The sequence below is a fragment of the Cynocephalus volans genome, chromosome 1 (genome assembly GCF_027409185.1).
Source record: "Cynocephalus volans isolate mCynVol1 chromosome 1, mCynVol1.pri, whole genome shotgun sequence".
Classification (NCBI taxonomy): domain Eukaryota; kingdom Metazoa; phylum Chordata; class Mammalia; order Dermoptera; family Cynocephalidae; genus Cynocephalus; species Cynocephalus volans.
In genome coordinates this window covers 51,044,163-51,187,508 of record NC_084460.1, presented here as the reverse complement: position 1 = coordinate 51,187,508, position 143,346 = coordinate 51,044,163, and the positions used below count along the sequence as shown (strand labels likewise).

Sequence of the window (143,346 nt, the reverse complement as noted above, 5' to 3'; positions counted from 1 at the left end):
TTGGTACCCAGCATCTCGGCTCACTTTCTTTCAGTGACAAAGTAGCAGCAGGAACAGTTTCTCTGATCTAAGCCACTGTAACTTGCCTCAGATTAAAAAAAAATGTCAAGGTAATTTAGAATTGATGATTTAATTTCCCTATATTTGGTAGCCAAAGATCATATAACAGGATGTGTGATATAAAGCAGATCAATTAAAAAAAGGTTAACTCTAATTTTAATAATATCACCAAAATATTGGTTAGCCTGTGACATTTTAATGACATTCATTCATTTTTAGAGCGAGAGTACTAAATGCATGACCATAAACCCAATACCAGCTTCCAGGACTGTCAACTCATGGCCAAAGTTTTTTCATTCACATCCACCCCCTTCCCTACCCTTGCACCAGATTATTTTGAAGCAAATTACAGGCATTGTATTATTTTATCCATAAAAATTTCAACATGTATCTCTAAAAAATAAGAACTCAAAAAAACCCCCAAACAACCCATAATCCTCTTATCGTACTAAAATGTATGGCAACAATCATTCTTTAATTTCACCAATTATGTCTGTTGAAATTTCCTAAATTGTTTTATGAATTGATTTTTTTTTCTCATTTTTAAGAAAAAAAATTTTTTTAGTTGACAGAAAAATTGTATATAATTATCATGTACAAAACATTGTTTTGAAATATGTATATATTGTGGGATGGCTAAACTGAGCTAATTAGCATATGCATTACCTCACATAGTCCTTTTTTTGTGTTGAGAACACTTAAAATCTACACTCTTAGTGATTTTCAAGAATACAATACATTGCTATTAACTATAGTCACCATATCTGTGCAGTAGATCTCTTGAATTTATTCCACCTATGTAATTGAAACTTTATATCTTCTGTCTTCCATTTCTCCAATTCCCCACCCCAACCCCCGGTAGCCACTGTCTATTCCTGTTTCTATGAGTTCAACTTTTTTAGATTCCACATATAAGTGAGATCGTTCTGTATTTGTCTTTCTGTATTTGCTTATTTCACTCCACATAATGTCCTCCAGTTTCATCCATGTCCTTGCAAATAACGGGATTTCCTTCTATTTTAGGGCTGAATAATATTCTGTTGTGTATATATACACCACATTTTCTTTCTCCATTCATCTGTTTATGGACACTTAGGTTGTTTTCATATCTCTCCTTACCACCATGAGATATCACCTCATAACTATTAGAATGGCTAGTATCAGAAAGGCAAAAAGATAAGTGTTGATGAGGATGTGGAGAAAAGGTAACCCTTGTACACTGTTGGTGGGAATGTAAATTGGTACAGCCATTATGGAAAACAGCATGGGGGTTCCTCAAAAATTTAAAAATAGACCTACAATATGATCCAGCAATCCCACTACCGGGTATATATCCAAAGGAAATTAAATCAGTGTATTGAAGAGATGCTTGCACTCCCATGTTCATTGCAGCCTTACTCACAACAGCCAAGACATGGACTCAAAAATTGTTTTTATAGCTTTTTCTCATCAAGGTACAAATTAGGTCCATCCATATATGGCATTGGTTAATATGTCTTGTAAGTCTCCTTAATTCTATAGGTTCCCCTCCACTTTTCTTTCTTTGCAATTTATTTGTTGAAGAAACTGAGGCATTTGTTCCAGAGAGCTTTGTGCAATTAAGAGATTGTAGATTGCATCCCTGTTGTGTCATTTAACATAATTTTCTGTTTCTGGTATTTCTTGTAAATTGGTGGTTGGATTTAGAGGCTTGACTGTTTCTGATTTGACTTTTCTTTTTTTTAGTAAAAATATTTTATAAGTGTTTTGAAATATTTAGGACCACCATTATAACCTTCCAGAACTTCTGTGGCTAAGACCTCCAGGTTGAGAACTTCAGAGCTAGCCTGAGCCCCTCATTAACCAAAGGAGAAGCCAAGCTTGGTTGATAAGTTGTGCTCAGCAAAATCTCTGCATACTGCAAAGTCCCTTCGCAGAAGACTGACCCAGATACCAGACAAAGAAATGTAAAGAGAGCTTTAGAAGAAGCAATACTCCTCCATGGCATTGAGTTGTCCTGTGGATTTGCAGGGAAGGTCCCTCCACCTGCTCCCCTTTGCTTGCCAGCACGCAGGGTGGCTGTCTGCCACAGCACAGTCTGACTCATCCTCTCTGCTTTTTTCTTTCTTCCTCACACCCTCACTGGGCTGCTAATTGCTCTCCACCACCCTCCCCCTTGTTGGAATTGCTGAAGCGTGACCTAAAGACACCCCACCACAACTGTTTTGCAGCCCTGCTCTGAAGTCTAGTCTCTGCTGTATTTGAAAATCAGTCGACGCTAAACAGGCTTGCTTTGATTTAAGGAGACTTTTAAAATTCTAAAGTAATTTTCCTCCTTCTCCTCTGCTTCTTCTTTTTGTTCTTTTATTTTTTTCTGTTTTTTTTAAGACTTCTTGGCAACTGGTTTTGATAGAGAGAGGCCCTTTTGCAAAGCACCAGAGGGCATGTTCAAAGCCAAGGTGATGAAACCCCAAAGGTGTTTTCCCTTCCGGTTCCCCGTCTTTACGGTGCACAGGCACATATCAGAAGAACTGCCTGATTTTCATATGGGCAGATTCATGATTCATCCAACAAACAGTGTAAGTACCTTTATGGTTCCCAGGGCTGTTCTTGGTATTAGAGATTCGATGAAGCACAAGATAACCAAGTGCCTGTATGCACATTTCTGAAATTTTGGTGAGGAAGGCAGAGTATAAAGAAAAAAATCCAGTACACCATGCAAATTCAATAATGATTTGTTACTGGGAAAATGAATCAGATGACAGGAGAACAAGTGACTGGGCAGGAAACAATAGAGAAGGTGGGCAGGAAAAGCCTCTCCCAGGAGGGGACCTTTGAACTAAAACCTGAATAATAAGGCAGATCTGAGGGGAGGAGCTTCCAGCAGAGCCAACAGCACATGCAAAGGCCCTGAGGAGAGATTCGTGGGAAGGATTTAAAGATCCAGAGCAGGCCAACACTGCGGGAAGGTGAGGGTGGCAGGAGTGTGGGAGGAGATGAGGTAGGAGTTGGGACTTTTTTTCTAAGGCACTGATCCCAACTGGGACAATTGCTCTTCAAGGGACATTTGGCAATGTCGGGAGACATTTTTTGCCTGTCACAACTTGGAGGGCAGTTGCTACTGGCATCTAGTGGGAAGCAGCCAGAAATGCTGCTACAGCCTCAGATGCACAGGACAGCCCCCCACCACAGAGAATGAGCCAGTCCAAAATGCTGATGTGCTGTGGTTGAGAAACCCTGTTCTAAGGGCAGTGGGAAGCCCTGAAGTTCTGAAGCAAGGAAATAATGTCACGCATATTAAAAAAAGAGAATGGATTGCAGGGAGTGAGAGTGGAGGTGAGAGACTAAGGAAAGGCTTTGACCTCAGGTGAGAGATGCTCCTGGACCAGAGAGCTGACCTCAAGGATGGAGAAAGGGCAAATATTTTGGGATTCTTTTTATTGAAGTAAGCCATGGTCAAACATACTTTGGAAATACTGTAATCTACATCAAGATAATCAGTCTAGCATGAGTGCCAGAGCAAGATGAACTGGGTTTAAGTCTTGACTTTGCCACTTGTTAGCTAGCTGTGTGATCCTTGGCAGGTTTTGCAAACTCTCTGTGCCTCAGCCTTTTCATTTATGAAATGGGGATAGTAATAGTATCTACCTCGTAAGGCTGCTGTGAGGAGTAATTTAGTTAATATGTGTAAATAAGTTAACATATGCCTGGCACATCGTGAATACTCAATAAGTATTATTAGTACCTTTTCCTCTCAGGGGTGTCACTGTGTATGTCCACAAATTGAAGTCTCTGAGAAGAACTGCAGGGGAATCTTGCTGAACTGTTTAGCCTGCATTTACCAAACTTATTTTTTCATGACCCAGTCCCCTCTGAACAATCAGAAAACCCAAGATTCTTAGGAAACATTTAAAAAACAGCTTTATTGAGATTTAATTCACACACTATAAAATTCACCCTTTTAAAATATACAATTCATTGGTTTTTAGTATTCACAGAGCTGTGCAACCATCATCACAATCTAATTTTAGAACATTTTTGTTCCCCTGAAAAGAAACTCTGCACCTATTAACAGTCACTTCTCATTGTCCCCTTCCCCCCAGTCCCTGGGTAACCACTAATCTACTTTCTGTTTTTATGGATTTACCAGTTCTGGGCATTTCACTTAAATGGAGTCATATAATATGTGGCCTTTTGTGACTGGCTTCTCTCACTTAGCATGTTTTCAGGGGTTCACCCATGTTGTAGTATATATCTGTGCTTCATTCCTTTTTATGACCAAATAACATCCCACTATATGGAAATACCACATTTTGTTGATCCATTCATCAGTTGATGAACACTAGATTGTTTCCATTTTGGGGCTATTATAAATAATGCCACTATGAATGTTCACGTACAAGTTTTTGTGTGGACATATGTTTTCATTTCTCTTGGGTATATACCTAGGAGTAGAATTGCTGGGGCACATGGCAGCTCAATGTTTAGCATTTTGCCAAGTCGAGCACTCTTTGAGACGTGTGGATGCTGCCCTGCCATTTTCCTTCTTCGGCCTTCCTCTCTTCCTACTTTCCCTCCCCTCTCCATAGTCTTGGGGGCTGGTCAGAGCTTTGTCACTTCTCAGCTGTGTGATCATGAGAAAGTAATTTACACTTCTCTGAGCCTCTGTTTTCTCACCTGTAAAATAGAAGTAAAGATGGAATGAGGTTACTTAAGTAAAGTGCTTGCTTTAGTGTCTAGCAGTCAATCAATCGAAGCTATACTATTGCTAGTAGTATCTGTGAGAATGTATTGTAAGATATTCTTGACAGAAGCATTACGTGTATTGGTAGATGCAGTTGCCAACAATGCTGTGATGAAGATTCCTGTGCTTGTCTCCCAGACAGGACATGGGACACACACATCCTCACCTCCACTATATTTTGCCAAATGAATCTCTAAAGTGATTGAATGAAGACACGCTCCCAGTGGAAGAGCCCTTATCACTTCCATCTTCGCCAACCCCAATAATGTCAGCATTTTTTCCTTTTGCCCATCTGATGAGTGTGAAATGTTGTCACCTTATGGTTTTTATTTGGTTGGATGCCAGACATCTTACCTGGATTATTTATTTAGCACTTACAGACACCTTTTGAGGTAGGTACTAACATTATCCTTATTTTGCAGATGAAGAAACAGGCTTTGAGAGATAAAGGGCGGGTCCATAAGACAAGAGACCGGGCAGCCTGGCTCCAGTGCCTGGGCTCCTGGTCTGAGCTTCACTCTGTCCCCCCGGAGTCTAGGCTGACAAGTACACATTAGAAAGACCTTGGGGTGACTATTTAAGACTATTAGGAAATTTAAGAACTCTGCTCATTCTTTCATTCAACACGTAGTTACTGGGCATCTATTCCGTGCCAGGCTCTGTGAACAAAATAAAGCCCCTACTCCCAGGGCCCAGGGCCCAGTTCAGGGAGACACAGCAGATAAATATGTACCATCATGCAAGCTCTAGGGAATCCAATACAGCAGATTAGGGGACTAGAGTGTGATGTTTTGTTTGTAGGTCGAGGGAAGCTTCTGGAGGACTGGCCACTTGCGCAGAGACCTGAAGAAAGTGAGGGAGGAAGCCCCGTGGCCACTGCGGGAAGAGCTTTCTTGGTGGAGGGAACAGCACGTACAAGGCCTTGCACGGGAGCATCATAGGGACGTTCAAGGCACAAGGAAGCTGAGGAAGACAGATTCAAATGCTGGCTCCCAGGATTCTCATCCTCTGGTCATTCAATCAAACATGAACTTAGGGGCTGCTGTGGAGGGTTTGCAGGTATAATTAAAGCCCCAAGTCAGGTGACCTTAAAATATGGATGTGATCCTGGTAGGCCTAATCTAATCAGGGGAGCCCTTTAAGAGCAGATAGACAGATAGATAGATAGATAGAAAAATGGATGGATGGATAGATCATAGATGAATAGATGGATAGATGGATGGATGGATGGATAGATAATAGATGGATAGACGAATAGATGGGTAGAGCATTCTCCCTGGCTGGTGGCAGAAGAGTCAGAGGGTTTGGAAGCATAAGAAGGATTGATGAAGGTGGAAGAGCTGTGAGACAAGGAGCGCAGGTGGCCTCTCCAGGCACTGAGAGCTGTCGGTCTGACGGCCATCAAGGACTACGGTCCTGCAACCACAAGCAACTGAATTCTGCCAGTTACAGAAATGAGCTGAGCTCCAGTAAAAAATGCAGCTGGCTAACACCTTGATTTCAGCCTGAGCTGAGAACCCAGCCATGCCGTGCTGGATGTCTGACCTACAGAACCATGAGCTCAGAAACAGGTGTTGTTTTAAGCTGCTGAACATGGGGCAATTTGTTACACAGAATAAAAAATGGACATAGAAGCCATGTGGCTAGGACAGAGGGCACAATGGGGAGGGAGAAAGAGAAGATGAGGCCCAGGAGGTAACAGGGACAGATCATGTGGGGCCACGAGGGCTATAGTAAGGACTCTGGCTTTTATGCTGAGGGAGACAGAAAGATGCCAAAAATGTGTAACTCTTACACCTCGCCCTCTGCCCACACACTCACCTTCTCTCATTTTCCATCTTGCCCAGTTTTCATTTCACTCTATGGCCCACTTTCTTACATCTATCTATCTATCATCTATCTATCTATCTATCTATCTATCTATCTATCTATCTATCTATCTATCTATCTATCTATCTATCTATCTATCTTTCTTTCTTTCTTTCTATCTATCTATCTATCTATCTATCTATCTATCTATCTATCTATCTATCTATCTATCTATCTATCTATCTATCTTTCTTTCTTTCTTTCTATCTATCTATCTATCTATCTATCTATCTATCTATCTATCTATCTATCTATCTATCTATCTATCTATCTATCTATCTATCTATCTATCTATCTATCTATCTATGCATCCATCTGTCCATTTATCTATCCATCCATCCATCTGTCCATTTATCTATCTATCCATCCATCCATTTATCTATCTACCTATCTTTCCATCCATCTGTCTATCTATCCATCCAACTGTCCATTTATCTACCTTCCTACCTATCTACCTATCTATTGATGTGTATACATGAATCAGTCAAGGCTCTGTTGACTGGGAGTGACAGGAAACTGGCACAAACTACTTAACCTCCAAATCCAGGGATTTCAGGCTGAGCTAGATCCAGGAGTTTAAATATAACTTTCAGAAATCTTTTGTTTCCTTCACTTGGCTTCCTTGTGTGTGTTTGTTCTCAGGCAGGCTCCCCACACAGTGGCTGAGATGGTCACCTGCAGCTCTGAGCCTGAATCCTGCCTTCTTCTCAGTCCAAGCTCAGAGACCCCACCTTTCCCTCAATTGGTCCAGCTGGGTCACATGACCACTGCAGACCCAATCACAAAGGCCCTGGTCCTGGTCACGTACCTATTCCTGGAGGGAAGGAAGGCAGGGGCTTTAGGCCTACCTTGAAACCCCCTGGGCTAAGGAAGTGGAAGGTGGTCTTTTGGGGGTTCACTGGGGTGCTGTGAGCAGCAAAAGAGGGAACAGGCCAGCTCAGTCACACCTCTGGGTGCCCGCAGCAAAGACGCAGCTTCTGTGTGGAAATTCCAGAGCCTCACGCTCTGTTCCACTCAGATCACCCCTCGTTATCTCTGCATCTCATTAGATTTTGGCATAGGCAGTGGGAGTTGTGGAAATACAACAGAACCCTGCCTTTGCCCTGGTTGTTTACTGGAGTAATAAATAGAGAAAATCAGCTGAACAGATGCTTGGACAAATGGAGCAGCCCTGGGCAGCACATGCAACAAAGCCATCTTCATAAACAGACGCCGAGAGGAGCTGCTCAGAAAGTCTGTCCAAGCCCCAAACAAATGAGGACCTGCAGCCAAATGCAGAGCCAGGGAAGAGGGGGCCCCTGGAGCCTTGGGTCCATGGGGCTTGGGGGAGGGTCACCCAGCACATACCAACCTCTGTATTTCCTTGTTATTTTTAAAGACAGTATTGGAAGCAGGTCTGGGAGGAGAGGTACTGGGTGGCTGGGAACCCCCTCCCCAGATATCAATAATAATTGTGATTGGCCTTACAATGGTCTACAAGGAGATCAGTCCCCTTCCTCCCCGATGCACACCTCTGACTCCGTCTCTTGAAACCTCCTTCTTCTCGAGCTTCTCCAGCCAGACGGGCCTCCTCACTGGTCCACAAATCCACCAGGTCCACTCCTGTCTCAGGGCCTTTGCACTTGCTGTTCCCGCTGCCTGCAATGTGCTGCAACACCCACGTGCAGTCCCACGTCTTGCTCCCTCACTTCCTTTAGGTTTCTGCTAAGTGCCAGCCTCTTGATCTCTGAGAGGCCCTCAAACCTCATGACTAGGAGGGCTGGGTCCCAATGTCCAAGCACAGCAGCCAAGTTTCCACCATGTGCAGGCAAAGGGCCTGGCAGGAACATTTAGAGGACAGAGTAACAATGGATACCAGACACTGTGCTAAGGGAGGCACATGAACTGTCTTCTTTCACGCTCATGAAAATTGCAGGAGCAAGTATTGTTCAAATCCCTGCTGGACAGAGGAAGAAGCTGGAGTCATGACACTACCTCCAGTGTCCTGCTCGTCATGGAGGGAAGCTGGGGCCTGGCCGTCCAGATGCGGAGGTTGGGGAACTAACTACAAGACCGTCCTGCCTCCCTGCTGACCTGTACATATAGGGCATTGGGAAGGATGGGCTCATTCCATTGTCTTTGAGTTGGAGGCTCCCCAGCAAGTCGGCAGCATCAGCTTTCCTCACCCTGACTTTGGGGATACAATGCAAGCTATTGCCTTATTGTCTAACAGCCTTATCACATTCTGTTTTTCCAGCCCAGAAAAGAAATGTAATTTAAATGTTTTCTTCTGCACATGCTCTACCCAAGTCTGTTCCTAACTTCTCCTTGGGTTCTATCTTTCACCACCTCCTGCCACCCACCTTGCCTTCCCTCCAAATTGTTGTAATAATCTCATGGATTAGTTGCAGGGGCTTCCTCTTCAGATACCTGGATTCAGGTCCCAGCCCCATCACTCACTAACTCTGTGACTCCGAGCATGTTTCTCAGCCTCTCTGAGCCTCACTTTCCTCATCTGTGAAGTGGGATAACGATCACTCCTACCTCATAGGGTCGATAGGACTAAATGCGTTGACAACATAAAGACACATGCAGTAAGTGCTCAATCAACCGAGCAGTAATTATTTCTAAGACCTCTAGTGACACCACATGTCTCTTCTAAAACATCTGGTGTCCATAAAAGTTGGCACAATGTTATTTATTGCCTCACTCTTTGGAAAAGCAAAAAATTGCTAACACTCAAACGTTCTCTGATACAAGATTGACTCAATTTTCTGTCATATATAAAATGCAAAACTCTAAAGCTGGTAACAGGAACAAAGTGTTGCCTGGGATGAAGAAGCCAGCTGTGTCACATACCATGTTAATAAATTATATTTTGGGGGACTTCATCTTCTATATTACACATTTCTGAAACATTCAAGTTGTTTTATAAGGTAGGTATTATTTTGTAATCAGGAAAAAGCAAAAAATATATGAACTTCATGTAATGGAAATCAACAAGAGACTTTGTATTTCTGTGACTTTGTTTCCCTACCTTCCCTGTCTCAGCTTCAGAGACTTTTGGGCTTCTTAAAGTAGAACTCTTCATTGCAGGTGTTTTTGGAACTCTTGATTTGCTGCTGACTAAGAATAGAGTTAAATGGGCCTGGTAGGGTTGATTATGGCCTCATTGTAAGGGCATTGCTGATTTCTCCTCACTTCCCCATGTGCACGTGCACAGCCCACCTGTCTTTAAACTACATTAGGTGCTGCCTTATGTAGTGGCATAGCAGAGCATAGTGTCCTTAGCCTCCGTTCCAGAGGAAACAGTGTCCTCTCCGCCTCTCATTCTGCTTTCTTCTGGTTGCCTTGAAAACCAACTCCCCACGCTTTGTATATGTTTCATTAGTCCTACACGTGGAGGTGGTGTTGGAGGCTGAACAACCCCTGGAACTCAATTATCCCAGTGCCACTTTGCATTCCTGTACGGTTCCTGTCCCTCAGGTTTATTTGTCAGCGACAGCTTTTCTATTGAGAAAATGGGTTTTGTTAAGAAATACTATCAGCAAATTTAGACCTTCTCAGTTAACTCATTAGCATTTTGTCCAGACAGGGTAACTTCTGGAAAGAAAATAGCAGGCAGGCAGGGGGAGCAGTCACCAAACCTCTATCTGGAGAACCTCTCGGGTGATGGTCCTGAAATCACTGGGCTTCCAGTGATCAATTGCTTCTATGGGGAGTGGGTTTGGCATCTCTTTCAAATGTTGGTTCAAATCTCAGCAGTCATGATGAGAATCCCTGAGATTAGCAGCACTTTCCAGCTACAGACAATTCACTTTGATTTTCATAGTGGTTAATGGCATAGGCTTAGCAGCCTGTATGCCTGGGTTCATAGCCAAGTTCTGCACTTAGTAGCTGTGTGACCTTGGGCGAGTTATCAATCTCTCTGGGCCTCGGTTTCTCTCTGTGTAATATGTGGAAGGTAAGGCACCTACCTCACAGATTGTTATGAGGATTAGGTGAGGTAATGGATGCAGAGAGCTTAGAACAGGGCCTGGCACAAAGTAAGTGCTCAGTGAACATCAGCCATCATTGTTACTACTACTACTTTTATTATTATTATTGTTATTATTTTTCTTACCTTTCAGTTATGATGAAAACACAAGATAGGCACATGCTCAAACTCTGTTCACATATCTTCTGCATCCACTTCCATCAAGTTGATCATAAGGTCTGTCTTCATTGGCCAAAGGATGCATTCTGGCTCCCTTCAAGATCTTGGATTTTGTCAACTATAAAATCAGTCTTGCCTCCCTAGAATTTGGATCCCACTCACTGATTTTGCCCCACCCACTGCCTTTGATCTCACACCCATGCTCTTTCACCTTTCACCCAGATGCTGCCTCCTGTCCTCCCCGTTGATGGGTGTTGTCCATTTCTGAAGACTCCTGTCCATGAGATCCTATTTACTCCTCTGCCCACCCTGGCTTTCCCTGCCTGTACACCCACAGCTCCCAATGACTCATCAGCATCCTGTGGGCATTAGATGGAATATTCTACTGAGACTCACCTGCTGTCTCAGTCTTTCACCTGTAAGTGGGGCCATCAGATCACATAATCTCTAAGATCCTTTTCACTCCAGTGCAGGTCTTTTGAATATAGCTAAGAAAATATTGTGACACCTTATTATGGATTGAATTGTGTCCCCCCGAAAGTTTAATGTGCTGGAGGTTTGGTCCCCACTATGACAATGTTAAGAGGGTGGGAAGTCCTATTATGGTAATTGAAAGGTGGGGCCTTGAAGAGGTGATTAGATTGTAGGACCATGCAGTAATGAATGTATTAATAATGGTGGTCAAGGGCGTGGTTCTGAGGGATTTAAAAGGAGAGTGCATGAGGAGCTATCTCTCTCTCTGCTCCACTATTTTCTGCCACATGAGTCCCCTGAATTGCTGTAAAGCCACCACCAAAGAAGACCCTCACCAGATGTGTTCCCTGGACTTTGAGCTTCCCAGCCTCTGAAACTGTAAGCAATAAATTTCGTTTTCTTACAAATTACTCAGTTCCAGGTATTTTGTTATAAGCAACAGAAACGGACTAATACATACCTTTGCAGAGAAGATCACAAAACATTATTTCAGGGCATGAAAGAAGACCAAAATAAATAGAGACATAGGCCAGACTCACAGATACAGGATGCAATAATATAAAGATAACAGTGTGTCCAAATTCACTGAAGTCCAGTGAAGTTCAAATAATCATTTTTGGATTTTGCATTCGTAGTGGAACTTAACAAATTGATTCTGAAACTCACAGGGAAAAATAAAGGACTAAGAATAGTTTAGACAGCCGAGCCCGTGGCGCACTCGGTAGAGTGCTGCGCTGGGAGCGCAGCAACGCTCCCGCCGCGGGTTCGGATCCTACATAGGGATGGCCGGTGCGCTCACTGGCTGAGCGCAGTGTGGGCGACACCAAGCCAAGGGTTACGATCTCCTTATCGGTCACAAAAAAAAAAAAGAAAGAAAAAATAGAATTCCTACCACATATCATACTCAAAACTTAATTCAAGATGGATTAAAGACCTACATATGAAAAACAAAACATCAAGAACAAACGTTGGAGAATATGACTTTAGGGTAGGGAAGGCTTTCTTGAACACTCTAGGTAGGAAAAGTGAGGAGGACTAATGGTTGGCTGTGGGGCCTGGGGCTGCCCCAGCCACCACCATCAGCAGTGTGATGCTGGGCATGCTGCTTCATCACTGTGCCTCCGTTGTCAAATGTGTGCATACATTCTGGAAAACATAATCAAAGGCCTCCCTCCCCACCCTTTTCTTTGCTGGCAAAGCCCAACTCCCACCATGGAAGGTGAATCCTCCAGCTAATTCCTATGTTGAAGCATATGCCCCAGTCCCAGCAGTTCGAACCCAAGAGCCTGAGTGCCATGGGCTCAGAAGAAGGGCTTTCCCTCCCTAATGAAGAGGCAAATGCTTCCCACCAGGATTTGCCATAACTGCCTATGATACTTTGAATGGCAGTCACCATGAGAGAAGGGGAGCAAAAGGATAGGAAGAGCCTGGGTCCTCGAAGAGTCAGTGGGGGCACTGGTCTCAGCTGGTACTACCAGTTGAGATGGACATTGCATTCTGGGAGAAGACACGTTGTCCTCATTGTCCGATGCACTGTTAATTGACTGACCTACAATCTGCTGTTAGATCAGCTGTAACTGACCGATGCAATCACAGTCCTATGTCATAGGTTTGCTGTGATAATTAAATGAGGTAGCAATGTTCATAAAGCACTTAGCACTGTCCCTAGTACCTATGAGTGCTTGATGAGATGTTGATGAGTGCTGGCCACATGGTTGCTGGAACATAGAAGCCCTTCGCCACCATGACTGACCTAAAGCTAACAGTACATTACAGGCACACAGGGAGCAGTAACTACAGGTAAGGCTCTGCCTAGTGTTCAACATGCATTATCTCATTGAGTCTTTGTAAAGGTCATTACTGTTATTATATTCATTTACGTACCAGGAAACCGAGGCTCAAAGAGGTTAAGGAACTTGCTCAAGGATCTCCAGCAAGGAACTGGTGGGGCTGGGACTAGAATCCAAGCTGTCTCCAACACTCCAGACCTTATCCAGCCCCTGCACAAGACCATTTCTCCTGGGATGGGAGCCCTGCTGTTTCCCTCCTCCAAATGGGAGCACTTTCTGTGATCAGCAGAGCCTGCAGAGCAGAATCACACTCTGGCTCTAGAGAGCCCAGCTCAGGGCCGTAGTCAGCCCTTTCCCTGCTGTGTTATGGCTGGTCCTGGTGTGCTCCCAGAGAGGCAGGGAAGAGCCCAAAATCCCCAGGCTGAAATGCCTCACTAATAGAATTAGAACATTCTTGTCGAGAAGGAGTTCTTTGGGAATAGCCAAGCAAGCCATGTCATCAGCTGCAAGAGACAAAGGACAAACGTGATGTGTCAGTAGAGACTCAGCCATGGCAGCTGACATTCTCCAGTCTTCAGGGCTGGGCATATGAAGAGGGGCCTGTTAGTGGCACACAAAATCCAAAGTCACTGGGGGAATTTTGACCATTTTTGATAACTTTGGACTTCCTTTCCATGTTTCTATCATTTCCCCCCTCTTCTGAGGCCACTATCAGTGTCAGTTCGCAAGACCTCAATTGCTGGGACAGTTATTGATGTGAGCAGCCCTTACCCTCTTTGGGAGCCCTTTCACCCGATCAGCCCATGAAGGGCAGAAAGAGGTACCTGGCTTGGGGGAGGCGGCCCTTGGTGGTCTTCTCCAACCATCACCTACTTAACGGAATCCCACAGACTGTGGGGAAAACCCTGGGTTAGAAACTGCTGTTTCTGTTTGCTTTTAAATTCCGTCCCTGGCTCTCTTTGCAGCTTTCCTTGGCCAACTTCAACCTGGACACTACACAGCCAATTCCCTCTGGAGCGCTAGAGCTGGATACTAATGAAGTCACCACCGAGCTCCCTGGAGTCTTCCAAGAAGGGAAGAAGCCAGGAGGCAGCAGCTGAGTCCATCGGCTGAGGCCATCAGCCTGCAGATCCCAGCCTCCCGCAGGACGCGGGTGTGGGTTTCTCGTGACTCAGCTTCGGGAGATAATTGCACACAGACCTGCTTTCTTATCCTTATCCATTTATCTGCAACTCTAAAAGACCCACCCTCTTTTGCCTACTATGCAACAAGGAAAGCTGTCCCCACCATCATGTGCTTGTAAATTCCCATCTCAGTTAGCTTCTCTCTCTGTATCCAGCTGCTGTCACTGGGGGTACAGCATCTGCATTTGGATCCCGTTCAACATTCTGTCCTGGTGGGTATATGTTCTTATGTGTTGGGCACAGATGAATGACTTCCTATGTTAAGTTGTGCTGACCTTTCTGCCACTTACCCCAAAGTAGGCAAAATATGGATTTGAGATGCCCCACCCCAAGTGGGCTAAGCTGCTGGTGAGGTGCATGTGGACAGTCCCTGCTGGGGGCTGGTCCTGTCCCCACACTGTGCCATAGGCCCTGAAAGCAAGGGTGAGTGGATAAAGATTCCATGCCCAGGACAACCTCATCAGCCATCTCTTTCTGTTACCAATTCCAGATCCCTATTAAGATTTTCACTTCTGTAGGGTGGCTTTTAAGTTGACCAAATAGTGACAAAGTTACAAATATATTCTCTTTGAGACTTTTCTCATTGCCCCTTTTGTTTTAAAAAAGGATATATTTCAAACAGACTGTATATCATTCCCCTTTCACTTTCAGCTCCTGTGCATATCTTTCCCTTTGGGCTGCTTTAGTTTTCTTCCTGTCACTGTCTGATATGTTATATCTGTTACTATACCTGACTCTGCTGCGCACAGCGGCAGCTTCAGGAGGACAGAGGCCCTGCAAGTGTTTCTGTTGCTTCCTTTCCAGTGTCTGGAATAGCGAGTGTCCTGAGCATTGCAGGCACTCGATGAGCATTTGGTGAACAATTGCACTAATCTATTCACTAGATATTAGTTATTGGACACCCCATGGTATGTGTTGAGTACCGCGGAAGACGCAGATAATGATCAGATGGCTACAATTTGTGGATGGTTGGGTGTGGATGCCATGTGACATCATTATCACATTGAACTATGGGAGTAGCAGGACATGTAGTCAGAAAGCTGAACTCAACCGTCCAACCGCCTGGGTTCAATTCTGGCCCCAGCACTTGGTAGATCTGTGACCTTGGGCAAGTTCCTCAGGTTCCTTCTGTGTCACTTTCCACATCTGTAAAATGGGGATATTAGAAGTACCCTAGGACACTTATATAAACAGATTAGGAAACTAAGGGAGCTTGCCAAAGCTCTCAGAGCTGGTAAGCATACAGAGCAGGACAAGACCCACCCTTCCCTCAAGAAGTTTGCAGTTTAGTACAGGAGAGGAGGCAGCTGCACGAGTAACCGTGCTCTGCATTGCACTGCAGAAAAGGTCGAATGCAGACAATGCGTTTCGTTTCCACCATTCAGACCTCTTTTCTTACCGAAGGACCGGCTCCAAATCTATATCCCAGTCACAAACCTGTATTCTATGACTTCCTGATGCCTTAGACCTACTCCCGTGTCATTCCAGGGTGATCCCCAGTTATGTTGGGATTGGACCTTTGTATCATGAGCTGTTAACCATTTTACATGACAATACATATCACAACCCAGTAGCATCCCCAGTGATGGTTTACGGTGGACATGCTGTTCCAATTCATTCACAGGCTAAATTCAGTTATGGGACTTTCTAGTGTCCTGTAGCAAAATGTCCATGTGTTGACTGTTTTGTTTCTGCTTTAAGAGAGCTAAGTCCAGGGACCCAGAAGACACACAGCACAGCTCCCATGAGCTTCTTCCTTAAGCCAAGATGAACTTCTCCTTGCAAGGCGAGGCTGTTTGCTGTAGCCTCACCTAAGATCTATTCCCTGAATAGCAAGTTGAAACCTGCCTTAGACTAAGGGCCCATTACAGGTAGTCATTACCTAGCCCTTGCCTTTGAACCTTGTGGATGGTGGTATTTATATTCTTAAAACCAGGCTGAGCAGGCAGGCATTTCACGTGGGTGGGCCTTGTTCAAGGAGTTAAGTCATCAGCTAACAGAGTCTGCAGATGACTTCACAGAGACTTCTAAGGAGATGGCCAAGGGCTGGTATTCTCTTTAGTCCTCAAGTTCACCAATGCTATGGGCATCAGTGGTAGACTTGGGCTATGGTAGAGCTGGTACTGGGGAGAGAAGGTAAAGGTTAGTAAGAGTAGTCATTAGCGGGTATTTCCTATAGGCCAGGCACTATGCGGGACTTACATCTCTTCATGAATAGGAATTATTATCCCCATTTTATAGAAGGAAACAGAGTCTCAGAGAGATTAAATAATCTGCCTGGATCACACAGCTGGGATGCCTGATGTCTAACATCTACTAGGATGTCTGACTCCAAATTTCACACTCTGAGCCCTAACTGGTCCACAAATTTCCCTCTTAGGGAAACAGGAAATAAGGCAACCTCTGAAGAGGAGAAGATGGAGAGGAATATGAGGGGAAAGGAGGATCAGAGGAACAAAGGGTTGCAGGTGGTAGGGAGTGAGTCTGTGTGGCCCTGGTGATTTGCCCTGGGAGGAGCCCGACCTGTTCGGCAGGAGGGTCAGCTTACAGCCATTTGCACAACTCCAAGGGCAAATCAAGCAAGTGTGGCCACTGAAGCAATTTCAGCAGCAACTATGTGTGCTCTGCCTTTGGGTATCAGTGGGACTCTAGGTTGCAAGTGACAGAAGATTTAATCAAACCAGGCTAACAGAAAAATAGAATATATTGGCTCATGTAACTGAAAAGTACATGGCGGCCGGCAAGGCTGCTTCCACGTGCTCAAACATTGCTTTCCTCTGCGTTGTCTCCATTCTCAGGCAGACACTCTTCCAGAAACATGGTGGTCAGTGACTCCAGGTTTATGTCCAATGCTCTCAGCAACTCCAGTGGAAAAAAGTGCCTCTCACAAGACTTCCAAAAGAAATTCTAGGACTGATTGGCATTGGCTGTGACTAACCTAGCCCAGGTCAGGTGTTTGTCCCTGAACCAATCACTGTGTCTGGGGTGGTGGGGAGGTGTGATACTCTGGCTCCTCCATATATAGAACCTAGGTTGGCCCTACCTGAACAGTACGGACTGAGAGTTAGGGAGGGTGGGTCTCTGTATTAGTTTTCTAGGGCTCCCATAACAAAATACCATTGGCTGGGTGGTTAAACAACAAAAATGTATTTTCTCACAGCTCTGGAGGCTGTAAGTTTGAGAGCAGTGTGCCAGCATGATTGGGCTCTGGTGAGGGCTCTCTTCCCAGCTTACAGATGGCCACCTTCTTCCTGTGTGCTCACATGGCTTTTCCTCAACTGTGCTGGGGATACATGGACAGCAAACAGGCATGGCCTTGCTCTTGTGAGTTTACAGTCTAGCCTGGTGGACAGACAATAATCAATCACACAAAATGACAACGTGACAAGAGCTCTGGACCTCAAGAGCATTCCTGGGGGGATTTCCTTTGAGGAATCAGGGACAGCTTCATGGAGGAAGAGACGCCTGAGCTGAGGAGAAGTTACCTGGCCCAAGAGGCAGAGAAGAGAGCTCCAGGCAAAAGGGACTGCATGTGCAAATGCCCCAGGGTAGTACGGTGACCTCAGGAGATGAGTGAGGCTGGAAAGCTGGAGGAGGTGGACAGAGTCGGGAGAGGAGGCTGGAAAGGACTATGGGTCCAGAGCATGTGCACCTTGTAGGCTTGGGGAGGGTTTTGGTCCTTGTTCTAAGAGTAATAGTGAGGTGGGGGTTGAAATGATCAGCATTGCATAGTATATCAATGGTGGGTCGTAGTGTATCAGAGCCTAGTCAGGAAACAGAATCTGCTCAATGTAGTCCAGATTCCACCCAGTTCCCAGTCCAACAAGGAAGCTCTGTTAGTATTTCATTGTTTGCTCTTCTAGATATTTTTATAGATAAAGGGCAATGCAAATATGTTTTTTCCCCATTTTAACAAAAAGGTGGAATATTTTGCACTTTTCTGCATCTTGCTTTTTCTGCTTCACAGTCGTCTAAAGATCTTTTCACTTTGATATATAAAGAAATGTGTGTATGGATGTGCCACAATGAGTTGGTGGAAATATTTAAGTTGTGGTTGATCTTTTGCTATTACAAACAGAACTGCAATAAATAACCTTGCACAAAAATGATCTTGCTCCTGCTCAAGAGCAGATCCACAGGATTAATTCCGGGAAGCGGCATGGCTGGGTCAAAGGGTATAAGGATTTTAAGAGATATTACCAAATCACCCTCCACAGGAATTGTACCACCAGCAATGTATGGGAACCTCATCAGCACAGTACTGTTCCATCCTCATTCTCCTCAGAAAGGAGAATGAGAAGAGCAAAAGGGTGTGGTCTCAGCTGAGATGTTCCTCTTAAAAGGGTTTTCCTGACACCCCACCCAATGACTTCCACAACATCTTACTGGACACCACTACCTGCAAAGGAGGCTGGGAAATGTACTGTTTAGATGGATGCATTTTTACCCCAACAAAGTCAGTGTGTGGATCCCAAGGAACAAGGTAGTGTGGATATTGGGCAGGGACAATGCTGCCCCAAGTTCAAGGCCTCCATTTAGCAGTGTTTGCAAACAAGCAGCCCATAGGGAAAATACATCAAAAATACTTTGGTGGCGGGGGGGAGGGGGGAGCAGGCAATGGTTCCTAAATTTCTGAAGTAGCTGTCAGCATTTAAACTTTGAGTGATTGGGCCCGGCCCGTGGCTCACTCGGGAGAGTGCGGTGCTGATAACACCGAGGCCCCGGGTTCGGATCCCATATAGGGATGGCCGGTTCGCTCACTGGCTGAGCGTGGTGCTGACAACACCAAGTCAAGGGTTAAGATCCCCTTACCGGTCATCTTTTTTAAAAAAATAAAAAATAAAAAAAAATAAACTTTGAGTGATTTCAAATAGAAATCAGGAATTCTAGCTTTCCTTAAAATTTTGGGAAGTTCTAGCAACTCCGGGCCCACATTTTCCCCGGCACCACCTGGGTTTGGAGGCTGCTGGCTGCCTGTGGACAGAGATTGTTTTCCTCCACAATCCCACCTGCCTTTCTTTGTCCCTTCACCTTACCTGCCTGGACCCTGTAGGCTTTTGAGATTTCAATCCCTGGCCTAAATGAGTTGGGATTTTATTGTAGAGATGAGAAGGCTGAAGAGTGATATCAAAGTTTAGGTACATGAGCAATCATTTTTCCTGCTATAGCCTGAATGCTGGTGTCCCCCTAGAATTCATATGTTGAAACTTAATCCCCAATGTGATGGTGTTAAGAGGTGGGGCCTTTGGGAAGTGATTAAGTCATGACAGCTCTGCCCTCATGAATGGAATTAGTGCCCTTGTAAAAGAGATTGAAGGGAGGGTGTTTGCCCCTTCTGCCATGTGAAGACACTAGAAGGCGCCATCTATGAAGAACAGGACATTCAACAGACACCAAATCTGCTGGTGCTTTGATCTTGGACTTCCCAGCCTCCAGAACTGTGAGCAATAACTTCCTGTTGTTTATGAATTACCCAGTCTAAGGTATTTGTTATAGCAGCCCAAAAGAACTATGACACTTCCCATTGACATCAGAACAAAAATGAACTAGCCCCCTGTATTAGGTATGTATTCCTGCAAAACAGATTACCACAAATTTAACCATTTAAAGCAACATACATTTATTATGTCACAGGTTTTTGGGTCAGGAATTGAGATGGGTTAGCTGGGTCCTTTGCTTCAAGGTCTCTGTCATGGGTGCCATCATTTGCTGGCTGGGACTGAGGTCTCATCTGAAAGCACAGCTGAGTGTGGATAAGCTTCCAAGTCACAGAGGTAGCTGGCAAGTCTCAGCACCCTGCACGTTGCCAGTTGGATTGAGAGCCTCAGTTCCTTGTCATGTGGCCTTTCCAATGTAGCTGCTCTCTTTATCCAAGCAGGTAAGCCCAGAAGGCAATAGAGGGAGTCAACAGAGAGCATCTGCTAGCATAAGAGAGTGTCCAGCCTCTTGTAGCCTAATTAGGAAGTGACATGCCAACATCTTTGCCACATTCTATGGGTTAAGAGCAAGCCAAGAGGCCAGCCCACACTTGGGGAAGGGATCACACAGCCATGAATATAGGGAGGCTCATTGGTGGCCGTTATCAGTCAGCTGTACAAATCCCAGCACTGAAGATTTAGGATAGGCAAAAGGATGAACTTCTCAGTTAAAGATTTCTAATCTTCAGAAATGAGTAGTGCAAGATCCTCCAAAGAGGAGTTTTAAAAACAAAAGGTTTTCATCTGTCCTGCTGCTCCTAGCAGTTGGCCCTGAGGCAGGGGACTGTCTACTGAAGGCCTCTCAAGGTATTTGCCAGCCCTGCCATCCCAAATGAAGACCTGTAGGCCGATACAACTCTGGGACAAACACAGTGACCTATGCCAACGTCTCCACTACTGAACCAACTCCTCCCTACCACCCCCAATAAAATTCAAAGAGTTTACCAAGCCTCTGTGTGCGGAACAATTGATTTTGTTCACATGAAAGTTTGCAGCTGGCTTGATGCAGCTGGATGGATTTTCTTTACGTTCATTTCATGTGCTCTTTTGAGTCACAAGATGAAAAATAGATTCTGTGATCAGTTAGAGATAAACATCAGCATGAGTAATTACATGAACACACCTTAAGACACTGCTCCATAAGGAAGCCCACATTTTTTCTTTTGATCATGAAAATTTTCAAGATAAAAAAGTGAAAAAACTGTACCCTGTACTGTAAAGAGTCCTAGCCCCACAGCCTGGGTTCTGTAATTACTCAACTTCTTTATCTCATCTCTGTTTATCTATGTATCTCTCTCTCCACCCATCATCCCATCTTACTTTCTGGAATTATTTCAAAATAAGTTATAGACATTAGTATAAAGAAGCCCAGTTTAAAAATTATTGTAAAAAGTTTTAGATAAATCCTGAAATTCAGTAGATTGAGGTTTTATAGGATGAGGGTGGAGAGTCACATTACTCACTCATTAACATTTTCGAAAAGTGTGTGGTCATTGTCACTAGGACAAGCCTGTCCTCTTTCTCAACTTGTCAAAAGGTACATCTACATTTTTGACCCAGGAATTTTAGGGTAACTTTTTAGTGCTCAAAAATCATTAATATTCACTCATTCATTCTTTCATTCATTCAGAAATACTAGTTGAGGTCCTGCTAGGTGTCAGACACTGAAACACTAGCAGGCATTTCAGGACTGGAACAGCTGAACAGTGTGCTGTGTGTAGAAGATGCTCAGTAAATATTCATTGGGCAAGAAAAGAAATCTGTAAAGAGCTTTCCAGCAACCACATTCTTGTTTGTTGGTTTGCTTATTTATTGTTTTATTTTGTGATGGTTTCCACATATAATGAATTGAAATTCCAGCTTTGATAATTTGTGGAAATTGTCATTTGTACAAAAACATGTACAAAGTTGTAAAATGCGTCCATTCCACAATTTACAATTGTGTGATTTGGGATACAGTATTTAAATCTCTGAGTTTTAGCTCTTGAGTGTGTGGAGGAGCTGGCTCTGGAGATGAGCCACCGTGAGGCTTGGAAAGTGTGTGGCACACAGTGCCTGCCTGCAGAGCACCACACAATGCTAGCTCTGATGTGCACGTGACCTGCCCAGCGCTGTGCCATCTCAGGAGCTCTAATGGCTGATGGGAAGGAAACGAGGATTTTGACTGCTTTGGCTTCCCGTCTGTTGTTTCCTCTCCCACTTAGAAGCAGCCAGACCCAAGGTGGCAGAACCGCATCTGTCACCTCTGAGCCCCAAGTCTTCCCAGACTGAGCATCCGGTAGGTCTCTCTAGGTGGCCTGAGGGGGCTGATGGCGCTCCACAGGTCCCACTCCTCTACCGTCTGTAGCTCTGATTAGCAAGCAAGCTCCGCCCACTGGTCACCCATGGAATCCACACTTGATGCCCCGAGATTCCTTTTGCAAAGTATGTGACGGCCCTTTCCAGGTCACTGCAGTGGAATTTGACCTCTGGAGCTGAGCTCCCGCCCTTTCCAGAGTCACAATATCCCACAGTTTGTTCCCACCCTCCTCCAAGTAGGGTGATTATGGCCATTTTCATTTCAATGTATCTTTATTATTATATTATTTTTTAGATTACAAAAGTCATCTGCTCTCATTATAAAAATATTGAAACATGAATGTAGAAAGTAAATCCCTTTCTTCAGAAATGAACAGTTTGTGAAAATTTCTTTAGATTTTTTTGCCTATCGCAACAACACTTTTCAAACAGAAACAAAATAATGCTATGTGTTTAGTCACCTCCCTGTTTTTTTGGTTTTTTAACTTTAGGCACATCTTGGACAAAATCCAAATCAAGTCATTCCCTCCCATTGGTGGTTGCCTCTTTGCTGTTACAAATACAGCTGTGACAAACCACTTTATTCATGTATTGTAAGACAATAGAAGAGTCATAAAATTGAAAATTGGAATTAGAATCAGGAAAGTAGAATCATTGGGTCAAATAATAATTATAATATTTGAAGTGCTTTTCTTTTGCTAATTAATTTGATCCTTTCAGTGATGTATAAAGCAAGCGCTATTCACCTGTTAGACCCCTCTGCCCCAGTTATCCCCTGCATGTGTCATTGGTGGGTTTGCTGTCATTTGCAGATGGCAGTGACGGTGCCTGTGGAGGTCCAGGGGAGGGCTGGGATGATGGAGGCACAGACGTCGGAGCTGAGCAGGACTCCATTCCCGGGAGGCCCAGACCCTTCCCAGGGTGAGGTTTTGCTATCCCTTAGCTGGAAGGGAGGGAGGCAAAGAATCCCTGCAAAGGTGAAGAAGCAAGATGGGAAGGGGATAATGACAAGGTGGGTCCCTTCTGGGGGTCTCTAACACTGCTGGGGCAGCCCCCTTCATGCCCCTCCTTCTCCCTTGTCCCCTCTGCTGTCCCCTGCTTCACACTGGTCTAGGTTTATCCGCTTCCCTTCATGGCTGGCCAACATCTACCTGCAGGCGCCAACATCTACCTGCAGGCATCACACCTTGGTGCCAATTGCCTTATCAGCTAATTAGATCAGTGTCTCCCCCTTCACTAGATGCCTCCTGGATGTCCAAATGTGGGCCCGAGGCTGGGAAGAAGGAGGCACCATCCCTTCCCTGAGGACTTATCAGGAAGGGGACAGGCCTATTTCTAAGGAAAGATAGCACAGGCTGAGTGGGGTGACCAATTGATCATGTTGAGACAAAGCTGCCCCCGGGAGGGATCTCCAGGAAGAATGGGGCAGGGAAAAGGGGGTAGGGAGCAGCAGCTGTTTCCTGGCCAGAAGAAGGAGATTGGGGTGGACTCGGCCCAGGAGGGGTAGACCAGAGGAAGGTGCCGGGCCTCCAGCGCAACCTTCACTGCGTCGGGAGGCTGCCCCAGCTAGGGTGTGACCCACACTTGTTCCTGAGCCTGGTCCTGGCAATCCAGTTTCTTGTGGATTCTTTGTGTCTTTGTGGATCCTCTGACTGCATCTTCACCCACGCCCTGCCCACTCCTTCTCCACTCTCTTGGAAAGAAGACAGAACATGCTGGGGTTAGAGGAGGACCCTGAGAACCTGCCAGGGGTCCCCTGCTTGCATGGTTGACCTGGGTCTCCCCTGGGGTCCCACACATTGCACCCTCCAGCTGCACCCCACGGACCGCGTGCTTTCTGCTCTGAATTTCTGTGCAAGCTGTTCCCTCTGCCCGGAACACGTTTGCCTGTTTCTGGGGCAGGGTAGTAGGGCTACCGCTTGCTGGGCAAGTTCACCCATCCTTCCGATCTTAGGTGACACTGCCCCTGACTCACCCCTGACTCACTCATTTCGGGTGGAGCGCAGCTGCTGGCCACAGGTACTTTAGTGCAGATTTTAAAAAGACGCCCTCGTACGTGATGACGAAAGACGTTAACACTGGGGAAGCTGGGTGCAGGCCGTATAGGAAGCGTGTGTCTTTTTGCAACTTTGCTGCAAGCTAAAATTATTTCCAAAACAAAGTTAACAAAGACACCCATTCTTTCTGACAGTCTCAGTGGACTTGATTTCAGTCCCCGCTTGTCCCACGGGCAGGGCAACCCACGTGGCCTGCCCTCGTGTCCTGTGGGGGGAGGTCTCTCCGCTGTGAGTCCTCCAGCCACAGCCCTGCTGTGTCCTCCACCAATTCAAAGCGTGGCCCATGGGGTAGCAACTCAAAACAGACATTGCTGGCTCCCTAGCATCCTGGTTTTGGGCACATGGTCTGTTTGACAACTCACGTGCCACCTGAAACCATTTTGCTAGATGTCACTGCATCAGGTCCACTTTCCCTGAAGCGAATCTGGAGGCGCTGACGATTTATTGAAGATGTGCGCTCCGCAGAAACCGCTATTGGAACCAGGGAAGTCGTCCAGGGAAGAGGCGAAGCAAAGGTGAGTGGTTTTAGGCACAATCCCAGCCATGCCCGTTCCCCCAGGAATTCTGGGGTGTGCACGATGCTCCGTGTGGTGTGGCTCATGGGGAGGCAGGAGCTGGATGTCCGGTCACAGCTCAGGGCTGTGGGAGTAAACAACCCAGTGCTTCCTGCCCGGCACCTGCAGCATGGCAGCTGGCCCGCGAGCGCTGGGAGGACAGCACAGGAGCAGGAAGGGGGGGGGGGTCCCAGGAGACGTGGGCCATGCGGTGCCTGCAGCCAGGACAGCAGAAGTCCGGGAGGGAAGGCAGAAGCAAAGTAGACGAGAGGCAGGGACAAGCCGGAGCCCACAAGCATAAACTGGAGCCTGTGAGGATGGGCTGACACCCGCGGCAGTTCTTGCTGCTTCTGATGTGGTGATAAGGCTGTCCTCAGTGGTTAGGCCCTTCTTCACAGAGCTGAACGCAGTCCTGGTGCAGGGGTCAGAGAAGCTGTGGAGGGGCTGGGGGAAGAGGGAATGACCAGTGGCCACCTCAGGCCCGGGCCAACAGCAGGGAGGCCAGCGCAGGACAACCACAGCCAGCTGCGCCTTTGCGCCCGTCTTCCAGGCCTCGTGCCACGATTTCTCTAGTTCTCCCTCTGTTATGTGTTGAATTGTGTCCCCCAGAAGACGTGCTGAAGTCCTCATTTCAGAATGTGATCTTATTTGGAAATAGGGTTGATGCAGATGTAATTAGGTGAGTGTTAGGTTCAGCGAGACGGAGAAAAGGGAGAGAGATCCGAGCCAGGCGCTATTTCAGCCAAGCAGCTTAGGCTTCTGAAGCTTCCTTCCAGCCCAGCCCAATTGCCTTAAGCTGGCCATGAGGCCCAATAGTGAGGTGAAGAGATGTACAGAGTAGGGTGGGCTCTGAACCCAACAGGACTGGTGTCCTCGTAAGAAGAGGGAAACTTGGACACAGACACACAAACAGGGAAGACAATGTGAAGACACACAGGAGGAGCCATGTGAAGACTAAGGCCAAGATTGGTGATGCAGCCACAAGGCAGGGAATGCCTGGGTTTCCAGAAGCTGGCAAAGGCAAAAGAGGATCCTCCCCTAGGGATTTTGGAGGGAGTGGCCCTGTGGACACCTTGATTTTGTACCACAAACCTTTAGAACTGTCGTTCAAAGCCACTTCATTACAGCAGTCCTAAGAAACTGAGATGCCTACAGAGAAGGGGACTCGGGGAAACATGGCTGGGCCTGGCCAGGTCACTACATCAGAGACACCCAGCCTCTTAGATGAGGCTCTTGGAGGTCCCCCTGAGCACCCACCCAGGCCAGACCCCCGCCAGCTCCTTCCTGGTGCTAACCACCCACACTGGTCAGTGACGACCACATATCAGAGAAAACCCTGCTTTACTTCCCCAGTCCTGTGGGACAGACAGCCCCCAGCCCCAGCCTACTGGTTTCCTCTGAGTGTTAATTCATCAAGACAGTGATAATCCTCCTATGATTTACAGTTTGGAGGGATTACCAGGCTGTGGTGGTGGAGCTGATAGGCGTTTATTACCTACTTAACCATTTAAGTAGAACAAAAAGGAAAATCCTGATTGCACAAAAGGTGATGAATGTTTCTGTTAAAACACCCTATTAAAATGATTCATTAACATGACAAATAATTGCCTGGTCTCTAGGCACCCTTGAGGATGCTGGAAGATTCACCAGACAAGTGCTCTTGGGGGGCTACAAGAACTCGGGGATTTGCTTCGACTCTGTTTGGGGTGGAAGATGGGGCGTGTATCTGTACAAGTTGCAGCCCTGCTACTTTGTGAGATTTGGGTTTTTTAAGAACCCGGACCCGTACTCTCCTCTGACAGCAATGCTGCAAACTGCATTGTTAAGGGGGCAGCTATAAAAGAACCCCAGAAGTTTCCCCACAATCTGCTCCTTATTAAATCATTTGCTCTCTGTCCCTTCTGTACAGCGACAGTGTTGGGTAAGCATGTCACAACTGTGCTATCTGGTGATTGTGTTAGGTCGCTCAGTGGCTGACACACAGTAAGTGAATACTAAACTTTTAATGAATATAAACATGGCAAAAGTGACTACTGTGGAGTGATGGACAGCTGGGGTCAGGAAGAGAGTAAGGGGCACTTGAGACTGGTTCAGGTTTGAATTCTCACTGCTACCGCCTTGCTGTGTGACCTTGATGAATGACTTCTCTTTGAGCCTCAGATTCCTGTCTGTAAAACAGAGCTTATACCTAGACCTCATTCCTAGGGTTCTTTTGAAGGTCAAATGAGAGAAGAATAGCAATGTTGGGGGCCAGTTCATGGATGGAACTCAGCACAGTGCCCTGCACACAGCCAATGCTGAGTTAAGTAATTGTGGGCTGTCTTCAGGCTGCTCACGAGATTCCTGTTTAAGCAAAGACACCATCTGGCCAGCACTCTCCAGTCTCAACCATCCTCTGTACTTCTGCCATCTTGTTACTGGATCTTTTTTTTTTTTAAAAAAAATATAGATGACACGTATTGAGTACTCTTCTCTCTCCTTTAATTTTCACAACAGCCCTGTGAGCTATGCACTGCAATCAGCCCCATTTTCCAGATGAGGAACATTAAGGCTCAGAAAGGGTTAAATGACTCGTCCAAGATCACATGGCCACTAAGTGATGGGTCTAATTTGAACCCTAATCTGTCTGAATCTTTGCCTTTGGTATTTGCAAATGTGTTGTGCCAGTTGGAAGAGGCAGGAAATGGGCAAGTATTTCCTAAGGAATCACAAACCAGAATCTTTCCTGCCCTTTATCTCACGGAATCACCACGGCAGCACTTCAAAGTAGATGTTTTACTTGTCTTGATTTATAGCTGCTCGCTCATCGAGTGTTAGTTTTTGGTACGAGGAGTGGACTTGGGAGAGGCAGGCCGGGTTTGCATGCGTCGGTTCAGCTTCTCTATGGAGCTGTGTGACCTGCGGTACGTTGCTTAACTTCTCTGTGCCTCAGCGTCTCCATTGGTAATCTTGACGCCTATCTTCTAGGGTGGTCTGAGGCTCAGTGACTACTTCTGGATGAAGGGCTCTGCCCAGTGCCTGTCCATGCTCAGGGCTTGGTGCCTGTTTCTCATGATTATTTGGCAGCAGCAGGGCTGGCTTCTGGCAACGCTGATCTCCTCATCCTTGCTCAGTGGGTCACAATGATCTATGGGGTTTCCACCACTAAACACTGTCCGCACCGATCTGACCCTACTGATAACTACTCCCAGCAACATGCCTCCCTATTTCTCTTCTATTGGAAGATGAAATTCATATTTCTACTATCTCCTGTGGGTGTGCCCATGACCCCCCCCCCCCAAATATAATTTAAAGCCTGGAATTCAAAACTCTTACACCTTTGAAGCTACAGCCAGCTGAAAAAATTGCGGTCAACTGTAGTCGCTCATGTTTATCAGGGGGAGAAAAAAAGGTTCGCTCCAAACAAAAGCCCTTACCAGGGAGAGGGAAAGTATGAGAAGCATTTGGTCAGACACCTTGTTTGCTCCCAAGCCTGCCTCCAAGCAGCTTGAGCAGCGAGGCGTTCCACCCACGGGGGGCCAGGCCTCTCCCCCAACCCGGGAAGCGTATTAAGTTAAAAATAATTAAGGTTGCTAAGTGATTTCACCCCTTGTGAGACCACTGGAAAGGAATTCCGTCTTTGTTTAATTAAAAAATGAAGACAAGAAAGAAGGAAGATAACAAAGGGAAGGAAGGAAGAAAGGAGAGAAGGAAGGAAAGAAGGAAGGCAAGAGAGGAGAGGAAACCATGCTTAGAGGCTGGGGCTCCAGAGGCTGGGTAGGAATATCTCATCACAGAGTGCGTCAGTCCATCTTCTGCTCGGTGGGAGAGGATCCTGCCATCGCCCTCCCCCGTAGCCACTTCCCTCGCTGGCACCTCTCTGTTGGCAGTTGCCTCCTCTCTTCATCCAGGGGAGAACTCAGTGTAGCTCAAGTTGTCTGGGCATCGTATGCCAACTTCTAATGGCTCCAAGGGGCTCAGTTAGAACACGAGTAGGGGTTCTGATTCAAGCCCGACTCCAGTGTCCCCCAGGTGTGTCGCCTGGGGAAACGTCCCCTGCGTTTGCTTGACCATGATTTTACTTATCTGAAAACAGGATCAATAATATGCTTGTCCTGCCTACTTATTTAGATGAAACTTTATGAAATTGCCATTTTATTTATTTATTGTTTGGGCAGCTGGATGGTACAGGGGTTGAACCCTGGACCTTGGTGTTACCAGCACCATGCTCTCACCAGCTGAGCTAACCAGCCAGCCTGAAACTGCCATTTGTTGTAGGTCAAAATGCTCTAATATCAGCAATTCCATGTGGTTTCACCTTGGTTAAAAGGAAAGAGCGTGGGTTGCTTTGAAAATGGGCAAGCGTTATATCAACACAAAGCACTAACATTCCACAAGTGGTCACGGAGCGTCTCCGAGATGCTGGCACGGATGCTAACTTGGCACGTCCTGTGGACACTGCTTGATCCTTGTAGCAACCCCAAGGATGGGTATGACTGTTCCACCATTTTGTGGATGAGGAAACTGAGGCAGAAACGGCCAAAATCATGTGTCCTGGGACATTGAACTAGAATGTGGAGCAGCCAGGATTTGAACCTGGGCAGTCTAGTTTCAGAGCCTGGGACCTCTGCCATTAATTAATCAGTCATCAGTTATTTCAATCAATATATTCATTTGTTCAGGAAATATTTGTGGAGTGTTATTTTTAAATGGACCAGGCACTGTTCTAGGCATCAGGAACTCAGCGATAAGGAAGACAGAGTCTCCGTTCCCATGGGGGGAGAGATGACACATGGCAGGTGACTCAGAGGTATTGTGGACAGTGGTAGTAACTGGAAGGAAGAGAGAATGGGTGGGGGCTATTTTGATAGGGTGATCCTGGTGGGGACATTTGAGGAGGAGGCCTGGGTGGCTGGGACATCCAGAATGGGTTGAGTGGAAAGAGCATTCAGAAAGGTGGGCATCATGGACTGTGGCATGGACTTCTGGGGCCACGTCCCCGCAGAGGTGGCCTCACCCAGTGCAGGTGGAGGAGGTGGGTGGAGTCAGAATCCACCTCAAAGGCAGAGGCAACAGCACCTGCAGATGGATTTAAGGTGCAGGAGAGAAAGAGAAGGCTGTTTTCTTTGTTACTCCAAGTTCACAGCTAGTAAGTTGTAGAGAAAGGACTAGAAGCCCAGCCTCTTGACACCAGGCAAATGTTCTCTTCACCATTAATTCATTCCACAAGCATTTACAGAGTGCTTACTGTGTGCCTGTGCCAGGCACCAAGACAGCCCTGCTCTGCACTCATGAGGCTTCAGTTCTGGAGGAGAAGGCAGACTCCAAACCACAAACGTCACCAGGACCCATGTAATTACGCAGATGCAGAGAAGCAGGTGCCCCAGCAACAAACGGCGGGGAATGGACCTCATCACTCCAGGGTTCCTGGAGGGGGACAAGGCTGGACCACAAGGACAGCCAACACCTTCTGACCCCTTCCCAGGGGCTGGGGAGTGTGCTGAGTGGTTTACATTCGTGACCTCATTTCAGTCTTTATAAGAACCCCAGGAGGAAGGAACTGTTTGTATGTCCCTTTTACAGATGAGAAAACCCAAGGTTTGGGGGGGTGGGGAAGGACAGGTTGCCCAAGGTCACACCGTTGGCAGACCTGGGACTTAAGCCTTGGGAGTAGGATCCTAAGTTTCCCCTCCTCCCTCTCTGATCAGAGTTCTCTAATATCAATCCCTTCCCATTATTTCTTGGATAAAAGGAGACGTGATTAATAAATCCATACGTCAAATAATAAGCATGTTCTACCTTCAGACAGTCCCCAGTGATAGAAGCAGGTGTGTTTTTTTTTGTGGGGGGGAGGGTGAGCACGAGTGAAACTTGATGAAAGTCCAGAATTTTCCCCACAAAGTCCTCATGACCTTTAATTACTTACAGATTTACTAGAATTTCATTCCACGTGATTTATTCCACTCAAAGACTGATTAGTAATATAACTTGAATTGTATTCCATTTCCCCACGCAATTTAAGGTGATTTAGTGCCAAATAAAGACTAACCCCAAAGCCTTTTCTTCAAAGAGCCACCAGCTCCCTTGTTAGAATGCATTTGGAAGGAGAAATTCTTCCTCCGCCAGGCAGACAGCAACTGGATCTTTCCAAACCTTCAAATAAGCGAGGATCCGCGTCCTTCCAGTCTCGGTGGGGGGTGGGCGCTTGGATGGGGTCTGATCACCTTCCCTAGCCCAACTTCAGGTTTCTCAACCTCAGCAGTATTGACATTTGGACCAGAGCCTTCACTTTTTGGGGGGAGGGTGGCTGTCCTATGCATTGTAGGGTGTTGAGCTGTGTCCCCACCCCCACCCAGTAGATGTCAATAACACACCTCCCCCTGAGCTGTGACAATCAAAAATGTCCCCAGACATTGTCCCATGTCCTCTGTGGGGGCACAATTTCCCCCTTCTGGGAACCACTGATCTAGACTTCACTAATGTGGGGAACCAAAGCATGTTCGGTAGAAGCAAGCTCAAAATCTCACACGTATGATCAAAAGTGGAGAAACTTCCTCCAAGGGCTACATCACAGTTTTGTTCCTTTTCTCTTTTATCCATGTTGCTACATGGACAGCATCCTTCAGGTGCCACCAGTAGACCCTCAGAGGACTAACATTTGTGGACCTTGGGTTTTGGTAGGGGAGAGCAGTTGGTATATTTCGGTCTTTCTTCCATTCTGTATTCAGATTCTGCATCAACCAAAGGGCTCCCGAGGCCTTCAGATGAAAAGCAAAGTGGTCAGAAATGTGACTCCCTTAATGCAGTCAGAATTCTCGGGCCAGGGAAACACACGATGTTCCACTTAGTGAATTTGCTCCACCAGCTTCTGGGTTTTCAGCTTTTGGGAGCCCCCGTCCCTCCAGGATGGCATTTGATGTTACTGTGTGTGTGTGTGTGTGTGTGTGTGTGTGTGTGTGTGTGTGTGTGTGTGTGTGTGTGTGTGTCTAACACTGTGCAGGCACTCATTATGGAAATTTGTGGGACAGTCCTTGGCTTGCCGACCCCCACCCCTTTCCATCTCAGACGACAAATAAAGCAGTTCAGTTCCCCTTTGTGGCAGGACCACCAAGGCTGTGTAAAGTGCCGCCAGCCCCTCCCAAGGGTCTCCTGCTCTGCCCCACTTGGCTCTTTCAAGGGCGTTTCAATGAACAGCCTTGTTGAGACTTCCACAGAGCCTGTCCTAGAAGGGACCATTAAAAACAGTTTAGTCAGGACAAAAGGAGTTCTGTTCTTATTGTCCCCCTGGTTGCCGTTTGCATGCAGCAGCTGAAAATCTATCTGGACCAAGCAACAAATCTGGATCCAACCACGCTGCCGACTTCACCGCCGTCAGCAGAGATTTCTGGATGGATCCTTGGAGCAGATAATTTACAGCTGAAGAAAAACACAAGAAGAAGCCTTTTTATTTGGAGCAAATGTTTTCTATTAAAAGTCTTTGGAAGCCCCTGGTAACTGGAGTTCTCTTCTTTCTACACAAGCTCAAGGTGATCATATTTATGCACACAGAGCCCCTTCAAAGAATTCCTGGTTTGGATGTTGATCCTGTCTGCGATGAAGAGTGTGGAACTAACTACAAAAAAGTATACGGAGGTAGAAGCGTGTGGAAGGGGAGTGTCTTTGGGTTGATTTTAAATGCCTGCCCTGAAAGCTTTGTGGTTAGTGATTTTCTGCTGCTGAGAAGCACCAAACAGGCAGGGGCATTTGTGGTAAACCTCCAGAACCTTCCGGAAACAGGGAGAATTGCTCCAAAGTAGAGCTGTTTGTGTGTTAGGGGGGATGGGAACGTTAGTGGCCAGCTTTCTGGGACATCAGCTGAGGTCAATTCCATGCTTTGGAATGTGCCTCCTAAAATAAGTTATTTAAAAAAATTTTTTTAAATTAGTTTTTATTTTATTCTCTGGATTGGCAAAGATGAAATTTTAGGTATGACTTGGTTCAGAAATGCATTTTGTTTGACCTCTGGATCCGTCATCCAGATTTCCAGAATGGTTATTCCCCAAAACTGCCAGTTAGTTAGTCTTGCAGTGCAGGGCCCACCGCAGCTTAGAACCACTTTCATTCAGGCTTATGAGTTAATCGAAATGAAAGGAGTCAGTGGGAGAAATCTTACTGTTTTGGACACTCAATTTCAGGAAAAATGTGCCCACAAGGCCTGAGGAGGACCCTCAAGTGCAAACACCCAACCAGCCAGAAAGTGAGAGAACAGTTGTATGGAAACACTTCTGCGTGATGCTGAATAAAAACCTCAAAGAGAACTCAGTCCTGGATGGAGGCAGTGGTGTTTTCTGGTGCCCAGCAAGCAGGACAGTGCAGGATCCTGAGCAATTTGGAAGTGTCCCCCTGAGGAAATGTCGCTTAAGAGGCTGACGTGAACACCAGTACTTGGCCGTCATCATTCCTTTAGTAATTATGTGTTAGCTGCTTTCCATGGATGATCTCGTTGATTCTTACCAGCAACATGAGGAAGATAAATGAGAGAAATAATTCTCCTATCACAGATAAGAAAACAGAGACTCAGAAAGGACAGGTAAATTGTACAGGGTCACTCAGTGAGTAGGTAGCAGGTTCTGATCCAGTAGGCCTAGGTGGGCTGAGGTTTTGTTTCTGGTGATGCCAATGCTGCTGGCCCACCAACCACACTTTGAGTAGCAAAGAATTAGTGGAGGAGTTGGCAAAAATTTTTCTTGAATACTGTAAATATTTCTGCTTCTACAAATCATTTGGCCTCTGTCACCTTTCAACTCTGCTATTGTAGCACAAACGCAGCCACAGATAACATGTAACAAACAGTCATAACTGTGTTCCAATAAAACCTTTTGAACTAAAATAGGCAACTGAATTTGGCCCCCGGGGCCAGAGTTTTCTGACCCCTGAGCAAGTGGATGCATACAGTTCCTACCTCATAAGGGAGTTGGGAGATGAAATGAGTTCAGCCTGTGATGTGCAGAGACAGATGCTACTGGTTGCTGTCCCAGTATCCATTCTGCTCTTTTCTTCCTACCAGAACTGACATTGTGCTGGTTAAAGATGCTCACCTGTCAGCCTCCCTTGCAGCTAAGGTTGCCTGTGTGACCCTGTGCTGGCTGAGGAGATGTGATAATATCAGGAATGTCTGCTATTTTTCTGATAAAACAGGACAAACTCATCTGGCAGGTCATTATCCTTCTTCCTTCCTCCATTCATCCTGCCTGGAAGGCTGATGTGATGCCCAGAGCCGGATCAGCCACACTGTAACCACAAAGGTGCAAACCATAAGCTAAGGACCCTAAAGCAGGAAGCTTAAGAGGAGGAGGGTACTTGCAGTCTTTTCTGTGAAGCTGCATGAGCTTTGGCCTTCCTCCCTATAGACCTCCTGTATGGGTAAAAAACAAACAAACAAACAAACAAAAAAACCCACACATACCCTTTGCTTGGTCAAGACACCATGGGCAGGTTTCTGTTACATACAGCCAGGTGATTAATGATTCAAATACTGAGCCTGGTGCTGGGCACATAATAAGTACTTGATAAGTGATCATTATTCAGTGTTGGTAATGTCAGAAGTGAAATTTTCCACCCTCTCTGGCATCTTGAATAATGGGTAGGGTGGGGAGGTGACATGTTTTGGCAGGGAATCAATTTTAATGCCTACAATTTTTTCATTCAATTCAACAAGCAGCTAGGAGGGTGGTTAAGGAAGTGGAAAGGGTGATGTTTTAGCACTTTTCTGCACAGCATTTTTCACACTGTCATACTCGCAGCTGTTTCTCTCCGTCCCCGGAAGACATAGATAACTTCTGAGTCATCTCCGTGCTCCTGGGTACTGGTACCTGAAACTCACCCCCCGCATGCTTGCAGAGGCTTGGAGTGGAGCCCACCTCCTCACCCCGGGGAATCACCTTCACTTGCACATTTAGCAGCCACGCTCCTCCTGCTGTCTCCTGCCAGTGTAAGCTTTCCACAACAGCAGCTGTGCTAAAAATGGTACTTCCTTTCCCAGCCTTCTTTGCAGCTGGGGGGTGGTCACGTGACTTTTTTGACCAGTGGGGTGTGAGGGGAGGCCTGCCGGGGGCGTCTGGGAAAGAGTTTCATCACCAATAAAAAGAGGTCGAGGTGGGAGCTCCACTTATGAGTACCTGGGGTGGTGGCAGCCACTTGTGACCTTAAGGTGACAAAATAGAGGAAAAAAGCCAACCATTGAGGAGGGTAAAGCAAAGATACAGAGGCAACCCCAGTCCTGGATGACTCCGTTGAATTCCTGAGCCAGTTCTAAAACCATTCACCACCTCACCTGTTGTTATCTGAGAGCTTTGCTTGTCTTTATTCACTGATAAGAAGAACCTTTTTACCAGCCGGAGGTTCCCTGCAGCCAAACATGTCCCAACTGACATTGCCTTCTGTACAGTAAATGTTTAAATCTGGTAAGCACAACACTAACAATGCCCCCATGCCCAAACTTCCTCTTCCTCCTGTGTCCCCCAACTCAGGAGATGGCACCTCCTGTCACCCAGTTGCTCAGGCCAAAAATCTTGGCAGAATCCTTGAGCATTTCTTTCTCTCCTACCCCTGAAAATCCTGTTGATGCACCTTCAAAAAGGATCCAGAATACAACCACTTCTCACTACCTCCACTGCCCCCACTGCTGCCTGCCTAAAACATCATCACCTCCACCCCGAGTGTTCACAGTGGCCCCTGACTGGGCCCTGCTGCCCCTCTAGCTCTCCCAAGATCCAGTCTCCTTTGGGAAACCTGAATGAGCCTTTAAAATGTCACTCTGATCTTGCCACACCCCTGCTCAAAACCCTCCATTGGTTTCCAGACTTAAATCCAAAGTCCTTATCTGTGCCAATCATCTATTGCTACACAACACTCTTACTACAAACTTAGTGACTTAAAACAACACACATTTATTACTTTGGTTTCTGTGTGTCAGGATTCTGGCTGTCAGCTCAGCTGGGTCCTTTGTAAGACTACAGTCACGGGGTTGGCCAGGGCAGGGTTCTCATCTGAAGACTCAGCTGAGGAAGGATCTGCTTCCAAGTTCATGTGGTTGTAGACAGGTCACAATTTCCTGCTGACGGTTGGCCAGGGGTTGCCCTCAGTTCTTTGCCACATGGGTCTCTTCCTAGCACAGCTCACAACAAGATGGCTGCCCTCTTCAAAGCTGGCAGGGAGGTGAGTTGGTTAATAAGGCTAACCAACAGCTACAACCATATGGGATGTAATCACAGAAGTGACATCCCATCATCTTTGCTGTATTCTATTGGTTAGAAGCAGGTCCCAGCTTCTGCCAATTCTCAAGGGGAAGGGAAGACACTAGGCGTGAACACCAGGAGGTGGGACTAATTATGGGCCACCTTAGAATCTGTCTGCTACAGTGGTGTTCAAGACCTTTCATGATGTGACTGCTGAACAAATCTCAAAGCTAAGCTCTTAACTCTCCAATTCTGTTCGCTAATGCTCCAGTCACGGGGACCCTCTGGCTGCTCTTTAAACACACAAGCATGTCCTGCCTCAGGACCTTTGTACTTGCTGTTCCCTTGACCTAGAATGCTTCTCCCCAGCGAAAAGCCTCCCAGAGGCTTTTCCTGACCACTGTAGCTAAAGTAGCACACCTATCCCTCTCTGATTCCCTGCTCTGTTACCAGGTTCCCTGTCTGACAGCCCCATTAGGGCAGAAGCTCCACAAGTTGGGAAGTTTGGTCCAGTTTCATCCTTGTACACACCACTCTCAGAAGAGTGCCTGGCACATAGTAATGCTCAATAAATACTTGTGACAACTGGATGGAATGAACCCCTAGAAATAAAAATTCAAGAAGAGGGAGGAATGAGTTCAAGAGTAAAGTTTAGAACAAAGACAGGGAGAAGCAAGCCAATACACAGGCCAAGCCCACGGGCACGTGACATCCAGCCCCCAATTCAGCAGCAGTTGACTGTGCTCCTATTATGTGCCTGGCACTGTTGCAGGTGAACAAGGCAGGCAGGATTCTGCTCATCCTCAGCAGGCAGACGTTTTCATGAGGGAGGTGGACAAGAAATCAAGAACCAAACTTAAGTGCAATGAGTTAGGCTGGGATAGAAAGAGTGCAGGTGCTCTGGGAATTCCTTTATCAATCAGGAATTTATTGAGCACTGTGTGCAGAGTGCTGTGTTAGACAGAGAAGGTACAAAACCACAGTACCTTGCATGTCCTCTAGGGAGCTCAGAGACCAATGTGTACGTTGTCCAGCTCAGCTGGGTGCTGGACCATAAAGGGAATGCTTTGGTCAAACTCGGTTTCAATTTGGTCCCCCAGAATCACTTCTCTGCTTTTTCAGGTGACAGCATCCCTCTGCTTTGGGGAAATTGCTTCTGTCCCATGCCCTGGGTCTCTGGTGGGGCTGACCCAGCACCGTGTCTCTAACCCTGACTCTGGAGTGAGCAAGTGGCTGAGGCTGGGAGATCCAGGCGCTCCAGTTTTTACCCTCACTGGTTCACAGGGTGGATCGAGACCTGGATACCCACTCTGGGAGCGGGAGGCGCTTCCTCTCCCACAGGGTCAGCAGCAGGCCCTGTACATCTGGAGCAATCAGTGGCCGACCCCCCTGCCATACAGAGGAAGCCTGTCTGGTAGGAAACACTGAAGCCAAATCACATCAGAAGATGGAGCTAGAGAGATAGAGAGAAACAGAGCCAGAGGTCACCCATGAGCCCCTAGGCCCAGCACTGCCTGCACAGGACTTCCCAGTACGGACACCACTCTGATTTGGGCATTAAGCCATTGTGATTTGGGTTTATGCCACTTGTACTTGATAGACTCTTGACTTACTGTAACAGCTCGGGAACCACTGCACTCACTCTCTCTGCTCTAACTAAAGACTGAGAAGTCCTGCCGTGAAGAAGCCTGTTCACCTTGCTTGAGTTCACCATTTCTTAAACTTACTTGACAAGAAGTCCCTTTCCACATGACATGTGCAAACATTTTGATTCACGGGGAGAAAGAGAGGGACTTCCAGGTGATGAACCAAACAGTAAAGGTGTGGGGTGATATTTACAACAAAAAACTCATCTGGAAAATGGGGCTTTGAGGTGAGTCCTTGAAGCCAGATGTAGGGAATCATCTAGATTCCCCAAACTTTCCTGCACTGTCGTAGGGCTTCGCTCCTGAGTGAAGGGTTTGGTGTTTACATGGGACCATTTTCACAACATGACTTCTCTGAGTCACGTTCTGTTGTTTTATCTATAAAAATTCTGCCTTGGAGACAGACCCGCTTTTTAAACAAGGATTGTTTTATCTGCTCAGCCTGTTTATTGCTCAGTGCCAAGAAGGCTTTCTGAAGTCACAGATGCCTTGAACCAACCTCCAAGTGAGCGGGTCTCAGTGTGGCCACACTCAATTGATTTTTTTCCCTCTCCTCCAAAAATGGAAATGAAAGAACCAAATGTCCGTAAATTAAATTTTCTAGTTATAATGAGGCTTTTGAACCCCTGTAAATCATCATCTTTTTGTTTCTCTGGTTCCCACCCCACCCCCAGCAAATTCCCACATGGCAATCAGGAATCAAAGAATATTACTCCATAAAAACAAAATCAGAGTCATAGTGCCAGAGATATGGAGGGACGTGGGAAGCCACGGGTTGGCAGGGGACGGGGGGACAGGTCGTGGGGGCTTGAAACACTGGTTCCTTCTATTCTTCATTGAAGTATTAAAGCAAAAGCCTCAGACTCGATATCTCACCAGCAGCCGCAGGGAAAGGTCTGGGTCTTAGGTGACCACAATCTTTTGCAAGCCCTTTGATGTCTGGGAACATCACATTTTCTGGCTTGGCAGCTGCAGATAGCTCACCAAGAGCATGCTGGGAGCAGAGGTGGCTGGGAAGGGCTCTGGCTGAGGAGGATGCTGAGCTGTGGAGCAGAAGAACAGACGACAGCCCAGCAATGCCCACATCTGGACTCTGTTCCAGGATGGGGGCCCAGGCTGTAAGAACTAGGCACCTGCTCAAGCCACCTCAAGAAATGTGGTGGTGTCAAATGCACACATGTGTCTGGGGACCTGGGCACAGGAAACCATCAGGCTCCAGGAAAAGCAGAAGTTAGAAGGTGTTTCTGGAGTCAAGTAGCCCAGATGCTCTTGTGGTCACCTCAGGACCTTTGCACCTGCTGTTGCCTCTACTGGCAACACCTGTCCCTGCTTGTCACGTGCCTGGCTACTTCTTAGATGTTACGTTCTCAGAGAGGACTCCTCTACCCTCTGCTCTCAGTCACTCGCTTGGCTCTCTTTTTCTCCACAGCGTTTGTCACTCTTGTTTCTCATCTGTCTCCCCCAATTCTATATTATATATACAATATATAATTATAATATTATACATATAATATGTATAATTATCTAATATATATAATTATAGACAACTATTATATATTATAAATAACTATTTATTAAAATACATATAAAAGATCATAAATAAGGGTACTTCAAAAAGTTCATGGAATGATTCGTATTACCTTTTAATTCTATTTTTCTAAGAACTTTTTGAAGTATCCTCATGTTATATATATATTATATAAGTAATCCTCCTCATATGTTATATATATAACATATGTATACAATATTTATAACAGATCTTCAATGTATTTCCACTGCTGCTGCTTCAGGACATGAAAAGAGATTCAGGACATGAAAAGAGATTCAGGACATGATTGGTGCAAGTAATGTATGTGAATGAATCAAATCCCAGGCCTACTGGGTACAGTTGCTCAGGTTGTGTACTGCACAACTCTGGAGGTCCCCACTCTCAAGGATGAGAATGGGAATGGAGATCCAAGAGTGTGCAGTGTACAACCTGCACCACTGGACATGGTGGCCCTGGGCCTAAAATACCCAAGAGAGTGAATCTGATAAATCTGGCTAGTTGTCTTGCTTCAAGTCGTTTGTCACTCCAGCCAGCTTGGAATGGTGGCCCTCATGTGACATCCTCTAGCCTGATCATTTCTGGCTGGGTTGGAGTTGCCTGGGGTGGCCACCTTAGTTTACAGCCTGCCTGGGCCCAGGCAAGTGTTCATGCATGCCATCTTATTTCATCCTGACAACATCCCAGGAAGGTACTGCTATTATTACACCTGTTTTACAGGTGAGGAAATGAGCTCAGGGACTGCTGTCAGGATGGCTGAGTTCAAATGTGGCTCTGTTGCTCTATGGTAGTGTAACCCTGGGCAAACTGCTTAATCTCTCTGAACCTCAGTTTCCTCTTCTGTAAAATAGGCATAAAATAATACGTACTTCAAAAGGCTTGTGAGGGTTAAGTGAGGGGTTGCAGATAACTTGACTGGAACCTAGACTCTCAGTCATTGCTCACAATTGTGTCTGTAAGTGTGCTTTCCTTTCCTCTGACACAGAAGAGCCTCACACTGCTATCTGTAGTGATGCTGGAGGCAGGGGGGAAGCTTGCGCACACTGTGAACCCTGGGCGAAAATGGGAAAAACTGGTTTTCAGGGATTGTTGTGTCCCTGGGACTCAGTCGTCTGGGGTATGAGCCCTTGGAGGAGAAAAGGAAACCACACTTGAATGCTTGAACTCGTGCTTGTTCAAGTCTGCATCCAGATGTCAAGGCCATTTTGTCATCTGATCTCCCAGTGTCTCTGGGCTGCATGATAAGCCCTGCCCAAGGAATGGGAAGATCAGGGACATGCCTGTTGTTACTCAGTGGGTGACAGAGTGCAAGTGACAATCCCGGCTCCTGATTCCAAGTCAGGTTGGTATTCCAGGTAGAAACCATGATGTGCTCTCAGAGAGTTCATTAATTCATTCAGCAAATATTGTTGAGTATCTACTACATACAAACACTATTCTGGGCTCTCTTCAAGGTAGTGAACAAATCAGACCAAAATCCATGCCCACATGCTGATGGGGGAAGAGAGATGATATACAAATAAACATGGAACGATATGAAATGGTGGTGTTATGGAGAAAGAGAAAACATGGATTGTTTGTGGGAGGGTTGGAAGGGAAGGCTTCAATGGTGAAATGACATTTGAGCAGAGACCTGGAGGAGGTGCACTAGGGGACTTGGATATTGGCAGATGAGCCTTCCAGGCAGATGGATCAGTGGGTGCAAAGGCACTTGTTACAAGGCAGAACCTAGGACTCAGCTTCTTGCTTTATCCAGAAGAGCCCCTTAGTGTAGAATTGCCAGACAAAATACAGGATGCCCAGTTAACTTTGAATTTCAGATAAACAATGACTAATTTTTAGTATAAGTATATCCCCACTCAAGTTGGGACATACTTATACTAAAACAACTAATCATTGTTTTTCTGAAATTCTACTTTAACTGGGTGTCCTGTATTTTTATTTGCTAAATCTGACAACCCTTCCTACTCCGTGGTCAGCCATTATGTGAGCTATGGAAATAAAAATCTTGTGTTGGCTTTATGAGAGGCACTGTCTGGAAGAAATAGGGGAGTCAGATAAGGTCATCCTGGGATTGAATGTTGCCTTCGTCATTCATTAGCCATGTGCCTTGGCCAAGTTCTTTGACCTTGGTCCCTCCATATCTCCATCTGTGAAATGGGAGACATGGCATCTAATTTCAGAGTGATTAGAAGATTGGAGATCATCTGTAAAGCCTCAACACTAGATAGCTCTGTCATTATGCTAACTCTTATTAGTCTTTGCATCATATGTAAGATGAGCTCAAATCTGTTAATCTTCCCAAATTATCTTTTTCAAATGCGTCAGGACTAACCTATTTAGATTGCAGGTTTACCAAGGGGGAGGCAATAAAAATAAAACTCAAAGTAAAAGAAATAATAAATTTTTTAAAGTATGAGCAGAAACACAATGAGGGAGGCAAGCAAAGGAAGAAAAGAAAAAGACAGAGAGAAGCATTATGTGGGCTGGTGAAGAGTTCCCAGGACCCTGGAAGCTGGGAGCCTAAATTCTAATCCTAGCTCTCCCCTGACTCACTATAAGATTTTGGGCCCAACAGATTTTCTCTAGGTCTCAATTTCTCTTATTTTCAAGATGAAGGAATTGAATCATATATCTGCAGGACTGTTGCTGTAACTGACCGAGAATTCAGTACACAATGGCTTAAACTGAAAAGTCCTGAGTGGGGCTGACTTCAGGCATGGCAGGCTCCAGGGGCTCACTGATGTTGTCAGTTTCCTGCCTTCTCTTGCTGTGCTGCCCCCGACAGCCTCTCTCAGGCAGGCTCTCCCTGGAGGGAGGAAGGATGGCTGCCAGCAGCCCCTGACCTAGCAACCCCCCCAGGGTGAGAAGAGACCCTCTTCCCAGGAGTTCCAGCAAAAGTTCTAAAGTTGAGTCTTATTGGCCTGGGTTGAATCACATGACCTTTGCTGAGCCAATCACATATGCTGCTCTGGTTGGCCAGGCCTGGTCATGTGCCCTCCCCTGAATTTGGGAGGGGGAGGTTGTCCAACCTGAAATACAGGGAGTGAGAGTGAGGAAGGGCACTTCCACTGAAGAAAATAGAGGCACTCTTACCAGGAGAAGGAGAAAAAGCAGAAGTCTCCAACTAGATGGGCAGTTTTTAAAGTGTTTTCTTTTGAAACCTGGGAGCAGAGAAAAGGGGAGTGAAAGGAATCCAAGCAGGGAGCTCTGGGCCCCTGCTAGGGTTGCCAGATGAAATGCAGGACATCAGTTCAATGTGAATTTCAGATACGCAAGGAATGAATTTTTAGTATAAGTATGTCCCATACATTATTTGCGACACACTCATACTAAAAATTCATCCCTTGTGTATCTGAAATTCACACTGAGCTGAGCATTCTCTATTTTTATTTACTAAATGTGGCAACCCTAGCCAGTTATCCGCTCTATTTAATCAGAGAAGCTCTGTTTCTGTTTTCTGTGTTGGGCACCCATAAAAAACTTCCTTGACGAAAACTTTCAGCTCTGAAAAAAGAGAAGTTCTGTAAACTTTTAACTGGCGTGATTTCCATGGCCCTTTTCAGCTCTTGGATGCTGTATCCTACAGGGCTCCTAGCTGCAGGCAACAGAAACCATCTTGGCTTGACTGGTGGAGAAAAGGAGTTTACCAAAAGATCTTGAGGGGGATCACAGAACCCCTGAGAAGGCCAGAGAACCAGGAGTGGGGGCTCTGCCATTGGCAGTGTGATGTTACTCTGCAGAATGGGCTGGGCACACATGATAGTTTCTGGGGTGGATGCCTCTGATTGGCTAAGACTTGGTCACATGTCAGTGCTCTGGCTGCAAAGCATGCTGGGATGGTGCATCTCCTCAATGCTCAGCTCCTATTTGGGGAGCAGTTTCTCTTCCACAAAATGGGTAATCCCCAAACTTAAGAGTGTTCCAGTGCAGCTGGGAGAAGGGAGATGCTGAACAGCAGGAGCTATGAACACTCCTGCTCTTAAAGAAAGAACCCTGGTTTATGGTGTTTCTGAGAGTAGAGGGGTTTGTCAGAAGTTGTCACCAAGGCCAATGGCAGAGTGTCAAGGGGGAGCATGAAGGGGACTCTGGAGAGGGCCAGGGTCCGGTTTTACCTCGGGGGCGGCAGTTTCAGCCTTTTTAACCATCACTCAGTGGTCCTCGAATAGTGAATTGAACGAAGCTGTCTTGAAATGCACTGACCTTGGTGGTCCTTTGGCTTGAGTGGGTGGGTTAAGGGGAGGCTGGGTACATCCTCCACACCCAGCAGAGCCCTTTGTAAGATCAGGGGCAAGCTGGATTCACTGAATCTGACTTCTTTGGCCTACTAGTTAAAACCACATTGGATTAGTTGCCAATAAATAAACATTGAGAGTTGTCACATGCAAACCCAGGTTTCCAGCTTCTCTTAAAAATCAGAACTATTTGGTAACACTGGAATCAAATTCCTGATGGCCTCACCTATGGGCATGTGGTTTCCAGTTCACCCCAGTCCCCGCCCCTCTTTATTGTATCCAGGCCAGTGTCTTGCCACCTGTCATCATATCTGTGCTCATGGTTTTCTTTAGTGGAATTAGGAGGAAAGTAAATATTCTCTGGGTCTTGCGTCATGGGCCCTGCATCTCTGTACTTATGTGACTTGGCTGGTGCCTGTAGGCATTTAAGCGCATGACATATGCCATAAAGCAGGAATTGAAGGGGCACTCAGAGGTACTCTGGGCATTCATCAGACACTGATAGGCTACCCTGTGTGCAAGGCCTTCGCTGGCACTGGCAGGCACACTCTGGACTAAGATTAACCCTCTGTTTTGGTCTGCCCTACTCTTTAAAGACTCAGGACCTGGAACCAGAGCCTGCATTAGAATTCTGCTTTTACTGTTCACTCACCATCAGTGTGGCTTTGGGCAGTTTCCCTCAAGTATTTGTGTTTTGGGGTTTTTTTTTTGTGGCTGGGTGGTATGGGGAACTGAACCTTCATCTTTGTGATGACAAAGGGACCTCATCTTCATCTGCAGAACGCTTATACCATCTGCCCTGGAGGAAGCTCTGCCGGCCTGGGGACTGGATCTGGCACAGCCAAGGGGGTATCCCTCTGTCCACCCTACCTGGCCAAGTCCAGATGACCTGGACCTCAGACCCCAGCGGAGAGTAGAGGGCCAAGAGCCTCCTCAAGCACAGGCTTGAAAATCCTTGTGTGCAAAGAGACCTACCCTGCAGAGGAAGTTATGTCAGCACACCTGTAATGACATTTGCCTCCAATGCAAACCTTTCATCTCACTTGTGACCTTGGTGTCACCAGGCTGTGCTCCAACCAACTGAGCTAACTGGCCAGCCCCTGTCAAGTATTTGAGCCTCAATTTCCTCATCTGTAAAATGAAGATAATAATAATAATAAATAAATAAATATCTTAGGGCCGGACCCGTGGCTCACTCAGGAGAGTGTGGCGCTGGTAGCGCCGAGGCGGCGGGTTCGAATCCTATATAGGGATGGCCAGTGCGCTCACTGGCTGGGCGTGGTGCAGACCACACTGTGCTGAGGGTTGTGATCTCCTTACTGGTCAGAAAAAAAAAGAAAAATTTAAATAAAAATAAATATAAGGTAGGTGGGAGGAGTAATGACTTAATACAAATACACTTGGAATTGTAGCTGAGCGATATTGAAGTTTCAATTTGAAGCCTCCAACAATTTGTTAGTTGTAACTTCAGAAATTTAGAGCTTTGCCCCTCAACATATAGTCTGAACAAATAGTCTGAAGACCGGCAGTGTCAGCACCCCCTGAAGACAGGTGAAAGTGCAGAATCTCAGGCCCATTCGGACTGTCCCCAACAGACCCTAGGGGACTCCTGCGCACAGTCACGTTGGAGAAACGTTGCTTTAGGGTAAAGCAAGGGGGAAGGGCTGCTCCCAGATCACTGCACGTGCTTCTGTTTGAGCATCTGGGTTGTGTAGACAGATGTGGCTTTGCATCCTGGCTCCATCAAGAATTAGCTGTGTGACTTTGGGCAAGTTGCTCTCAGATTCTCCATCTCCTCTGTGATCTGAGAAGCAGCTACATGGGCTAAGGCAGTGCCCTGCCTGGCCGGAGCGAGAGCTTCGGACAGGCGAGCTGTTCTTTGTCTCCTCTCGGAAGGAGGGAAGGGCTCCCCTAAAGCTGAACCAAGGATAGCTAGTGCTCAGAACCAAACCAGACTTCCTCCAATCAAGGAATAAATAATGGCCATGATAATAATAAACAAAACCACAGCTTCCCCCTGGGTGTTTGCGGGACTCTGGAAATCCTGCCATGCTACCAGCTTTCTCTGGAGTGTATGTGTGTTTTCTGTTTGGAACTACGGCCACTGCCACATGCACTTCAAAGTAGTGAAAGATGTTTAGTTTCTTACTCTACTGTTTTAAAAACTGTGCAAAGAAAATCCCATAGAGAGAGAAAGCACATGGAGTCTGTACGTCCGGTGCGATGAAAGGTTTGCATAGGAGGGAAAATGTCATTTCATGTGTGCTGACATAACTTCCTCTGCAGGGTACATCTCTTTGCACACAAGGATTTTCAAGCCTGTGCTTGAGTAGGCTCTTGGCCCTCTACTCCCTGCTGGGGTCTGAGGTCCAGGTCATCTGGTCTTTGCCAGGTGGGGTAAACAGGAGAGCCCCCCAGCTGTGCTGGGTCCCCCTACGAAGCTCCCAGGCCGGCAGAGCTTCCTCCAGGGCAAATGGTATAAGCGTACTGCGATGAAGATGAGGTCCCCACCTCGCTGAACAATGTGTGTGTCAGCAGAATTCTTTTCTCCTTTTTATTGCCTCAGAGAGACATATGCTGACTTGGTCAAAATCGCCTCAGCAAGATGTGACTGATGATGTAGGAAATTAAAAGGCCTTGGCCAGCACTGGGAGGCCAGTGAGCGACGGGTGCGAACCCTGGGCCAAGCTGCCTAACACAATAACACCCCTCTCAATCCCAGGCTGTCTTTCATCCAGGCGAAGGCGGCCCCAGGTGTGGAGCAGACTGGGGCAGATCAGATTACGGTCCTGGAGCCCAGCGCTGGGTGCCCTGGCTTGGGAAACCACAGCTGGGGCTGTGTGGGTGGGGACTGGCTGCTGGGGAAACGAGATAGGCCCCATGGAAGTCCCCGCGTCCTGGCTGGCCTGGAGTGGGGGCCAGGGGACAATGAGAGGATGGAATGCAAGAACTGCCCTTTCATCTCTAATATCTATCACTCTCCTGTTTGGCTCTCTCTTTCGCTCTTGTACTATTTCTCTATCGTTCTCGGAGTCAGAATAAATTTGCTTTTGTCTGCTTGGCCAAAAAGCAGACCATCATGAAAAGTTTCGTTGTTATTTTTAAACTCAGGAGGCTTTCCTGTGAACATATTTTCCTTTCCATGCAGATGGTAACTAACATCTATCAAGGGCTTTCTCTGTGCCCCAGGCACTGTACAAAGCCCTTTATGTGAATTGAATTAACTTCTGAACCCTCACAGCAACCCTAGCAGACAGGTGCTATTAGTCACCCCCCCACCCCCCCACATTGTACAGATGGAGAACAGAGTTACAGAGAGGTTAAGTCCCTTGCCTGTGGTATGCAGCTCTCAGAGCCCAGGCTGCAGCCTCCCACCTGAGGCTTTCCCTGAACAATCTGGAAGCCTTTCCTGCTAGTGGCCTCAGCTTCCAAAGCAGCACCTGACTGCTCACAGCCAGGTGTTGCTCATGTGCATGTTTGCATCTCTTCATCAGCAAGCATTAGTTGAGGGCCTGGTGCAGTCTTGGGGACTCTTTTGCGGGAGGAAGTAGGGAAAAGAAAGAGGCCACCCCTCCCCCAGCATGGATCACTGGGAAGATAAAGCTAAATAGGGGGTTGTGAAAGTTCAGAGGGAAGCTTATCTCTTCCCAGGTCTTGGATATGAAGAGCATTTTGTCTTTTCATCTTGCATGAGAAAAGATGGCCTCTCAGAGGAAGGGTTGCCAGAGTGAGGGGTCTGGGAGACACTTCAGTCTGGCGCCTGCATGGTCAGCCCTCAGTCAAGGGGCTCTTTAGGAATTGGCTGTGCTTATTAGTATTCATTCAACAGGTACTTATTGAGCACCTGCTGTGTGCCAGGCTCAAGGTGGGCTCAGGTGAGATGCACAAAGAGGAGTAAACTGGAACCCTTGTGGCTGAGGGGGACAAGAGTAGACACTGACTAAGTAGTTGTTTTCATGAGTGAATGGTAGCATCATTACCTGCTGCCCCCACCCCAGCCTCGCTGGCTTGTGAAGATCCCCCAAAGATCTGAGAGGTGGGTGGGAAGCAGAGAAGGCTCCTGCAGAGCAGCAGCACCAGGCTCTCCTTTTCATTCCAGACTTTGGAAGAAAGTGATCTCCTTCATCTCAGCTGGACTTGGAGGTGGCATAGCAGTTGCAGAGGCTTTGGGTAGGGGTGTGGGGGGCAGAGCCTGGCCCATGCACCTGCTGGTTCCACTGCCTGGCATGCTTTTCTCTGAGAAAGCCAGGAAGCCCCCTGCCCACTCCCATCACCCCCTCCCCCCATCACAGGCTGAAATGAGATGGGTTATTTAGCTGCACACTCTGACAGACCCTGGATGCAGGTGTCACTCCTGTGACTTCCCCAGTGGTGCCTGGGTTAGATTCCCACACTCCACGATGCCCATCCCAGGTCTTCCCTCCTCCACCCGCCTGTGTGCCCTCCTCTGCCTGGCCCTAGCATCCTTCCCTGGAGAGAAGCCATGGACAAGAACTGCCTCCCCTCCTATCCCCAAACCTTACTTAAGCTTCCTACTTTGTCTCCCCTGACCCCCAAACCAGCTTCTTGATGGAGGCCTGCTCATTCTGTGTCTTTCTGCCCAGCACTGTGCTTGGCACCAGGACTGGCCACATAATTTTCAAAGCCTTGTGCAAAATGAAAATGGGGGTCTTGTGTTCATAGATGATTAAGAACTGCAATAGAGATAGCAGAGCATGGCACCAAGTGAAGGGCTTCTGAGCTCAGAGCTTTGGGCTCTGCACAGACTGTAGGCCCATGAAGCCCACTGCCTGACACCCGGCACTCAGCCAACATTTATGGAAGAAGGAGATCATAGATGAAGGGCATGTGGAGGGGCTTTTAGAGTGCCTTGTGTGGCCAGTAGGCACAGGCCCAGCCCTGGGTGCCGGGGCTCAAAACCTGTTCCATCTCACAGCCTGGGGCCTAGGTATGAATGGCTAAGACCAGCAGGCTTGCATTTCTGCTCCTTGCCTGGCCTCTGGCCTCTCCTTTCTCTACCCTGGTGGCCCCTCAGGCTGCCATCTTGTCCAAAAGCCCCCAAAGAGAGACCCAGAGGGCCACATGGCTGTAGAAGACCAAGATCCTTTCACCAGCCCTCCTGCTCCAGGGAGGACCATCCCTAAGTAAGGTTTAGCCAGAGCCCCCCAAACGAAACCCTCTTCACTGTTCATCTCAAACTCCTTCTGGGAATCCTCCACTTAGGCCAGCCCCAGGAAGGGAGGGAGTCCAGGTTGAACTTTTACCCCATAGTTCTCACTGACACTCTGGGTGAGGTGTTCATATTTTGCTCCCATTTTTGCAGATGAGGAAATCGAGGCTACTAGGAGCAGTAGTTCACATAAGGCCTCACACCAGTAGAAGAGACTGGTAGGTTCTGAATTGTTTGGGGCCTCCGGCTGACAGATGGGTGGCTCAGAATCACTCCTTAGGCACTTCCAGGTCGTGGACTGATGGGGAAGGGCAGACAGTGGCGGGCTGGGGAATCTTTGTCTCAGGCTGAGGGGTGGTTGGAAATATACCAGGCCCAAAAGAGAAGGAGATGGGGGAAGAACTCACGGCTCACACAAATTTCACATATTCCTTCAACAAATAATGATTGTGGAGCCACAGCGGCTACTAGGCGCTGGGTTCAAGGTAGCTGTACAAGGACTTGGGAGAAGATCTCGGTCGGGCCCCCTAAGGCTCTCGGTTTCTAATGGGGGAGACGACAATAAAGGCACCGAATAACTCAAACAGTAATTCCAGACAGTGAAGGAAACTAAAGAAAATAAGATAAGTGTGCGTGAGGGCGAGGAGGAAGCGACCTTAGTTTTGCTGGTCTGGAAAGGTCTCTGGGAGGAAGTCGCACCTGAGCAGGGGGCCAGGGGGTGGGTAGAGTTCCAGGCAGGGGGAATGGCAAGTGCAAAGACAAGCTGGCGACAGGTTCAGGAAGTCGTGGAGGGGTCAGAATGGCTGGAATAAGATCGGGGGGTGGGGTGGTGGTGGAGGAACGAGTCTGGCTTGAGGGTCACCGCCTCCGGGAAGACTTCTATTCCCGCACTCCCCCAGCTTTTCCACTGCAGCCCGAATCCCACCGGTCCCGCTCAGGCCTCCTTCCTCGTCCCGACTACGAGTCCCGAGAGGGCAGGGCCGGCTCGGATTCCTTCTCTCCGCATCCCCGCGGCGTCCAGCCCGGCGCTGGGCACCCCGTGGGCATTCGGTAAATATTTGTGGAGCGCACTAGAAGGAATGAATGAACCCATTGGGCACCGCTGGGGGGAGGGCGGGGCTGAGGGCAGGTGGGAGGCCGCCGGCGCGGGAGGGGCCCCTGGAAGCCCGTCCTCCTCCTTCTCCTCCTCCTCCCAGGCCCCAGCGCGTACCACTCCGGGGCTCCCGAGGCGGCCTCTCGGGCGATCGAGGGCGCGCAGGGCTGGGAGAGCGACCCGGGGCCCCTGCTCTCCGCGCCGGAGGTCGGAAGACGGTGGGTCGCCGCCGCCCGAAGACGAGAGCGCGAGAGGAGCGGGAGGAAGGAGCGCGCGCTTGCTCGCCCGCCGCCTCGCCGCCTCCCTGGCGCTCGCTCGCTCTCTGGACTCCTAGGTTTGCTCCTAGGCTGCTCCTCCCACCCGCACCCGCCTCCTCTCTCGCTCGCTGGAGCTGGTTTCCAAGCCCCGCGGTGTACCCGGGCGAGTGCGGGGCGAAGGGCCCCGGGCCAGCGCCGAGCAGGGGGCGGGGGTCCGGGTAGAGTGCAGCCCGCCGGGGAGGGGCCATGTCTGGCGCGGGCGCCGCGGGGCCCGTCTGCAGCAAGTGACCGAGCGGCGTGGACGGCCGCCTGCCCCTCTCTGCCACCTGGGGCGGCGCGGGCCCCGGTGCCGGGTGCCCGGGTCGCGCGTAGAGCCGGCGCGATGCACGTGCGCTCGCTGCGCGCGGCGGCGCCGCACAGTTTCGTGGCGCTCTGGGTGCCCCTATTCCTGCTGCGCTCCGCCCTGGCCGACTTCAGCCTGGACAACGAGGTGCACTCGAGCTTCATCCACCGGCGCCTCCGCAGCCAGGAGCGGCGGGAGATGCAGCGTGAGATCCTCTCCATCTTGGGCTTGCCGCATCGCCCGCGCCCCCACCTCCAGGGCAAGCACAACTCGGCGCCCATGTTCATGCTGGACCTGTACAATGCCATGGCGGTGGAGGAGGGCGGCGGGCCCGACGGCCAGGGCTTCTCCTATCCCTACAAGGCCGTCTTCAGTACCCAGGGCCCCCCTCTGGCCAGCCTGCAAGATAGCCACTTTCTCACCGACGCGGACATGGTCATGAGCTTCGTCAACCTCGGTGAGTGGGGGCAGGAGGGAGGGGGTGCGTGTCTCTTTCAGGGGCGCTTTGGGACAGGGAGGGGGCCGCTTCTTACATCCAGCCCGCCCATCTTTTCACTCCTGGCCGTTTGTGAAACCGCGGTGCCTGCCCGAGGGACTCCCATCTCCGGCCCAGTGGACCCCAAGCTGTGTGCGCCTCCAGGTAGGGCTCAGCTGGCCTGTGGGGGTTATTGGGAGGGAGGGACCCGTCTGACGCCCCCTCCGTGTTAGGCCCCCAGCTGCATCTCTGAGGCTAAAGGCGCCGGCCGGCCGCGGCTCAGTTCAAAGCGCGGGGCTCGGTCATGTGAGCTGTCCCAGGCCAGCGCGGCCCGCGCTACCTGGATTTAAAGGGCCCCCTTCTCGGTGAAGTTGTCTTCCCGCCCTTCCTTGGCCCCCCTCGGCCTTGCCTCGCCCTGGCATCGCGGGCGTCGCATTCCCTTACCCGCCCTAGCAAATCCTACCTGTCACCTCGCAGTGCGCACCCCTTAGCTTGCTGCGCAACTGGAGCTGCTGGGGCCCCCCTCCCTGCTGCCGGGCGTCCCCATTTCTCTCGGCTGTTTTGGCTGGAGCTGGGGAAGAAACGTTGCCATTGCGAGCATTCTATTTTAAATATTTAATGATAGGTCCCGGTCGGGCAGAATCCATTTTCAGCGTTTATCACGTGTGGTGCGCAAACCACCAGTTTTGGCGATTGGGTGGCTCGGGATCTCCGAGCAGACGTCGCCGGGGGCGGTTGGGAGACCCGGTTCCGGACTGGAGCCGTGACTATCCCGGGCACGAGAGGCTGGGACAGCGGCGGGGGCCGGCTAACCTCCCCTCCATCCGTGCGCGCACATTCACTAGACTTGCTCAAACTGACCCCCGGCAGCGCGCTGCAGGGCTGATGATCAAATATTTGGTTTCGAGATAGCACTCCCCGATAGCGCTGTTTCCTGAGCCGCTTTCATTTACTTGTGTAACTTGCTGCGAAAACCCGAACCAAGTCAAGACAGCAAACTCACGCCCACGGGCGCTGTGTCAACATGGAAATAATGATACTGAAGCCTCACGCTGGGCACCTGGGGCGTGGATGGGGGGCGCGGGGAAGCGCGTGTTCGCCTTGATGGTTCCCGCTCCAGATAAGGTCCCTGGATTTCCCGGGAAGCCATTGTCTGTCCTTAATAATAGCCAAGATCCAATAGTGAAACGAGCTTCAGCGAGCAAGGGGTGGGAAGTTTAGATGCCAAAATAACTTGAAGCAAGTTTAAATTATACTGAGCAGCCAGTTAAGAATGAGGCAGCTCCATATGTCCTGATTTAGAACAATCTCCAAGATGTACGAGGTGGAAACAAGCAAGGTGCAGATGAGCATGGCTACATGTGTGCTTGTACATCATCCGTGTCCCCCTGAAAGAAGACGCCAGGGACCGGGAAGAGATTTTACTGGGGGGAGGGGGGGTTCACAGGTGGGGCTGGCTTAGGGAGTGGGAGCTAGGGGTCTGAATTTTCTACATCTGCACTTTTGTGCTTTTTGTTTTCAGTGTGTATTTATTACCTATACCCAAAACTAAAAAACTCCAAATACATACACATAAGTTAACGAACATGGAGCTCTGTAGCTCTCCTGAAGCCTAGGCTTAACCAGGGCCCTTTCTCTGGTGGGGGATTTATGGCATCTTCCATTCTGTTGGGTACCGGTGACTCCCACTGAATTCAGCAGGTACCAGCGGCTGCCTTCAGAGCAGGCTGGGATCATTACCAGTGCAAAAAGTGCCCTGATGCTTATTCACCAGCAGCGTTGCCAGACCCTGGGGCTCCCGGCACCCAAGAGAAGGGACAGATTGCTAACTGGGTGCCTCTGGGAACTTTGGGGCAAGGCTGTTTGCTCCCCCCAAGGCAGAGCAAGCAAGCTGGGGCTTGTTTGGGAAGGCCACAGCTGGGTGGTTTTCCTCCTCTGGCTGTACACACACCTTTCAATCCATTTCTTTCATCTTGAAAGGACAAAGACTGGCTTGTCTGAGCCTCTTAATCACTCAGGCTGGCTTTGGGCTTTGTGGGTCGGTCCTGACTTTCTCAGGTCTAGCTTTCTGGAACATCACTCCAAATTAGATGGCAGAGTGGCTTTTGACAGAGCGCACTGACCTTGTTTTCTTTTTCTCTCTGTCCCTAAACTAGAGGTAATTAGTTAGGTGAAGACCTGGACTGCAGTTTGGCAAGACCCTGCCCGTAGATGTCTGTAAGGTTGGCTTTTAATTTCTGCTCAGCACAGGAATAAACCTGCTGTCCCTTCTATTCTGCCCTGGCTCGGAATTTCTCCATAGGAGAGATTTGGGGGTGGCAGGAGGGTTGGAGAGTGTTGGGGGGATGTGTAGGAGACTTCTCTGGACCCTGAGTGTGCTGAGAAAGCACACTGTTTTTCCTTGGATTGCAAATCATGTTGATCTGTACTATACGAAGTTCTCTAAAGGCTAGTTTATTTTCACATCTTACCTAGGAGTGAGAAAATATCACTTGTTCATATCAAACCATTACTCATTATTATGGGGGGGCTTTGGGGGACCAGTGCTGAAGATCTTGGGGGGAGGCTGACTTCTTCCGCTGCCCCTCCCCCCTACCGCATACCTCTGCTGTCCTGCAGGCAGGCGTGCGTGGGGGACCCCTGCCTGAATTCTGAAGGCTTTTGCAGACTTAGTGTGTTTATTCTTCCTTCTGTCTGTAGCCAAATTGCTTTTTGTTCCTATATGTTGTTCTCCTCAGAATTCAAGCTTTTTGCCAGGCTGAGCGGGATCTAAAGTAGAAGGGAATTTACGACAAAACCAGGTGCTGGGAATGAGGACTTCAGACTGCACCTTATGACAAAGACCAGCCTGTACAATAAAGCTCCATGCAATCCTAGCTGAGCTGCCTGAGTGAGGCTCATATCTTCCTAGCCGGGGCCCCTTAAGTTCAATGGCAAGATTTGTAAACTGGTTTGGATTAACAAGCCCCCGACTCCTCTGTGTAGACTTAATTTTGGAATTCAAAACAGGCTACCCTCTATTAAATAGTCCCCAGGTGATGGTGATTCTGCAGACTGAATCCAGCAATAGTCCCTAACCGTTTGTCCTTTGGAAAAACCCAACAGCTGTTTGGAATCTTCTAAAAAAGCCAGCTGGCATTAGGGGTGTGCGACTTGTGTTTATCTCTGGTCCAGGTTATGAAAGAATGAAATTTGTTTAAATTTTGAAGCTAAATAAAAAAAAAGAGAAAGTTGGAATCCTATCATTGTTGGAGTCAGCGTATAAAAGTGACTTTTGTTAATGTAGCCGGGGAGAAGGCCGTGTGGTTTGATTCTAGCTTTATACCATCTGGCTATCCTTTTTGTTGACAAGTGTTTGGCATTAAGATCTCTCCTTTTGCCCCTTAAGAACAGGCCCTACCACTGTAGAGTATTAGAAAAAGATTCTGTTACAGTTTAAAAATTTCCTTCAGGGAGTGCTTTGCGAAGGGAGCGTGGACTGCAGGCATTTGCAGCTGTAACCTGGCTTGTGTTAAAATTTGGAAGGGGCTGTTCCACATTCCAGCACTCGGAGCGCCGGCCCTCACTGGTAAGCAGCCAAAGGTTAATATAGATGTCACAAGGCTCCCCCTTTTTTTCTTTCTGCAAAGTGCCTTTGCTATAGGAGTGCACCAACAGCTGTGTTTTTAGTAACCCTTTCGAAATCACTTCTTTTAAATCTCATTTTCCTGCTTATATAAATCAAAGATTCCCCCCACCGCCCTGCCACTTTTCCCAAAGATATATGTGACCCAAATTTGAACTTTTTTGATCTTCTATGTATTTCCTTTCTGGAATCAAGGCAGGTGAAGGCCGAGCCCTGGTTTCCAGCTTGGGTGGCTATTTTTGATTTTTATTCCAGGGTTGTCATTTGGTTGTGGTCCCTATCAGAGAGGTAAGGGAGGTGGCCCAGATAAAAATCAATTTTAGGGCAGCAGAGAGGGAGGATTCTTCTAATTCACAGAGAGAAGAAACTGCTTCTGAGATGTAGGTCTTGCGAACTACGGATAGGGGCCTTACCTTGGCATAGTAGGCTATTAAGCCTTTGTCGAGATAAACACAGCTGGTATACGATTCCCTGACCACCGGAATGCCTGTGATGTGAGCGAATATCACATGTCCGCTGAACTCGGAGACAAGTGATGACTTCATTCCAGGGAGAGTCCCATCTAAGTTGATTGATCATCCCTATCGCTTTAATATACCTCCCCCCCCATTTAGTAAGGTCATATTTGGCCCATTGCAAGAATCAGAGTGTCCTAACGCTGCCCTGTCCCCACCCTTCCCCAGCCTGCCCATCCTTTTAACCAGCTAAATCATCTGAATGGAGAGCCCTTCGCACCATGCTGCTGGCCACGGTAACTTTTTCCCGCTCACTCTTTAGGCTTAGCTGGCGGCTGTCGACATGCTGGTTTTTTGGCAGGCCGCTGCAAACGCTTCGCCTTAATGCACTCTGGCAGTGTCACCGAGGTTAGGGCACAGGCAGGGATGTGTGCGACCTGTCATGTTATTGTCAGAAGAAATGTGAGGATTAGCCTTTACAGCGTGGTGGTGGGAGGGTGCTGCAGCTGTGTACACTTATTATAAAAGATTTAAATCCCACTGGTAAAATCAATATATTGAATTGCACAACCCTCTGCTTTTAATTAGCTTAAATCAAATGCGCCGGTGCCATTTTGCCTCCTCTTGCCTTCATGGGGTGAGGAAATACCAATATTTACATAGAAACTGTTAATTTGTGGTGGAAATGATAACACATTTAGCTTTACACACTCCAGTTGCTCCAAGTTGATGGGTCCCAGATCAACGTGGACTTGAGGGGTGACGTCACCAGGATGGGGGAGCGGGGAGACCTTAGGAATGTTGCTTGGACTGGATGTCAGTGTGCAGGTGGGCATGTCTGTGGTTGTGGTGCCTAGGGATGTTAGTCTTTCAAGATGCTAGCTGACTCTTTCTATTGCAGGTCAGAAATACTGACATTGACCCACATCATCTAACATCATTTCTCTTAAGTCTCAAAGTAGTGTGGTGGATACTTGCTTTGGGGTTGTTTTTGAGGCTGTTCTCCCAGCATGCGGGGTCCTTTGTACTGGGCAGCTCAAGACACAGTACTTTATTTATTCCAGAGCTTCAGATGCTTTTCTTTCCAGTTCCTGAAACAGTTTATAGAGGCAGGGGGGTTCATTCACTGCAAATGCTCCCATATACAACCACGGCTATTATGTGAGTCGTTTGGTATTAGCTCCGTGTTCAGCTGGGATTGAATTCTGGGTTTTGCAGCAAATGACATTTGACAAATAATATTTGACAAAAATGTGACTTGGTCTTTCTTAATATGGAACAGATATTTCGTAGTTAACCTTCCCCGAAGAAAAATTGCTCGAACCCGAAGTGAAATGGCAGTGCCAGTGAATACCGGGGTCGCCGGTGTGCTTTTCCTCCTCTCCGTAGGGGGAGTGTTTATGATTTGGGGGTATATTAGGACTGCATGAAGTTTGACACTTCCTTATGTGAAACTTAGAGTAGTATGTGCGATGCCGTCCTTTCAACATTTGTGTCGGAAGGCATTGTGGGGAGCCGCGCAAAGCCTTTCTGATCCGCGTGGAGTGGATTGAATTAATGACAACTCTGAGAGCACCAGTTTTAGGGTAATTGCTTTATTGTTTTGGAGCCAGGGTGCTTATAATCCGGTTCCTGTACAAACATGTTTAACGTGTGTTAATGCATTTCCAAACCAGAGCCTCTCAGCACAACCCTGCTTTTCATTAATTGATGTCGGTAGCATGGTACAGTATTTCAAAGGGCTGGCCAAGTATAAACTGTGTTTCCAATTTCCTTCCTTTCCTGTGTTTGGAATGCCAATGTTAATTTGTTCCCATGCAGGAGCGGGGGCTGCCAACCGCGGCTTTCTATAAAGGGCTTCACAGTGAAGGCTTCCAGCCCTCGCTGATGCTTGGGGCTGCCTGGCCAAGTTTCCTGACACTTTGCAGCTAATTCTGGGTGATATATGGAGTGGGGGTTTTTGGGGGCTTCACTGCTGTGTAACGGAAGTTCCCGGTGACAGCAGTGGGTGTGACTTGGCAAGGGAGAATGGAACAGCATCCACAGTGATTCTCTTTAGACACAGCTTAAACCCATGTATCTGTTTCTACTATGGTTGCATATTAGCTGTGTGACCTTGGGCAAGTTACTTAATGTCTCTGAGTTTGTCTCCTCATTTTATAAAGGCTGGATAATAATCCCCTCCTCAACAGGGTCTCAAGAAGATGAAATCACATCACCCATTTGCAGAGTCTGGCACATGGTAGGTGCACCATAAATGGTAGTTCTTATTTTTATTGTGGTGACCAAATCATACAATATTCACTTTGGTATTTTAGTCCAAATTTGAGTTTTGAAGTACGTCTTAAAGTACTGAGATTCAGCCACCCATGTTATTTTAATGATGTTAAGAAAATGTCCCCGAAGGTGTGTGTGCGTGTGTACTTCCCTGCTTTTTCAAGATCAGTGAAATTTAAATGAACACATGAAACTTACTCGAGGATGAACAGAGTTAAAGGCTGAATCTTTCTCTTGATTTTAGCATCTATGGTTATTTAAAAATTTTACTACTTGGGAAACTGAAACTAAGTAAGGGGGTATACAGGAACTTTCTGTACTATCTTTGCAACTTTAAATTAAAAAAAGTCCCCCCCCCAAAAAGTTTAATTTTAAAAAATCGCATTACTGAAATATTTCTTTCCACCCCTTTCTGGAAGACAGTCAAAGTACAAGTTGTCTTTCCCTGCAAAGGAGCGACGAGTCCAAAGCGCTCATTAACAGTACTGCACAGCTTCTCCACTTTCTACTGCAGCAGGTGTAAGGCTGCCCACTGCTCTTGCAGCTCGGGTAAGGCTGCAGCAACAAAGCCATGTGCGGATTCAGCGTGTTTAGAAGCCTCTGGAGACCAGAGGACGAAAGAGAATGTCTCTAGGGCCCAAGACAAAGGGGTGGGCTTTCTCACTCATAAATTCCCTTAAATTTCCCATAAATTCCCTTCAGCTCTTTCTATGCTGTTTGGAAAATCTGACTTAGTGAGCATTAAGTTTCCCCGCATCTCTAAGGTCACGTGTTCTATCACAGCTTTATCTCCCTGGAGTAGCTTTCAAGTTTCTTTTGTCCTCTGGCTTAATTAAATTTGGCTGTGAATAAAAACTTGCACTGTTTCCCAAATCGAGGACTTGCATGTTTTTAAGCATTGGATTTAGGCCTGTACCATCTTGTAATTCTAGCCTCTCTCTTGCTTTCATGGAGTTTGGGGAAAAAAAAAAAAAATCTGAGCACTTAGCATGACAGTCGGCAAATTATGGCCCAAGTGCTCATCTGCCCAGCAACTTACACACACAAAGGCAGCCGTGTGTGTGTGTGTGTGTGTGTGTGTGTGTGTGTGTGGTTTCAATGGCTTGTGTTTTGGCCTTTAATAAAAGACTCGACTTTTTTTCAGACCTCCTTACTATCCTACTCATGCACTGCTTTGCAGAATTCTCATGGTATAGAAGGTGCTCAGATACTGGCTGTTTGTGTGCATGAATGAGATGAAGACGTTCTAGGTAGCATCCTGTAAGGGGTTTGATCTTGAATTCCCACTAGTAAATTTTTGAGCACCTATCCTAAATAGAAATAAATTGTATAACTACCACTATGTTAGGATAGTCTGTACTTTATAAAACATAGATAAAAATAGAAATTTAAGTGGGAGTCACCAAACATAAAAATGATACAAACTCTTAATGTCATTAATGAATACACATTTTAACTAATTATTAATACAATTTTAATTTTAATTGTTACAATTTTAATTAACAAACTATAAATTTAACTATGCTGTCACTGAAATTTGCAGTGTGATGGAATGTTCTTTGATGTTTTTCAGAATCATAGTTTAAAACTTTGGGATCACTGAATTGAAGGTCTGGTCCCAAATTTTGATGATTTTGACCCTTTGTCCAGTCATAAGTAAAGCTATCGTGTGGTAACAAAGAACCCCGCAATCACGATAGTTTAAACTCATAGAGGTTTTTCTTTCATGTATGTTAAATTAGGGCTCCACTGTGGGTTGGTGGGGGCTTTGCACATTGACAGCAGCAAGGGGTGCAGGGGGAGGTTCAAGTCCCCAGAATGTCACCAATACCATGCTGATGGGAAAGACAATGCAAATTGTGCATTTGCTTTTACAACTTCCACCTGATGCTGCTGCTGCTCACATTTCTTTGGTCCACGATAGTCACATGGCCAAACCCGCCCCAAGGTGAGCAGGAGACTGCAGTTCTACCACAGGCTTGGAAAGGTGGAGCACCAGGATCCAGGAGATGGCACTAATGACTACAGCCCTGTCATGGTGAAGACTGTCTCACAAGTGAATTGTTGGCTGTGATACTGAAACAAAATCTTGATTCACAATCCCATTCATCAGTTATGCAGAGATTTTTGTTGAAGTTCAGCTAGTAAATTTCCATGTTATCAATCATTCTTAAGATTCACTTAACAATTATAATTGTAGTATATCCTTTTTCTGCATCCTAGTGGATTCCTCTTATCTTTCCCCGAGGGCTTGCACCCCATTTTGGAGACTAGTATTTCTAGAAGCTTCCGCATCCCTGAGGTATTCACACGGTTCAATAAGAATAACCACTTCTTTCCATTCCCGCTTGTGAAGTGATTTGCCTTTTTTAGTACTTGTCTTTTAGCAAAGTCAAACTTCAGCTTCAGTCCGGTTCACTACCCAGAGAATTCAGGAGCCTTACTCTGGTCCCTGGTAATGAGGCAACTGCTGGTGTTTCTCTGCAAGGTGCAAGTTGTGGCCTTGTCATGGAGTCTTGCCCTTTGTGAAAGAGCTGCTTTTTCTTTTTGGGCCTTAGAAGCATTTTCTAGTCCAGGTAGGACCTTGCATGGCTGAATCTAGAAACTGAATTCAGAGACTCTTCATCATCACTGAAATAAACCATAGGATAAAGTGGAGAGTGAGCTATTTCTGTGACAGCAATGGATTTGTAAAAGCCCTCTTTAGCAGGCTCCTAGTTTACTTCTCTCAGCATTCTGCAAGGTAAGTAAGTAGTAGTAGTCCCATTTTAGGGAGGAGCAAACTGAAGGGACCCAAACTTGCATAGCTAGGAATTATGGAATTGGTGTATGAATCCAGATCTGGCTGAATATAAATCTGTCCACTCTTTCTGTTGAGACCACTCAACAGAAGCCGAGCCCATGACCTTGACTTTGTGGTCCTGTGTTCTGATGAGTAAGGTAAAGATCAGCAGTGATACACCTTTCCCTTTCATTATCTAGCCTGCTTGTGATAACTCCCCTGTCCTTTGTCTTTATGGCTTAAAAATAATTGTCAGGGCAAAGGGCTATGTGTGAGTGCCCCTACATGCACCCCACGTCCCCTCCATGGGGAAATTCTAGAGCAGTAGATATTGGTATTTTTATAGCAATGCCTCAAGATGATATATAGGAAAGACCACAGAAACTATCTTTATCACATGTCCCAGATGCCTGCTGCATAAAATCGCCAACAGTCTCAATGTCCATGAACGAGGATTGGAGAGATAAGCTGGTATAGATCTAGGAGGGAGCACAGTAGAATGGTTCAAATGCGTGGACTTCTTTTCATGTATCAACAAAGACTCAAAACAATGTCAAGAAGGAGAAAGCAAGTAGGAGGATGTTTAGATGTAACCATTTGTCAATTAAGAGCACACACACATGCAAAAGGGCACCAGATAATACTACAGCAGATCTTTCTTGTGTGTGGAGTCATGGATATCGTAGTAACCCCGTGGAAACAGGGCCAGGAAAGACTCACTACCTTCAAGGTAACAGCTGCCTCTTGGAAGGCAGGGAGGGGATGGGATTGGGGAGAAGTTTTAAACAAATTCCGTCTGTTTCTGTCAAATTTTCTTTTAATAAGAAACCAAAAGGAAGTGTGATGTGGTGTCCTGGATTGGATCTTGGAATAGAACAAGAACATCAGTGGAAAATCTGGAGTTAATAGTAGCACACCGATGTTAACTTCTTAGTTTTGACCAAGGTCCCTGGGTTATGGAAGATGTTCACACTGTGGGAAACTGGGTGAAGGGAACATGGAAACTCTCTGTATGAGCTTTGCAACTTTCTTATAAATCTAAAGTTATTCTAAAATAAAGTTTATTATTTTTTAAAAAAAGAAAAGGAAGCAACCATGATGTTAACTCTTGTTTAGTTTCGGGTACATGGATACCCATGAGCTCAGTTGGGAGGTGCTCTTTGCGGTATTTCCAAGACTTGGGGCCAGGAGAGTCCATCCTAAAGTGTGTTCAGGGTATCACACCCCAAAGGGCATTTACTGGTCAAACTACAGACCTTTAACAGGATGGGGACTCAGCAAGCAAATGAAAAACCCGTGGGGCGGTGCCCTGAGACCTTTAAATCTCTCTCTGCCTCGTCATTAGATGCCCAATATAATTCAGTCATTTGTTTGTGGGCAAGCAAGGGAGGTGGGGGAGTTGTTCTAGGTCTTTCCATTTCCTTCTTGGTCCTGAACTTTGTCACATGCTCCTGCCCACCTTCTTCCTTCTCAAGTTCCATTTTCTGATTGACTTGACCTAACATCAGTTGAGAGAGAAGCCCTTAAAATGGCAATGGGGCCTCACAGAACCTTCCAGGGCTAGTAAATGTTTATAGGACGGAGGCACTGGTTGGTCATTTCCTTCAGGAGGAAACAATAAATGAAGCTCCCTGCCTTATACGTACTCAAACCCTGCGCTGCTAATTGTCTTCATGTACTGGGGGAGCATAGGGGGATGGAGGGAGGAAAGGGATCCAGAAGTCTCTGGGCCTCTGGTGCCTCAAACACCCTAGGAACTTGGAAGTGCCCTTTTTAGGTAGGTTTAGGGCAGGATTTCCCAGCCTGGGCACATTTTTTGACATTTTACATGAAATAGTTCTGTTGTGGGCTGTGCACTGTTAGATGTTTAGCCGCATCCCTGGTCTCTACACTAGATGCCGGTAGCACCCCTCCCCCAAGCTGTAAAGGAAATGTCTCCAAACATTACCAAATGTCCCTTGGGGAGCAAAACCACCCCTGGTTAGAAACTCTTGTTTACGGTAACTTTCCTCAAACCTGGGAATTCACTTGGGAGCCTTTGTTTCAAACCCATTGGCCCATGACAGTGAGTGGGAAATAGCGTTTCTAGATGGACGGGTGGATGATTTTCTGGTTGAAAGGAACACAGATTGCAATCTAAACGTGAGCCCTGTCCTAGGAACACGGGCCTCTGCCTGGGTTTGAAGCACCCTGGAGACTAAAGCAGAGGTCGAGTCTCTAGAGAGCAGGCATCATCTCCCAAGAACCAAAACATTTCATTGCACATTTCACCTGATGATGCTAAAAAGATTATTGTTAAACACACACTTAAAATTGGTTCCTTTTTTTCTCTTTCAGTGTTTCCCAGGAGGAAACAGGGCAAATTTCTTTCTTACCTCGATCCCTTCTCTCAGCAGTTGACTTATTCAGGGGAGGGGTGAGCAGAGAAGTTGCGTTTTTCCACATCTGAGTCTAAACGCTGCTTAAAGCAGGAAGACCTGCTTGCCAGATCTGGCCTGCTGCCTGTTTTTGAAAAGCCTATGAGCTAAGAATGGTTTTTACATCTTTTTTCAAAGGGATGATAAGTCATCGAAAGAAGAATAATATTTCATGATGTGAAAATTACATGAAATTCAAATTTCAGGGTCTATAAATAAAGTTTTATTGGAACACTCTCATTCATTTCCATGTTGTCTACATCTGCTTTCAGGCCACAATGACAGGGTTGAGTGGTTTCAACAGCCTATGCAATGGCCAAAGTCTAGCATATTTACTACTTAGCCTTTCATGGAGGTTTGCTGATATCCCCTACCTGGGAAAGTGTAAAAAATGGCCTGAGTTTTATCTGCCTCTTTTGTCCTTCTGCAAAGCTCCAGCGACTCAGAGACGCTCTCCCTCCTCCTGGATATTCATAGAGCCTCTTAGTTTGAGGAAGCTCTGATTTAAATGGATGTCTCCTCCGAAGACTTCTCAGCATCTGATCCCTGTAAGGGCGATGTAGCATACTGCATGGCTTTTCCTAAATTTGCTTGTACCCAGCACCTCCTGCCCCATGTTCTGTTTCTGAAACATTTCTCCTAAAGCTTCTCAGGTGGTAGTTATGACTTTGGCTCTGGAGCAGACCGTGTGGGTCTCAATCTCACCTCTGCCACTTGTTTACCCTGTATCCTTGGGCAAGTTATTAAACTCTGGGTCCTCTGGGGTTAGTGTCAGTGCCTGTCTCCTGGGCTGCTGTGAAGATCCCATGGGGGGAGACTGAGGGAGAGCTGACCACGGTGCTGCATGCGGCAGGAACCTGGTGATGTCAGGTGCTGGTGGCGATGCTGTTACTCACCAGACCCTGGACCCATCGGGGGTCTGCCTGTACCCTGCCTTAGTGGGATGCTCTGCCCAGCTCATTCTGGGAAAGCGAGCAGGCAGAGCACACAGCCTGGCACTGAGCATGCTGGCCTAAACCCCGTCTACAGGATTTGGGTCAGGGGTGGCTGTGATACCTCAGGTTGAAATGGGAATCTTGGCTGTGTTGACTGGGCACCAGGCAAAACAGGAAGCTGATTTATGGTGACGAATCCTGTTATACTAGAAAGTTGCCTCTTGCTGATTGAGATCTGTGTTGATTTGTACAGGGTTTTAAGGAAACGCTGAACCCTTGGGACCAGGTCTGTGTGTGCCCCGGCCAGCTGAGGGCACAGGCAACCAGTCATATTTAGATATTTGCTGTGGGCTGGACTTCTTTTTTAAAAAAATCACATACATAAAGATTTCACAATAAAGTTGTACCACTTTTCTGTTTATTTCTGTGAACACTTTATGTTGGACTTAGTGGAGTGGCATTTCTGTGTATCTCCCATTTTTTGATATGGACGACTGACATTCCTCCATTGTAAATGAGGACCCCACCCACGCCAGGTGTTCATCGAATAGCTCGATTTCCACATTTATTTTTGTGTGTGTGGAAATGAGATCAGGGATGACAAGTCACTTTCCCGGCTTTGTGGATCACTGGTCTGTCTGCCTTTGAGTACAGGTCACTGGTTTGTGACCTCAGATAAGTTACTGAAGGGGTCGAAGTACTCTGGGCCTCAGTTTCCCTCTATCATAGGGTGGCTCAGGGCAACTGGGACTAAAAGAGATCGAGGCAGGAAGGGGCTCAGCCCTCACTTGCAGGGAGCTCTCTGTAAATGGGGCTGTTCCCAGGGCTGCCTTTGGAGCCCAGTCTGGCCGCAGAGCCTCTTCCAGGCCCATCTGTGAACTTGACAATGGACTGCTGCCTGATGATGTTTTAGTTTGGCAGCTGCAACTCATTGGAGATGCCTGTAAGTTCCTCTCTAAGTCCAGCAGTGGTACTCATATCCAGGACTATACATTTCCCTAAGTAGCTTCACATTTTAAAAATTATATTTATTTACCCAGTTCTTATTATTGACCTTGACAAGAGGTGTGGGCATTTGAAAAAGTGTGATGCTGCCGTCCCCCCTTCCAGGGGCTTAGGCTAACGGCAGCAGGTAGGACAAGTTGGGCAGAGTGAAAGTTGCCCTCAGGAAGCCACTGTGCTGCTGTCTCCCTGCTTGGTGAGTGCCTACGGCCACTTTTTCTTCCAGCACTGCAGCAGGTTGCTGCGGCTTCCATTGAACATGAGATGAAATAATCGGCTTAAGTTTAGGGCCCATATTGTGCCAAAACACTTATCTGTAAACACTAGAACCACTCTCTGGGATCCGATTATATCCTAATACCTGCAACCTGCTTCTGTGGAGAGGCACGATGTCTCATTTAGGACTTATTCAGCTGTACCTCACAGAACATCTGCCTAGAGTGGCTTCAGCACAGAAACATCATCTCTCATAACAGCAAGTTTTGGGGAGGTGATTCCAAGTTTGGGGTAGCAGCTTAGTGATGCGATACCATGGAGGTATCCATGAGCTTTCCCCCACCCCACCCCCACATCATCAAATTCCTCATGCCTGTCACCTCGTGGTTGTAAGGTGACTGCTGCAGCTCTGGACATTGCATTCTCATACAATTGCACCTTCAAGGCAGGAGGAGGGGTAGGTCTGAGAGCTCTCCTTGCTTGCCTGGCTCTTGGCTTCCTAGCAGTTCCCTAGAAGACTTCTTAAGACCCATGGGACAGATGGGGTCATGAGGCCAGGTCTTGCTGTAGAGAGGATGGAAGGTATGCAGCCATCCTCCTGCCAACACAGTGGGAGGTGGGTGAGGGAAAGTGTGTCGGAAGTGGTTGTTGGGTAGCCACATTCAAATGACTGAAATTGTTTCTCTTTCCCTCCTCGTTGTTGTTTCTGTGTTGTGTACAGTTGGATTTGTGTAAGGTGTTCGCACACGTGATGTGGCTGCGCTACATGCACAGATAGAGGCTCTCGGCTAGTTTCCAAAGTCTCCAAATAATAGTGTACCACTGTGAATACATGCAGAAGGTCGATCCCATGTTGACATTAATTTAACCAGACCCTTTGTAGCTTGTAGGGAGATTTTAGTTTCTCTTTAAATTCAAACCTACAAATAGGTATAACTTTAACTTTGAAGACTGTAAGGGTCTCTAGCCAACAATCAATTGTTTGCTGAAAACAAACTATATTTTATCAGCTTAACCCTCCTGTTCTCCTTAGATAGGGGCAAAAGTTCTTGAAAATGACCTGAGAAGGTCAGGAATTGTCCCCTGGGAGGAAGCAGAGGCTGGGGTGGGGCTTGGTCTGAGTCCTGTTTGTGGGACAGGTGGCTCCTGTTTCCTCTGGGTAGAGGCTGAGCAGATCAAGATACTCGAAGCATTTTAAGAATCTGTGTCATTGTTTGTTAGCCAAGGGTGGGGAGCTGTTTGAAAGAAAGGCCTGCCTGTTTTGGTGAAATCCTTATGTTCACTGAGAGGCTGATAGGACTTTTCCTTGTCCATGGGTTCTGGGTCCTTGTGTTGCTTCTGTTTGCTCTGATGGAGACTGATATGCCAGGGTGTGGGTGCATCCTTAGGCCCAGTGGTTGGAAGAGATGATCAGGGAAGAAGAAGGGAGGAAGAAGGTATTTCATGAATGTTTCTAGGCTGTGTGTGTTTGGTGTGAATGAAAGTGCACTTATCAGAATTCTTTGGTTGCAGGCAGCAGAAATCTATTCCGAGTAGCTTAAGTGGGGAGGGAGGAAGAAATCAGTGCATCCTCAAGCCTGGGGAAAGACACAACAGACTAGCAACTAGAGGGTCTTAGAGAATGCAGAGCTTTTCTCTGTGTCCCTCATCTCGGTCTCTGAACAGCTGCCCTCTTACCTATGCCTCACTCGATTCCTCTGCTACCCTGCCTATTGGAGGAAAGATGGCCACTAGCAGCAATTTGTAGTTTTGGCTATCTAACTAGCCACATACTTGCTCTCCCAGCTTCCCTTGCAGGTTGGAATGGCCATGGATGTTGTTTTAATCAGTGATACACAAGAAATCTGCTGGGGGTAGAGTGGGCTGGGAGGTGGTTCTGAAAAATATTTTGTTTCTTGATGAGTGACATCCAGGCAAACAGAACTCTATCCTTTTCCCCCTTTACTTCCCTTGAATGTGGGTCTGTGAAGATGTGATGCTTGGATCCATGGCAGCCATATTGTGACCACGAGGCAAGAAGCCTAAGGATTCAAGGTCAACGTGCAGATACTGGCAGAGCAAAAAAACCCGAGAAACTTGGCTTCTTGATGACAGCTTGAGCCACTTCATTTACCTAAAATTCTTGGGGAAGGGCTCTTAGGCAGCCTGTTCACTCATGAATCAGTTGGGTCTAGAAAGTAGATCATGCTGCATCAACAGAGTTGCTGGGAGTCAGCCTTTGGCCCCTTGTGGCTGGGTTGAGGCATAGGGGTGTGTCTGCTATCTGTTTACAGCTGTATTAACCATTATAATAATCTTAGTAGCTAACATTTGTCGAAGGCTTACTATGTGCCAAGCACCCTTTATCCTCTTTACGTATATTAATTTTCATAACAACCATTTTAGGTGGGGACTATTATTATTATCCCTATTTTACAGACCAGAAAACTGAGCACAGAGAAGTAGCTGGCCCAAGGACGCATAGCCAGTAAGTAGTGCATGTGGATTTGGAGGTCTAGTTCCTGAGCCTTTCCTCTTAAACTTGGTCCTGAGCTGCTTCTCAGGCTTGTTGGATAGATTTGGAGCAGGCTGGTGAACAGCCTTGCTATTGGAAGAGTCATGTGAAAGGAGGAGGAACACATGAGGGTTTTACGGTTATGTCTTTTAGGCCTAATACCCCATTTCTTGGATTATCAATGTTTCTGAAACCAGGATGTCTTAAAATTGATTAAGGTGTTCGTATCTTTTTCCTAAAGAATTATCATTAAATTGAAAGTGCCTCTTAAAACCATATGTGACGCATGCATATTGAGTAGAACTGGAGATGGATAAAAACGACAACACTTACTGTTAATAAAACTGTGTAGTGAAGTGTATCATGTGTACAGAACAGTACACAAATGAACACTTGTGAATTTTTGCAAAGCAAACACACCCAGGGAACTAGTGCCCAGATCTAGAAACAGAACATAACTAGCTCCCCAGAATCCCCTTGTACCTGCACCCAAGGGTAACCACTGGCCTGTCTTCTAACAACATAGATTAATCTTGCCTGTTTTTAAACTTTCTATAAATTTAATTGTGCAAGAATACTCTTCTAAATCACTAATCACAGGAGCAATGTTTTGGAAAGAATATCCCATTTAGAACTGTTTGGAGACTATTTGCAACTCTCCTGGTTATATTCCACATAGAATGCAAAATGTAATATAAAAACCATTCTTTGGTTTGATCCCAGGTTCTTCTCCTTCCCATACCAGAAACAGATTCAAAGGACAACAATGCAATTTTAAAGGTGTTCTGAGAGTTTAGCTTAGGCATTCAAGTCTGGTTTATTAAAATGTGAATACAAAATGAAGGAAGCTCTTGAAGATTTCCAGTTTCCATGAACCCCCACAGCCAGCCCCTGGGGCAGCCTTTGCACATCCCTGCACCATCTTGTTTACAGAGAGGAAGCTGACAACTTTGCTGTAAGGGTTTTGGTCCAGGGACACAGTGTGGCTTTAAGACAACTCTTATTTTGAAAGGGAGATGGGAGCCAGCATGAAGGAAAGGCCAAACGGACTCTTCGTCTTCTGCACCTGCACCTCCTGGGCCTAATGAGTTTAGGTTGATGGAACCCAGACCTCAGGAAGGATTATAAATTCTCATTTGATTTGATTTGCTTCTAAAATACCTTAAACCAGCTGTGCCTGCCCAGCTGACCCAAGCATCTCTGGCTGCTTTGGGGGAAGGTCTGGGCAGGCCCCCTCCGGTCCTGGGGAAGGGAGGGAGGGCCGCAGCTTCACTCCCCCTACCCGGCCACTCCTGGGGCCTGCTCAGGTCTGGGCTGAGAGTAGGCAGGGCACTAGCTAGCCTCTGTCCCCTTGATTCCTCACAGCAGCCCCATAATCGGGGGCTGTGTACATCCCCATTTTATAATGGGGGAAGCTGAGCCTCCCAGAAATGTGCTAACTTGTCCTAAGTCACTGCTGATGATTGGCAGAGCCTGCATTCAAACCAGACCATCAGGCCCCATGGCCTACACTCAACCCTGATTCTCTCTTGCTTTCTAAGCTGAGGGAGGCCAAGAAAGGCTTTCTTTCTCCTGATGGGCCCTTGGGGAATGTTTCCAAAGACTTCACTGAGTTGCTTGAGAAGCTGCCTAGCACCAGGCAAGTGAGTGTGGTAGGTGGAACAGTGAAATAATGTAGCTCACATCTTTCAAGATTATTAAACACTCCATGGACATTCTCTATTCCAGCGGTTTTCAAAGTGGGGTCCCCAGACCAGCATCATTGTCAGCACCTGGGAATGTGTTAGAAGCACATGTTCTTGGGCCCCCCTTATACTTCCTGAGTCAAAAATGCTGGGAAAAGGTCCCAGTAGTCTGCAGCTTAACAAGCTCGCAGGTGATTCTGGAACACACTGAAGTTTGACAACCCCTGGTCTATTTTAATCCTGTAACAACCCGGTGAACTCAGTGTTATGATTAGCATTGTCCCCATTTTACAGATAAGTGACCTGCCCAAGTACTCCAGAGAGAGGAGCCGGACTCACACTCGGACTCACCCCATGTTGAAACCTCGTATGTTCTGTCCCTTCGCTCAGCTCCTATGCTCTTGGAGTTAAAATCTAGACGAGAGGGCCGGCCCGTGGCTCACTTGGGAGAGTATGGTGCTGATAACACCAAGTCAAGGGTTAAGGTCCCCTTCCCAGTCATCCTTAAAAAAAACAAAATCTGGACAAGAGGACAGGGAATGAACGAGTCAGCAGGCTGATCAATAAAATAATCACAGCAGTAAGTTCTAAAAAGAAAGCAAAAGGGGCTGAGAAGGAAGGGGGGGTCAGAGAAGGGGGCTGTGGGGCTGTGTCCTCCATGCTGAGACCCGTTCAGCTGTGGGGAAGGGGCTGCGGTGCCTGGGTGGGCCTGGAGCAAAGCCCCTGCATCCCTGAACTTGGCACAATGTCACCTACTGTCTGTTCCCTGGGTGACCCTGTGATTGGAACAGTGATTGTTGCCTCTGGAGCCACCAAGCTGCCAGCCACCAGTGTCCTTCCCAGGCCTCAATCCACAACACTGGAATTAAATTCTGCCTGCTTCCATAGAATTTCTCACATTGGAACCTGTTTTTAAAGAAAAACCTTCTCATGTGTCTCTGAGAACATATATTTGGACCTCCGTTTGCGGTGGCTCTTTATAAACCATGTGGTTGCATGAGCGTGTGGCGGCAGGTGCTGCAGAACTGTGTCGTCCCTCAGAACTTCTGCCATGATGGAGATGTTCTGGTCTGTCCAATGTGAAGGCCAGTAGCATGTGTGGCTGTTTAGCTTTAAATTAATTACACCAAAATAGAATTAAACATCAAATTCCTCTGCCACTCTTGCCACATTTCAAGTGCTCAGTAGCCACATGTGGTTAGTGGCCATCTTATTTGACAGCACAGATATAAAATCCAAGCCATTTAGAGGTATTAGGTTGAACCAAATTAGGTCAAAATTGGTAGAATGTTGGCAACTTTGTATGCTACAACTTAAGAGAATAAGGGAACTTCAAAGTAATTAAATTTATTCCTTTCTTACAGGGGTAAAACCTGGGGCCCAGACCAATGAGCCTGGGCTGGCTGATGGCCCAGATGGGCCAAAACCCAGGTCTTTTTGACCCTCTTGAGGACTGTCTGCTGAGCTCAGGGATTCTAGCTCTGCACCATTAACATTTGGGGCCGGGTCACTTTTGTGGAGGTTGTCACGTGCAGTGTAGGGTGTTTAGCAGTGTCTCTGGCCTCTACCCACTAGATGCCAGTAGCACCCCCCACACTGTTGTGACAACCAAAAATGAATCCAGACATTGTTCAGTGTGTCTTGATGGGGGAGGGGTGGGGGGACAAAATCAGCTCAGCTTGAGAGCCACTGGTTTAGCTGAAAATACAGTAGTAACTAGTTTCCATCCTTTCCCCTCATGTTCACTTAGCTGAGGATGGGGTTTGGCCCAGAGGTCCCTGCAGGCTGGGTTCCTCCCTCTGAGGAGATGGGATGCCGAGGGTGAAGGATGGCCACCTTGGTTTATGGTAGAAAAATGGACGTACGCTTACAGCCCATTTTTCTTTCCAGCTCTACCAGTGTCTGGGTCTTTTTAGGCAAACAACTGGCCTCAGCTCTAGAGATAATTAAACCCATCTTTTCTCCCTCTCCCCGCCCCATCCCCTAAACCCTCTGGTTCATTCAATTCACAATGATAACATTGTTCGAGCAATAGTGCACACATGTTGACATTGAAGTGTTTAATCTTGTGGTACAGTACTTCCCTCTGTCCCCACCCCCAACATCTGCAGGCTGCAGCACTTGGGACAAAAAGACGGCCTAGGTGCCTGGCCTGCCAGTGGTCTCGCGCTGCACCCCACGTCTCTGGACACAGCTCCCTGTGTCTAACAAGTAGGCAGTGTCTCCAGAGACCCTCCTGGGGAGCTGGACGGGTAGGACTCCAGGTGGTCTTGTTGGCGCTTGAAGCATTTGATGGAAAGTTCGAGAGTTGAAGTGGCAGTTTGGGGGTGGGGGAGGCAATGCCTCTTGTGTGCCCCCTGCCAGGCAGCTCTCTGCCCACTCCCCAATGTGGGGGACTAGGGAGGGCTGATGGGGAGATGGGTTAATGCTACGGAAACTTCAAGCTGTCAGCCTCCTTCCCTCGAGGATGTTTCTGGGATTAGACAGGAGCAAAATTTACAAGCCAGGGAGGGACCTGAGTTAGATGCAGAACCTTTACTCTCTGAGTTTAGCTTTTAAGGAGATCGATGTCGTGAACATGTCAAATGTGCCCAGAGCTTGGTGTACTTCAGAGCGGACCTTATTTAATTGTCTGCACAGCTGGGAGGTTGGTGATGGTTCGCATGTGAGAGAAAGAGTTGGTTTGGCCAAGTGGTGAAAGAGCACTGGCCTTTGATGGTTCAGATCAGCTGTGTGGTCATGGGCAAGTGACTTTACCACGCTGAACCTCTTGTCCCCATCTGTAAAATGGGTATAATGCATGTGCCTGCCTCTGAGCAGGGCTTTTACAAGGATCAATGAGATAATGTGTGTGGCACATGAGATGTGGCATCTGGGCCAATGGGAAGGATTTTAAAGTGGTGGCTGTCCACCTCACACCCATCAGGATGACCACGATCCAATAGAACAAAACAGAACTGAAAATAACAGGTGTTGATGAGAATGTGGAAAAATTGGAGTCCTTCTGCACTGTTGAGAATGCAAAATGGTGCAGCTACTAAGGAAAATAGGTGGTTCTTCAAAATATTAAAAATAGAACTATAATAAGAATGGAAAGAGGGGTCTTGGAGAGAGATTTGTACAGCCATATTCATAGCAGCATTATTCAGCATGGCTGAACCATGGAAGCAACCCCGATTCCATCAACAGATGAACAGACAAACAAAATGCGGTCTATCCATACAATGAAATATTATTCAGTCTTAGAAAGGAAGGAAATTCTGACACATGCTACAACATGGATGAACCTTGAGGACATGTGCTAAGTGAAATAAACCGCAAAAGGGCAAATACTGTAATTGTATGATTCCACTTATATGAGTTACCTAGGTTCATGGAGATGGAAAGGATGCGGGTTGCCGGGGACTGGGGGAGGGGAGAATCGGGAGTTGTTTAATGGGTGTGAAGTTTAAGTTTTGTAGGATGAAAAAGTTCTGGAGATGGATGTGTGACAGTGTGAATGTGCTTAACACTACCAAACTGGACACACACTTAAACGTGGTTAGGATGGTTAATTTTATATTTTGTATATTTTACCACAGTTAAAAAGTAAAAAATGGTGGTTGTTGCCTTGCTTGCTCAGGGGTTGTACAAGTGACAGAGCCGCAGTCTGCCAGCCGCTCTCCTCTTCACGATGACTGAGGGCTCTCACATCTGTGCTGGGGAAGTCAGGAAATCCTTGTGGGATGAGTCCTGTGGGGTGCGAGGAGACAGGTGTTCTGTTGGCAGCGTATATCACTTTAGACTTCTACACGATGTGACGTTCTGTTTCACTGGGCACAGGGCAGTTTCCTCCTCTCTCCTGAGAGTTGTAGTGAAGTGTGTCAGTGTGGCCTCTCCAGGCACAGAGTTGCTCATTTATTAACAGAACATTTTCCTGTTAGAGTGGCCAGGTACGTCCGTTCTGTTTTCCAGAACTCCCAATTTATTGCATGCCTCTGGCAGCTTTTTCAAGCTCCTTAAACTTGCCATGTAAATGTTTGAATGAATGAAGTGTCATTGTCAAATTTCACATCCCGGAAGTGGAGAGGCCGTAAATCATTTCCAACAGCAGCCTTGGTAAGTGAGCTCCAGTGAGTCTGGCTTGTGCCAGGACCTTCTGGATGAGTCCTATTCCACAGGAAAGGAAGGAGCCAGGGTTGGCAGTTTCAGGGTTAAATGGGGATGGGGGAGATTGTGGGCTATGGAACCCTAAGCAATCAAGGGCTCATGAAAACTTAGTTCTGGGCTCTGGTTATGATGTGGACTTCAGTTGGTTCTGTTCTTTGAACCTCATCCTCAGTAAAGGCACTCAGGGATCTGTCCCCAGCCCCTAACTGAAGCCAAAGAACTCTTTGGTCTAGTCTGAGCTCACAGAACCCAGACTCCCAGTGAAGAGCACAGAATTCTAATGCCGGACTTGCGGTTTTCATCTGAAAAGAGTCCTTCGTTCATAAAATATTTGTTCCTGTCTCGTAGCTTAGCAGCATCTTTGGGGACAGTGAGAGGACCACATAGTCTGGAAGGTTAACCAGGTTTTTACTGAAAACCGTAGTTTTGGAAGGAGCTTCTGGGCAATTAACTTGTTTACTGCCCATTTATAAACCCTTTCCAGCACTGGCCAGGTGAGTGGCTACAGCAGGAAAGGAAGAGGGCTTTGTGTGGGGTGACAGTCCCCCTTCCGTGGGTACAAATGTCTCTCACATATGACTGGCTACTATCTTCAGATGTCTTTTCTGCTTGGCTGTCCCCATGGGACCTACTTTCTGAGGACTGGTTACCATTGGGTCCTCTTAGCCTGCCCGTCCTCCAGTCCTGCTCCTTACCTTGGACCAGGTCCGTCTGTGGCTGTCGTCCTTCATCTCTCGTGTGGCCAATGCTTTCCTTTCTCATTGGAGATGCCTTTTCTCTGTGTCACTTTATCTGTAAAACAATTCAACAGCTTCCAACTTTTCAACACTCTTGCCAGTGTTCCAGACTTCTGTTCAACCATCCAGTCAGATTTTCCACAGGTCACCTCAAGTTTAACCTGTCTGCAGTGACACATGTTTTCTTCCCTCCCACCTCACCTTTTATATTTATCCCTATGATGGCTTGATTGCCTCCTAGGCATTCCAAGTTGGCCACGGAGAGCCCTTCTCTCCTTCCCGCTCTTTAAATGCTTGTGCTTGATCCGTTGTTGACTTCTGCCCCTTCCCCTAGAGAACTGCTGCTTGTTTGTTGTGCCTCTTTCATAGTCCAGACCAGATGGTCGTTTTTGCTTTTGGGCCATCCAGGATGGGTAGTGGCTGCCTGAGTGCCAGGCTGAAGAAAAGAGTGTTGTGAGAGTTTACGGATACCTGCCTTGAGTGCAGGAAGAGAAAAAGGGGGCTCGTGGACTGGATATGTGTCATCCCTGATCCAGACCCTCTACTGAGCTCCGTGCCTCTGATCTCACTCCCTGTAATCTGCTTTCCACAGTATCCCCAGCCCTTTACCTAAAATAGATCTGATCAAGGCACTGCCCTGCGTAACAGTGGACCAAACCAATCGTGGTTGGTGAGTCATTGATTGACCCGGTAGCATGACCTGAGAACCTTCCCAATGAGGAACTAACTTGCCTTCTTTTTATTCCTAACAGACTTCTTACCTAAACTCATCAACGTACTCTGTTTCTCATCTCCAGGCCTTCTATCACGCTGTTCCCTCTATCTGCAATGCTCTTCCCTGTCCTCTGGAGCTGGTCAACCTCTGTTCTTCCTTTCAACACCTTTCCTGTGAAGAACTCCCACCTGCAGTGTTACCTCCCTCTTTCCTCATGCCTAAACACATGCACCAAGATTTACTAAAATAAACAAAAATGAACCACTCCTTTAGGAACTGTGTCTCGTTTGGCCCATACCCTGTTTCCCCCGACGGCAAACAGTCAGATGTGTAACTAAGGCTGAACATGCTTATACCCTCTGACTCAGCAATCCTGCTTCAGTGCGTTTACCCAATAGAAATGTGTTCACCAAAAGGCATGTAGAAGAATGTTCATTGTAGCGCAGTTCATAATGGCCCTAACTGGAAACTACCCATATGCCCATCAAAACATAAGCTGCAACTTATTCATACGATGGGGTCCTAGACAGCAGTGGAAATGAGTGGACCATCTCTTGTGCAACAACGTGGGTAAGGTTGAGTGTAGGAAGCAGACACAGAAGGGAACACATCTGTGATTCCATAGTCAAGTGCAAAGGCAATCACCTTTGGAGAGGAGGGGCGGGTGTTTGGGAGGGGCCCTACAAGGATGTCATCAATGCTGGTAATGAATGTGTTGTGTCCTGCTTTGGGTGTGTTCATGTTGTGAGAATTCATTGATCTTCATCAACACTTATTATCTGTGTGCTTTATGTATGTTATCAACAAAATGTTTACTTGAGGACTAGGAGGGAATTACACAAAGAGTAATATAGTTAAGCCAACAGACTTATGAAGCCCTACTAAGCATCAGGCTGTGCTAGGCACAGTATTGGGACAGTCATTGTCCCTGTTCCTCCTGAGCTCGGTCAAGAGGGACATCTTGTATTTGGAAATTATCCAAGTCTAAAGAAAGCAATGTTCATGGCGAATGGTCACCTGGAGATAACCACAATTATCTGGGAGTGTTTCCCTCCTGTCTGTTCTGGGCATGTACATAATTGGACTTGTGTTCGTTTTGCTCAGAACTGCCTTGGTTGCAAATGGTAGCAGCCTGACTCTAATCAGCTTAAAGGGGACTTGTTTGAAGGATCTCAACATAACTCACAAATTGGAAGACCTGAAACCCCAAACTTCAGGAAGGGTGGGGACCACCAGACCAGGGGATCAAATCTGGCAGTCTTCCTTCCTCCATTCCAATCTCAGCCCTCTCTGCCTGGAAGCTTCTTTCTCACAGACCAGCTTTCTCTGCAGGGTGGTGGCAAGTGGTTGCCCAAAGTGCTGGGTTACATCCTTAGAGTTCAAGGTAGAGAAAACAAACAGGGTTCTTTCCTACCAGGTTCCAGTAAAAATAAAAGAAATCCCATGTTTGGCTCAGCTCAGGGCTAGTTCCCTCTTATTCCTGAACCCAGGAGAAGGAGGTCATGGAACAAGATGGCAGCTCCCTTTGGACCACATGGCTTGACTGGGAGAGCAGTGATGACAAAGCTGTCCAAGAGCAAGTGTTGGCACAGAAGTGGCACCTGCTTGTGGTATCCCAGTGAGCTGTGCCCCAGCCACTTCACTCATATTGGTCAGCTGTGTCCTGGCACAAAATGATCCACTGGGCAGCAGGAGAAATACTATATCTTCTGTATTTTCTCATGTTTGTAAGAATTTATCATATTCTCTTATATTTGTGTATTATCTATATGTACACACATGAGTATGTATATATTGAGGTTCATATTCCTAATTTTAGGGTGTCACATACAGTTTTATAAGGCATAGTTCTGTATACCTACACTTAGGTACCCTTTAAACCCATGCTGCCCTTTGTAAGTCTACAGGGTGAGTTGCCTACGTATTTGGTTATTGTGATCCCCTTGTTCAGAGGACTTTCACTTAGCAAGGGGTTTGCTGAACATTTCTTGTAACTATAAGGAGAAGGGAGAACCCCTCATGCTGAGGGGAGGCAAGACTCTTCTGGGTGACGCTGGGGGCAGGTGTCACTTCTATCTGGGGCAAAGGTTTTCCCCGACATGTCAGAGGGTCATGAAAAGGGGTCCTAGATGGGCAGCTTCTTGTTGTTACCTGCTTCTAACTCTTTATTGACAACTTCTGCTCAGAATTTCCCCTCCCAGGGCTAGTTTTGGGGTTATTTCAGGCTTTTATAAAAAAAAAAAAAAAGGACACTGGAATTGGCTTTGGGAACAGTCACAAGGCTGATTGCTGTCAGGATGGTGTTTTCCAGAATCCATTTTCTGTGGGCTTATCTTTTGGTCTTAGGGATTTGGGCCCCTTTAATCTTCTAAAGATGAAAGTCCTTTGTTAATGCCTGTGAGCTCTCTTAGCCCGTGGGGTGCTGGAATGTAACGGTCAGAGGGAGAAAAAACTGGAATCCTAGACTCTCGGTTTCCTTAGGAAGCTTTTCTCCATGGGCACAGGGAAATATCAACTGTAGACATTTATTTTAAAACCCAAATCTTGAGTAATCAACTATGGTAACTTAAGAAGAAAGTGTAAAGATGAATTTTCTCCCTAAAGAGTGTACAGCCTTCTGCTTTAGCAGTAGCAATGAAATGGTCTTGATACCTGAGTTGAAGTGGTGTACAGTGTGTTATGGAATGGCTGCCATACAAAAGGGAAACTTTTCATATAAAAGGCAAAATGAGATATAATTTTGGATTGGACTTTGAATTATTCACTGCTTATTTATTTTTGGGGGTTGAGGCGGGGAAGAGATGAACTCAATGACTGTCCTTTCCTTGATAATTCCTACAAAATTATTTTCAGAACATGTGATGATGTGGGTTTCAGGGAGAACAGAATGACATCATGGTTCATCCCTCTCAATTGTCTACAAATAATTAATAAAAGAAATTTAATCAGAAAGCCATCCCAAAGAGCCCACAAATGTTTGAAAGAAATTTAGTTGGTCACTTTATTCATGTTTCTTTTAAGAAGAAACCTTGGAAGTCTGATATCTTAACTGTATCAACAGTTAAGATACAGTTTATCTTATACATTTAAAAAATTATATATACAGCTGCTGCCACAAACTTTATATTTGCTTATGTATCAGTGTTTCCTTTCTTCATTGGGTGTGACTTTAATGATTGTACCTGTGTTTATGTCATGCTTATTCAAGCATTTCTTTATTGTTCGGTCTATTGCAATTTTTTTTTTTTTTTTTTTTTTTACAAATAAAGTTATAACTGAACTATGTAAATAGCCACATGCCCGCATTGATTCTTCTGCACAGAATTTAATTGCTCCTCTCTTGGCTCATCATTTAAGAGGCCCTGCAACAATGGCAAACACAAATTGCTTACCATTTGTCAGGCACTGTCATAAGGGCCGACTCCTGTGATCTCCAAGAACTCCATGAGAAAGAGCTGTTGTTATCTCTGGAGGAAGGGGAGGCACACAGAGGTTACATAACCTGGCCAAGGTCACACAGCTGGTAAGTGGCACAGCTGAGATTCAAGCCCAAGCCACCTGGCTGCAGCAAGTGCAAAAGTCAAGAGCATGGGCTTCAGGAGGCCAACCACTTACCTAACTTGTGACCTTGGGCAAATTACCTGACTTCTCTGAGCCTCAGTTTCCTCATCTGTAAAATGGGGATCAATCCTGCCTTGTTGGTTTCTGTCTGATGATGGCTGAGTGCCCACAGTAAGCACTCAGTAAACATGTTTTTTGCACTTCTGGGTTCTTCAGCCATCCTCAGGTGTAAATGGGAGGTTTCCCACCCCCATTCTGTGCTCGGGTTGATTGCTGTATTTGCCAGCAGGGCTGTTCTGAAGTCGTGGCCTGTCGCAGCTCAGGGAGCAGGGGAATGGTTTGCTGAGCACTCCCAGCGTTTCAGGCATCATGCTTTCTCTCCTCACATGATTGCAGGAGCAGCCCTCTCTGCTGAAATTTGAGGCATTGAACACCGCAAGGGCTCTTTCTGGCCTTCTGAAGTTTGGCTCTGCTTGGGGAGGAGAAGGGAAGGTGGAAGGAAAGGAGACTTCATCTGTGCAACCTGTCAGGAAGTGGTGGGGCAGGTGGGTGGAAGGTATTGGCCTGTGGAAATCTCTCCTAATTCCACAGCCCCATGTTAACTCCTCTTAAATGGGAATATCTAAGGGGATGTTTCCACAGTAGCATTTTCCCTCTTACTGGCAGAGTCACGGAGACTTGACTCTGTGGAGCTAGAGAGAAATGAATGGATTTAAGAGATAAAATTGATAGAACTTGGCATGATGACTGCAGGGACTCTGGCTTAAGTAGAAAAATGGATTAGGGGGCCATTCAACCAAGCTGAGGAAATGTTAGAAGAGAACCAGGTTTGGGGAATGAATTTGGAATTGCTTTTGATGCATACAGCTGGAGATATCAAGAAGGTAACTGGATTCATGAACATGAACCTCAAGAGAGACATTCAGGCACACACACACACAAAAAGCATGGGAGTCATCTGCATGTAGGGAGTTTTCATGTAGGGGGTAATTTGCATGTGGAGAGTCATTTTCATGTCGGGAGCCATTTGCATGTAGGGAGCTGTAGTAGTTCGTTTCTGTTGCTTGTAACAGAATACTTGAAACTGGGTGATGTATAAAGAAACAGAATTTCTTAAAGTTTGGAGGTTGGGAAGTCCAAAGTCCAGGGAACCCATCTGGTGAGGGCCTTCTACAGTGTCACATGGCGAGAATGGACTGAACAAGAGAAAGAGAAGCTTCTCACTTGCTCTCCTTATAAAGCCATCGGAACCACACCCGTGCCTGTTAAAAACCAAACCATCAATGGATTAATCCATTCATGAGGGTGTAGTCCTCACAATCTAATCACCTCGTAAAGGCCTTACCTTTCAGTTACCATAATAGGATTTCCCACCCTCTTAACACTGTTACAATGGGGATTAAGTTTTCAATTCATGGACTTTTGGGGGACACATTTAACCCATAGCAGGAACAGTTGGCATGTAAGGAGGCTACATTTACATGTAGTCTATAACTACAGTTTGTGAGTGGATGTGATCTCCTGGGCAAGGCTATAGTGTTTGAAGAGGGCCAACTCTGAGTTTTGAGAAACACCAGCAAGATAGGGAGGAAGGGGATGACTCTACAAATAGGTCTAAGAAAAAGAGGACAGGGAGTTGGGAGAGAGACCTAAGAGTTCCCAGTGAAGGAAATCACAGCAGGGTGAGGTTTGTGAAGGTGGGAAGAGCTACTGATAGTAATTGAAATCCACTATGTGGGGGTCCAGTAAGATGAGGACCATTTATCTCTTCCATTTAGTTATGGGATGGTCTTTATTGACCTTGGATTGGGTGGCATGGTAGGGCTGTGGGTTGAGGGCAGTGTATATACTGGGAGCTCACCCCTTAGTGTGGAGGGAGCGAATGGGGGGGCAGTGCTGTAATAGGCACTGATTGCTCACTGGTGGTGCAGGGATGGGGTGTGGAGCATGCATTTGGAGCTCACTGGGGGTACAGGGGTACTCTCCAGGAGTTGCTGCCACCTCCTGGGCCTCAGGTAGCCTGGGGATTTACTTCTGGTCCTTTGGGGAAAAGCCCAAGTTGTGCCCAGACTGTGTCCACCCCCTTCATAAGGCAGACCTGTCTTCTTCTACCACTCCTCCTGGTGCTCTTAAAACCTCTCTGGTGCAGAACGCTGGGGGAACAGCTTGGCAATATTACTAAAGCTGAATATACACAGTTCTACCCTAGGTATACATACCCATGTTCACCAAAATACATGTCCTAGAATGTTCATAGCAGGACTGCTTTAAGAGTCCCAAATGCCCATGAGATGTAGAATGGATAAATGAATTGTGGTATAATCAAACTATGGAATATTATACAGCAGTGAGGATAAATGGACATTCAGTTATACAGATGATTCGCACAAGCACTGTTCAATCACAGAAGCCAGACACAAAAGAATATACCATATTATTCCCTGTATTATATATACTGTATTACTATAGAATGTTCAAAAACAGGCAAAACTAAACTCTGGTTTGAGAAGTTGGGGGAAGGGAAGGGGGCTGGTGACGTTCTGTTTCTTGATCTGGGAGGAGTTTCCATGAGTGGGGTCACTTTGTGGCAGTTCGCTGAGCTGTGCATGTGTGGTCATTGTACACATGACACATAGGTGACAGTGCAATGAAAAAGTTGTAACACACAAGCAGAGGAGCTTTCCTCACTGAGCTGTTGACAGGGCTGGAGGGACGTGTGGGGGTTAAGGCCTCTGGATGGTGGGGGAGTCCTGGGTTTGAGTCTCAGCTCTTTGGCCCTGAACAGGCCACTCAACACCTTGGGTCTCAGGTACACACCCTACCTAGGCGGTATCGTCCTCACCTTCTAGGGCCACTCCTGCCTGAGGGTTGAAGCAACTGGAGAGGTGACAGAGGACCAGCCAGGGCATTTCCACAGGGACAGAGTCGGGCTCTCGGCCTTGCCTCCTCACCCTGGGGCCACCTCCCAAGGCTCACTGGCTTCTCTGGGGGCTGCCCTTCCTAGGAGCTGATTCAGAAGACTCCTTCTTCCCACCTTCCCTGTAAATAAAAGTGGGGTGCGGGGACCCCCCATGGCTGTTCTTTCCCTTTCAGTTTGGCCTTTCCCATAGATTGGGTCAGGAGAGAAGTGCCCCTTGTGGGTATAAGGGGTGGGTTAGGGGAGCTGTCATTGGGAGGGACCGTGGAATAGCTTCTGGAGAGTCCTTCCCTCCGGCCAGCTCTCCACATGTGGCCCAGGACTTCAGCAGCTTCCCGAGGTCTCGCCAAAGGCAGGGCCACTCCTGTGCCCAGCCAGAGCCTCTGGCCTCAAGGACTTTAGCTGCTCCTTCTGCCCAGAGCGGGGAGCAGCCTGAGGGATCCACAATGCTGACTTGCCCTCACCCCAGTATCTTTTTAAACTATTATTAAGATTTAAAACTTTTTTGTCTTTAAATGGAGACCTGTAAGAAGGGTCTTGGGGCTGCCTGTGGTGTGGAACCCCTTCCTCGATGGCACACTCCTCAGTGGCATTTCTTTCCTGCTGTTCTGCTTGGAACCATGGCAGCCCAAACCCAGCCCAAGAGCTTTCAGGGCCCATTAAGCCTATTCTCCTGCCTTCTGGTTCTGCCAAACTGGTTGCCTGTTTCTTGCCATCTCCCTGTCTCTCTGCTTCCCCAGCCCTAGGCAGGAAGTGGAGATGGGGCTGTATCCTCCAGGAGATGAGAGGGATCTGGAGATTCTGCCCTTTCCAGCACCTGATGACTACCAGCTATCCCTGCTCCATCTGGTCCTGAGGGTGCCTGATCCTCTGGAGCCATGGTCCACTCCCAGAGACACTGTTCTTGGTCTTACCTCCATCTTGGTGTTCATTGTGTATGACACGGGCATGATATCTTAGTCTAAAATCGGTGCCATGTAGGGGAGAAGTTGCCTTAGTTTGTCCTGAAGTCATTTTCAAAAGCTCCCCAGGCTTGACCATGCACCTCTTTTACTGCTTTTAGTCTGAGGCTGGGGTTCTAAATCCTGGCTGCTCATTAGAAATATCTTGGTACAGGTATTTCTACAGACCTCCAGACCCTTCCCCAAAGATGTTGATACACTTGGTCCAGGATGGGTTAAGAACTGTGTGTGTAGATACCATGGTGTTCTCTCTTCTCATCTCTGTGTTCAGTGACCTCACTTTGGTGGCTTGAAACCTGTCAAGGCAGGATTCATTCCATGAAAATCAGCAAACATTGCAGATCAAGTCCCAGAGAGCCAGTTATTAAACTTTTACCAGGTCACTACTGTGCCAGGGCATCAATGTTTTTTTAAAAGCTTCCACGGTGTTTTTCATGTGCAGAGAACCACCAGCCTAAGGTGTCCCATGATAGGCGTAGTAAGCTTTATGTTTACCCACAGTAGCTAACGGTTGTCTAGCCCTAACAGGTATTACGTTGTCTGTGAGAATTAGATCACGCAAACCTGGCAACAACCCATGAAGGAGGACTATTACCCCCAATTTTGGTTGATGAAATTGAGATCTACATTGGTTGCCTGGTCCCTTGTCTGTGGCCTCTCTGTTAGTTAGTGGCTGAGGCTGGATTCTAACCCAGGCCTGAGCTCCTGGGCCCTGAGGCTGGCCAGGGCCCCTGGGATGGCTTTGGTCAGTGCCCACTTTTCCCAGCAGGTGGACGCAGAGTCATGCTCTTACTTTTCAAGATGACAGTGGGTCCTGAGCCTGTGACCCTCCCGTCCACAGTGTGTCAGTGTGGAATGGGCAGTTATCACCAGGGTCGCTAGCAATGACAAGTCTCCGTCTGTCTTAGGCGGCAGGCTTGGACTCTGAGCCGGGAGAGTGAAACCCAGATACTAACGGGCTTTTGATGCTGGTGTGTGTTTTCTTCCCCGTCCAGTGGAACACGACAAAGAGTTCTTCCACCCACGCTACCACCATCGGGAGTTTCGGTTTGATCTTTCCAAGATCCCGGAAGGGGAAGCCGTGACTGCAGCCGAATTCCGGATCTACAAGGATTACATCCGGGAACGCTTCGATAATGAGACGTTCCGGATCAGCGTTTACCAGGTGCTCCAGGAGCACTTGGGCAGGTGGGTGCTGTCCTGGTGTCTGGGAGGGCACTGAGCTTCCTCCAGCTACAGAGGAAGATGTGGGTGAAGGCTGGAGGATGGGGACAGATGGGGGCACAGGCCAGTCATGGTGCCTTCCACGTGGAATGCCAACCACATGCAGGCCCTGTCCCCGATCCCTTTTTTAAAGAATATGTGTGATATATGTCACTGTTTCTTAAAGCTATGACCATCATGGAATCCATTCGGAAATAGCACAAGGCCAGGGAGCCTGGGGACATGAGGCCCCATGCAGGTGGGTATTTATGGGCCGTCTGGATCTGGCGGTGTGCTTAGTTAGCAGCATGGGGATAGGAGGGGAAGGACAGTTTCTGAAGATCTACCTCTCTTCTACCTTCACGCTGAAACCCAGCCCATGAGGCCAGGCAACCAAGGAAAGTGGCTGTTTGTAATAAATTGTTAGGGGAAAAAAACCAAACCAAAGACAAACAGGCGGAGAGCTCTCAGCTTTCCAAGAATCACTAGGTCAGGAACCAAGAGTTTATGTTGAAAGGCTTTAATTTCTTGAGACTCTTTAATTTCAAGGTCCTTTGAGACATAAGGAGGCTAAGGAGAAGGGCTGCAGCATGGAACAAGCGCATTCTGCAGTTCCAAGGTGGAAATGACCAAGGTCGTGTTGCTCAGTGTCTGCTGGGGTCATGGACTCTTCAGGCTGTGGGACTTGTACTGTTCCCCTGGATGCTGCAACACGGGGCTTTGTGGAAGAAGGGTGGTGTGGGCGCCTCCTTTTGCCGGCCAGTCAGTCCTGAATCTTCAGCTACAAATTGGCCTTGCGACTGCAGTCGGGGACAGAGGAACCCTCACCGCCACCTTTGCCAAGCACTGCTATTTTGGGGTCATCTAAATATTAAGAAAATGAAACTTTTCTTGAGTGTTTTCAAAGTTTTGCATTTGTGATCTCATTTCCTGTTCACAATAGCCTTTCGAGGTGGTGACTCATCTGCAAAATGGGGAGAACTGGAGTGACCAAGACCACAGTGTTGGGGCCCCCTAGAGGGGAAGTGGCTGCGTTAGGACCTGGGCCCAGGTTTGGGAAGCTGAACAGGCAAGACACGTTCATGGTGTAACACTGAGAAGAGAGAAGAGCAGCTACGGTGAAAACTAAGACTGCCTCCCACCCTGTGCCCCATGCCTGAGGTGGCCCCTACCAGTTTCTCGAGTCTCCTCAAATTATGACATGTTTGTGTGTCCCACATCCACTCTCCCGTGCCTTGCTGTTATCATCGACTGGTGAACCTTGACAGTCCTCCCGTCGGCTCCCATGGAGTGTCCTTGTTGTTTTAATCGCCACACTGTTCTGTCATGTATGTCGTGCAGGATGTGTCGCACCAGTCTCCCACGTGCACGTGTGGCCTCTCCATTCTTCTATTATTATGGATGGGACCGCAGTGGGTACCCTTCTTTCCACACCTGTGCATGTCTAGACATCAGATAAAGTTCTAGAAATAGAACTGTGGGGTTGGAGGGCACACAGTTTGTGGGAGACCTTGCTGAACTGCTGTCCTTCTGCTCCCACCAGCCACGGAACTGTGGACCCCTTTCCTCACGTGCTATGATCAAGCTCTTGATTTTTGTCAGTCTGATGGGTGACAAATGGTACCTCAGTGTGGTTTAATTTTGCATTTTAGAGACCCCACCCCACCCCAAGCACTACCCTGTACTGCTCCCCTGCTAGAGAGGATGGCAGACCCTGCTGGAGGGGATGGTACTGGAAAGGAGATGGAGGTGGCAGGGGGAGGTGGGGCAGACAGCTTTGGTAATCAGCTCTGAGCCTCTTACTAAGGGCACTCAGGTGCCCCAGTTAACCATGGGGAGGCACCGAATTTATTCTCAGGGTGACAGGTGTTGCTCTGCATGCTAGCAAGTCCCCCAGGACTCTTGAGCAAGATCCTGTGTTTGTTTTTTCTCATGAAGGCTGATTGGGGCTGGACAGGTACCCAGAGGCTATCTTTAATAGCACTTGACGGGTCCATTTGTGTAAACCCCAAGCCCTGCCAGCAGGTTCTCCAGCCTGCCTCCAAAAGCTCCATCAAGAGGCTTAACTTCAGGAATGTAGTGGCCCCCGGTGGGTCTGGCTGAACAGAACTGGAAAGGCTGGCTAAGGTCACTTGTGCGTCTCCCCCTTCAAGTTCTCCACGAAGGAATTTGTTTGTCCTCCTTGCCGGCCAGTGGTCATTGGGTCTACTAGGACACTTGTGATGCCCAGCTCCTCCTTCCCGTGGCAGAACCTGCTTCCTGACTGCCAGCACCCCCAGGCGCTGCTGCTCATGCAAGGTGCGTCTCCCCCCATTGCTCCCATGCCTCCTGTTCACGCACACACTGTGGTGCACATGTGGAAGGCTCTGAGAGTCAGCCACGGCAAGCCCAGCATGATGCTGCCCTCATGGAGGTGACAGGCCACTGCATTTGCAGAGAGACTCAGCGATTCATTTATTTCTCACCCAGAACCAGGTACTATTCTCAAAACTGGGACTATGGGAGCATACCATGGGAGTGTGAGAGCCAGAGCCTCTTCTGAAAGTTTGGAGACGTATGAGTGTCCTGCTGTAACAAAGTACCACAAACTGGATGGCTTAAAACAATGGAAATTTATTCTCTTGGGGTTCTGGAGGCTCAACGTCCAGGAGGTGTGGGCAGCGTCATACTCCCTCTGGAGCCTGTTGGGGAGGATCCTTCCTCACCTCTTCCGGCTTCTGGTGGTAGCCGTCGAGCGTAGCATTCCCTGGTTGACAGCTGCATCTGTCCAATCTCTGCCTTCATTGTCATGTGGCCCAGCCTGTGTTCCTGTGATATTCTCCCTGTGTGGCTTCCTCCTCCTCTTATATTGGATTAGGGGCCCACCCTATTCCAGTGTGGCCTCATCTTAACTAATTACATCTGTGAAGACCCTGTTTCCAAATAAGGTCACATCGATAGGTACCAGGGTTAGGACTTGGATATAAGTTTTGGGGGGATTCAGTTCAACCAAGAACAGGGGTGAAGAAGATGGATAGTAAACACGTGAGCAAATAAATAGATAATTGCTCTGACCAGCTAGGTCCGGTGGCAGCAGGGAGGGGGCATATCTTAGAGGGGCTCATGGCCTTGTTGAGTTGGGGATGTTTGAATGACAAGATGGATTTGGCAGCAGGGGGAAGAGAGCCTCTGGGGAACTCCAAGAGTCACAGTGCTGAGGTGGGGACAGGTCACAGGAAGGATGGAGGGAAGACTGGTAAGGCCAGGGCAGGGTCAGTCCTCACAGTGAGGCAGGACCCACCTGGCTGCCCGTGGCTCCTTGTCCTTCTGCCTGTGACAGGCTGCTGACTTCATGGACACCTGGTCCTATCACGGTTTGAGGAGGCTCAAATCCTTACTTGCCTGAGAGCTGTGCGGTGGGTCCTAAGGCGCTCGGGGGAGGGGAGAAGGCCTGAATCACTGCAGCTGGGAGAGGGGCGGGTGGCACGCGTGTCCTCAGTTCCCTGGCAGGCGGTCTGAGATGTGTGGCCACAGGTCATTCTTGGGGATGCTCTTCCCAGTGCTGGGTCCTCATTTGCAAATGTCTGAGCCCTTGCCAGGAGTCCCCGCCCTCCAGGAGTTTCCACTCCAGCAGAGGCTGCGAGGAGGAGTGGAGATGACATGGCAGGTGGGAGGAGTGTCACATAGGGAAGGGGGTGGAGTTGAGAGGCAGTGGGAGAGGAGGAGGGGCTGCTTTCTTTAGATTTCTACATTGTCTTCCTGGGCCTGAGAGAAGAAAGCAAAGCTCTTGTTCTCCAGAAGTTAAAAGGTTAAAATTTAGAAAAAAAAATTATTGATTGATTTTTCTGGGCAGGTGGTCTTGTTTTTGAATCTAGAACCAAGGCGATCCTCTTATGTAATTCCCCAGGTGGGATAAACTAGCTCTGAGAGCATGGATTTGAATTTTGCCAAGAGATCCCAGTGTGGCCTTGGGAAATAGTAACCCCTCAGAGCCTCAGTTTCCTCGTCTGTAAAATGGGGATAATAACTGAATCTCCCTCCCAGGGATGTGGTGAGGATGAAGAGAGTTAACATACTTAGAACATGTGTGAGACGTAGTAAGTGTTCAGTAAAGGTTCACTGACGTTAGTCATCTCCCCCTCCTCCTCCTCGCAGGAAGTGGAGAGAGACCATCTTAGGAAAATTGAGAGCTCCCTGTGCACTTCAACTGGGCCAAATCCCTTAATCTTGCAGTCTCCCAATGGAGACAAAGGCCTGAGCTTGAAAATGCTCTTGGAAGCCCTCTACACTTCCAGTGGCTCACCTATTTGGAGATGGAGCTGTCCCCTGTGTGTCCCCACCTAGGGCCATGCATCTTCTTCCTTTTAGAGGTCTCCTGCTACTCTGAGCTCTAGAGGAGCCCAGATTCTACCCTGGCCGCCCCTGATGTGTAGCTGCCCTGGTCTCTGTGCTGAGGGAGCTGTGGCCTCACTACTGCCAGCCGCCCAGCTGTGCAGGCTTGGGACATCTGGCTCTCTGGCGAGCTCTGCCTGAGCTCCAGGAAAGCCCTGGGGGTGCCGGGGATTAGCCGGCTTTGGGTCGGCCTCCGTGTCTCTCCCCTTGTGGGAGTCACTTTCCACCGAGTCCTCTTGATCTTTCGGAATCCAGATTAAATTCCGATAATGAGCTGAGCTGGAGGCCTTCCATGGCCCTCAGGCCCTGCTTGAAGCGCGGCCCCAGACAGCTGGAAAGACGTGCTGGAGCCGCCCTTGGCGAGCCATGGAGCAAGTGGGGGCTGAGAGGCAGGTCTGGGATGGTGGCCTTGGCTTTAGAGACCTTTCTGGGTGGGGGTTGGAGTGGCTAAGGGATTGGAGTCTTAGCCTCACTTTCTGAACACTGGGCCCAAGGCCAGACCAGCTGGGGCCTGACGTTCAGGAGGTAGACTTGCTCCGATCCCCATTGGCTCAAACTTTGGTTCCAGCTGAAGGTGAGGGAGGGTGTTTGGGGCAGGGGTCACGCTAGTTAACCAGTTTCATTCATGAAACTGGGACCGGGCATCTTCCATCGCAGCCTTCCCCTTCTGTCCCCTGGCATGTCCCAGGCTTGCTCCCCCACATATAGTGCAGCCCCACCTACAGGGGCCGTGGTTGTGCTTTGAGAACCCCTGGGCAGCCAAGGCCAGCCAGAGAAGCAGATCCAGTCACCACCAAGGTCGAGATGATGTCGGCAGCTGGATGAAAACTGTCCTTTGGTCCATCCCAGGGACTCGTGCTGCCAGGAAGCTGACCTCAGAGTGGTCTTCAGGGTCAAGATTTGGATGAGCTGCAGCCTGAGTCACTCTGAGGAAGATGGAGCTGTTTCTGCCTGTCCCCACCTTGCGAGATGAGTTGGTGGAGGAGGCCAGGGTTCAGCCCAGGCCCCAGCCCTCCAGAAACACACAGAGCTGACCACAGCTCTTCCCTTCCCCTTAGAGAAGGAAACTCCACTCAGAGCACCCCTGATCTGGGTGGACATCCTCACCCCTGCAGCTCACCTCATCACTTCTCCAGTCCGCCCTCGGGAGCAGGGGAAGGTGCAGCTTCTGATTGACAGCTCGGAGGGGCTGAGCGTCTGCACCACTGACAAGTTTGCAGGGGATTCCCTGAGAGGGGCTGGGAGTGGAAGGAGGAGCATTGCCCTCCAGGGCGGTCCTAGGGAGGTGGGGTCGGATCCCTGCCCAGCCCTCTCCTGATGACTTGTGAGTTATGTGCCGGTGATCACATTATATGCAGGTTCAGGACTTCGTGGCAAGACTTTGGGCAGGTTTTGATCTGACTTTAGTCACTGTGAGCACGTTTGAATAGAGAGATATGGTCACACTGCAGAGCACATCCCTACCTCTGTGGTTGAGGCTTGCATTATTTGGTGCTTACTGTGTACAACTGTGTGCTGGACACTTCACCTCTGTTATGTGCCTTAGAAATGATCCTTCAAAGATTTGTTATCCCCATTTTACAGGTGCAGAGACTGGCTCAGAGATGGGAAGTAACGTACCCGAGATCACACAGCTAGGAGGTGGCAGAGATGGGACTCTCATACTCCAGAGCTCATGTTCTAGCCTACCTTGCCTCTCATTTGCGCTGATTTTCTCACCTGGGGCTCAAATGGGTGGACTGCTGAGTCCCGAGCTTTGGTCCCTAACCATGGGTGGGCATTGGAATCACCAGTGAGGAGGTGGGGGGACTTGTATAACTCCTGGTACGTGGGGGTTGAGCTGGGCCTTGGTATTTTTTAAACGCTCCCAAGCGATTCCCTATGTGCTCAGGCTGTGAACAGATGGCTGTGATTTCTGTCTGTCATCTATGAGCTGTCTTATATGTTCAAGAGATGGAAAGGGAGAGATTTCTTCTAGAATAGGCCCCCATGTTCCCTTTGGCTTAGTCTCTCAGAGAAGATGTTTTTCTTCCTACAGGACTGAGCCCAAAGCATGGTCTAGACTGTGACTGTCAGTCTCAATGGCACAGGAAAGGGACTGGCTGAGGGTGGAGATCCCTTTGGACTTTGGCTCCAGAGCTTTCCGGAAGCTTCCGGAGCCTTCTTGCTGCTCCTAAAGGACTACGTGCCTGGTTCCACATCTCCTGGCTTCCACCCCTTGCCACTACACCTCAGCCCCAGGGCGTGAGCTCTGGTTTTGAGCTGCCTTCTCAGGATGTGCTGGTTCAGCTCTCTGAGTAGCCTTTTCAGAGGGCAAGATGGCAGGGCACTGCCAGGATGTCCTGGGAGGTCAGAGGAGAGCAGGCCAGGGAGCGGTCTTGATCAAGGATGCCTGGGCACTTGTCCTTCAGGCCCTTTTCTCTGGGCTCCACTCCAGATCCCAGCTCGGAGGTGCTTAAGCAGGAGCAATGGGCCCTTAATGCCTCTTGGTTCCCCTTGGGGTCCTCTCATGGGTCTGTAGGGATCACTCTGGAAAAAGCCAGCACTCAGCGCCACCCACCTGAGCAGAGATGGCAAGCCACTGTGTCCAACCCAGTTAGTGCTAGACACAGCCGCTGCCTTGCTCAGCATCCTGTGGCCATCTGGTGGGCCTTGGTGGCGTTTTTGATCTTTGTGCCTTTTATTTCCTTCCCTTATTCATCTGCAGCCTGGCTTTGCAGGGAGAACACGGGTGGAGATCAGAGCATCAATGGCTACAGAATCCGTTTGGGGAGTGCCTGCAACGGATCTGGCGGAGGTTAGCAGGGTGCACACATTCTCTGATTCCTCACTAGTGTGAAATCACGTGGAGTCAGGTTGAGCAAATGTCCCTGTGAGGTGGTCAGTCCTACTCCTCTTGTTAGACCCACCTTGTGGGAAAGGTCTGCTCCCTTTACAACTCAATAGATTTGGCAAAATTCACAATGCAATCTGAGAGCCGCCTCTTTTCTATGATGCTTCTCTGTACTGGGAGAAGAGACGGCTGCCTTCAGGATCATGATGACAAAGGTCAGTTGTGTGCAACAGACACTCTTTAGTACATCCCATACCGTCCCCCCTTCCCCCCCCCCGAGGTACACTTATCCACCCCATTTTACAGACAAAGAAACTGAGACACAATATGGGGCTGGGGGATAAGGAAAAGAAGCTTGCGTCTTTCACCAGTCACATATGTTTTTCTTCCTTGGGTGGTGGGTACACATTTTTCTCTCCTCACAGCAGTCCTATGAATTGGGTAATGGTGGGGCAAATTGTATTGTCCGCACAAGGAAACTGAGGCAGAGAAGACAAACTACCTGCCCAACCTGTCCCAGCAATGTTGTGTAGTGAGGGGTAAAAACTCAGGGCTGTAGTAAAACCTGGGGCTGCCTCCTGGTCCACCACGTGGAACTGCCTGTGCTTGGGCAGCTCGCAGGCCCATGTCGAGCCTCATCTGTCTTCACGGTGCAGATCCAAGTGTGCACCATGGTGGCTGTGATGGGGGCCCAGGACAGAGGCAGCAATGGGCGTTTGCTGTCGTATCCATTGTGTCTAGAACCTGGCACATAGTAGGCACTCAGTAAAACATCCGTTGCAGGGAGGAATAAAGGAAAAATCTGGCCTTCCCCTGTAGGATGCAGGCTTCCTGAACTCACAGACCATTCTGTCTCTTGCACAACGGTGGCACGCTGGCCCAAGCGTGTGCATGACAAGTACCTGCCTGATGTGTGAGCACTGGCCGGCATCTCTGGCCTTGGGCTGGGCTGGCCCACCCCAACAAACTTTCCAACGTGCTTTCCCTTCCAAAACTGAAACCCGAGAGTGCCTTGCTTGCCCCTTCCTACAGCATCTGAGCCCAATTTCGAAAAAGTGAAAATTGCCCGTAATTATAATACTTTTCGATCCTCTGGAAGTTTCTCCCTTGATGATTATAATTATGTTATTTAGAGCTTGTGTGCCAGTGGGTACCAAGGGTAGGTTGATTCTTGTTTGCAAATAGGGAAGATGTCAGCATGTGCACCATAGCCCTGTGTTCTCTGTCCTGGAATGCATTTGGGAAGAATGGGCTTTAGTATTGGGGGCTGTCTGTATAACTTGATCTGGCACTTTAATTCCAAAAGCACTTCATACTTGGACCTGGACCTCTGCTCGACTATGGGAGCCTATTTTTCCAAATGTATTAACATCTGTGATTCATATCAGGGCCTGTAATTGCTTTAGCCTTTTTGGCAGGAGACAAAGAGAATTAATATTTTTCAATTTGGTCATAGCGGTCATCTGTAGCTGGGAAGAAAAGTGCCAGCTCAAATATTAACTCTGTAAGGATGGGAAGTACAGGCTAACCAGGGAGGTCATGTTTCGAAGGGGACAACCATGGTTAATGAAGTCCTTGATTATTCTGAGTTCAAGTCAGAAGTAGGCCTCTGGGAAATGCTCAGGGTTGTTCCAAATGCTGGTTCTTGCTCTGTCCTCCTCCTGCCACCTGTCAGTGCCATTTTCTTCTTCTTCCTCAACAATGCCCGTGGCTTTCCATTTTGCAAGTCCAAGAATGGGGAAGGGAAGCAGACAGCTGGCTGGCATGCCAGCGTGCACGCCACCATCCTCCCCCTGGAACCGAGGCAGGAATTGCTGGCGGGTCACAGCACTTCTTCCTGCTGAAGCTGGGCTCTCCCCGAATCCTCAGTGCAGCCCCACTGAAGGGGTCAGCCACTGCTAATTGAGAGAAGCTGCCATCCAGGAACACCTGTTGGCCACAGGCTGCAGGTCGTTTTCCACGCAGCTGACCCTGAGACGAGGACCATGTAGCTGTGCCTGGAAGGGAGGAGGCTGGGGAGGGGCAGTGACTTGCAGAGTCCCCGGAGGGTGACTTTGGCTCACTCCTCTCCTCCTGCAGGGGGTTCTGGAGACAGAGTTGCGCCCTGGTCAGGGGTCAAGTGTTCTGAAGTATTTGCGCCTCCATCAGTCATCGTTTAAGGTGGGTTCTCAGCGAAGGCACTGTTGACATTTGGATCTGGATCATTCTTTGTGGTAGGGGCCATCCTGGGCACTGTGGGGTGTTTGGCAGCCTCCCTGGCCTCCACCCATTAGATTCCAATAACACTACTTCGCATTTAGTTGTAAAACCAAAAATGTCCTCAGACTTTGTCAGTGTCCCCTGGGGGGCCGGAGGGCACCTGATTGGGGAGCACAGCGTGGAGGGAGGGAAGCCAGTGCCCAGGAAATCCACTCTGGATGCTCACAGGGCCTGGGAATGAGATCCCCTGGAGCCTAGGTGCCCAGGTGTGGGGGTGCCCAGGTGGGGGGATCCCGAGATGCTGCTCTTGTGGACAAGCCCCCGGTGATACGGCCAGAGCTGACCACACCTGGAGCAGGAAGCTCCTCACTTAGCAACAGGAATGCCCAACTGAGCTGTTGCCAAGACCACCTGGGAGCATGTTTCAACAGAAAAATAGATTCCCATGTCTACCCACAGCTGGTCTCGTATTGGAACTTGAAGTCTTTGTTACTGATGTTTAAAAACAAGCTCCTAGGACTTGTGTAATTTGCAGGGCCCCTTGTTAAAAATGCATAAAGGATTTCAAGGTGGTGACAGCACAGCATTAAACCGAGCATGTGTCCTTCTCTGCATGAGGTCCTGTGTGACTGCACAGGTCACTTGCCCAGGATGCCGGCCCTGTGAACTCCCTGGGTATGGATGTCTGTTGATATCTGTGTTCGTGCGGATACCTCTCATCTGTGCTTTGGAATTCCAGCCCCTTAGTCTAGGGGTGCACACCTCCTGGCTTTAGCCTCATTTCCAGCTATCTCCTGTACATACAGACACCGACACAGACATGCAGAAACACAGACACACCCAGTTTCCCTTATTAATTAACTTCTTACATTAGTATGGTACATTTACTACAATTAATGAACTGATTTCTGCATTATTATTAACTAAAGTCAGTAATTTATTCAGATTCCCTTTGTTTTTGCCTTAAAGTCCTTCCATTTTAGGATCCCATCCAGAGCACCACATGCCATTTAGTTGTCATGTCTCCTGAGGCTCCTCTTGCCTGTGGGTTCCTTCAGCTTTGCTTGTTTCTGATGACCTTGATAGTCAATCAGCATTTGCTGGAGAGTTGATGTAATCCTCTCCCAGTACTGCTCAGTCTTTCTCAACCCCACCTATTTTAAAATCCAGCTTAAATCCCCCATCCTCTGCCTGTGGTCTAGCTGCTTCTGAACTTGGACGGCAGGTGGTCTCAGTCATGGGGTCCTCAGCCTGGAGTCCTCGTGACCTTGGGCTTTCAGCCGTTGTGACCTGTGCCTGGCACAGAGCACACCCTGTGGCCTTGCTTTTTGCGTGGAGACTAGATCGTAAGAGCCTTTTAAGGGGTAAGGTTTCTTTTTTTCTTTTAACTCTTCCTTAGGGCCTGGTTAGGGAAGAGCCCCTGAAAGTGACACTTGGGGTCCAGAAGCAGACTTCTTTTCTCCCCTCCTGTTGTGGGATTAGGGATTGGGTTCAACTTCCTGTTCTGGGGTAGAGCCTCAGGTCAGGGAAAGGGGAAGAGGGTGGCTGAGAGTGGTCTGGGAGTCAGGTTTGCAAGTGGGACCAAGAGCTGGAACCAGGAGCCTCCTGAGAAACCTGTAATTGTCAAAGGAAAGGAAATGGGAATTCTCCTTCAGAAACTTTCTCCAGCAGAGCCCTGCTTTGGATCCCTCTGTCTAAACTCCGGTGTTTTGTTTGCTGGGGCTCGGTGCATCTTTGGGGTTCTGAATCCCTAGGGGGTTGTATTAGTCCATTTCTGTTGCTTATAACAATACTAGAAACTGAGTAATTTGTTAAAAACACAAACAAGGTTTATTTCTTACAGTTTCAGAGGGTGGAAGTCTAATGTCCAGGGGAGTGCATCTGGTGAGGGCCTTGTTCTTGGTGGCGACTCTGCAGGGTGTCACATGGTGAGAATGGTCTGAGCAAGAGAGCTAAGCTGCTCACTAGCTCTCTGTGTGAAGCCATCAAAACCATGCCTATGGCCACTATGAAACCATCAATGGATTAATCCATTCACAAGTGTACAGTTCTCACAATCGAATCACCTCTTAAAGGCCTCATCTTTCAATTACCATAATTGGATTTCCCACCCTCTTAACATTGTCACAGTGGAGATTGTTTCCAGTGAGTTTTGGGGCATATTCAACTCAGCAGAGGGGAGTTTATGAGGCCCACCGCCTTGCTCCTGGACCATTGGAGGAGGCTGCCAGCTTCCCCTTCATCTCTGGTGTTGAGTCTCTTCTCTCTGCTGGCACCATACCCACAGGTCATTTGGGTGGGGTCCCTGCTTTGAGTCTGGGAAACAGTTTCTCCCCCAGCCCACAGCTGGCCAGCCGCCCACACAGGGTGGACAACTCCCGCCGTGTTTGCCCCACTAGCTGTGACCTTAGACAGGGCCTCTGCCCCTCCTCAGCTGCAGACCTAGTGCTTCCAGTCAGCACTTGCCTTTCCCTGCGTGGGACTTTCTCAAGCCACCAGGAGTTGAGGTGCCTGGGAGCAGCCTTGCATCAAGGATGAACAGGAATTGGTGGACAGGTTCCCTGGCCTCCTGGACACTCGGAGCACGGTCTCCAGAAGTCCTGATGGGTTCAGGCTCCAGAGCCCACAGTGTCCTGTTTTGGTTGATTTCTATCCCTGTCTCACTTTTCTGCCCCCTCCAGGTGGTTTCTGGGGTCACCTCTCAGATAAACTCCTTGCATTCAAGTTCTTGACTCAGGATCTGCTGTGGGGGGGGGGGGGTCCCTGAAACGTGACAGAGGATGAGAGTATCTACCGCACAGGAGGAGCCCACAGCTAGAGGTGCGCGCAGCACCAGTCGCAGCTCCTGGGAGCCCGCAAGTGCTTTCCTTGGCCTCGCTCTTCCTGGTAGCACTGTGGCTTCAGCATGCTGCAGTCAGAACAAGTCCTAGACACCCCTTTTGCCCTGCTTGTAGACATTCCCACCTGGTCTGTGTTTTTGAGAATCTGGAAGTTGGCAGTCACTTTGCTTGCTGCTTCTGCACACTCTACTGTTAAGTTTATTTCCTTTCCCCGTCGTCTGCCTGCTTCACTCCACGTTTCTGTGTCAGGGTTTGGAATCTTAAAACAGCCCGTGGTTCTTTAAAAACAAAAAGAGTTGCAGAGATGACCCAGCATGAAACTGTGTTGGTGTTGGTTTGTTTATTCCTTAAGCATGCGTGAGAGAGGCTGAATTTACCTCGTTCTATTTTGGGCTGGAGGCTGGAGGAAATGGGGCAACCAGGGAATGTCTAGAAAGATGAGTCTCCCAGCCCTCGGCTGCCTTCCCGCCTCCGTGATGCCAGATGCAGGCAGCTGCTTGTCTGCGACGGATTTTCCCCCAGAGCCGTTTCAGAAGCTCCACGGTGCTCCCCCCCTGCTCCCCGCAAGGCCTGGCTCTTCTGGGGGGACTCCCAGAGCTCTTGACATTTCAGCATGAATGTGTCTGATTCGTGCACTGGAAGCAGTAGCTCAGCTCTCATCAGGTTTCAGTGTGGATCACGCTTAAGATGAGTGGGATGATGGAGCCTCCAGGTTTCTGGAAATCCTGGGACTCCATCCCCAGAATCCTGAAGGAGGGTGGACAAGATGGGTCCAAAAGTAAATATGAGATTTGCTTATTCAGCAGCTGCTTCTTGCCTGTCTGAGTCCTGAAGTTTTTCCTGACGTGGGGAGAGGAGGTGGCCCTGAAGAGGTGAGGGATAGGAAATGGAGAAGGCCAGTAGAAAGCCCCAACAACCTGGCAGTTACCAACAGGGGGATCAATCTAGGGTAATTTGACACACTCTTGAGTCCACAGCCAGGCCTGTGGAAGGTGTGGGGTGTGGGGGTGCCCAGGACAGGGTCTCTCTTCAATCACTGTATGAGACCAGGAGCTTGGTGCCCATGACCTGGGAGTGAGCTCCATGGGGGCATGTGTGGAACTGGTGGGCTAAGGCCTCAGGGAACTGGGAGGCAAAGCCATATCTGGAGGTTCCTGAGTAACTTGAAAAAACATTCACTGTTCTTTCAGTAATATAAACTACCGTATGTGAAGCCAGAAAACCTGCTTGCCTGGTAAGAATACTCAGAGAGTACTAGCACATTCACCCAACATAAACGGCTTATCGACGGAGGTACATTCTGAGCAATGCAATTTTGTCACTGTGCACACATTGTGGAGTGTCCTTACACAAACCTATGGTATAGTCTCCTGTGCACCCACAGCTCCATTATAATCTTATGGACCACAGCCCTATATGTGGGTTGTGGCTGAGCAAAATGTCCTTATGTGACACATGCCTGTGCTTGAGACCTACTGTATGTGTTGTGTGCTAGGTGCTGGGGCTATTATAGTGGTGAACAAAATAGGACAAGTTCTTGCTGACAGGGAGCTTAAAATCTGCTGGGGAAAAAGGAAAAACCAAAGAACTGTACAAACACATTTCAGCTGCAGCCTCAGTGTGCTGCACAGGGAGGACTTGGGCTTTGAGGTCATCTAGTGGATGTCTAGTGCCATCACGGTGTGGTGGATGCTTCTCTGGGGAACTGAAGGATGAGCAGGTGTGACAGGTAAAAATGCAAGGAACAGTGTTATAGGCAGTGGGAATAGCACGTACAAAGGCCTATGGCAGGCTGGAATCTGGCACGATGGAAAGCCTGAACAGGAGCCAGGGTGGGAGGGGAGTGTGGTGAGAGTGGCTGGACCACCCAGGGCCTTACAGGCAGGGAGACTAAAGCCCCTGTGCTCATCTGGAATTAATAAAAGCACCTCCTTTCTCTCCCTAAAGTTTCCTGGTTTGGATCATCAGTTACATAGTCTCTTATTATGGAACACATTAGGGATTTTGGGGTTTTTATCCTAAGAGCTTATAAAGGGTTAAAGGCAGGCAGTTCACGCAAGCTGCTGGGAGCAGGGGAGCATGGGGTTAGAAGGGTGAAAGTAGACCTCTGAGTTTCTCCCTCTGCCATTGGAACCATAACAGCCTGCAGGGCCGGGACTCCCGAGCTGGATCAGGGCTCCAGGCCAGCTCAGTTTACCACCTGCATGCACACCTGAATTTCCCTGAGTCTCAGTCTCCCCCCTGTGAGGGGGACAAGAGCACCTACGTTTCAGGTATTGTAGGATTCAGTGGGCTTACTCTAAGATCTAAAATTGTTCTAAGATCATAGCATCTTGAATTGGGGCCAGCAGGATGCACTAGTGAACTCCTTGCTTTATGACCAGGGCAGTGTATGTCCAGTGGTGGAAATCCACATTGACGTTGAGTTTTCCAACCAGCCAGGAACCTTGAACCTCTGGCTCTGTGCTGGCATCTTGACAGTTATCCCCATTTTACAAACAAAAGAACCTGAGGGACAGAGGTCAGCTTGCTCAGGGCCACTCACTGGGGTTCAACTCCAACTTTCCCCGCATCACAGTGATGCCTGCATCCCTGACCACCCAGAGTGTGACCCAAGGACCACCCCGAGGACTTCATCACAAAGAGCAGCCTGGTCTCTATCCAGCTCTCCTGACTGACTCTGCTGGTGGATGAGTCTCTGAGGTGGGGGGCTTCCATTTCTGACTGTGAGCGTCTTCCCTCTCAACTCTCTACCCCTGTGATCTCAGGTATACACCAGTTTGAGAGCCCCTTTACCATACTCTGTTGCTGGAGTAGACATTTCTTTGCAGCAGGACTTCGTAGAGGCTTTGAAGAGCTAACATGCATCAGGAAATCTCTAAGGAGCAACATATCACGTGGTGCACCCACCCTTATTTAACTGCAGAGCTGATTTTTAACCCTCTCATTTTCCTCTCTCAGCCTATTAATGAGATGCAGTTTTTGAGACCTTGATAAATTCTAAATCCTTCATATTGCAGATGGGGAAACTGAGGCTCAGGACTTAATGGCTGCTGATGTGCTTCCTGACTCTGACAACACAGGCCTCCTGGGCACTGGACAGGAGTGTTCCAGATCTTCCTGTGAGTGCTGGGGCGGGCTCCTTTTGTGGTCAGCTGGCCCTGCCCAGAGAGAGAGACAGGCCTGGGTGGGTGGGAAAGCTGTGGGCTGGCCACCCGAGCCATGTCTGTTGCAGGAGCATATTGTGCTTCTTTGTGTATTTTTCCACCTTTCTCCCAAATGACTTAATTTTAGTCTTCCTGGATAGGCGTAGCTTTAAAGAAAGTGTGTTTAAAAAAAGCCTTGGACTTCCCTGACTTCATCTTCCTGTCTTGGGACGCCAGTGACTGTTTGGGTGACTTGGTAGAAAAGCAGGGCATTCCCCTGAAGCCAAGGGTGGGGGAGCCCAGGGCCCGGGCTGGGTCCTCCCCAGCCTGGGGCTCCAGAGGGGCACCCCGTGGACCTGGGAGCCTGACGGCTGCGGGTGGGGCAGCTTCCTCCGTGGGCTCTTTGATCTCCTTCCCAGGCTTCCCTGCAGGCTGCTGTTTGCGCCCTGGTCTGACTCCAGGTGCACAGCGGGTTGCTGGTTTCCCAGCCTGACTCACCGTCAGCAGCCACATGCCTGCTGTCCCTCTGTGACATCATGTCAGCCTGGGAATGCTCCGGTCTCTCGCTCTCTCTCTTCTGAGGAATGTTCTTGGGGCCCAGCAGCAGTTCACAACATGCAGGGCTTCAAAATAATGTCCAGCCTTGCAGTTTTCCAAAGAGCAGCAGGGTGAGGGTGTGGGTCAGAGTAGAGGTGGGGGAGACAGTCCTCTGGAACTGCGAGCTGTGGAGCAGATTCTCTCTACCCCTGCTTAAAACACTGCCTGGCTTCCCAGATCTCAGGACCAATTTCCTAGGGCCACAGGCCCTGCTGGTCCTGGCCACTGTGCACCTGTACCCCCAGCTTCGCTCATTCTGTTCCCTCTTCTGGGAGCACTTTTCCCTGCCCTCTTGGCTGCGTTAGCCCTGGGGCAAGCATGTAGCATGTAGCCTCACCTTTCTGACCTTCCTTGGGAGATGTTCCCCTCAGTCTCCAAGTCTAGTCCTTTTGTCTTGCTTACCCGGAGGACTTTACTTTCCCCCGCATCACTTAATTAGGGTCTCTACTACCTTCCTTTGTGCGATGCATTCCCAGCCTCTGCACCCAGAGCACTGTCTTCGGCTGCCCTTGTGTACTCTGGCTCTGAGCAGAGCACCTAATGATAGGCGGCGTTCCAGTGAGGATTTTAGGAGTGGAACTGCCCCACTTCTTCCAACTGCTGCAACACGTGACCACTAGCCTAGAGGCTTAAGACAACACAAAATTATTTTATTGTAGTTCTGGAGGCTCAAAGTCTGAAATGGGTTTCATTAGGCCAAAATCAAGATATCCATGGGGCTGCATCCCTTCTGGAGGCTCTAGCGGAGAATCTGTTTCCTGCTTTTTCCATCTTCTAGAAGCACGCTCATTACTGGGCTGGCTGCTCTTCATGCCGCTTCCCATCCGGGCCTGCTGCTCATTAGCTGGGGACTCTTTTTTTTAACTCCTCCACCCTGTTGTCTCACCTATTCAGTGAGGATCAAGATTGCACCTACCTTGTTGGAGGAGGGCGGGATTAGGTGAGAGGGTGTTACTCGAGAGCCTGGCACACAGTAGTTGCCTGGGGTGTGGTCTTGGGGTGCTGAGGCCATCAGCCAGACCTTTCAGAGAGACCCTGGATGGTTCCACATGTGGCCCTTCTCAACCCTGGCTTGCACCTCCTCCCAGGAGGTGGTGGGCTGAGTCTGAGAGTCCCAGGGGGAGTCATACTGGGTCTGGGGTTGTCATGGCAAGAGCATTTTTTATCACACCACCCTGGACTGTGTTCCAGAACTGGATTCTAATTCCCATTTAGCCACCGGCAGCCCATGCACAAAACAGAAACTCTCTGGTCTGAGCTGATAATTAAATCTGGTGGAGTGTATATCCAAGGTCCTTTTTGGTTCTTTAGATCCCTGATGGTTGGGTCCACTGGCAGGAAATCAAAGGAAGTGTCTTTCCCACAGCACTGACACCGGGTCCTAAGACAGGATCTGGACTGTCCCTGGTAACAGGCAGTGGGCACTGTGGGACCCAGTAGGACTCCATGTTTCCCACGGCTCCTACTCATGCTTGTGTTGTCCCAGGGCCAGAGAAACCCTCAGACTTCCAGACTCTGCTCTGTTACGCAGGACCAGTTTCAGGGCTGTCCTCCCTGGAGCTGTGTTTGCACAAAGTATTAACAGTTTCTTGGAGGCCCTGGTCCAAGGGAGTCGCACCCTGCATCCCACATGGGATTCTTACTCATCCCGGAGTGGGTCGTGGATGAAGGCCCTGGAGGGTTGCAGTCTCTAAATAGCTTCTAAGTAGTCCCAGGGCAAAAAAAAAAAGACTTTCCACCATCCCACGTTTGAGTTTTTAAAATACCCACTTTTCCATTGTGATAGATCTTTCCAGGGAAAGGTGGGCTGAGAGACAGGGGAAACTCACTCTGGTATGTGCACCTCCTCCTGCTTCTCCCTCTGGGATGAGGTTTCCGCTGGTCCACAGATGTGTCCCTGGGAGGAAGCACCGCAAGCCTCAGCCACACACTAGCCCCAGGCTGGTGGTTAAATATTAACACTTCTCAGCACCCGGGAATTGGAGTTCCTGGTGGTTCACACCTCACAGAGCAGGGCTTTGGGGACACCTGGTTTCAGGAGGGGAGAATTTGAGCTTCTGGGTCTTGCCACTGTTTCTCAGCAGCACAAGAAAGTGGAAGGAACACTACATTTATAGTCATGAGTCATGTGACCCGTGCCCCGGCCCTGCCGCTTGGAGGAGTGGGCAAAACTGTCCCCACATGTAAGAGGGTGTGAGAGGCCAGCCGCCTCGCCCAGGTTCGTTCTGCAGGTCCAATGGAACATGAAGATGTGTTGCCCTCGTGCAGAATCTAGCTCTTTTAGAAATAGGGTATGCTAAAAATTTCTAACTTGAGACAGTATTGACATACATGTGTTAGCTTTTAAAGGGGAACACCATACTTAAGAGTGAATTGTTGCTGAAACTCTGGAGTACGTGCATATAAGCTTTCGTGCAGAGGTGTGTAAACTTTAGAAATTATTAGCTTAATGGTACTCTGCTCTATATTTGAGGCTTATATCAGGTTTATCCATTTAAAAAAACAACCTTATTGAGATACAATTCAGATACTGTACAATTCACCCTTTTAAAGTGTACAATTCAGTGGTTTTGGGTCCATTTAGAGTTGGGTAACCAGCACCACTATCTAACACGAGAACGTTTTTGTCCCCCAAAAAGGAAACTCCATACTCATTAGCAGTCATCCCCATTTTGCCTCTCACTCTAGCCGTTGGCAACTGCTAATCTACTTTCTGTCTCCAAGGATTTGCCTGTTCTGGATGTTTTATGTAAAAGGAATCATGCACTATGTGGTCTTTTGTGTCTGACTACTTTTACTTAGCATAATGATTTCAAGGTTCATCTAGATTATAGCAAGTATCAGTATTTCATTCTTTTTTATTGCCAAATAATATTACATTGTATGGATCTACCATATTTTGTTTATCCATTCATTATTTGATGGACATTTGGGTTGTTTCCACTTTTTTGCCTATTATGAGTAATGCCACTATGAACATTGGTGTATAAGATTTTGTATGGACATATATTTTCATTTCTCTGGGTAGGAGAATTGCTGGGTCATATGGTAACTCCATGCTTCACCTTTTGAGGACTGCCATACTGTTTTCCAAAGTGGCTGCACCATTTTACAATCCTGCCACCAGTGCATGAGGGTTCCAGTTTCTCCACATCCTTGATAACCGCACTTGTCATTGTGTTTTTGCTTCCAGCCATGCAGTGGGTGTGAAATGCTATCTCACTGTGGTTTTGATTTGTATTTCCCTGATGGCTAGTGATTCTGAGCATCTTTTCATGGGTTCGTTGGCCATTTGTGCATCTTCTTTAGAGAAATCTCTATTCAAATTGTCCTTATCTATATTTGAAATCAATGGCACGCTAGCTTTAAAATATGGGTTCCAAACTTGCCCTCTTCCATTTTCTTGACCCAATTGTACAAGAAGGAATTACCTGTTGATAATGTGGTAAATTTGTGGAATAAAACCATCTGAGGTGTGTGAGTGGGAAAGGCCTTTTATTCCTATTTCAGTTTCTTTTGGGCAACTAAAATTTTAATTTCTTTTTGTATTGACTTTAGCATTTTGTATTTTCTCAGAAATTTACATCGTACACATCCTGTTTTATAACACCTCTTTGCTTAATGCCATATTCCCCCCTTGTTAACAAGCACAGATGTATGGGATCCTTTGAAGCAGCTCTGTAGGGCTCTATCGCCTTGGATGTGCCATGATGTTTTTACCAATCTCTCCTGATAGATGGTTAGTTTTCAGTTATTCTGTTACAATGTTGTTTGGGTTCTCTCTCTCTGAAACTAACCACCCACACGTAGTGGCTTAAAACAACAACCATTTTATTGCTCAGGAATTTGGGCAGGGCTTAGCCGGGTGGTTTTTCTACTCTTTGTTGTGTCTGCTGTGGTCACTGATGAAGCTGGGAGCTTGGCTGGGGCAGGAACGCCCAAGATGGCACCTCACCTGGGAACTGGCTTCTCTTTCTCTCCATTTGTAGACCCTCATTTTCCACAGCCTCTACCTCCCTCCTCTCCACACGGTCTCTCTCACCAGCAGTGGAGTCAGATTTCTTGGTTCAGTGGCTAGCTTTCCAGAGAGCTAAAATAGAAACTGCTAGGCCTCTTATGTCCTAGCCTGTACTGGGCAGGGTCTCGCTTCCACTGAGTCCTACTGGTCACAGCAGATCACATGGTCAGTCCAGACTTCAAAGATGGGGAACAGACCCCACAGCTTTCTGGGAGAGCAGTGTGTGGGTATAGAGGTAGGAGGTAGCCATATTTGCAGAAAATCTGGCACAACTGTGAACATCCTTATATACTTTGTTGAATTTTGGAGTCAAAGGAGAACATTCTTTGAATGGATATGTGGTCTGTTGACTGCAGGATCTCAGGCAGATCACATAGCCTCTGGGGCAAGGCATATAAAGTCTTAATCCTAAAATTTCCTGCAGTTTAGTAGAGAATAGACACCAACACTGATGTGACTTGTAATAACTATAGACACTCTACAGGAAGTTTGTTGCCAGGCTAGTCTTAACTTGGTTCTCTCCAATCATTGAAGATGGCATTATCCCCATTTTACAAAGGAAGAAACTGAGACTCCAAAATTAGCTGGCTTAACCTCCATGCCATCTCCATTCCCTGCCATCTGGATCTCATCCTCTTCTAGGATTTTCTCTGCCCTGCACAGTGTTGTCACAACAACATGCATCATATGGGATTTGACAACTTCTTGTGCCTCTCTTGTCCCCTGGTGAGGTGGCGTGTTAAGGAGGTGACAGGACTTAAGGGCTCAAGTTCTCGAGTCAGGTTTCCTGTCCTGCAACCTCAGTCTGCCCCTGTGGACAAATGGTTTCACTTCACCGACCCTCACTTTCCTCATCTGTGGAAAAGAAACAGTCTCACCATAACATAGGGAGATTCAGAGGATTGGTGCATGGACAGCACCTTGATTTCCTGTAGTAGTGAAGGTGGAAGAACACATTTAGGTTCCTGGGGGCCCTTCAGCCTGAGCCTTCCCTGCCTCTCTCACTTTGGGTGGGTCGGGGAGGCCAATATGTTCTCTGTAAATAAAAATATCACTAGGGCTCATTCAGTGCTCCCCTGGGTGTAAGAACCAGTGTTCTTTTAAGATGCTCAGGGTAATAGCTAGAAATTTCCACCTTCCCAGCTGTCGGTCTGGACTTGGCTGCTCAGGAATTCCTCCGTGGTCCTTCTGAGGCAGTCCAACCTCAGGCCCGGGCTGTCACACTCTGCCCATCTCAACAAGGTTCCCCTATCCTGATGCCTTCAAAGGCAGGTCTGGCTCTTCTAAGCGTGCCCAGAAAAACTACAAACTATGACTGGGGGGGAAGGGAGTTGACACATTCATGTTGATTCACGGCTGAGTCAGTGCCAGCCCGGAACATCTGGCCCTCAGTGTCACGCCTGGAATAGGAGAAGGTTTAGTATCGTTTGGCATGGTGTTCTCTACACAGAGGCCTAATACTGTTCCTTCAGTTATGATTCCCTGTTTCACTGCCCATGAGGGCCTGTCCAGATATCTGGTCACATTTTCCTGCAAATAACAATGTTCCAGCAAAATCACCCCCCAACTTTGTGACTTCAGTGCTGTGGTGTGGGTTTCTCTTACAGGCACCCTGGGAGCCTGGTTCAGTAGGAGAAACTGTTTTGATTTGGAGTGGTGTTTCTTCTCCCATCTGTTACTTGTTGAGGATGGCTAACTGGTGCAGGGATGAGCTTTGGTAGATTTCCGGAGCCAGGAAAGTCATCAGGGCAAACTGGAGATGAGGACAGCAGGAAAGTCTTGTTTGTAAGTTGGAGACCTGTGTGAACATCCCCAAAGCCAGTTCTGAAAGTACCTCTGAAAGGGTCCTGAGAAGAAGTAGAAGTAAATGGGTCGTAAAAAACCCTCTCATTATTTTAATTCAGTTTGGACATAGAAGTCAAATTTAGGGCCTTCAAAATCCTGTGTGTCTCTAAAAAGACTTTCCCACTTCTGTAATTTCTCTGTTTTGGGGAGAGGAATGGGTTTCTCATAGATCATAAGGAAGTTGGATTCGGCAGGCTGGGGACGATATGTTGTGTCGTGGCTGTGTTTTGTTGGTCATGAGATCAGAAGTCATACAGCAGTCACACACACTACATAATTGTTGTAGTCCATTCACACTGCTCTAACAAAATACCCGAGACGGGGTGATTTGTAAATTACAGAAGTATATTCTTCACAGTTCTGCAGTTGGAAAATCCAAGATCAAGGTGCCAGCAGGGTCGACATCTGGTGAGGACTCTGCTTCAGGATGCCTCCTTGTTGCTGTGTACTCATATGGTGGAAGGTGGAGGGCCAAAAAGAGACCAAACTCCTTCCCTGAAGCCATTTTATAAGGACACTAATCCATTCATGAGGGTGGAGTCCTCATGGCCTAATCACCTCTCGAAGGTCCTACCTCTGATAATGTTACATTGGGGGAAAATTTTCAACATGAGTTTTGGGAAGGATGCAAACATTCGTATCATAGCAATTGTATAACTCAGTATTTTCTGAATCGGGTTCTGGGGGTTGTTCAGTATTACTTAAAAAGTGGGGTGTGGGGTGAGGATGATCCCTCCTCCATCCGTGGTCCTAGTGATGCTGCCCATCACCGTGCAGTGGCTGCCCTCCTGTGGCCAGGAGCTGGGCCCCTGACTTGACTGGGCCAACTAGATTCTCTGCCCCCAGGCTTTTGGATGGATAGATGCAAAGAGGGAAAAACAGCTAAGATTTCTTCCTTCTGTAATGTGCTTGATGAGACAGCCCTGTGCCCTCACACCTACCTTGGCTCCCGTCTGTTTCTGAGCCTGGTTTTCCATCCCTGTGTAGGCTTCTCCGAGTAACCTGTTAACTTCTCAGCCCATGTCTAGTGGGCTTTGAGTTAAAATAAATTTAAGAAACTGGCTAACATTGTAATGTTACTGTGTACCTTCTCTGAGCCTTATACATATTGATGTGCCTGATGAAAGTCTAACGTGTTATACATGCAGCAGAATTATAATTTGGCAGACCTCACAAATTTGGAGGTCTCCAGGCCGCACAGGAAGGGTAAATGGGAATGGTTGCCACTAGTTTTAATAGGGAGAGTTAGGGACTAGGGCAAACCTGAGGCATGTCCCTCATCTAAAGTGACATCTGCTGCTTGCCTCCAGCCAATGACTGAGTGGTTATATTACGAGTTTATTTTGTCAAAGGCTCTGACAGCTACACCTGAGCATAGGTAATGTCCAGAACTGTCTTCGTGGTATTGTTGCAAGCTTGGGCTTGCAGCTAGCCTTGTTGGGTTCCGATCCTGCCTGGACTATCAGTTTTGTGTTTTGCATAATGGTGTGGGTAACATCAACCACCTCCTAGAGCTGTTGTAAGGACTCAGTGACAAGATGTTAGTTAGATATTTCAGTCCAGAGCCTGGCATTTAGTAAGTGCTGAATAAATAGTTGCTACCTGTGATGTCTTTATGTGTGAGTACAGAAAATTCACCCACATTTCCAGGAAAATTAGATGACACCCGGTATGATAGAGATTGTCATTGCCCTGGGGCAAGGGCCAGTTTGGTATTGTTCATCATTATACCCCAGTGCCTGACACAACATACAGGTTCAAATATTTTATTGACTATTGAAAGACTCAAAGTATTAAAACTTTGAATTCTTATAATTAAAAGTACACAAAGGATGTTATGAAGACCTTATATACCAGAATTCTATCCAGGAATGTAATATTCCACTATTCACCCACTCATTTTTCTATTAATCCATCCGTTTATTGACCCACCCATCCACCCAACCAACCTACCATCCTACCATCCTTCCATCCATCCATCCATCCATCCATCCATCCATCCATCCAACCATTCCCCCATCTTCCATCTCCTACAGGGTCAATTGTGGTTTAACCCATTTTGCTACTGCAAAAAATAAGAGAGAATGAAAGGATTTGCACCTCCTAACATGTGGTAAGCTCAAGAAGAAGTTGAATGTCATGGAAATGAAGTGTCTGCCCTGGTGCTCAGTTTCCTGAGCTCAAATCCCAGTGTGGCAACTTCCTGGTTAAATGGCCTTGAACAAGTCATGGTTTTACCATGTTTTGGATGGAGATAATAATCCTACAATTTAGGTTTGTAAGAATTGTATGAGATAATGTGTATAGACCACTGGAGACAGTGTCTGGCACTTGGTGAATCATCTGATCAGTGTCAACTTCTGCTCCCTGAGACTCTCCCAGTAACATGGAGGCTGTATAATTCCTGCCTTACTGTACTCTGTCTCTCTGCGTTCCCTTCTAACAATTTGTAAGGTGAGATTGCCACAGAGCAGCTCCCTGTTCTCTGTATGTATCTCTTCATACGTCTTCTGCACTCCAGAACTACTGGGGGTCTTTATGCCTGGAACTTGGTCTGATGAACCCAAGACTGGTGGGTCCCCTCCCACCTTCTCCACCCCATGAGGCTCCCTCCTCCTTCAGTGGCTGGCTATCAGGGTGGCTGAGCTGTGACCCAGCTAATTTGGAGCCTGTGTCTCTCTCCTTCTCTCTCGCAGGGAGTCGGATCTCTTCCTGCTTGACAGTCGCACCCTCTGGGCCTCAGAGGAGGGCTGGCTGGTATTCGACATCACGGCCACCAGCAACCACTGGGTGGTCAACCCACGGCACAACCTGGGCCTGCAGCTCTCGGTGGAGACTCTGGATGGTGAGTCCCTGGCCATTGCCACCACTAGTTCTAATGCAGTCTGTGCTCCTGGACTTGAGGAGGATCTCAGCAGTGTTCATGCATGTTTTCATCAAGAACAGGCTCTGCTTGCCTCTCCCAACCAGTACTCAGTGTTAAGCCTTTTGATGCAAACCGGAAGCAGCCCCTGCTCCCTTTGTACAACAATATTACATGTTTGGCCATACCTGGATTGGGTGAGGCCTCGTTGCTCAAAGGGTGGTCCCACACCAGCAGGGTCATCCCTTTTAGTAGAAATACAGAATCTCAGCCTACCCCAGACCTGCTCCATCAGAACCTGCACTTTAACCAGAGCCCCAGGTGATGCCTGGACATGCAACAGTCTGGGAAGCATTGGTGCAGCCTTCTCAACCTCATGGCACATAGCATTCTGGGCTGTCCTGTGCATTGTAGGATGTTTAGTGGGGTCCCTGGCTTTACCCACTAGATGCCAGTAGCACTTTCTAGTTGTGACCTCCAAAAATGTCTCCAGATCTTACTAGATTTGCAGAATTGGCCCTGATTTAGAACCACTGCACAGGTGCAAGGCATTTGCCCCTTCCAAGAGACCCGGAATGTGGTTCTGAGTTCTGAGTTCTTGGGGAATCCATTGTTAGCCTGCCGTCCCCTCTTCATCTCTCACTGCCCACCACACATCTGCCTCCTTTAAGAAGGTGGGACAGGAAGGTGAGAGGGGTACTGGAGGTGGGCTTGGCTGTGCTAATTTCTCCCTCCCCTGGAGTGTGTTTCTAATTAAGTGGGGCTGTTTTCTGGGTGTGTAGCTTCTATCTTCCACCAGTTTCAAGAAAAAAAAATTTTTTTTCATTTGTTTTTGAATAGGAAATACATGCCCATGGCTCCAAAGTTAAACATTACTAAAGTGTGTAACAGTAAATGGCTTCCCTCTGACTTTATTCTTCCAGCTGCTGAGTTCCACTTCCCAAAGGCAACTGCTATTTCCATGAATATCTTTTCAGAGATGCTCTCTGGATATTTCAGCTATTACATATAGATTCTGCTTTCTGTTTTGTTTTTTTTTTCTCCCATAAATGATGGTATAGCATACACAGCTTATCTTGGAGATTGGTCCTGTCAACCATTAAAGATCTTCCTTGTTTTAAGGCTAATGTATTTTGTGTCGATGTGCAGAGCGAGTGTAGCTCTGCCACTCACTCACTGTGTGACTTTGGATAACTTCCCTAACCTGTGAGAGCCTTGTCTGTCTCATCTCCAATGTGCAGGTGATAAGACGGCCTGGGCCACTGGGTTGTTGTGAGGCTTAATGAGTCAATATGGAAAGAGTTCTAAAAATAGTGCCTTGATGTGCATAAGGACATCCTGGGCATCTTGTTAAAATACAGATTCTGATTCAGCAGGTCTCGGGCAGGGGGGAGCCTGTATTTCCAAATAGCTCCTGGTGATGCACAGGCTGCTGGTCACTGGACCACGCTTTGAGTGGTGATGTCTTAGAACAGGACATGCCTACATTACATATGCCCTAAATGGGAGTTGTTACTATTACTATTATTACCACTGAAATTGATGGTAATAATAGTATTACCATTACTAGTACTTGATTGAGGATTTATCCAGTCCTCTCAAGATGGACATCCAGGTGTTTTCCAGTCTTTTGCTCTAATAAACAGGGCTGCAGTGGAAAACCATGGTGCATATGTCATTTTTCAGTTGAGTGAGTGTAGCTCTAGGATAAATTCCTGGAAGTGACATCTTCTATTTGTAGTTTTATAGATACTGTCAATTTGCCCTCTTTAGAGGCCATTCTGTTGCTCCCCCGCCAGCAGTATGGGTGGGCGCCTGCTGCCTCTTCCTTGCCAGTTCGGGTTCTTGGGCGCACCTGTTCGCTTTTCGGTGGATGACCCACGGCGTCCTGTGGTCGCTTTGCTTTCCTCTCCCTTCTGTTGTGGCACAGCATCTTTGCATGTGTGCCGTTTGCTGTTTCTCCCCACGCACCGTCTGTTCCTATCCTCTGCTCATCATTCTAGTTGGTTCTTGGTTTTGGCTGTTTGCAATTCGAGCAGCAAATATTTTCCCAGTTTTTAGTTTTCTTTTTACTTATGTTAGATTTTTCCAAGTAGATTCAGACAAAGTGGCTGAATTTAATACCCTTTTCCTGGGCTTTGCCTCTTTTCCTTCCTATCAGAGGCCATTGCCTTTGGTCAGGAGGTTGGGAGTGTGGGAGAGAATCTGGCCAGCATCTGGGGGATGATTTAATAAAAGTATAGTATAGGTGCCCGTTCTTATCTCTTTCTTCAACTCAGGTACGTGTTAGTAGGGTATGGGGAGCAGGAACAATTCCTACATGTCAGAGGCTTGTAGAGATCTCTGTGAGAAAAGAGAGACACCCCCCCCCACACCCAACATACATACCATCCAGAACATCCCCTCTGCCTGAGTTCAGAAAACCAGAATTACTCGCCACATGCCATGTGGGAGGTACTGCAGAGTTCGCACTCTTGTCTCCTGCTTTCAGATCAGTCTTTTCTCTACTCATGGTATCCCCACTTTCTTCTCCTCTATGTCTCTTCCTTTTTCCATGCTCCTGAGAAATACAGGGGATCCTAGAAGGTACTAGAGCCTTCCATTGATCTGTAACAGGGGTTGGCAAACTATACCTTGCTGCTGACTGAGCCAGCCTCCAGTCTGGTTTTTTTTTTTTTTTTTTTTTTTGTGGCCTGTGAGCTAAAAACAGTTTTAAGTGGCTGAGAAAAATCATAAGAATAATATTTCGTGATACATAAAATTATATGAAGTTCACATTTTCACATTTTGGAGTCCATAAACAGTGTTTTATCAGCACACAGCCACACTCACTCATTTACATATTGTCCAAGGCCACTTTTGTGCATAAAGTTGAATAATTGTGACAGAGACCCAATGACCCACCAAACTGAAGATATTTATTATTATTAGAAATATTATTTACAGAAAAAGTTTGTGACCCCTGCCCTATACCAGCAGTTCACAAACTGTGTTCCATGAAGTGTCAATAGGTGTCCCTGGAAAAAGGGAAAGGTTTCATGGTCAGTTAAGCGTGAGGGATGCTAGGCTGGATAAACTAAATGGGTTTCTCTGCAGGACTTATCAGAGCCTTTATTTTACTGATTGTGAATCTCCAGATGGGGAATATTACATAGAGGAACTCCAGACTTATCTGAAATAGAATTATTCGACTCTTCTGTTTCCTTGAAAGCCCCCTGTGGAGCATATTGAGGATGAGATAAAAACGAAGTAACGTAGCTAATGTGGACTTGATCCCCCTCTTCAGAATGACCACTTCCCTGGGCTTGTGGATGTCATCTAGACCTTTCAACGTGACCCAGTGGGTCCCATGCTTCTCTGTCTTGCCTGCCCTGCTGGCTTGGGGTGGCCCAGATTTGATTTTTCGCTTAAGTGACACCTACCCTATGGCCAGGTTCTCTGAGTATCAAGCCCATTGTCATTTTTCTCCCCCAAACACAACAGGGTCTTTTTGCCCCTTTTGCCTCCAGCTTATGCTCCACTCTAGGCTGTGGCTTAGGCTTTGCATCAACTGAGGCAGCACTGCCTAGTGGTTAGAGTTGGGCTCAGGAGCCAGACTCCCCAGATTTGAATTCCAGCCCTGCTGTTTCTAGCCAAGTGACCCAGAGTGAGTCACTTAATGTCCCTCATCTGGAAAATGGGGTTAATAATAGTTTCCACCTGCAAGGGTTGTGAGAGATTAGATGAACTCATGCAGCAAAGAGTTTAATTGCTCAACATGTGGTAGCCACTAAGCATGGGGTGCTTTCTGCCACCATCTCTTGCCGTCATCACAATTACCCATTGAAGCGGGTGCTGTCATTAACATCTCCATGGTACAGGGCAGGAAACTGAGGAGCCCACTAGGGCTCCACATTTCAGCAGCCCACCTGGACAGTGGTTGCAAGACACAGTCTAGAGTCAGGGCAAGGGTCAGATGTTGTGCCCTGACTCCCCTGTCTCCTAGACAGGGCATGGAGGTGGGGCAGGTGCCACCACCCTGCACTCAGCCTGTGCAGGTGCTGCACATGCCCCGGTAGCAAGTTTGGTGTGATTGCCCATGTCAGGGAAGGACCACCCACTCAGACCATCATGGAGAGGCAAAATATACAATGGCCAGTTGACTGTGTGAATTTTTGGACCTTCTAGGGATGAGGTAAGAAGCAGACGAGCACAGTGTTTCTGAGACTCAGGCTCATGGCTCTGAGCATTCTCTGTCTTTCCTCCCATGGTGGTTCTCAGCACGGTGTCCCTCAGGGGCCCCTGGGGAGCACACTGAACATTCAGATTCCTTGGCTCCATCGAAGACCCACCAGTGGTGAATCCCTAGAGGAGCCCAGGAGTATGCCTTTCTTCCTAAGCTTCTTGGGTAACTTGGGGCTGGCTAGGTGATAACAGTCTGGCAAAGTCATCCCCAGTTTAGGACCCCTTGTTAACGAGTGGGTGCCCAGCTGACAGGTTCCACTCAGATCCCAGCGCCTAAACCGTTTCCTGTTCAATGTCTACACAGGGGAAAGCCCAGTAGGGCCTGCAGATGAGTCAGAATTTGTTGGACAGCTCAGTGCACACCTCAGCTCATTGCAGAGACCCTAGTCCCTGCCCTGGGGACCTCCTAGTAGCATCAGTTCAGAGAACATCACTGCCTCGGACAGACCCAGAGAAGCTGGGTCCTAGGCCAGCAGCATACAAGCCCAGTCCCCTGTCCAGAAAAGGAGACGGGAGACTCCAGACAGCATCTTGTGAACACTAGGCTACACTGTGCATGGATGGAGAGGGGTTCCCAGGCAGCTGCCAGAATATGGAGTGCCAGTCATCTCTTGAGAGCCTCAGTTCCTCACCTATACAGTGGGCATGTTGATGGCAGTAATGTAGGCCAGCTTGCTTCCATTCTGGTGAGGCGTAGGTGTCACTGACCTTCTTTCAGAAGCCTTATGTTTGGCCCAATCTGAACCCCTGCTTGCCTGTGGTCTCCAAGATTCCAAAGCCCTGATACGCACTCACTTCCCTTCCATGTGGCCACGGGGTGGGTCTCGGGGCCAAAGCTTGGAGGTGCTCTTTTGAAACCACCCAAGTAGCGGCATCTGTTCCCCTTCCTCCCATCTGGGCCCCCCTTCTAGTCACCCCTTGGAGCAGCACAGCTGGGCTCTGGCCTGGGCCAGTGCGCCTGCGCCAGGAGAAGCCCATAAACTCTGCTGGCACCTGCCGCTCATCAGGAGGCAACCGGGGAGCATGGTCTCATCTCCCTAGGGGAGCAACCAAAGCTGCAGGAATGAGCTCTGGCATCTGTCTGTTTCTCCCTTTTTACAGAAGAGAGGAGGAGAGGCCACCCTTCCCTCCCTACCCAGCCCAAGCCGCATCAGCCATGCTTCCCACCCCCGAGCCTGCCACATCCAGCACCCCATGCTGGTGCTGGGGACCTGGGGCGAATCACTCACTGCCCAAGGCCAGGTGGAAGGAGAGGAGAGCACCCTGGAGCAGAGGGATTCCTGAGGCTCTGGGGTCCTCCCACCAAGTGGTGTTGGAGAGCATCAAGTTGATGGAGCCCTCGTGGCAGGCCAGGCCCTGAGGTCCGGGCTCTGTGCAGCTGCTAGGAGCAGGCTGGGCTCGCGGTCCCTGCACATGCTCTGTTTCACCGTCCTGTGGTCTTGGCAGCCTGTCCAGTCTCTTGGTGTTGTGTTCCCACCTCTGCTCTAATGTCACCCATTGTGCAGGTGGTTGGGAGGAAGAAGAGGGTGAATTCATGGAAAATGCTGAGCACTGTTCATGCTCATGAGTATTAGATGTTATTATTATTATTGTTGTTGTTGTTGTTGATTTATTTAATTCACACAGTAACCCTGCCCAGGTAGCTCAGTTGTTATCACCAACATTTTACAGATGAGGAAACCAAGTTGGAGAAAGTGGAGGAACCAGACTAAAGTCACACAGCTCCCAGAGTAGTTGTAGACCTGGGCTTAGACCGAGGATTCTGACTTCAGCCTCCCTCTTTGCAGGAAAATCTTCCAAGGAATGTGGTTACCAGGAACCAGACTCAGGGTGGGATTTGGAGGCAGTAGTGTGCCGTGAAGGAGCCCTGCGGGGTACCTAGCTGAGTGTCCAGACATAGGGAGGCCAGGGCCCTGGAGCTGACTGTCAGGTCAGGCTGGTTCTTGCCTAAGTGTCTCACCATTTCTGTTTTCCTGCGAAGGAAAGTGTTTTTTAAAAGAACCCCGAAGACGGTGGGCTTCCTGAAGGTCTGATTGAAGGAACCCCCTTTACAGAAGTGGCCACGGCTGATTTGACTTTTATGGGCTCCTCCCTCCATTAAAACAAATATGAAAAAGCATGTTTTACGACCATGTGGGTATAAAGGTGAACATCATCCTGGCTGGATTAAAAGTTAAAACATTTTCTTTGATATACAAAGTTCAGATTTTGTCCTCTGATTTTAAGAGACATTAAAACATTTTCATGGGCCCCTAACAGTACTGTTGGCCCTGGGTCCCCCATCCCAGGGTGGGGAGTAATGAACTGTGCCCGGCCCCAGCAGCTGGTTGTTAGCACTGGCTTCCTGCAGCCAACAGCCTCTGCACCCACGTTGGAAGCATGTTTGTTCACTCAACAAACATTTGCATGCACCTGCGATGTGCCGAGGCCTGTTCCAGGCACTGGAGGTCCAGCTTGAACAAGACAAAGATTTTGCATTCAAGTTGCTCACATTCCTGTAGGAGGAGACAGTGAACGTGGGGCAGTATCCTGAAGTCCAGCAAGGCCATTCAGGCAAGTTCTTAGTTTCTGAGGATGGTTCAGAGGGCTTCCTGCTGCTCTGCAAATCCATACACCTGCCTTCCTGCTGCCACCTTCCACCTCCAAAGCCTGGTGCTGGGAGATGAAGACTGCTGTGGCTAGAGACACTCTCATTCTTGCAGAAACACCCAGTTCCCAAGATGAGGACTCCAGCATCTCATCCTGGCTCGTGGGGTCCCCCTGCTTTTCCTTGTTCACAGAAGAAATTCCTCGGGGGCTCAGGAGGGCCATATCAGTCCTGCCTCTGATCCAAGCAGAGGATTTGGTGGCCTCATCTGCCCAATCCTTGCTGGGGACCCATTTCTCCAACTCCTGCTATCACTTGCTCTGCATCTCCTGAGCTTCAAGGCCATGGGGGTACCTTCTCTCCCTGCCCAAACCCCCATCTCTGGCTCTGATGTTGGCTTGGGTCAGATACATGCACGTTTTGGGTGTCTGTGTGCAAGGAAAGCCCCAAGTGTCTCTCGTCTGGCACGTGAGAATGCGTGTCCTGCTTCTTGATTGTCCCCATTGGATCGGTTGGGGTTGCAGGGCATGTAGAGGATCAAAGGGCATGTTCTGTCCAAGCGTGGTGCTCAACCGCACAGCTGGGGAAGGAGCGGGGAAGCCAGCCACTTGCTTGTGGCAGCTCTTGAGCGATCCCACCCACGTGCAGCTGGCCCCGAGATGCCTTCGCTCCAAAGGCACCATGCAATGGCTTCACATCCTGTTTTTCCAGAAATCAGAGAGAGAGTGAATAGGAGATACTGATGACCCAGCAGGGCCTGAGATCAGTCCTTCCAGGACTGGGCAGGCAGGGGCAGCAATGAGGATGGAGTTGGGTCATTGGGGCTAGGCAGATGTCACAAGTGTTAACTACTTTCTCACTTGTCACTTGGGCCTTGGCCTATCGAGAGAAGTGGCTGGAATTAATGTGTTTTCCACAATTAATGAGAAACAGTCCTATGCTGTGGGCCTTGAAGGGGCAGCTGATGGTCCCGGGCCTAGAAAACAAAGCAGCCACAAAAAAACTAAGATGCCACCCACTTTGAGGGTGGATTTTTGTCCCCTCATTTCCTGAGAGGCCCCATTTGTCTTCCCTGCCTGCTCTTGGGTGCCTTTCCTAAGAGCTCGCTCGCCCCTCTGGGCAGGATGTGCTGCTACTCATGCCCCCCGGGGTCTGCCAGCCTGGCGTGGTGCTGGCCAGTCCCTGTGCTGAACTCACCTTCCCAGAGTCCAGCATCCCCCTGGCTGTCTTCTTGGAGGGCCTTCCCTCTCTTGCCTCAGTGAATCCTTCTGAACCTTAGAGACCCCATAGGTCCCCCACATCCACACCTGAGCATCCTTTCTGAATTTGGGTGTCCTTTCCTCTGCTATCCATGCAGACTTGTTGTGGGTAGTGCAGTAATTAATGGCGTAGGCTCAAGTCTGCTGGACCAGGACGTGGACTCCCTCTCTGTCCTCCCAGCAGTGTTTCCTGGGTAGATGCCTTCGTGCCTGTGAACTTGCTTTCCTCATCTATAAATGTGGGGTCACAGTTCCTACCTTGACAGGTTAATAGTGAGGAGCACACACAGAATGGGCTTAGCACAGGGCCTGACACAGAGCAAGTGCTCAGTAAAGGGTGGTTTTTCATTCTTGTTGAGAACCAACAACAGATAGAACCAACTGTATCAAGTACACTTACATAGGCAAATAATAGAAAATAATGGTGTCTTATCTCATGGGAACATTTATGGTTGTCCTTACAAGTCTGGAAGTACAAGGATCCACGGTTGGTTAAGGTAGGAGTCAGCAAATGTTTTCTGCAAAGTACCAGAGTGTATATATTTTAGGTTCTGAGGGTCAGATGTTCCATTTCAGAACTACTCAACACTGCTGTTGGGTGTGAAAGCAGCCACAGGCCATGTGTCTGCAACTGTGCATTGGCCGTGTTCCAATAAAACTTTATTTGCAAAAGTAGGTGGTGGGCTGGATGTAGGCTGTAGGCTGTAGTTTGCTGGCCTCCAGAGCTAGAGTATCAACAGTAGTCAAGGCTTTTTCCGTTCTGGCTCTGTCATCTTGAGTGTGTTGGCATTTTGTCCTGAGGCTCATCTCATCAGAGTAGGCAAGACAGCTTTTGCCCTGTCCCCAAGCATGGAGTGAGGATAAAGGGTATGTGTCTCTTCACATGCCTGCCTTTCTAGGGAGGAAGACACTTCTGAGAAGCCTGCAGCGCCCACCTCAGAGTGATCTGCGAAAGAGGTGGGGCAGGGTCTGCTTTGCAGCCTCCATGGGTGGAGGAAGGCCAGGGACCTGGGCTGGGTGTTGCTGTGGCATCTGCAGTCAGCGCTCTGCCTCCCTGAGCTCTCCTAGGAGCCGGCCTTCTCCACTCAGCTCTGGGCCTGGTCAGTGTCCCTGACCTCTTCAGATAGTGAGTGTGATGATTCATGAGCAGATGACACCCACAGCATGCCAAGGGCTAAGGGAAACAGGATTTAACTCCTGCCTTTACATGAGAAAAATGAAAAGGTAGGTTCCCTCCAAAACCTGTCCATGGAGGTTTCTCGTTATATTCATAATCATCCAAACTGGAAGCAACCTGAAAGAACCTTACCAGGTGAATGGGTAAACTGTGGAACTTACATACCACATAATACTACTCAGCAACAAAGAGGAATGAATTACTGAAACATGCGTCTGTGCGGGTGAACTGTGAAGACATCATGCAGATCGCAATGAGCCATCATAAAGCACTGTGGGAATCCCTTTGTTTAAAATGTCTAGAAAATGCAAAGCATAGGGCTATGAACAGATCAGTATTTGCCAGCGGCTGAGAGTGGGGGGGATGCGACTACAGAGCATAGCATCTCAAGCTCAGCACCTGGATGACGCTCAGTTGTGGGGCTGTCCTGTGCATGGTAGGATGTTTAGCAGCTTCCCGGCCTCTACCCATTCAGTGCCAGTAGCAACTGCCCTCTAAACATTTCCACAGGGTCCCTGGGGACTAGATCCCTGTGGCAGAGAATGCCTGAGATAAAAAGACAGCACAAGGGGGTTCTTTGGGGTGCCGGAACTGTTCTGTATCCTGATTGAAGTGGTGGTTACAGACTTATACATGTGTTAACACTTACAGGTTTGCATACCAAAAAAAGATACATTTTACTGTATGTTAATTTAAAAACTAAAACTTTAAAAAGCAACAAAACAGAAACAAAACATCCCACAGAGAGTCAAGCTTTGAGTCTCACTAAAGAAGAAATCAGCAAAGCCGTCACCTTTGGGCCCACCTACCTGCCTGTTGGGTGGGCCAGACGCCTCCCCATCCTCTCGCAGCCCACAGAGGGCTCCGCTGTGATTATACACTGAGAAAATCTTTCTATTCCAAACTCAGGGAGAGTCTCTTGGCAGATAATATCCATAACGCCCTGGTAAGTTTGAATTTCAGATAAACGACAATAATCTGTTAAAGTATGTCCCATATGTTGCAAACATTCATTTATCCGAAATTCAAATTCAGCCAGGCATCCTGTTTCTTTATTTATAAAACCGGCCATTCTTAGGCAAATCTGCAGACTTTTGTTTTTATAACTTACTAACCCTCAGCAAAAATAAAATTCTTGCCAACTTTCCCAAAGATACAGATTTTATACTTAAAATATTACGTATATCTTGTCTTACTGCCTAGATTGATGAATTCACCCACCTCAACCCCTCTGCCTGTACATTCAGGTTGGCTCCCTATTCAGTGTGACTTGTCCTGGACATTTAAATACAAATAATCAAAATAAATAATTGCACGTGCTAGTTAAAGCTGATACTCGTAAAATGAAAAGGAGTTCTTCTCCCCCCAAATCACCTTTATCAGTCCTTTTTGGGGATAGTAAAACAAAAGTAAATTTACGTATGTGCAAAGTCACCTATGTTGCTGCATGTTTTAAATTTCTCTTCTCCCAAGTGTGATCATCTTCTCCGAGAGAGCGTCAGGTTCTGCACCTCACTTCACAGCTGACCTGGGGGACTCTCCTTTGGTCCGGCCAGACCCTGGCCTGTCTTGTTCCTGCCGCACCCCCAGGCACCAGAGGCATGAGTATTTGTTACATAGATGAATGCTTTGTTTAGGCTGCCTGTTGCTACTTCGTGATTGCCTCCTAGCTTAATTTAGCTTGTGTTGATAAGGTGCTATGCTATCTCTGGGGCTTTGTAGTTCGAAATCCACACCATGACTCATCTTTATAGGTCTGTCTTTCTTCATGTGATTAGGGAGCACTGTGCTCTTGACCAGGGAGGGACCTTTTGCCTCTTTGGGATGTTTGGCAGTGTCTGGAGACATTTTTGGTTGTCACAATGTGGAGAGATGCTACTGGCATTGGTGCGTGGAGGCCAGGGGTGCTGCTAAATATCCCGTGATGTCCGGGGCAGCCTCACCAGCACAAATGTGCACAGCGCCTGGTGGAGAAGCCCCGTGGTGTCTGTGACAGCCTGTTTGGCCATGATTTGGGCTCAGCATTAGAACTGGCTCCTGCACTGGGACAGTGGTGATGGGAATTGTCCCTACCCTGAGTGGCTGAGCTCATTGCAGGAGCATAGTAAGATGTGAGGGTCTCAGGGATGCTGGCCTGGAGTGATGTGGGGACTGGACCCCTTTCTTTTTCTCTCTCCTGGTGCCCATCTGTTCCCCCCATAGCATTTGGAGCAGGCTCCTCACCACTGAGCTCCGGCCATATTGTCAACTACTGCCCAAGCCCCCGTCACCTCCCAGCCTTGTCCCCTCTAGTCTGTCACTCTCTCCGGCCTCAGCACCCTCCTCATGCTTCCTCAAACACCATGCCACATGGACTTGGCATTTGCCTTTCCCTTTGCCAGGAGTGTTCCTTCCCCAGACGCCCCCCAAGGCTTGTTCTGTCACTCGCGTCAAGCGCCTGCTAGATGCCCTCCTGACCACACCCCCCTTGTCACCTCCGCTCTCTGTCCTAGGTTCTTCCCAGCCCTCACCTCCCCCAGAGGCAGTGCTCTGTACCCTGAGCCCATCTCCCTCCCTGGCCAGCTCCAGGGGTCGGGGGCCCCTGTTACTGTTCCTGTTCCTGCTGCACCCAGCACCTAGCACAGTGCCTGGCACACAGTAGGTGATCATCAAATCATAGTTGGTGAGTGAATTAACCAGTGAAGACACAGGTTGGCTGTTCGAGCCTGGGGCACGTGCCCTGCTTTGGTAGGCGGGGATGAGGCGAAGGCTGAAGCTACTGCAGCATTTCCAGACGTAACTCTCCTCTGTGGCCACGAGGGGCGAGTCAGCATGTGTTTCACTGATGTGGAAATACCACAGACTGCTACGTAGAAAGCAGGTGCATATGAAACAGCACTGATGGGGCAGCTCCAGCCACGTGGAATTGCACCATGTGTCTCCATGCAGTGCACGTGCATGACAGGGCCAGCTTCAGGGTGTGGGTGAACATAGAAGGGCCCCTGCGTGTTTGACTCTCTGCTGTCCCATCTTGAGATTCTTAATGACTTTGAACAGGAGATCCTGCACGTTCATTTTGCACTGGGCCATGCAAATACTGTAGGTGGGCCTGGGGGTGGATGTAAGGTTGTTCCCCCAAGTGGGCTCTGAGCAGGAGGTTCCATGGTGCCTGCTTTCTTCTCTGTGTGCAAGCACTGGGCATTGTTTTGAGAACCCCTACACCCTAGGGGGATGGCCCAGTTCAGAGTCTTTCAGTCCAAATCCTTCTAAATGACTATGGTCACATACTATTTGACATTTCAAGAGACACCAAGGGGAAAAAGCCTCTGCCACTGGGAGAAATTTGTCTCCTCCCCACCCCTGCAGTGGCTGTTTCAGATGTGGCCCCGGGCCCAGGGGGCCTCTGAGCTCTTGAGCAGCCACCAACCCATGTTGGGTAGCCTTGACCCCTCCTAAGTTTGGGCACATTTGCAGCATGAGGGCACACCGCTGTCTTGGCTGAGGACATGGCTTTGGTTTTTGACAGATCAGGGTTCGAATCCTGGCTCTGCCACTGACTGGCCCCAAGGCCTTCATCACGCAGAGCCCTGTTTCTCATTTGCAAATTAATGTCACAGTGTCTGACCTGGGGATGCTGTTGAGGACAGGGTGGGCTCTGAGCGTGCAGCCTGCTGTTGGCGAGGGAGGCCTTTACTCATTTAGTAAATGGTCATCACGAGCCCATGAGAGCCAGGCACTGTTGTAGGTGTAAATCCTCACTGTTTATCAATAAAAGCTGTCTCTGTAGGGCTCAGCTGGTGGATCATTCCTGTCCTGTTTTGTTTTTGGTTTTTGTTTTTTCTCTTTAAAATATATTGAGATATAATTCACGTAACATAAAATTTACCATTTTGAAGTATACAATTCAGTGGGTTGTTTTTTTTTCTTGCTATATTCACATTGTAGCACAGCCATCCCCATTATCTAATTCCAGAACATTTCCATCACCCCAAAATATCCATTTAGCAGTCATCCCCTACCCACCTCCCTTCCTCAGCCCCTGACAACCACTAATCTACTTTCTGTTTCTGTGGATTTACATCTTCTGGATGTTTCATATAAATGGGATCATATAATATGCGACTTTTGTGTCTGGCTTCTTTCATTTAATGTAATGTTTTCAAGGTTTTCCCATGTGATAGCATGTATTGGTACTTAATTCTTTTTTATGGCAAATAAATTCTCTTTGTACTGCTACACCACATTTCGTTTGCCTCTCATTAGTTGGGGGACATTTGGGTCATCTCCACTTTCTCGTCTCTTGTACATAAGGCTGCTGCAAGTGCTTGTGTCCAGGTTTTTCCTATGAACCTGTGTTTTCAGTTCTCTTGAGTATATACCTAGGAGTGGAATTGCTAGGTCATGTAATAACTATATATTTAACTTTTTTGAGGAATTTTCAGCCTATTTTATATATCCCTGTTTTTTGTTGAAGGGGAATATCTCTTGTGGTATCTTTCAGCCTTTAGGTGGAAAACCTGAATTTTCTCCCAAGCCTAGTGACAGAGGGGAAGAATCCATACCTGTCCTCTGAGTGCCTGCTCCATGCTGGGCCTGAGATGGCCTGCACCCATGTTCCCTGTCCCCAAAGCTCTAAGAAAGAGGCAAGAATGACCTAAAATGCCAACTCAGTCTAAACAACCAAGGTGGGGGGATATTCATCTTGGTGGTTAGGGTGAGAATTCAAGCTTCAGGACTGGTTTGATCCAGAGACTTAGTGATGTCATGAGAGACCAGTGTCTCTGCCTTTCCTTATACCAGGTCAGCCTCGTTTGAAAACATGGTCTCCTGGTGTCACTAGATGGTGCCTGTTTCTGGGGCTCCATCCATCTCTCTTCCCTCAAGCCTGTCTAGAGAGACAGAGAAGGTTGCTTCTGGATACTAGAGTGGGAATTTTCTTTTTTAGAAACTTCCAGGATACCTGTCCTGCATTCATTGGCTAAACTGGGTCATGTGCTCATCCCTGAACCAATCACTGCACCTGGAGGATCAGTTGCCTTTTATTAAAGCACAGGCCCCACCCCTAAGGACAGGGTAGAGGCAGATTAAGGCACAGCTGCCTAAAGGAAGATTGGGTTGCTTACTAAGAAAAGGGTGGATAGATGAGACAAATGGCATCATCATCCCCATTTCACAGACGAGGAAGTCGAGGCCTCAACATGTAACTTGCCTCTGTCGGCCCCCACAGGCTGGTCAGTGGCAGATGTGGGTTTAAACAACCTTGAGGGTCCTCCTCCTTCCCCAGTGTCCTGCCATTTCTCAGCTGCGGCTGTGGGTCCCTGGACATGGCTGTCCTGACAGCTGCAAGAGGGAGCCAAACACCCTTGCTCAGAGTGCTGAGACTGTTCTCAGCGCTTGGACTTAACCTGATGCTGTTCCAGATACTTTTTCAGACCAGACATTTTTATTTTGCCCTAAAAGGCTTCCAGGGGGGAAACACAATTCCTAGGGACTCAGCTTTAATGGCTTCTTTTATAGAATTGTTCAAATTATAGATGGGTGAACTTGAGGAAACCCTGCTCAAGAATGCAGGAAAGCCGAACGATAAAAGGGGTTAAGGTAAAATAGTGGTGGATGGGGGAAATTTGTTCTTTTAAACATTTTTAACATTGTTGTTAAAAACCAAAGCAAACCCCCTGGTGCTGATTTGGTCTTGGGAGGCTGGGTTTCTTGGCTTCCCGTCCGCTTGGGGGACTCCAAGTGAAGTTAATTCCAGATGTGGACAGGCTGGGGCCCTCCAGCAGCCATCATATTTGCTGGCCTCTGACCCCTGTCACTTAACTTGGGGGGATGGGGGGCAGGTATTGTGCAGTGGTCCTGACTCTCAGTCAGTCTCATCTGGGTTCAAATTCTGCTTTGTTGCTTCCAAGCTGGGTGTCCTTGGACAGGTTATTCAGCCTCTCTGAGCCTGTTCTGTCATGAGTAAAACAGGCTTGTCTTCATCTGATGCTTTTTTATTTTTTCTTTGGTATTAAATGTATAGTTACTGATGATCTCTTTAATTGTCAGAGCTGATGGATAGCCCCTTCTCACTTTTCTCAGTCCGCGTGTCAGGCCCATCAGCAGAGCACAGGACACAGAGATCACTCCCTCTACTACCTTTCCTCAGTTTCTGGGACCCCATACCCTCTTGGTGCCTCATTCTTCCTGTCTAAGTTCCAGATCCTTCCTCACTGGGCACTCCTGCGCAATCTCTGCTGTATTCCTCTGACAGCTCGGTGGAAGAGAGGGCAGCTGGGCTCAGTCTTCATGTGGCTTGTCCAGCTACACACTCTCCCCAGGAGAGCTCGCTCATTCTCGTGGCTTTAGACCCAATCTCTATGCTGAGGACTTCCACGTTTACATCGTTGGCCCAGACTGCCACCCCGAGCTGGCATTTATCGAACTCTTACGGTATGCAGAGCTGTGCTCTGAACTGCATCTGTGCATTAAATGACAGAGGCAGAGTGTTGAAGCCAGGAATTCTGGCTGGGGCTCTGCTCCCTCCCACACAGGCCAGAGCTCGTCTCTTCCAATAGATCACAGCCAAGCCCAGGCTGGGATGCCTGCTGCCTCCTCAATAGCGTCCTTTGGGTGTCAAGTAGGGATTTCATGCAACATCCACTAAACCAAACTGCATTGCTTCCATCCTCCACTCTTTCTCGCAACTTTTATAATCCCTCAGCAAATTCAATCAGTTTTGCTTTCAAAATATATTCAAAGTTGGTCGTTTTCCTGGTTTGGATGTTGCCTTCTAGTTATTTGAGACGTTACCATTGAGGGAAACTGGGTGTAAGGTACATGGGACCTCCCTGTATATTTTTCTTTTTTCAACTCCCTGTGAATCTATAATTATTTCAAAACAAAAAATTAAAACCAAAGTAAATTCTAAAGATGGATTTGAAAACTAACTATGGAGGATCTGACCATTTCTCCCCAAGCTCTCACAGCACTGCTCCAGGCCCAGTCTCCTGTTGCCTCCGCCTGGTCTCCCTGCCTCTGTCCTTGACTGCCACAGCCCAGTATCCAGATGGTCTTTTAAAACACAACTGAAATTCCCACCCCAGTGGTTCCACGTTATGCAGAATGTGTTGGCACCCTACCTAAGGCTGCCGTGACGAAGCTTCACAAACTGGTAGGTGTAGAACGACAGGGCTTTATTCTCTCACGGTCTGCAGGCTGCAAGTCCAAATTCAAGGTGTCAGCCAGCAGGGTTGTGCTTCTTCCATGAGCTCCAGGGAAGGATCCTTCCTTGCCTCTTCCAGCCTTAGATGGCTCTTGGTGATGTTTGGTGTTCCTTGGCCCCTGTCTTCACATGGCTGTCTTCCTTGTGGGTGTGGCTGTGTCTCTGTGTCTGTATATGGCCCTCTTATGAGGACACCAGTCATTGGACTAAAGCTCACCCTGATTGTATGATCTTATCATAACTAGTTACATCTGCAAAGACCCTATTTTCAAATAAGGTCACATCCTGAGGTTCTGAGTGGACAAGAACTTCAGGGGACACTCATCGAGTCTGTAAAGAGAGTGAAGGCTTAAGCCTGCTGTTGCCCACAGGAGGCGGCCCTGCTGCTCCCCTCTCCCCTCTCACCTGTCTCCTCCTCCTGCTGCTCCTTGAATTTCGCTCCCACCTGGGGCATTTACCCTTGACCTTCCTTCTGCCTGGAGTACACTTTCCGCAAATACCCATTTGGCTCACTCCCTCACTGTCACCGTCATCCAGATCTCTTCCCCTGGCCCCTCTGTCATCATTAGGGCTGTTTTTGACTGTTCCTACCTCCTTGGCACAGAGTAAAATTGCTTCGATCCCTTCAAATTAAGTGGACCACGTGACCTGCTTTGGCCACTGAAGCGTGAGTGGAGCTTCCCGGCTCACCAGGCTGAGACCTTCTGCCAGCCTCAGCCTGGCTTCCTAGCCCTGCCTAGCTTTGTTTTCTCCACACACTTATCATCACGGGGTTAGGCTGGAGGAACCGATGGCAAAGGCATGAATGAATCGTGAGGCAGGAGCGAAATGATGTCTGTGCAGCCCTTCACAGGAAAAGCTCACCGCCTTTCCCTTCTGTTCATTTGGCTGCTTCCTGTCTAGGGCAGAGCATCAACCCCAAGTTGGCGGGCCTGATTGGGCGGCATGGGCCCCAGAACAAGCAGCCCTTCATGGTGGCCTTCTTCAAGGCCACGGAAGTCCACTTCCGCAGCATCCGGTCCACGGCGGGCAAGCAGAGAAGCCAGAATCGCTCCAAGACACCCAAGAACCAGGAAGCCCTGCGCATGGCCAATGTGGCAGGTATGCCGAGGGCCGAGGGCCGGGGGTTAGCACACGGACTATAAGTTAATAACAGAATTAAAAATAAAGGTAACAATTGCATTGTAAGCAATGCAAAGATTAACAGGAATACAGAGGGGCCCCAGCGAGAACCCAGCAAGGGAGCAACTCAAAATTCATTCAGGTGCTCATTCTGGAACAGAGCCCGAAGCAACCCCCCAAATCCCTTCCTACACAGAGCCTTAACTCTGTAAAAGTAATTAATGTAGAAATGCAAGTAGCAAAACATTATTGTAACAAGATGCTCATCCTATAAATTTCTAAATACACAAAACAGTGGCTACAATCTTGTTATACACATATGAAGGACAGCTATGAAAACACGCATAGGAGACTTCTGGAGGGAGGTCACCCCTTAGGAGCGGGGAGGAGGAAAAGTGGGCGATGGGGAGCAAGAATTTGCTGTATCTTTAATTTTATTTACTAAAGTGAAAAATATTTGAAACTTATGGCAAATTTTAGTACCTGTTAAAATATGGGTGGTAGGTTTTTTTTTTTTTTATATATGTATGATTTGGGATACTTTTAGGTTTGTTTGCAATGCTTAAGTAAAAAAAAATAAAAATAAAGGTAACATTTTCTTTGCAAGCAATTCAAAGATTAATAAAAGTGCTAAAGGTAATGCATTCCCACGTCAGCTTGCAGAAGGTTGCAACATTCAGGTTCTCACTGTAGGTGATAGAGCATTTAGTACACGATTTATGTAGTTCTTGAGGCTCTGAGGCAGAGGGCCCCCTATTTTACGAAGGGTACAAACTGGGCTAAGAGAGGTTAAGTAACGTGTCCAAGGGCACACAGCAAGTAAGTAGCAGGTCTGGGATTCTAACTCCGGGAGTCTGGGCTGTCCGTTACACTGGACAGTCTTCCCTGTTTGACATTGCCACGAGGCGTCTACCTGTCCTAGATGAGCTTTGGTGCCCCCAACAATCCTGTTGAGTGTTTTCTGACAATTCACCAGACATTCGCTGAGCCGCCATATGGGCCTGGCTTTGTCCTGGGCACTGAGGCTATGGCTGGGACGTGGTCCCTTTCCCCACAAGCCGATTGGGGAGTCAGATGTTGATGGCATCTGGCAGGCTGGGATCCTAAGGTGGTGTGCATTTTGGTCTTGAGGTTTGGGGCTGGGCTGGCCTTGAATGGCTTTTCCAGCACTGGGACATCTGTGGACAGCCTGCCTGCACCCCTGCCCTGCTCATGCTCCCCTGCTCGTGAAGTACTGCTTCTGCTGCTAGAAGATGCCTCTTGAGTTTCCCCCAGACTAAAAAGAAAGCTTCAGATAAATTAACTTCACCAACACACTGTTTCCGAATGGACTGTAGAGATGGCCAACCAGATTCAAAGAGCCCAGTTCATGGCCCTCTGCCCCTTCCCCACCAGTCGTATCACCTGGCCAGGTGAGCTGCTGCCCAAGGAGAGCTCTGACCCTGGCTCTTCAGGAAGCTATTTGCTCCGGGTCTGTCCAAGATATCCACGTCTCAATCCCTGGAACCTATGAATATGTTACTTTACGTGGCAAAGGGAAATTAAGGTTGCTCATAGAATTACAGTTGCTAATCAGCTGACCTTAAAATAGGGTGATTATCTGGGATTATCTTGGCAGGCTCAGTATAACCCTGTAGTCCCACGAGTCTTTAAAGAGTAACTTTCCTAGTGTGGTAAGACAGATTTGAGGGCAGAAGGACAGAGTTGAAGGAAGGGGCTGCAAGCCAAGGGACGCGGGCAGCCTCTGGAAGCTGGAAAAGGCAGGATTTTCCCCTGAGCCTCTGGAAGGAAGGCAGCGCCGTGACACCTTGCATCTGCCTGGTGAGACCCGGGTTGAGCTTCTGCACTGCAGAGCTGTGAGATAGTACATTTGTATTGCTGTAAGCTGCTATGTTTGGTAATTTGTTAAAGCAGGGGTAGGGTATGAATACAGCACTGTTTGCAGAGTGCTTTTCTCATCCTGCCAGTGAGCTGCCACACAACTGGCTGGCACCTGGCTCCCACAGCTGGGGTCTTCTTGTCCTGAGGAAGGGAGAGATCTGAAGTGCAAACAGCCCTGGCCAGCTGCGGTGGGAACTCTGAGCTGACTCAGCAGCTCCCTGTTCCTGGGCCTAGGTCTGTCCAAGGAAGCACCCAAGGGGAGCGTGGGGGTATTTAGAAATACGATGTGAGGTGGCAGCAGCAGCCCCCACTCCAGATTAACCTCATATGGTCAAACGTGTCTTTCGCCTCACTGAGCCTATCTGGAAACTTTTGTTCATTTTACTTTTTGAGGGAAACAGCAGGCCCGCTATGGTTGGTGGCGCCTTTTTAAGAGCAGGGCTTCCCGACCCCTGAATTGACTTCGCTGTGTCTACATGGCTTCCAGAGTGTGTGTGCAGGGATTTTTGTATATATTTTTTTCAGGCAGATGGACCCATTTTTTTTTTTTAACCGCCTCAAAGGGCTCTATGACACCCCCCAACTAAAAACCAACTGAATTCCTTTATTTATATTTGGGAGCCTCCTCTGTTCTGGGCTCTTGGGACCTGGGGTTCTATGGCAAATGCCCAAATGTGGGCTGCCCATGGACGTGTGGGTGGTGGTTGTCATGCACATCATGTATAATGGCAGGCCAGAGGGGGGAGGTGACTGGGAAACCTGGCCTATGACAAGAGTGCAGACAGGACTTCCCCTGGGAAGTGAGCCGAGAGCTCTGGGCCCAGTGGTGCCGACAAGGCCAGGCTGGTCCCGGCAGTGGGACCTGCAGGTTTAGATGCCTGTGCTGGGAGGTTTCGTGTCACCTGTGAGCAGAGGGGAGGAGGCCATGGTGGCTGAGGTGGGAGAGGGGGCTGCACTTTCTCTAGGGAGCCACGACTTCAGTTTGAACTTCATCCTGAGCAAATTTGGAAGTCTTTGCAGAGTTTTGAGCTATGTATGGTATGGGGTGCAGGTGATAGGAACATTCTGGGTACTCTGAGAATGGTGGAGAGCAGAGTGGGGTACGGCGGGGGGGCGCTCTCAGCTGGGAGATTGTTAGAGGCTTTTGCAAATCAACCAGGCAGGAAGTCCTGGCAAACTCCATCCTGGCAAAGACTCCTGTCTATGTCTTAGAGCTTTACCAGGTACCTCAGTAATGAGAGGGGGAGGAACTGGCCTCAAAGTCTTAGAATCCGACACTAGATTTCCCCACAGCATCTTCATCAGACCCCTCGCACGTCTGCATTTACATACCTCCCAGGATGGGCCCCTCACTACCTCCCATGCAGCAGTTCTACCTTGCTTAGAGTCTGCCTCCTTCCTCTGGATTTCTACTCCCTGTCCCTGCTTTAGGTTCTTCTGAATCCTGCCTGGAAGTTTAATTAAAAAAACAAAAACAAAAACAAAAAACAAGGCCTGGGTCCTACCCTAGGCTTAGTCAACCAGAATCTCTGAGAGTTTGTGTGTGTGCGTGCGTGTGTGTGTATGTGCATGTGCTCTCATGCCTGTTTGAAGTGCTTTCCTGTGATGGGCTAGTAATCCTGCTGTAGGGCCACACAAGTTGAATGCTCTCGCACAGCAGCCTTTTGTGTGCAGGGGCGGGTGACACATGCTCTAGCATGCTGCCCGCTGAGAGGCTTTCTCTCCTGCAGACTGTCCCCGCCACCTCCAAACTTGGGGCTTCCACCGTTTTTCAGATGGTGTGGTTTGAGAAACTGGTCCCTTGCCTCCCTTCACTCCCTTTTCCCTGTCCACGTTTGGATCCACCTCCCTGGGAATGAGCCCCCTTCGCCAGATGACCCGTGGGGCAGGAGCTGAGCATGAGCACCGGTTGTGACTTGTCGGCTGCTGGGGCAGGCTGCGTGCAGGAGGCTGAAGCAGCGCCGGCATCTGGCATCTCTCCTGCTCTCTCACTTTCTGCTGCTTGAGTGGGTGGGGCGGGTGGGGCGGAAACAGAGGGACAGGGGAGCTGGGAGTCTCGCTTGTTCTCACTTTTCTGCTAATAAGAGAGGTCCTAGTGACACACAGGCATTCCAACCACTTTTTCCTGGGACAGCCAGGATCCACAGAAACCTGGCATGCAGTGCAGGTGTGTGGGGTCCCTGAGGGCTGGACTGTTGCTTGGTCTCAGCTCACATGCCCACGACCAGCTTCATGAGCTGTTCCCAGCTGTGGTCTGTGGGGCCTTGGATTAGGGGAAGTGGCCCTCAGGCCACGATTTGACCCTCCTCTGCTCATGCAGACGTTGCTAATCAGTCGTGGCACTTGCTTCTCACTAAGCTTGCACATGGCTTCAGGATCCTCCTTTACTCAGGACCTCAAGCAGCCAGCAAAGCGTGTGGGATGGATGTCGCCACCTACTGCCATGGGAATTGTTGCAGTGAAGGATGCCATCTCAGATTTCTGCTCATTGTCTGTGGGTTCCAGAGGGTACACTGAACAGCTGAGCTGCTCAGGCTCTTCTCTGATGGTTCCCTTGACCTTGACCCTCGTATGTTAATGACCAGGCCAAGTGGTGGGAACAGGGCTGCAGGACTCCCCATTGTTGCCTCCAACCTCCCTGAACACCCCCCTGAGGGACTGAGCTTTGGGGCTCGTTCCAACAAAGTAAAACTTCACATCCCCCACACTGCCATCTGCTGACCCCAGCCCAAGCTTCCTATTGCCTGACCTTGACCAATGCTGTGCCCACTGGCAGTCGTGGAGATACCTCCTCCCGCTCCACTCCTTGGGGTCTCGTGCGGCTGCCCCTCCTGGGTGTCTCCCCAGTCCGCCCTCACCTCCCTTTGGTTCTTACACAAATGCCACTTCCTTGGGACAGCCTTCTGTTGGCACCTGTGGCACGCCTGACCTGTCCTGCTCCCTCCCTTATTTCCTGTTTGGTGCTCATGTCCCACCATGTTCTTGCTCCTTTGACAGTCTTCCTGGGAGATACTTCCTGGAACAGTGACGCTGCTTTGTTTTATTCATTCCAATGGCTCATGTCTGATGCCCAAAATAGTATCTGCACACCAGGGGGCCCTGTAACTGTTTGAATGAATGAATGAATGAATGCTCCAGACCCCTGGTGGCAAGGGCAGGACATCAGAGGCACGCACCCCTGTGGAGGCTGATTGCACACCCCTGGCTTCACTGAGGTCACCTTGTAGCTAGTTTTGAGTGTCTCCTAGGAGCCAGGGACCCTCATGTAAACAGACACACAATTCTGTTGCCATCAATTGACTGTCATCGCTCATAGGTTTATGTATCTTTAAAAGTTGCTTTTATAAACCATAGATAATATAGATATACAAATTGGGAATATTCAAAAAAGCTGATGAAAATAGAAGCAGCCAATGATTCAACCCCCTCCCCAGCAACACACTTCTCTATCTCTGACCCAAGCTTTGCTGGAAAACCCGATGGAGACCATTTTCTGATCACTGCCCCTGACTGCCACGCCTTCCCCCCCTCCCCACCCCTATTCTCCTTCTTTCTGCCTCCCACCCTCACTCATCCTCCATTTCATTTCAGAATTGCTCTCAGCTGTGGGTAGCTTGGGTGGCTGCACCTTGAGGGTTTCTAGTCTGTCCAAGGCTTCTCAATTTGCACTTGTGGTCACCATGCTTACGGCTCCGTAGGAGGTCAGCCTACTGCACAACTCCTATCACACCCATTTGCAGATGAGGAAATCGAGGCCCATGCAAGGGAACTTAGCCATGTCCTTCTTATCATTCTTATTAACTGAGAAGCCATGCACACAGACTTCCTGTGAGTCGAGGGAAAGCCAAAAAGTGAGGAGGTTTCTCCCTTCACCAGACACTGCAATGGTGTGTCGGTGGGCTTGGAGGACATGGTCATGAAGTTCAGATGGTTAAAGGGGGAGCATATGAATGAAGTATGTGGTAGTTTTAAATTTCCTTGATAGGTGGGCTGGAAGGCTGATAATAAGTAGCTAATTGCTATGAGCTCAGTACTGTGCTGAGCTGATCTCCACACTCAAGTCTGCCCTGGGAGGTGCAGGTATTCCCTCTCCACTCTGCAAACCATGAGCTGAAGGTCTAGGAGAGCCAGTGCTTGACTCCAGAGCTGGGGCAGTCCTCCCTACCCGGTCCTGACTCACTGGTCAGACCCCACTCAGGCTGGCTGTGTTTTGGGATCTATACCTCCCGGAGCTACACCTGAGCTCAAGCTGACTTCTACTTCCAGCACTGTAAGGGGTGCACCTTTACTGGTAGGACCAGTTGGGATGGGTTGGCTGAAAATAATAGAAACCCAGGTCAAATGGGCTTCAACCAGTAGAAAATTCACTGGCCACAGAGCTGAGGTTTGGTGGGCATTAGGGTTGGTTGATCCAGAAGCTCAACACTGTAATCCAAGCCCTGGCTGGCTCTCTCCCCAGCCCACCGTCTTCAGTCTTGCTGCATCTCAAGGCTGTGGTTGTGCAGAGCCATCAGGGCTTAATGACTTTAAATGCCCAGGCAATAGGAAGAAGAGAATGAGCACTTTCTCCTGGGTCTTTCTTAGGAAGGTTTTCCAGAAGCCTGTATATCCTGTTGGTTTGAATCAGGTTACTTGCTCTTTGCTGAACCAATTCCTGACTCCAGTGATAGGATGTATGTTGATGAGCTTAGACCTGGGTTTCTAAGCCCATCACTGGGAATGGGGAGAGGCTGCCATGAGGGTCCTGTACTGGAGTCCACCGGAAGGCTGCCCACCAGGCCCATCCAACAGAGGCAGTGGACCTGGATGCACCTGGAAGTCTCCCAACCGTAGGTCGGGTGAGCAAGGCAAGCCCCAGTTTATCTCATGAGCCTTTCCTCTCTGTTCTGTGAGCAGTTCTTCCCTTCCGCCTCATCCCCTGGTTTTTATTGCCATCCGAGGCCTTGAGGGCATTAGAGGAATGTGCCCGTGTGTTCTTTATTTGTGTGCCTGCATGTTCATTCCACAAATTGTGGTGGACACTAGTCTTTGGGGGTCCTACAGTGACTTCACAAGGCCTCTTTGAGGAGGTGACATTAGACCCGAGGCTTGAATATTGAGTAGGAGCCAGATATGCGAAGATTATGGGAAGGAACACTCCAGGTAGCAAGAACGGTGTGTGCAAAGGCCCTGAGGTAGGCGTGGCTGGACAGCACGTTTCTGGCACAGAGAGAAAGCTGGCATGACTGGAGCTTAGTGGCTGATGGCTTTGGAATCAGGCCACACAGGGCTTTACAGACCAAGGGCAGGAATTTGGACATTGCTCTAAGTATGATAGAAAGCTCCTGGAAAGTTTTAGGGTGAGGAAAGACAGCTCATCATGATAAAAACACACACACAAACAAAAAGACACAATCCCTTTAGCTGTGCAGTAGAGGGAAGATTGTACTGTGTGTGTGTGACAGACAGACAGACAGATTTCTGCAATGTTTATAAGCGCTCAGTCCCTGACCCAAATGCTTACAAACTTACATACTTCTGGAAAACCCTGGTATATAATTTTTACTCCTCAAAGAAACCTGTGTTTTTCTGGAAGTTCAGTGGGATTTGACTTTATGCCCTCTTGTTTATTCTTGGTGATGATGGGGATGGGGGCTTTGTCCCAGGCCCTGTCTGTGCACCCTCTCGCCCCTCCTGGAAGGTGAGCACCTGAGGGTGGGTTTGGCCTCACTAGGCCAGGTTGTTTGGAAGCAGATCCTTCCAGGCAGGGCTCTGGCAGCCAGTGCTTTGGGATGGGGATGGGGTTTGACTCCCTGCTGGAATCCAGGCAGATGTCAGTGTTTAAACAACACATGTGTATGAAGGAAACTAATGTCCACAGAAGGTTCCAGAAAGTGCTGTGAGCTAAGAAGGGGCTGGGGGCGTTGGCACTTTCCCCACTGGGGCCTTTGCTGGGCTGGAGGTGAGTTTTAAGGCTGCAGGTCAGGCGGTTCATGCTGCAGCTCTCTGTGTTCACTGCTGCCCATACCAGTGCCCTAGACTGGGGGACCTTTAATGTGTGTGATTCTCTTTCCTCACTGGCTTCTGCCGCTTCGCTTCCTTGTCGATGCAGAGAACAGCAGCAGCGACCAGAGGCAGGCCTGCAGGAAGCACGAGCTGTACGTCAGCTTCCGCGATCTGGGCTGGCAGGTAAGGGGCTCCGGGCCGTGGCAGCGGGGGCCCCCTGGGGCAGATGGCCTGCGTGTCGTGTCGTGATTCTCATCGTGCTAGTCAAGACTCCAGGTGTCAAGTGGCCTAACTAGGGACGAGTTGGTTAAAGAGACTGGGATGTCCCACAAAACCCAAGAGCAGAAATGTGGTTGAGACTCTGAGCCTCCCTGGACAGGGCATTGTCACAAGGTCCTTGGGGCAACTGGTGGTGGGGTTCTACCACCAGGGAGCTTGTGGTTCAGTAGGAAAGTCCAGATTCTTCTCGGGGGATTGTGCCAAGATGTACTGTGGACACTGTGCACACAGCCAGCTTGGAGCCCTTCTGCTGCAAGTATGTCCTCGGGACTCGTGACGAGAATCCCGCTGTCAGTGGTGCTGGGCACTGCTTGCATGCTGGTGCAGGAAAGAAGCTTCTGCTGGAAGATTACATGCACTGAGAGTCAGAGAAGCGTACTGATGGCTTGAACAATATTTCTGTGCTGACCAGACCCTGCAGGCAAGCGTGGCCCATGGACCCCTTATTGAGTAGCATCTGGGTACCAGGCACTGTGCAGGGCAGTTTACACTATCACTGAATTCTCACCCAAGCCATTATGGGTACATTGAGGCATGGAGGTTTTGTTTAAAGCAAACTTCCAAGGTGTCACCACCAATAGGGGTAGAGTGGATGCCAGCTTTGGTCACGCTAACACCAAAGCCCTCTTGCTGTGCCACCTTTCAGTCCAGGAGATAGAGCTGTGGATGGGATGTGGCCATTCTAGGTTCAGCCCAGCCATGGGGATCTCTCCCTCATTTTTCATTCTGTTGGAACCATGAAATGCTGATGCCCATTTCTCCTGCCTCTGTGGACCCCCTCTGCTCAGGAGGGTGTGGTCTGGACCTCTGACCTCTGGACATGGGCCTAGCATGGGGCACCTGACCCACGGGAGGACGGTGTCCCACGTGGGTGGCAGGACCTGCAGCTCTGGCTTTCTGCGTGGTTCTGGACATGCAGGGCCACACCCCATCCTCTCCTCTCTCTGGCAGGACTGGATCATCGCGCCCGAGGGCTACGCCGCCTACTACTGTGAGGGGGAATGTGCCTTCCCTCTGAACTCCTACATGAACGCCACCAACCACGCCATCGTGCAGACGCTGGTGGGTGTCACCATCACGAGGTGTGGTCAGCTGGGGGGGGCTTGCTGCAGGGCCACCAGATCCTGCCTCGTGCTGCCTCTGAGCTGGAGCCAGAGTAGATATCTGCCCAAGGCCACATTCTGACCTCCGTGGACCCCTTGCTCCACAAAAAGCTATGAAAAATTTTATTTTATGGCTGTATTGATATAAAGATGAATATAATCTTCAACCCTAAAGTTCATTTATTTCATCTAATTTTAGAAATAATTAAAACAGTTTTGTGGGCTCCTAAAAGTATTGTAATGCCGGCTACTGTGCCTAACAGCAGGACCGTGGCTCTCGGTTGGGAGCATAAGTCCCCTCCACGTTTAGACAGAGCTGTGTGCAGGCTTCCCCTGCCTGCCCTGCCCCCCCATCTGGGCTACCCTGGAGCAAGTGGGCTTAAGAGACTTGTTGGTGCCACAAGCCCCTTGCAGAGCTCCCGTCTACCTCTCCTAGCCTTGAACTTTGCAGTTCAGTCATTCAAGGGTGTTCATTGTGTTGATTGAGCACCTACTGCATACAGACCCTGCGTGGGGAGCTGGACACTGCATGGAACAGCACAGATGTGTTCCTGGCCTCGGGGCTTCGTGTTCCAGTGGAGGACACAGTGAAGCAGATTAGGAAGTTTCAGAGAGTGGGGCAAGTGCTAGGAGGATGGCGAACAGGATAATAGTCTAGGGAGATGGGTGGGGAACAGGGTGGCTATTTCAGGTTGAACTTCTAAGGAGTCACGGGGAAGATTCAATGTGATAATGAGATTAATGCTCTTAACTCAGCCCCCAGCACATGGCAATGAATGTAGGTATTGTTACTAGTCTACCAACAACAGTAGTGATAAGAGTTAGGGACTTTGTTCTTTAGTTTAGAATCCGAGGTTCAGGGACCTTGGTTATCTTGTTCCCTGCCCTGTATGTTATCTGGGTCTTTCCTGACAACTGTGCCCACCGTGGCTTGAATGCTTCTGATGACAGGGGGCTCATTACCAGGACTGCTCCCTCTGTCCAGCAGTTCTCTTTGTCACGGAGCTTTAGCACTCTGCCTCTCTCTTTTCTGTCCCTGCCCCATGTAAGTCCTGAAGAAAAAGCTCATCTAATCCTTTCATTTGGTCTAAGCTTGCCCTTTGAGGGAAAGGGCTTTTTTTAAAAAATGATTGCTTTTCCAAAGCCCTTCCTTCCCCTGATTGTAAACTCCAAAGCCCTATTCAGGATTGAAGGTCCCTAGGCTGGAAACAGAACGTCTTCCCAGCCTGTTCCTTGGACTGGACATGGTCTGCTGTGCCACCGTCTTCCATAAGAACCTGCTCCGAGGACCGTGGAAGGAGACAGACATGTCTCCCCAGCTGCCAGGAGCACATCTGTATCCTCCCCCAACCCCTGCCTTCATGGCCTGTGGAGCAGGAGCCCGACTGCCTTATGAGAACCTTCTTCAGTCAGCATTTCACCAGAGATCTCCAGGATCGAAATGAATTCTCCAGTTATTGTGAGATGATGCTATTGTGGTCATGCTTAAAAGGGGGCCCCTGTGAAATACTTAGAAGGAAAATGAGCTGATATCTGGAATTTGCTTTAAAATTATTCAAGATGGAACAGGTGGGGGAGGGTATCGATGTGTAAGAGTTTGAAATTGTCCATCATAAAACACATAAAAAGCTTGCCGTCCGATGTCAGATGTTATAGCCTAAAGGCTGTGCACAGAGGGTAAGGGACTGATGTTTTTGCTTGGCACACACAGTGTGCTGGGAACCTGGAAATTTCACATTAAAAACAGAACAGCACAGCCAAACCTCTGGCCTGTCCTAAACACTCGGCACATCTGATGTCAATGGTCTCCTTCCACTTTGATCAGCTTAGATTGAGTGGTGGCCTCTCCCTTCAGTTTGCCTCAGTCCCCACTATTCCCTACTGTGTTAGTCTGGCTTACTTTGCTTGTCAGTAGCACTTGTGTGGTGCCTGCAGGCATTTGAGGTTTTTGTCCCTGGCCCTTATCCTCTGAAAAGGGCACAGATACCCAGGAAGGAGCAGAAAAACTGACCCACTGGCTGGCTTCTCCTTTTGTTCTCTCCGAGCCTTCTACTTTCTCACTGAGGTCCAACCAAGTATTTGTACAAATTCCTTTTCTCTTACTTTTATTGCCCAAGAGGCAGTAGAGTCTAGACCTGCACAATCCGATATGGTAACCACTTTTACATGTAGTTCTTGAGCACTTGAAATGTGGCCGGTCTGAATTGAAATGTTTTGTAAGTATAAAATACACACCGGTTTTTAGTACCAAAAAAAAGTGTAAAATATCTCATTAATGATTTTTTCTGTTATGTATATGCCATAATGATAATATTTTAGAAATAATGAGCTATGTGGAATGTATTATTTAATTTCACCTGTTTCTTTTCACCTTTTTAGATGTGGCTACTAAAAATTTCAAATCACACATGTGATTTATATTCCTGTTGGAAAGGACAGGTTCAGCAACCTTTTTCTAAAAAAGGCCAGATAGTAAATATTTTTGACCTTGCAGGTTAGATGGCCTCCATGGTAACCACTCAACTCTGTTCCTGTAGTGCAAAGGCAGTGTAGATAATATGCAAGTGAATGGGTGTCGTTGTGTTCTAATAAAACTTTATTCACAAAAACAGAGTGGGGCAGGATTTGGTCTACAGGTCATCCCCTGGTCTAGCCCAGTGATTCTCAATTTGGGGCACTTTTGCCCCACAGGGGACATTTGACAATGTCTGGAGACATTTTTGATTGCCTCAGTCCCCACTATTCCCTATTGTCTTATTCCCGGCCTACTTAGCTCGTCAGTGGTACTCATGCGGTGCCTTCAGGCATCTGAGTTTGTTCCTCTCCACTCACGGTCCCCTGCACCTCCCACGTGCCCCGTCCTCTGTAAGGTGCATACATGTCCATGAGCAAGACAGAGCACCTCTAGTGGGTAGAGGCCAGGGATACTGGTCAGCATTCTACAATGCACAGGATGGTCCCCACAACAAAGAATTATCTGGTCCCAAATGTTTGATCTGGTGACTGAGTTACCAGCTATAAGCTATGAAAACTCTATACTTTGGTTCCCTCACATGTAAAACAGGGACAATCTCAGAACTGGGTTAGTCCGTGGAAAGTGCTTAGAACAGGGAGTGTTCAGTAAATGCCACTCACAGTCATTTTGCCCAGGCAGTAGATGTTCCTTATGGAAATAAGGAGGCCAGACAAAAGGGACTCACCTGCTTCTCACCACAGTTAGTGTTTCCGTGTGTCTTCCAGGTCCACTTCATCAACCCGGAAACGGTGCCCAAGCCCTGCTGTGCCCCCACCCAGCTCAATGCAATCTCTGTCCTCTACTTCGACGACAGCTCCAATGTCATCCTGAAGAAATACAGAAACATGGTGGTCCGGGCCTGTGGCTGCCACTAGCCCTTCCTGGAATTCAGACCCTTTGGGGCCAGTTTTTCTGGATCCTTGGTCTCTCACTGCCCAAAGTCTCCTGCTGCCCACCTTGGCAAGAAGCCAGCAGACCAACTACCTTTTGTGGGACCTTCCCAGCCCTACCTCCCCAACTTGAAAGGTGTGAGAGTATTAAGGAATTTGAGCAGCAAATGGCTTTTGACAAGGTTTTTGTCAGTGGCACCCTATGGACAAGATCCTACAAAGCTGCTGCAGGCAAAATCTAGCAGGAAAAAATATATATAAAGAAAAATTGCCCAGCCATGATCATTGGCTGTGAAATCTCGGCCATGCACTGACTTGTTTCCAGAGGTAATTAGGAGTGTCGTCAGCCAGGCCACCCAGCAGCGGGAGGAAGGGGGCGTGGCGGGGGTGGGCACATTTGTCTGTGCTAAAGGAAAACTGACGCGGAAGTTCCTGTAATATATGTCATAATAAAACCAATGAATGAAAATGGTTAGGATGTGATAGATATATTTTCCTAACAACTTATCCCCATTTCTTGGTTTATTCTGATTTCATGAACAGAAGCTGTGGCCGGCAGAGGGCAGGAGGCCCCTCTATTCCATTCAGGTTTCATTCTGAGGCTTAGCAGAGGCCTGGTGTATACCTAGATTTGTCTAAATCCAAGATTTGGAGGGACAGGGAAAGGGTGAATGTCTGCTCAGAGGAGGGGGAATGTGTTGACCTTGAAGGAAAAATATGTTTTTTCGTTCAGCTGGGTGTGAGGTGGCAGGAATTAAAATAGGAATGTGAAAGTAGACATTAGGAACTGGTTTTCCAGCTCTCCCCAGTGGTAGGAAATCAATGTGAAATTGTAGAGTGGACGAGGACAGCAGATAGGACAGAACTTGCATCTCACCCCTGATGTTCAGAAGCACCAGGGAAACCAGTTCTCAGTAGGAGTGGGGTAAACAGGGTGAGAGTCCGTTTTTCACTTAGAGCAGCATTCTGAAGCCGGCTGTGTCTTTTCATTTACAGACCCCTATTAGAGGGCTCTGTAAACAAACTGGCTCCTTGAAGTAAGGGAGAGAGATGGCACAGTGTGAGGTCTGATGGGTGCAGGGTGTGTTGGACTGGAATCACAAATGGAAGGATCTAGAAGCCCTTTTGAGTGTAACATCCTAACGAAGTATTCTAACTTGGAGGTGGCATTTCTAATGTGGCTATTGGTGTAAGCCCTCCAAGCCTTGTCCAGTGGGTCCCGTAAATGGTGTGCACCCATCCTTCAGCTGCAAACACAAAGCCTTGGGGAAGGCTGGGCTGCCTGGGAAGATTTTCTGCATCTACAGAAAGAGCAAGGTTATCCAGGCAAGACATGTGCCTTGTGGAATCTGCTCCAGTGGGGAACTGTTTCTCCATCTTGATTTAGTTGGTTCCTGGAAACATTGGGGCTCTGTTTTTATTTTCTTTTATTTTTTCTTCTTCAATAGCTTAGGCTGCAGTCTTCACTCTGCCTAATCATTGGGGGCAGTTCTTTTTTGGCTACATTTTATTTTGTTTGTTGGCAGATCTGGGGCTTATTGTGTGACTTCCTCTTGGTGCAAGTTTTCTCACTGCTTAATGCCCCCAGCAGACTCTGGCTAGCACCATTTGTACATTTAAACATTGTAAATAGTTGTTACAAAACAAAGAAATTATTTATTTCCATTTGAAGCTCTTTTTAAACCTTCTTTTAATTTCTTGTTCAGGACGATGAGCTCGCTTTCCTTCAACCTGTTTATTTTCTTATTTAAGACTATTTATTAATGGTTGGACCAATGTACCCATGGCTGTTGCATAGAGCAGTCCTTAGTGAAAACTCTGTATAAATAGACAAAATAAAGAGGGTTTTGACTTTGCAATAAAAGGAGACATTTGGTTCTGGTTCATGGGCCTGTATGTGTCTGTGTGTGTTGTTTTTTCTCTCAACTCCTGGACATCAGACTTCTCTCAGTCCTCTAAGAACTCTGCCTTGGCCTCTACCATTAACACCCTGTTTATCATCCAGGCCTTGGGGACAAATGGGCGCTCGTCAATATTTGGTGCAGCTGTGTGGGGCTCCAAGCAGGAGAGATGGAACCGAAAAACAAATGTGAATTTGGTAGGCTCGACTACAAAGATCCTTGATTGAATTACAGTGCAGCTGTCAGCAGCTGTTTCGAAGAGGCAGGGGGTAAATTAGCTGTGTTTACTGCTAACATAGTTGAAAGATTTAGTCATCCCAATAAAATAGAGGCACAAGAGAGAAAAAAAAGGGTGGGGGGTGTACACTCAAAACTTTAAAGCAGCATCAGCTCCAGAGCTGACACTGTCCAGTGCAAATCATCCTGGCAGTTTGGGGGCTGCTGTTAGGGTCCAGCTCTAAATGTGGATGGTCCACGGCAGGTCTGGTGAAGGCAGCTGGGGGCCCAGTGCTTCACTGCATACGGAGCCATGCTCAGCTGCACAGCGTGGAGAGGCATTTTGGGTTGCTCTTCACTTTGAAGTGCACACTAAGGTCACCTGATGGATGTTGTTAGAATCCCAGCCCGATACTTGGACAGGCTGCTAACTCTTCCACTGTTGCCTCAAACGAAGCAGCCGCTCCTAACAAGTTCCAGCCCCCTGTGATTTCCAAACCCTCCTGTCACCGTCCTGACGTGCAATTTAGCTTTTGTTCTGTTTTCCAGGCTGGAGACCAGAGCCACAAACCTGAGGTCCAGATGCGGCCTGTAGACGTGTCTTAGTCCTCCTGCATGGTGTTTATACAATTTTTAATATGCACATTCATTGCCAACATGGTTTTGAAAATCAGATTGGGGTGGAAAACATCCCCAAATCTGGCTTCTCTTGAGAAATCGGCAGATCTGGCCACCCCGGGCCCCATTCCTGCGTAGCAGCTCTTGTCTGCAGCAGGGGGCAGCCCATGCCGCAATCTCCACTGTTCCCTATTGTCTCTCTTACAGAGGGCAAATGTCAGCTGCTGTTTTTAAAATTGTAGATAACTTTTTATTTGCACCCATGTCCCTATTAAGAATAGGAAAGTAATAGCTACACTGGGAAAGCCACAACCCCCAGGAAGAAAAATGTTCTTTTGTTCACTGCTGGCCCACATCGCCCACTTGGCCCCTGTAGGCATGTGTTTGTGGCTGCAGTGCCACAAACAGTCTTATTTTTTTTCTTTCCCCAGTGGCTGGCCAGTATGGGGATCCCACTCCTGGTTTCCACCTTTCTTGCTCATTTTCACCATGGAACATTTTCTCTTTGCCTCTCCTCCCAATCCTGCTCACTGTCAGGCACAGAGAGGTGAAAATTTACTCAAAGTCCCCAAGCTAATCGTTGCTGGAACTAGAATTTGAACCCCAGCTCCAGGCTCACCCGAGTTGGGTTCTCCCGGGGCTGCTCATGAAATGTGGGGATGCCTGGCCCACAGCTCTGACCCTCCAAATGCCCTTCCCCAAACCTGTGTGTCAGTCCCTGAATCCAAGCTGAGTCCCTGAGCTGCATACATAGGGCTTGGGTGTCCCTCCTACTTCCAAGCCGCGTGAGGGCCTCCACTGCGGGCGGGGCGCTTGACTCTCAGGTTTCCCCCACAACCGGGCTGATGGCTTGACCTGCCATACCATGTACCTTGTGCATTCACAGTGCCTGCCCAGTCTTCTCCACGGCCTGGTGACAACAGTGTATGGGCCTCACCAGGTGACTGGGAGGGTTAGCAGTGGCCACGAGGCCCTCCACGTGGGAGATTATCACACCTGCATTTTGAGAGCCTCCCTTTATTCAGATCTTTTGGAGAAGTTGAATGTCTGAGTTTCCTGGGGCTGCTGTAACAAATTACTACAAACTGGTGGCTTAACAACAGAAATTTATTCTCCCACTTCTGGAGACCAGACTTTCAAAATCAAGGTATCGGCAGGACTGTGCTCCCTCAGAGGCTGTCGGGGAGGACCCTTCCTGGCCTCTTCCAGCTTTTGGTGGCTCCAGGCGCCTCTTGGCTTGTGGCTGCATTGCTCTAGTCTCTGCCTGTGTCCTCATCTGGACTTCTCCATCTTTCCTTTGTGTGTCTTGGATAAGAACAATTGTCATTGGATTTAAGGTCCATCTGGATAACCAGGATGACCTTCTCACTTCTAGATCCTCAATAACATCTGCAAAGGCCCTTTTTGCAAGCAAGGTCACATTCACAGGTTCCAGGGATTAGGACGTGGATATATCTTTTGGGGGGCCACCATCCAGCCCTCTACCATGAGGTTACATGTCATTCTCCCAAAGCTTTGTCCCTCTTTCCCGCCATGGGGTTTTGGGGCCTAAGAGAGCTTCTCTATCTAGCCTCAGTTGGTCCTTACACTGCCCCTGGCTAGTGTCACCACCACCGTCTCCACTGAGCAGTGTGAGCTCTGTAGCTCCCGTGGTGGGAGAAGGAGCTGCTGGAACCCAACCTCAGTTTCCCCCCAATTGTGACCCTTCTCCCGTGCCTTGCTGGTGTCATCCTTCACGAGCTGGGCTGGAGGTGGTGCAGAGACTCCAGGCCAGGGTCCACCCTCGGAGCAGTCAGACCTAACTAGTCAGACCACAGCTGAAGGTGGCCAAACAGGGATGCCCTTTCTAGGGGCAGGGACTGCTCTGAGGGCACTGCGAGCTTCCTCTTTGGCCAAAAGTGCTCATTATTCATGAGCTCATTCACTAATTCATTGTGTGTCCACTGAGTGCCGGGCATCTCAGCAAAGAAAGGGTTACCAGCACCACACTGTGACTGTCTTGAGCCTCTCCTGCATACAAAAATAAATAATAAAAAGTATTTTATGACTGTGTTGGTATAATGATAAGTATAAACCAGGCTGAATTATATTCATTTATTTCCTTCTGAGTTTAAAAGATATGAAAATATTTTTGTGAGCTCCTAAAAGTTCCATGGGCCCCAGGCACTCTGTCTACTGTGTTTAATGGAGAAGCCAAGCCTGATGATGAGCAATTTCATGCCAAGGAATGATGTGGGCCAGGAAGCCACAGTGAGCAAGGGGAGGCAGGAAGGGGAGGATGGTGGCCACGCTTTTTGGACAGGGTGGTAGGGGCAGGCTCCCAGGAGGGCCCTTTCAGCTGAGACCTGAAGGATGAAGGATGGAGCAGGCCCGTGAAAGCAACAGGTACTGGAGGAAGAGCATTCATGTGCAAAGGCCCTGAGGTGTGCTTGCTCGGAAGGTGGGAGGATCAGTGAGAAGTCCACATGGCTGGAGCAGAGTGACTTGGGTAGGAATGAGGTCAGCCAGGTATAGGGGAGGCTAATTGTGCATGGCTTTGATGGCACAGGGGGACTTTTGGTTTCATCCAAATTGTGGTGGGGGACATACAGAGCAAGTGCCAGGACCAGGAGAAATCAAGGGTAGGGGGTGGTGAGAGGCATAGGGAAGGCCTCAAGGAGGAAGTAGCATTTTAATCCCATCTTGCCCCAGTCAAGCCTCCTCCTCCTCGTCCTGCTGGGAGGCAGCTCTGGGAGGTTGGCAGTGGGGTGAGCACTCAAGCCCTCTCTGCTGGGGTTTGGGGTTGGAAGTGTCTCCTGGTCAAGTTCATGTGTGGAGGTGGCTGAGAGGACAATCACTCACGTCCCCTGCAAAAGACATCTGCTTCCTTTTTACAAATATTTATGTGGGCTGGAGGTGAATTCTCATGCCACAGAAATAGAGGCAGCACTTGCTGGGCAGAGGGACCTGGGATGGGTTCCAGCTCAAAGCCCAGCCCAGTT

At 48.2% G+C, this 143,346-nt stretch overlaps 1 protein-coding gene across 2 annotated transcripts; it reads left to right on the top strand.

Moving 5' to 3' along the window:
• Nucleotides 1-50,145: 50,145 nt before the first annotated feature.
• BMP7 (bone morphogenetic protein 7) lies at nt 50,146-138,135 on the top strand. 2 transcript variants are annotated; one of them, XM_063105475.1, is made up of 7 exons: nt 50,146-50,563; nt 82,506-82,698; nt 107,259-107,407; nt 124,759-124,956; nt 132,950-133,026; nt 134,074-134,184; nt 137,466-137,703. In XM_063105475.1, exons 1-7 carry the CDS (start codon nt 50,146-50,148, stop codon nt 137,613-137,615), a joined length of 1,296 nt encoding a protein of 431 aa, XP_062961545.1. In that variant the 3' UTR covers nt 137,616-137,703. The 2 variants fall into 2 exon arrangements, with proteins under 2 accessions (XP_062961545.1, XP_062961551.1); XM_063105481.1 differs by lacking the exons at nt 132,950-133,026; nt 134,074-134,184 and having other exon boundaries at nt 50,299-50,563; nt 137,466-138,135.
• The last annotated feature ends 5,211 nt before the right edge of the window (nt 138,136-143,346 follow it).

Bases quoted from the DNA above. Each gene is read 5' to 3' on its own strand.
- BMP7 (XM_063105475.1), top strand. From the start codon at position 50,146: ATGCACGTGCGCTCGCTGCGCGCGGCGGCGCCGCACAGTTTCGTGGCG. The intron at 124,957-132,949 runs GTATGCCGAGGG...TTGTCGATGCAG, and splicing joins GCGCATGGCCAATGTGGCAG to AGAACAGCAGCAGCGACCAG. The intron at 133,027-134,073 runs GTAAGGGGCTCC...TCTCTCTGGCAG, and splicing joins TCCGCGATCTGGGCTGGCAG to GACTGGATCATCGCGCCCGA.